This window comes from Phyllostomus discolor, chromosome 6 (genome assembly GCF_004126475.2).
Source record: "Phyllostomus discolor isolate MPI-MPIP mPhyDis1 chromosome 6, mPhyDis1.pri.v3, whole genome shotgun sequence".
Taxonomy (NCBI): Eukaryota; Metazoa; Chordata; class Mammalia; order Chiroptera; family Phyllostomidae; genus Phyllostomus; species Phyllostomus discolor.
The window spans coordinates 167,311,446-167,447,476 of record NC_040908.2 but is presented as its reverse complement, the minus strand read 5'-3'; the positions used below and the strand labels follow the sequence as shown (position 1 = coordinate 167,447,476).

General features: G+C 56.1%; 5 protein-coding genes and 1 long non-coding RNA gene across 20 annotated transcripts in view; 3 read left to right on the top strand and 3 right to left on the bottom strand.

Annotated features, from left to right (window-relative positions):
- KMT5B (lysine methyltransferase 5B) overlaps window positions 1-44,365 on the top strand; it is a 51,853-nt gene extending 7,488 nt beyond the window's left edge. For 2 of the 6 annotated variants that reach the window (XM_028515211.2, XM_028515213.2), the window contains exons 2-11: window positions 9,613-9,848; window positions 15,807-15,954; window positions 19,168-19,236; window positions 24,955-25,120; window positions 25,692-25,801; window positions 27,247-27,413; window positions 27,697-27,716; window positions 27,795-27,931; window positions 33,463-33,659; window positions 40,237-44,365. In XM_028515211.2, the coding sequence (XP_028371012.1) occupies window positions 9,689-9,848; window positions 15,807-15,954; window positions 19,168-19,236; window positions 24,955-25,120; window positions 25,692-25,801; window positions 27,247-27,413; window positions 27,697-27,716; window positions 27,795-27,931; window positions 33,463-33,659; window positions 40,237-41,714 (2,652 nt within the window). In that variant the 5' untranslated portion in view covers window positions 9,613-9,688 and the 3' untranslated portion in view covers window positions 41,715-44,365. Of the gene's footprint in view, window positions 1-9,612; window positions 9,849-15,806; window positions 15,955-19,167; window positions 19,237-24,954; window positions 25,121-25,691; window positions 25,802-27,246; window positions 27,414-27,696; window positions 27,717-27,794; window positions 27,932-33,462; window positions 33,668-34,650; window positions 35,205-40,236 lie in introns of those variants that run through there. The other 4 variants (XM_036029791.1, XM_036029790.1, XM_036029789.1 and 1 more) reach the window with 4 other exon arrangements.
- Window positions 9,856-11,219, top strand: LOC118501399. The gene is made up of 2 exons (XR_004904051.1): window positions 9,856-10,928; window positions 11,163-11,219. It is a non-coding gene; the product is annotated as an uncharacterized LOC118501399 (long non-coding RNA).
- A 22,168-nt stretch (window positions 44,366-66,533) lies between the features above and the next one.
- On the top strand, window positions 66,534-99,988 carry CHKA (choline kinase alpha). Of its 4 annotated transcripts, XM_036029788.1 has the most exons (13): window positions 66,534-66,983; window positions 77,093-77,204; window positions 85,139-85,168; window positions 86,140-86,193; window positions 90,242-90,355; window positions 93,167-93,300; window positions 93,597-93,701; window positions 94,434-94,492; window positions 95,678-95,765; window positions 96,279-96,387; window positions 97,360-97,466; window positions 99,115-99,196; window positions 99,761-99,988. In XM_036029788.1, exons 1-13 carry the CDS (start codon window positions 66,637-66,639, stop codon window positions 99,818-99,820), a joined length of 1,401 nt encoding a protein of 466 aa, XP_035885681.1. In that variant the 5' UTR covers window positions 66,534-66,636; the 3' UTR covers window positions 99,821-99,988. The 4 variants fall into 4 exon arrangements, with proteins under 4 accessions (XP_035885681.1, XP_028372038.1, XP_028372039.1 ...); XM_028516237.2 differs by lacking the exon at window positions 85,139-85,168; XM_028516238.2 differs by lacking the exons at window positions 85,139-85,168; window positions 86,140-86,193.
- Window positions 99,989-102,583: 2,595 nt separating this feature from the next.
- TCIRG1 (T cell immune regulator 1, ATPase H+ transporting V0 subunit a3) lies at window positions 102,584-112,423 on the bottom strand. 2 transcript variants are annotated; one of them, XM_028517588.2, is made up of 20 exons: window positions 112,308-112,423; window positions 110,032-110,152; window positions 109,598-109,676; window positions 108,285-108,505; window positions 108,111-108,196; window positions 107,639-107,765; window positions 107,462-107,544; window positions 107,199-107,292; window positions 106,894-107,106; window positions 106,081-106,225; window positions 105,423-105,562; window positions 105,180-105,337; window positions 104,987-105,077; window positions 104,426-104,544; window positions 104,109-104,322; window positions 103,704-103,832; window positions 103,465-103,569; window positions 103,257-103,374; window positions 102,860-103,037; window positions 102,584-102,749 (listed from the first exon to the last, which is right to left on the bottom strand). In XM_028517588.2, exons 2-20 carry the CDS (start codon window positions 110,146-110,148, stop codon window positions 102,671-102,673), a joined length of 2,496 nt encoding a protein of 831 aa, XP_028373389.1. In that variant the 5' UTR covers window positions 110,149-110,152; window positions 112,308-112,423; the 3' UTR covers window positions 102,584-102,670. The 2 variants fall into 2 exon arrangements, with proteins under 2 accessions (XP_028373389.1, XP_035885679.1); XM_036029786.1 differs by lacking the exon at window positions 112,308-112,423 and adding an exon at window positions 110,759-111,054.
- Window positions 112,424-114,603: 2,180 nt separating this feature from the next.
- On the bottom strand, window positions 114,604-118,706 carry NDUFS8 (NADH:ubiquinone oxidoreductase core subunit S8). 3 transcript variants are annotated; one of them, XM_028516012.2, is made up of 7 exons: window positions 118,591-118,706; window positions 117,456-117,513; window positions 117,317-117,367; window positions 116,711-116,800; window positions 116,434-116,606; window positions 114,868-114,996; window positions 114,604-114,778 (listed from the first exon to the last, which is right to left on the bottom strand). In XM_028516012.2, the coding sequence occupies exons 2-7, from the start codon at window positions 117,511-117,513 to the stop codon at window positions 114,647-114,649; spliced, it is 633 nt and encodes a 210-aa protein (XP_028371813.1). In that variant the 5' UTR covers window positions 118,591-118,706; the 3' UTR covers window positions 114,604-114,646. The 3 variants fall into 3 exon arrangements, with proteins under 3 accessions (XP_028371813.1, XP_028371812.1, XP_035885678.1); XM_028516011.2 differs by having other exon boundaries at window positions 118,386-118,593; XM_036029785.1 differs by lacking the exon at window positions 118,591-118,706 and adding an exon at window positions 118,285-118,584.
- Window positions 118,707-120,046: 1,340 nt separating this feature from the next.
- Window positions 120,047-135,556, bottom strand: ALDH3B1 (aldehyde dehydrogenase 3 family member B1). 4 transcript variants are annotated; one of them, XM_036029783.1, is made up of 10 exons: window positions 135,408-135,556; window positions 130,115-130,277; window positions 126,824-126,934; window positions 126,558-126,678; window positions 126,180-126,265; window positions 125,684-125,765; window positions 124,559-124,945; window positions 123,761-123,927; window positions 121,706-121,805; window positions 120,047-120,710 (listed from the first exon to the last, which is right to left on the bottom strand). In XM_036029783.1, the coding sequence occupies exons 1-10, from the start codon at window positions 135,431-135,433 to the stop codon at window positions 120,526-120,528; spliced, it is 1,428 nt and encodes a 475-aa protein (XP_035885676.1). In that variant the 5' UTR covers window positions 135,434-135,556; the 3' UTR covers window positions 120,047-120,525. The 4 variants fall into 4 exon arrangements, with proteins under 4 accessions (XP_035885676.1, XP_028371942.1, XP_035885675.1 ...); XM_028516141.2 differs by lacking the exon at window positions 135,408-135,556 and adding an exon at window positions 134,462-134,645; XM_036029782.1 differs by lacking the exon at window positions 135,408-135,556 and adding an exon at window positions 131,828-131,957.
- Between the last annotated feature and the right edge of the window lie 475 nt (window positions 135,557-136,031).

Genomic DNA, 136,031 nt, shown 5'->3' with positions numbered 1-136,031 from the left:
CCCACTTCTCTCCTGAGTTCTAACACACGCCAGCTTCACCTGGGTAGTGCTCCCCTCCTCAGATTTCCCAAATCCAAACTTTCTCATCTTTCCTACAAACAGGTTCCTTTGTGGTTCCTAGCTCAGTTGATGGCAACCGTGCAGTCACCCCAACTAAAACTTTTGCACCAACTAGAGATTTCTGATTCATTTGGGATTCCTTTCTGCGCGTCACCATCCAAATCAGATTTGTTACCAAGTCTTGCCAAACTTGTATTTGAAACACCAGAGCTTTTCTCTCCTCCCACTCACTGCTCCTGTTGCATTGAACTTTCTAACCGGTCTCTGCTCAAACACTTCCCACCAGCAGGGTCCTTTCTAGAGTGCAATGAGCAACTTCTCTAACCTTTCATCTGACTAGCAGCAACTCCACAGGGTGTGAGAATTAAATGATAAAGGGACTATGGGAAGCACTAAATAAATGGAGAAGCTATGATTTATTGGTGGTGTTTTTTTAAATGGGGTTACAGTTTACCAAATGCACAACAAGCTAAATCCCACTGTGACAAATCCGTAATCCCTCTGAATGCTGACTGTGAGATGTAGTTTGGTGTGACTTTTAATTCCGCATTGTTGCCAGAGGTCCCATTCCTTCTCTTCAGGAGCAGCAGAAAAGTGAAGCTGATCTCAGCCCTGTGGCAGATTCACACCCCTGGTCCTTTTTTATTCTCTTAAAAACTTTTTTAATGCAGGAGGCGAGGTGATTTTTTTTCTTGTGGGAATTACGGTAGGATGAGGAGTGGAGGGAATATTTATACTTGGTTAAGGTTTTGTGAATGATGCGTTAACATGCCTGCCCTCTTTGTTTCTGCCTTAGTGATTGATTCAGAAAGAGACAGTTGGATACCTTTATTAGCAATTTCTGCTCATTTAGTCCTTTTGATAAACTGAGGAGGTAGACTCTTCATTTCACTGAAGCTATTAGCAAGGTTAAGTGACTGGTGTGCGGTCACACTGCTGGAGAGTGATGAGTAGGGGCCGGGGTGGGACCCAGGCTCTTTGACTGCACCCAGAGCACCTCCTGAACTACCTGGCACACTCAGCCTTGGCCATTAAGAGCCACCCCCAAAATTGCCCGTTGGAGTTTTTCTTGCCTTTGTCTTTGCACGGTAAGAATTGATTATTCTTTGTTTGACTTACCTCGGAGCGCCTGAGGAACTGTGGACTGTACTTACAGACTTTTGACACGAGGTGGCATCTGTTTACAGAAAAGTGAAATGCTGTTTGGCTCTCAGAACACAATGACAAAGGAAGCATCTTTGGTTTTCATTCTGAGGCCCTGCTAGGTGAGTCGGGGGGGGGGGGGGGGGGGTCAGATGTGGAGAGATGGCAAGCAGGTTCCTTTGTTCGTTGCAGAATTTCCTTCAACAACTACATTAGCTAAAACCTGTATTTGAAATATACCTACTGAGTCAACTGGAGACACAAATCTTGCTCATATAAAATCCTTTGTTGTAGTATATATCAGATGCGAGTAAATAAGGACTATGAAGCAGTATTTTCTGTAAGGACTCAGTTTATTATAAGCCCAGCTGTAGATCAGTGGCCCATTGAGTAAGTGCAAGTATTGTAAATATCTGATCATTCACTTGCCAGTGAGTAGTAGATATTATACTGTTTAAAATGTGCTGAATGAAAAATTTTAGTAATTTTATTTTTCATTTTTATTGTAAATTTTGTATAAACATAAAAAGTGCAGTTGCACCTTCAGACTCCATGTAGCACTCTCTGTAGCTATGTTTCATACCTGCAGTGGGAGAGGAGAAATGGCTTTAAGTGTAATTTAAGACAACCTTTTTTCTTTATCCTCACCCAAGGCCATGGTTATTGATTTTAGAGAGAGGGCAAGGGGGGGAGAGAGAAACATTGACGTGTGAGACAAACATCGACCAGTTGCCTCCCGTACGTGCCTTAACTGAGGATGAGACCCACAGCTTAGGTATGTGCTCTGACTGGGAATCGAACCCATGACCTGTTGGTTCACAGGAGGACGCTCCAACCAACTGAGCTATCCAGCCAGGGCTAAAACAACTTTTTAAAGGTGTTTAAAATCTTTTTTCCTGTGATACATGGAAACCTTATGTGTTTCTCAAGTCTGTTGACTTTTAATACAGTAAAAATACTTTACAGTATTATTTCATGGTTTTCTTTTTCTTGGTCTCTTTCGGTTTTGTGTGGGTGTTGTAACAGATGACCACAAACTTGGTGGCTTGAGACAACAAGTGCGTTCTCTCTCAGTTCTGGGGGGCAGTGCACCCTCACTTTCCTTGGGCCCAAATCAGGGTCCGGTCAGGCTCCCTCCGGAGGCTCCAGGAGAGACTCCACTCCTTGCCTCTTCCCGCGACTGACGTGTGTGCTGTCCGAGCTCCCTCTGCCCCTCTCTTGCAAGGGCACTGGTGACGGCATTTAGGGCCCACCGGATGCGGATGCGTCTCAAAACCATAATTTAATCACACCTCCAAAGACCCTTTTCCCTGTAAACTAACACTGGCAGGTTCGGGGAGCATTTTCTGGCCTACCGCAGCCTCCTTCGGAGCAGCCAGTTAGCGCACCAGGTAGGCCCGGTGAGTGGTGCTGTCCTCCAGCCGTCCTGAAGGGGTGGGCGGAGCATTTATATGCGTTGGTGGGAAACTGCTCAGGATGGGGCATGCTCTTGCTTGTCCCAGTGGCTGCTTGGGAAAGCCGTGCAATTGTCTGAAGCAAAACGCACGTGAGTTTGACTGTCAAGAGCTGGAGAAAGAAGGCTGAAGTGATACCTTTAACAATAACATGACACGGGTACCTATGACTGTGAAGAACTACTGGCTCTGGAGTTTGGTGCCAGGTACCAAATCCTCAATGAATTTGTACCAACACCTCCAGTCTTACAGCAGCAGCTCTGCCTTAGGTAGTGGCTTGATTGTGAAAGCAGAACAAAATTCCCCAAAGCCGCTCTTTCATAGCACTAGTTGAACTCCAGCAAGTCATCTGAATTCTCACATGCAGTTTATTTCTGACAGCAGTGTTTATAAGAGCAAGTTTTAGGTTACAGGTGTGATCATGAATTCATGGTAATTTTCTAACAAATTTGCAGCTTGAGCAATTGCCCTGTCAAACTGCATTGTAGTCTTACGGTGAGGTGCTAATCACAAATGCTCCTGGTGGCTTTGCAGGACTTCTTATACTGGTCCAACCATATGGATTGTTACTAGAGAGTTCCATGGAACCTTGGGTATATATTGACTGCAGATGGATTTGGAATAGCCAATGTTAAAAACTAATTAGGGCTCTGGCTAATGTGGCTCAGTGGATTGAGTGCCGGCCTGTGAACCGAAAGGTCGTCAGCTCAGTTCCCAGTCAGGGCACAGGCCTGGGTTGAAGGCCAGGTCCCTAGTGGGGGTGGGCAAGAGGCAACCACACACTGATATTTCTCTCCCTCGCTTTCTCCCTCCCTTCCCCTCTCTCTAAAGATAAATAAATAAAATCTTTTAAAAATCTAATTTGGAATTCTTTGATATATTTTAGGGTCCCTTTGTAATTTTAGATTTGGTGGGAAAAACTAATAACCACTTGCGTTTATATGTAGCAGTTAGGCTTGAGAATAGAAAGGGGAATGTGAGGCAGGCCAGACATGTGGAGCTCTAGAAGATGAAATTGATTTTTCACTTTACTAATGGGAAGTTATTGGAAATGATGTGAGCCAGAGTGGTCTCACTCCTGGCCCAGTGTGGGCACTTTTGTTCTTTTGGGGACGGTGGCGTGTGTGTTTCCTCCTCGGACAGTGCTCTCTCTCATTTCTGTGCTTTCTGTTTGTGTTTGTCTTCCTTGTGCTTGTTTTAAATGTACAACTAACTACAGGGAGACTTGAGTGTCCCAGAGTCCAGAAGTGAAGGTGTGTCAAAAATTTGTGAAAGTATTTCAGTGACATGTTGGACTTCCCATCACTCTAAAAGTCTTATTTTTTAATTGCTATATTACGGTTTTAGAAATTGGTTTTAACTTACATACATATAAATAATGCAAAAGATTTTTGTGAAGTCTTTTTTCCTTTTTATGTATACCTTTAAATGTTACAAGAGTAATACATGTTTGTTTTGAAAAGTTGAGCCCTTTGAAGATTATGTCATGTAACAGGTAAAAATTGCTTGTAATCTCATTCTCTAGGGATACTACAGTTAATTGTTTGGTGTATTGAATTGTTTTCTTAGCACATTGTATCTGAATCACTTAAATGTTTGCTCAGCTTTTTCTCAATAAAGATTTCCAAAACTCCTTAGCAAGCTAGAGCCTGCTCTTTAAAAATGTGTATCAGTTTTTCCTCTTTAAGCACTTCGGGATTGTTTCGTTGCCACCGGACAATTTCTCTAAGATAAACTTTGTGCAGACAAGTTCAGCATGTAAACTGGTTAGAGAGTTCTTGGTGGTGTCTCAGGAATTATGCTAAAATCCTTGATAGTCATTCAGAACCAATGTTTTCATTTTTCTGACAGAGTTTTAAAAATCCTGGTTTGTGTTTTAGAACATTCAACAAAAAATCCGTGTCCACAGCTTTAAGTAAAACAATATTGGGACCACAGTTCTCAAACTGGGCACGAGCAGTTCACTGAAAAGTCAGTCAACAGCCTCCAACCCTCTCTCTGTGTGTCCACAAGGGGAGAGTGACAGTCACAGAGGTGTGGACACCTGGTGACGGCCCCTCGCCGCTGCAGTGGGGCAGCCCCTCTGCACAAACCAAGCACAGTTTTCATGAGACCGTTCTGTGCTTTCTTTAGAAATGTTTTCAAGTATCAGAGTATTTTAGGGGTTTTTTCCAATTATAAATAAATAGGTTTACTGTAAACATTTTGAGGAAATTTTTTGTTAGTGTTAATCCCATTCCCTCCAAGGTAGCCATCCTGTCGCTGATTTGGAATAAGGAGCGGTGTGATGTGTGTGTGCTTTTTCCTGTAGTGGCATTGCAGTATGATTAGATGTTTCCTCTTTGAATACAACTCTACATAATTCTTTAAATACTTTCCTCTTCAAATGCAGCTCTTATTGTAGCAGTTCCTCAGTATATTTTGTATTATCATAAACAGTCTGCCTTCTGTTTATGTTTGGGACTAGAATCGGGAGCATGTGCTTCCTTCCCCACCTGTCGGTCCAGTGAAGTCCGTGAGGCGAATGTTCCTTTCCTGTTGACTTTCGTGTTGCGGAGCCTCCCTGCCCCTGCCCGGGGCACGGTCACTCTGCATTTCCTTAGAGCCTGGTCGCATCGCTTTTTCGTGAACACGCAAAAACACAGGGAGCAAAGCTGGCATAATACCCTCAGGAATTTCACTCCATTACCTACACTTAAATGGTCTTTTTTTTAAAGGACATTTTTTCATTTTTTATTTATCTTTCTAAAGATTTTATTTATTTATTTTTATACCAAGGGGAAAGGAGGGAGAAAGGGAGAGAAACATCAGTGTGTGGTTGTCTCTCATGTGCCCCCACCAGGGACCTGGCCTGCAACCCAGGCACGTGCCCTGACTGGGAACTGAACCAGCAACTCTTTGGTTTGCAGGCTTGGCACTCAACCCACTGAGCCACACCAGCCAGGGCAGAATTTCTGTTTTAAAAGCATTTATTGTGAGCTCTTCTCCATATAGTAAGCAGCTAGCATGGGCCTTTAGACTGTCACTTGGGTCGTGTCACTCCTCTGCCTGCGTCTCACTGAGATTCAGCACCCAAGGCTCAGCAGGCTTCGAGGCCCTGTTACTTGCCGTGTCTTCTGGCCGCTTCCCTGGCCTTGCCCGCCCCGCCACACTGGCTCTGTGCTGGTGCACTTTGCCCGTGCCCTGTGCCTCGCACTCCAGCATGCGCCCAGCTTTCCTCGTCAGCCCCGGTGCCGCCCGAGACGCGCCCTGCCACTTGGAACCTGCCTTGTTTTCTCCGAGGTGCCGGCATTTATTTGTGAATTTGCTGTTTCCCAGAGCTTTCTTCATTAGAATATAAGCACAAATGAGGGCAGAAACATTTTGTTCTTTGCTGTGTCCTCGGTGCCTAGAACAGTGTCTGGAATACAGTAGATGGCTAATAATTTTTCTGATATTCTTATATTGGGGGGTCAGAACAAAGTAAGATTTGTAGCTATTATACCATTTAGGGAGTGATCAGTACTCCTTGAAATTTTTTTTCTGCCAATTTTGGGATAAATTCGAGGTAATTTTTATTTCTAAATTATAGTCATTGGCCAGTTAGCCTAGTGCTGTCAACCAAGCCAAGACTGTGGTGGCATTTCCATGTGAGCCAGCTGCGTTCAAAGCCAGAGAGGCACACCTTCGCTTGCGTTGGGAGGGGCACCTCCGTGGGGGCCAGGAAGCCTTTAGACTTTGCCAGCCGCCCGGCGCCTTCAGCCTCTTTCTCCGCAGTTCGCACCGTGTGGGCCGCGAGAGCGCCTGAAGTCCCGTCTCCTCCTCTAACGTGTGAGGGTTCTTCCCATTTGTGATCTTACAGGAAATACGCTGACGGCAACAGGTTCCATGCTCCTGGGGCGGAACAAATGATGACCTGATAATTACTAGAGTTTTTGTTGTATACACTCGTACTGGGCTAAAAAACTATAAATAGTCCCAGAATTTCTGATAGCTTTACTAGAAGTGCTTCCAAAAGGTGTTCATTTGTGAGCCTGAGTCAAGTCTCTCGCCTCAGTGAGCTGCTGTCATCTGGACGAGTGGGGAGGCTTGGAGCCTCCGTGAGAACGCGTCCCGACACGGGCGGTGTGTTCCTGCCGCAGGCTCGTCCGTGTCGGGTGACTGACACGGCACCCGCCACACCACAGTGCGGCGTCGGTGTCGGTGAGACCGAAGGTTCCCAGTGCACGCCCGCTGGGACCGGAAACGCACCGCACACTTGGTTGATTATGTGTCGGCTGGAGCGAGCTCGGTCTGTGCTCCGTGAACTGGGCCGCTGTGCTCCTGGGATGATCTGTTGGTGCGCTTTTCCTGGTTCTCGGGGGGGGGTATAGCTCGGTAGGTACAGTTTCCTCCAATTAAAATGTTTCGTTCCATGGTTTTCAATTAGTATTCCTCAGTCCTCACCGGAGAATATGTGTATTGATTTTAGAGGGAGGGAGAGAGGGAGGAACATCCATGAGAGAAACATCGATTGATTGCCTCCTGCATGTGCCCAACCAGGGATCGAACCCACAACCTTTCGGTGTATGGAACAACACTCTAATCATCTGAGCCATCCAGCCAAGGCTCTTCCATACTTTTTCTTAAAATTTTGGCATCTGTCCTTTGCTCCAACAGCTGATGAAGTGAATGAATAAGTAGTTTGGAACAGTAGTACTCACGCTGGTGCTTGCATCAGAATCACCTGGGGGGGCTCAGTAACCCAGATTGCTGGATCTGGCTTCGGGTTTCTGCTTTTTGTCTCTGAGTGGGAATCTGGGTTGGGACTTAAGGATTCTCTGAGGAGAGGGGACTCTTTATTTTTTGTGTCTCTTAACTTTTCCTAAAGCCACCTTGCTCTTTTCCATTCCGTGTGTTATCATTGAAGAAGATAAGGACTCCTAAGAGTCTCAAAAACCCATTTTGCAATCATTATCCATAAGCTGTGTGTTATATATGGGCATCCTTGAGATGGGCTTGCTGAAGGACCAAGCCCTGTACCTCTCCTTGTTCTTTCTGCGTGGAGACGCAGAACTAGGGAGTGCAGCAGAAGGCGCAGAGGGAGGGGGCTGGGGCTCGGGTCTGCGCCTGCGCCTGCACAAGAGCTCCTCTCTCTGCCTGTGAGAGCACTGGCGTCTTGAGAGGGTTTGAAGAGGTCGGGTTATAACTTTAATGTGCAGTTTAAGAAAATAACAGAGTACAGTTTCTGTTAGGTGGTTTAGACTGCAACCTTATTTATTTACTCTTGCATCAGTCTAGTGGCTCTGATCTACTTTGTACTGTGCCAGATACGAGGGTTAGAGAAAAGAAAAATAAATTCTTGACCTCAGGACCTGCCAGTCCATTAAAGAGGCAGGCAGACCATGACTGCACAGTGACACAAGGGCTGTCGCCTCCACTTTAGAGCAGGGGTGTCTCCCTGGGTTTGGCAGTGAGGGTCGGGGAAGACTTCCTGGTCGAGAGGGGATTTGCGTTCCAGGCGTGGGAGAGAGGAAGGGCGTCCTGGGGCATGGCCGCTTTCCCTCGGGCTTTCTCTGCTTCTGTGCTTCAAAAGTATACTGCTCGTGCGCTCCACGCCTTTTCTTCTGAGTGTAAATAGAGGATATTTGATCGTCAATAGGAAGTCTTATATTTAATTTGAGAAGGTGTAATAATTGAAAAATCTTTCCTCTATAACTGATGTATCAATAGTTTTACTCACCCTTTCCTATATTTTAAGGAGCACTACTTTTCTGGATTTAGTGAAGCCTGTAAGAAGTAGCAAAAGATAGGCACAATAGAAGTTGAATGCTAATTGAATTTAAATAGTAAGGGAACCAGGAGAAAAGTACATGATGAAGAATAATTGCACAAGTATCCTTAATATTGATCAGATATATATATATATATATATATATATATATATTTACCTAAGCATATCACTTACACATTTCATCCCACTGTGAATTAACACAAAATTCCTGTCACATGAAAGCAGTCTGAAGTCAAGTAAAAATTAATGTTTCATATTTGTGTTGGTTATCATTACAGACATGTCCAGTTCGACATTTTTCTTGGAGTACTTCAGAATAACTTATCATTTGTACTTTTCTGTGTGTTTGTATAAAGTAAGGGATATCGACTTTGTCACGTGTCCTGAGAGACCCGTGGGCATGAGCGCTGGGTCCTCACGATTGTGCTGTCGGCTGGTGGTGCGGCCTCGGTCATGTCACCTCTCTGGCCTCAGTCGCACCTGCACACGGGAGGGACCGCACTAGGGTCCTACAGGTCCTTAGCTCCAAAGGTTTGTTTTCCTAGAGCCTTTTTAGTTTGACTTACACTAAACACACAATTTTATAATGAACTGATGTCATGGACATTTTTTTTCTTAATCCATTACCAACAAACATGATGACTTCCAAAGGTCTTTGTAAAGTACAGGCATCCCTCACTGTCCAAATCATTCAGTTCCTAAATTCAGCTCATTCAAATTCATATGGTGAAAGATGCCTCTACATTAGCGAATGTAGCAGCCTCTCAGGTTATGTTGCCATTGTAAAGGAACACTAAGGAAGATGTGTTATGATGGGCGATACTTTGATATTGATAGGACACACTGAATACCTTGAATGTTGACTTGAATGACAAAAAGATGTGACAAACTGTTGTAGACAAGAGATAACATAATAAGGAGCAAAGGTGATTCTTACTGATAACTGAAGGATAAGCACTTGCTATTTACCAGTTGCATTTCAAAGCACCAGCAGTGAGAAAGTCCCCTATCAGGGCCTTGGGTCATTGCAGGCCTCAGCATGATCGGGATGGCTGGGGAGCCCAGGTAGTCTCTAAAGAGTGGAAACATTAATGACTAAGTTACTTTTAATACTCTGTATCTTTCTCAAGGGTCTGTGTAGCATGGTCTTTTATGTATTGACCTCCCCGTTTTGTTTTGTTTTTCATATTTTGTTTCTGTTAGGAGAGAACATTGAAATTATTCTCTAAGCTATTTGAAGAGAGTGACTAAATGCACCTGGGTCAGGCTGTCTGTGGGTATGAAGTGGTTGGGAGAATCCAAGAACATGGTGGTGAATGGCAGGAGGAGTGGAGGCAAGTTGTCTAATGACCACCCGCAGAACCAATCAAAAGCTCAGCACACGGGGAAGGACGCCGTGAAGGCTGGCAGAAGCGCGGTGGAGAGGAGGTCGAGCAGATGTATGTACACACTCAACCTGTCGCTCTTTTGACTGTGATACGGGACAGTGCTTCTTTCCAGTTTGTGATGTGTTCTGTTCTCTGCTGTTTTCAAAACAATTATCTGTGTTCTCACATTAACAGTACAGTTTTTTTACTCTTTCATAGCTATATATATTTTTATTCTCACCAAACATTGTGTACAACTTCAGTTTAATGCTTAATATAATAACTTCAATCATGCTTTTTATGTCCATGGTTTCTACAAAATTACATTTTGTAGAATTTATACCTAAATGGTTAATCTGTTCTGTAAAAAATTACAATAACTGCTACTGAACTGAATTTCTTAGAAGTTCATACTGTATTTTTTATATTTGATTTAAGTATAAGTATGTATGTCTTTAAAAACTTATAATAATATGAATGATAAGATCAACTCTAAATTGTATGTTAAGTGGAATTTAGGCCAGCTTCACAGATTGTTACTACTTCTGTTTATGTAGGGTGAGGCACTGCTGATATTAAGTTACTTTTTTTATCTCTACATCTTGGTAAGAACAAAACTACTTGTTGAGATTTCTGAGAAATTGTAGAGTTGATACATGTTTCATAGTTCTTTAAGGAGTAGTAAATTGCCATAGGATAAATTTAAACTTAAATAGACAGCCATATAAAGATTGTCCAAAAGTGTATTAAGGAGTACAACTTTTTCTATTGATATTTCTTGATTTTGCTAAGGTTAATTTAGCCACTGCTGAATAGCCTTAGTTTGTGTTGGAATCTGCCTGCTCCTTGTGCACTGGGTTAGCCTGGGGTGTGCCGCAGTTTCAGGTAGATTGCCCCAGTCCGATTCATTTCGTTCTTACCTTAGGGGTTTATGCAGTTCGCTGCCCTTACCTTTCCATACCTGATCAGGTCACTGTTTCTAGAGAAACAGGCAGAAATTCCTACCTCGGATAAGAGTGGAGGGAGAGTCCAAGACTGAATGTATTCTCTTCTGCACGGACACCTCCTCACCTCTTAGCCTGTGATGCGAGCCTGACGGAGCTGAGAAACGCAGTGACTGGAGCAGTGGTGTCGCTCTGTTCAGTGAGTTAGGTGTCGCTTAGACTTTTTTTTTTTTTAATTTTCAGGAATCTTTTTTTTTTTAAGATTTTATTTATTTATTTTTAGAGAGGGAAGGGAGGAAGATAGAGAGAGAGAGAGAGAAACATCAGTGTGCAGTTGCTGGGGGCTATGGCCCGCAACCCAGGCATGTATCCTGGCTGGGAATTGAACCTGGGACACTTTGGTTCCCAGCCCGCGCTCAATCCACTGAACTACACCAGCCAGGGCCGCTTAGACTTTTTTAAAGCAACTTGTTATTGTCCTCCTTTTGTATATCACAGTGCAAAAAGGCCCTCATTGGTTTGATTGTTCGAGGTGCATAAGAATCTATAAATGACCACTATGTGCGCTGCACTTTGCGAAGTGTAGACAGATGTAGAGGGGTAGGTTGGAAAAGCCCAGAGAGTGTGAAGACGGACAGCATCACATTGAATGTTGCTGGCGCAGAAACAGCCACTGATGAAGAGGAGCACAGCAGTGCTCCACTGAGATAAGCTGCAGCGACTTCACCTGACATCACAGCCACAAAACACACGAAGCAGAAACTGACCAAATTGAGGGGAGAAGTAGAGAACTCAACAATAGTTTGAAGACTCTAATAACTTGCTGTCAATGATGCATGTAGAACAAGGAGAGAAGACAAACCGGAGCTCACCAGCAGGCACTTCAGAGCACTCCGCCCGACCACAGCCGCCTGTACATTCTCTTCAGGTGCACGCGAGCGGTTTCAGGGCAGACCACAGGGCGGGCCATAAAGCAGCCCTCAGTAAATTTATAAGGATTGAAGTCTTACGTTGTATGTTCTCTGATGAAAATGGTATAAAATTAGAAATGAATAATAGAAATTTGGGAAATTTACAAATATGTGGAAATTAACACACTCCTAATTAACCAATGGGTTAAAGAAGAAATCAGAAGGGAAGTGAGAAAATACTCGTACATGATTGAAAATAGGATACCACATATTAAAATTAATGGGGTGTAGCTAAAGCATTGCCTAGAGGGAGATTTGTAGCTGTGAACAACTACATTTAAAAAAGAACAAAGATCTCAATAACTAACTTTTTAGCTAAAACAAGAGAAAAAGAAAAGCGAACAGAAGGAAGTAATGAAGTGAAACTAACAGTAAGGAATAGAAAGATGGTAGAGATAATTAACAAATGTAAAAGCTGGTTCTTTGAAAAGATCAACAAAATTGGGAAATCTTTAAGCAAGGCTGACCAAGAAAAAGAGAAGAATCAAGAGTGAGAGATGTTATTATCTCAAAAAATAAAAAGAATTATAACAATATTATGAACAACTGTATACCAACAAATTAGATAACTTAGTTTAATCAAAAAAATTCCAAGAAAGTAACAAACTACCAAAACTGAATCTAGAAGAAATACAAAAGAACACTACCTACAAGAAAATCTCAGTTCCAGATGGCTTCATCGGTAAATACTGGCAGGTGTTTAAAGAAGAATTAATACCAGTTCTTCATAGATGGTTCCCAGAAAATGGAAGGGAACACTTGCTGATTCATTCAATGAGGCCAGCATTACCCTGCCACCAAAATCCTCAGCAAATACTATAAACCATATCAACCAACAGATTCTGCAGCATGTGACAAAGTGGGATTTATCCCAGGAATTCAAGGTTGATTTAATGCCTTTAATACACTGTAATTAATTAATACACTACATCAAGAGAATGAAGGACTAAAGCCATACAGTGATCCCAATAAATCATTTGACAAAAGTCTTAATACCCTTTCAGGAAAAAAACATTCAACAAACAAGGAATAGAAGGAAAGATAAAGGATGTCTATGAAAACCCTGTCACACCTTATGTCACATTTAATGGTGAAATACTAAATGGTTCTCCCCAAGATCAGGAACAAGACACAAAATCCATCTCACCATTCCTATTCAGCATTGTACTTACAGGTTCTAACCACGGCAGCTAGGCAAGAAAATGAACTAAAAAGCATCCAGATCAGAAAGAAAAAGGTAAAACAGTCTTTATTTGCAGATGACATGATTGTGTATATAGAAAATCCTAAGGAATCCACTAAAAAAACTATTAGAACTAATCAAGTTCAGCAAGCTTGCAGGATATAAAAATCAATTGCAATTCTGTGTACTTTCAATGAACAAGTCAAAGTTGAAACAGTTTTATTTACAGTGGTGTAAAATATAGCATCAAGTTTAACAATAAAAGTGTAATACTTATACTCTGCAAACTACAAAACATTGTTGAACGAAGTTTAAAAAGACCTAAATAGATAGACATCACGTATTCATGGACTAGAAGATTTACTGTTGTTTAAATGGCAGTACTCCCCAAATGATCTTCAGATTGAATGCATTTCCTATCAAAATCTCAACTGGCCTCTTCGCAGAAATTGATGAGCTCATCTGAAAATTCTTATGTAAATTTAAGGGACCCAGATTACAACAATCTGGGAAAAAAAGGACTCTCAGTCATCAGAAAAACGCAAATTAAAACCATAGGATACCACTTCACAACCACTAGGATATATATAGAATTAAAAGGACAGACAGTAACAAGTATTGGTGATGATGTGGAGAAATTAGAACCCCCATACACTGCTGTTGGAAATGTAAAATGGTGCATCTACTTTGAAGAATGGTCTGGCAGTTCCTCAAAAGGATAAGCATGGAGTTTCCATATGACCTAACAATTCCACTCCTAAGAAAATTGAAAGCATATGTACACACACAAAAAAACTTGTACGTAAATGTTCATAGAAACATTATTCATAAAAGCAAAAAAGTGGAAACAGGCCAATTGTCCATCAACTAATGAATAAGCAAATGTGGTGTATGCATACAGTGGAATATTATTTGGCCATACTAGGAATGAAATCGGATGAGCCTTGGGAACTCTGCTAATTGAAAGAAGCCGTCGCAAAGACCACATATGGTATGATTCTGTCTATATGCAATTTTCAAACTAGGCAAATCTGTAGAAACAGAAACTAGATAAGTGGTTGCCAGGGGCTGGGAGGGAGAAACAGGTAGTGACTACTAATGGCTGTGGGGTTTCTTTGGGGAGTGATGAAATGTTCCAAAATTGATTGTGGTGATGTTACATGATTATGTGAATATGTTTTAAAAACCTTTGAATTGTACACTTGAAATGGGTGAATTGTACGGTATGTGAATTATAGTTAAATAAAGCTGTTACAGAAAATACAGTGATTTGATAGCTTTTCACATACCTATATGCTCAGTATAAGTGTTTAATTTTTTTTTTTGAAAGAGTAGATGAAAAGAAGGTTACACCTCTTACTGTGTCTCTTGTTCTTTCACGTATTATTTGGGTTGACCAAAAAGTCCATTTAATTTTTTCTGTAAAATAAAAGACACATTTTTTTATTTTTATAAATAACTTTATTGATTGGGATATTTTGAGTATGTCAGCTGTCTCCCACACAGTGTAACATGGATGGTTCTCAGTGAATGTTTCTATTTGATCACTGTCAACTTCAGCTGGTCTACCTGACCATGGAGCATCATCGAGCGAGACATCTCCAGCATGAAACTTCACAGGTCACTTTTGACATGTTTGATCAGCCACAGCACCTTCTCCGTATACTGCACAAATCTTTTTTGCATTTCAGTTGTGTTTTTTACCTTTCTTGAAATAATAAAGCATAATATGCTGAAAATGTTGCATATTTTCTTCCATCTTCAATATTAAAATGGCTGTACAAAAATTCACCAATTTTGGTGTTCTTTTTTTTAATTTAATTTAATTTATTTTTAGAGAGGGGGGAAAGGAAAGAGAGAGGGAGAGAAATATCAATGCATGGTTGCTTCTCGTGTGCCCCCCATTGGGGACCTGACCTGTAACCCCGGCACATGCCCTGATTGGGAATCGAACCAGCGATGCCTTGGTTCACAGGCCAGTGCTCAATCCACTGAGCCACACCAGCCAGGGCCAGGTGTTCTTTTTTTAAATGCATGCTGATATGACAGGTGTCACAGTACAGTCTAACAAAATTGTTTCGAATGAATTTAAAGACAACTGAGCGCTACTACAGCCATCTTATGGAAGAAAACGAAACACTTTTTGGCCTGTTTTTCGAGGCTTAAAGTTAACGCTGGTGGTGTCACTGCCTGCTGCTGAGACCGTCAGTGACAAAGACACCCGACGCTGGCGAAACTTCGTGCATACAGATTTGGCTTTCCTCTCCTCTTTTTACATTTTTTTTTCCACAATTAAACCCAAGCACTTCAGTCACCTTTCCTGTTTTTATCCAATCCCTCAGAATTTTCTAAAGAGAGGTCAGTTAGAAATAGGCCTGCATTCTCTCTTCTCTTCTTTTCCCACCTCTACCACCTAGGTCTGTAATGATGGGCAAGTTTCTTACCCTCTGGGCCTGTTACCAGCAAAAGGGAGATAGTAATCACTCATCAGACCAAAGGCAGGAAGGTGGAGTCAGCTCCTCGGGACTCCTGTTGGTCCTTACCTTCCACCCTCCTGGCCCTCGCTGCAGAGTATCCTCTGCTCCTCCTTGGCCCAGCCCTGTCTCTAACTACCTTTGGTGCTCTCTTGTCTCCTTAATGAACATCTACCTTCCCTGTTTCTCACCTCCTCGCGGGAGGGGCAAGGCATCGGAGCCAGAGGCTCATCCTCCCCTTGGGAAGCCTGGTACTTGGCTGCTAACCAGAACGCTTGGTGGTGGGCTAGTTTACTGTGCTTGGTTTCGTGCTCATTCAACTAGTACTCCACGCTCCGCTCTTAAAGTCGATTGAGGTCATTTCAGTTCTTGATGATTAGCTTGAACGGGCAAAGGTTATTTTACGGTGGATTTTGGTAGCTTTCAGTTTGAGTTACTTTTTCTTTCTCTTTTCACAGGTAATGGTAATTCAGGATTCGAGGGACAGAGTCGATATGTACCATCTTCTGGAATGTCCGCCAAGGAACTCTGTGAAAATGACGACCTAGCGACCAGTTTGGTTCTTGACCCCTATTTAGGTTTTCAAACACACAAAATGAATACTAGGTAATTTTAAGCCTTTGTCCTGAATGAAACAGATGATGCTGAATTTAAGGAAAGAGATGGCTGATTTTACTTTCAGTCAAAATTTTAAAGTAACGTTAAAGGAAAGTTCTTTCCTACAGAAAGATTTTTCTATATGTGAGCTAAGAAAAGCAACGAAAGCTTATGAAAGTCTTGTCAGTTTTAACTCTGTGTTAGGATATTTCTGTTAAAATATATATAAGGCTGGGGGACCATCTCCATATTCTATTTTAAACATTGATGATAATTAGCCAAAAGAAAAATCTTAACAGGCATCCTATAAAACCTTAAAAATGTATATGGGTTTTTCCCCTGCTAAAAGTAGGTTACATTAGTTTTTTTCATGGCTTTATTAAAAACTTGAATAATTGCTTCTGTACATAGGTAATTCTGCCATCTGTTCTAATTTTTGAGATGCAGCTAAGGATTCGGCTAGGTAGGATTCGGCTAAGTGAGAGTGAATGATTTTAAAGAGGTGTGCTTACATGCAGTGTGAAGATGAGAAAATAGCTGTACAAGTGCTTTTTGAGTATCAGACGTCATCTACATGAACTATTACTCTGTTGCTCTTGAAATTTGTCATCCTTTGAATTTCTCTATTTTAATTCCCTTAAATTTTATCTCTCAAATTCCATGGCAGAGGGTTTCCAAGTCTGGTGGGAAAAGCACAGGGATTTAGAATGTAGAGCGAGTTTGGGCCAATGTCCGCTCTTACCCCTGCCATCCTAGCTTTGGTATTCAGCAGCTCCGGTGCCAGGGACTAGCCCCGGGGGGACTTGATCACCAGGTGGGCCCTCGTTGGTAATTAGTTGAGTAATTTTATTCAGCAGGGATTGGTGAGTAAAAGTGATTAGGGGAAAATCTTGTGTTCATCATTTTCCCTTTTAATTCTGTCCCTTGCTAGAATTAAAGCAAGATACTGTGTTAGCATTTATCAGTTACATTCTAAATCCAGAAAGAAGAAATTTGGGTAAAAATGTGCCTTTGGTATTTCTGTGTCATCTCTTGTCACCCCGTGTCCTTACTAAAATGAAGGGAGGAGCGGGGATAGGCTTGGGAGACCCTTTAAGCAGCTCCCTTTCTTCAGAGGGGCGAGCGCCCACAGTTTCTGGCCAGGCAGGCCGATGGCTATTCTCTGCGAGTCCGCAGAATCGGAGGCCCCTGTGTGCAAGTGAAGTCTCGTTTGCCTTGTTTTAAGTCCACTTCCCTTTCCCCCAGGGAACATGCGAGGCTAGGGCTCAAGCTCTGGAGGATCCTGGTAGTCTGTGAGGCACCCTTTCCGCCTTTTTTTCTCCTGAGTTAAGAAATGTGAATCACTGATTCACAAAACATTCTAATGACATTCAAGATATTACCACAGAGGCCCCTAATTATGACCTGGACTCATCAAGAAAAAGATTATGTTCATTAAGCCTTATGTATACTGAAATACGGAAGCCTATAAACCATTTTAGAAAGTGTTCCATCAAAATTACAAAACGTTTTTAGTGGCCGAGGAAAGAAATCAGTGTGTTCAGTATCTGCAGCTTTGTTCCAAAGGATGAAGGGTGGTCGCCTGTTACTATCTTCTGCTACGGGAAGTAACTCCTGTTTTCTGTAAAAATCCTCTTAGACACCTGCTTCTCCGAGTTTCCAGGAGTCACCTGGGGAATCTTGTTAGGGTGCAGACTCAGCTCTGGGAGAGGCCTGGGAGCCTCCGTCCCTGACGCGCCCGGACCACGCGCTCAGGAGCAGGGTCCCACGCGCCAGGCTGCCGCACCTCCTCGTGGCGTGAACAGTGGATTAGAAGCACTTTACCAGTAGTTTCTTGGGGCTCACTTAAAAACGTGTGTCCTTAAATTGTAAAGTTTAGGATTGCCATGCCAATATTAAAACTCAGAATGTTACTGTATCTAGGTACCCTCAATTAAAATGTATTCAGTGCATAAAAATTTTTGTGAATAGAAATTGAAGGATCTAAAATGAAAACTGGTTCAACCTGGTTAAACGTGCAACGGATATACTTGAAAATAAAACTGTATCCATTCTAGTTCATCTTTTGAGCACGAATTGACCAGAATGTTGGCTTATATATCATGTTCAAAGATATTATTTTATGGAAAATCTGTAGTGGTTTATTTGAATAAACCATAAATATCTCTAAAATTGTTAGCTTGTAGACTTCTCTGTCTGTGGGATGCAAACGAAGTGACTGGAAAGTAGGGTTAGAGCTTGTGTGTTAATACTCCAAGCTAGTGCTTGTCCAGTGGTCTCTTTGTCCTCAGGTTTGTACATCTGCAGTTTGACTGTCAGTTGTTAGTTTCTCTTTTTTATGCCTTTTTCCCCTCCTTTCAGCTTCTTTCAGTGTACTGTGTTGAGAAACAGAAAAGTTTAATAATTTGAGAATTTCCTAAACTACTATATTATGAGTACTCATGTTTTAATCTTAAAATATCCCTAATTTACTAACAAGTAGGTCAGAGTTATAGCATGAATACCTAGAAATAGTGTAAACAAAACAGTAATTTCAGTCTATTGGGAAATATTTAGACCTAGTTGACTTGTCAGTTATGAAACTTAAATTTTTCCTTTTAGCTGGAGAAGAGAGGTATTAGTAATACCTCTGCTTTTTAAAAAATCAGAGTAGGGCGGTGGGTGTTGCAAAGCCAGGGCGGGTGCCCCTTGTTCAGGCTCCAGAACCCCAAGACTTGACAGCGTCATGGGGAGCCGGGGAGTCTGGGGTGAGCAGAGCGGGAATAACGTTCCGGAGAAACACGGAGCCGTCTCAGGGCACTCTTGCTTCGGAACTGCTCTGGGCTCTTCTGACCCACACGTGAGTCTGCGCAGTCCTTCCTCATCCTCCCACTGCGGTGGCCATCTCATCTTATTTCACTTAGGATTATACTATGCACGTCCACTGTTGGGCATGAATTTATAAACCACTGCAAATGCCACTTTGAAATCAAGTGCTTGACCAGAAAGCCTGCAGAGGTTCTAGCCCCTCTGACTCCCTGTAACGAGGGTAGAACGATGTCACGGGGAGGGGAGCGCGGCCTGGCGTTCATCGTGCTGAGACCGCCCGCAGCTCCGTGGGGTTCTGGGATTTCAGTGTTCTAAGGGTTTCTGCTGCAGCTAATATTGTAAGTCTGTTTAGAGATTGCAAGTACAGATTGTACAAATAGTTTTTCATTGTTGTTTGTTTTTGCATTTATATAGCGCCTTTCCTTCGAGGAGCTCAAGGCATTTTTCAAAATCTGACAGTTTTCCTCACAACAACCCTGTGAGGTAGGTAGAGTGCATTACAAACAGTAACAAGATGCCGCTAACCTGTTGCAGCCTGTATGATGTTCTTTTATGTTGAGTATTGGAGGTGTCAGCATAAACATGAGTTTTAGAACATTTTGCGAACCTTTTAAAATAGTTTGGTCTTAGTCATAGCTGTATTTTAAAAAACCACTTGTACTCCATAGCAGGGTAATTTTAAAAGAAATCTTTTCATGCAAAGATCAGGAGTCACTCCCTGGGATCAGCTGAGCGCTGGGTGCGGGACTCAGCCAGGTGTGTTTCTGGTTGTTGTCTGTTTCCAGGTGACGAAGGCACGAAGAGCTGTGGCTGTAGCACGCTGCTGCCGCCGCCTCCCAGCACCTGCCAGCCCTCGGCTTGCCGTTAACCTTTCTTCAAAGGGGGAAATGTGTTCACAGTGTTGCCTCGTGGTTTCCTTATTTTACATCTTAAAATATTCGAACATTTTTCTCTTCCTGTCCCCTTCCATTGCTCCCTTTTTTCTGCCCCTCCCTTCCCGTCCTCCCTTCCTCCAGTCAGCTCTTGGTTGTACATGCTAGTGGAAGGGACAGTAGTACAGCTGGCACAAATCTACAACCCTTCCTCCATGCCACAGTGGTCTCTTGGGTTTGGAAACAGAAAAACCAAATAGCAAGAAAACCTGGGAAGTCAGTCTCTGGAAAGAGTGGGGAACAGGTGTGTGGGGTGTGAATTCATATTTTTTTTCTGTGCCTTTTAATAGTGAATGATTGTAAATGACATTTCTTTTAACTGCTTTTTAATTTTTTTAAGGGTTTTTTTGTTTATTTTTAGACAGATGGGAAGGGAAGGACAAAAAGAGAGAAACATCAGTGTGTGGTTGCCTCTTGCACATACCCTACTGGGGACCTGGCCTGCAACCCAGGCCTGTGCCCTGACTGGGAATCAGACCTGTGACCCTTTGGTTTGCAGCCCGGTGCTCAGTCCACTGAGTCACACCAGCCAGGGTTTTTCTTTCTACTTAAAAAATTAATGTTGTTCAAGTACAGTTGTCTCCATTTTCTCCCTACCACTCCCCAGCTCGCTAAAAAAATTTTTGACAGCAGCCATTGATCAGAGTTGTGGGAAGAGAAAAAGAAATATTTATTTGTTTGTTTGTTTTTAAAGATTTTATTTATTTTCAAAGAGGTGAGGGAGAAAGAGGGAGAGAAACATCAGTGTGTGGTTGCCTCTTGAGTGCCCCCAACTGGGGACCTGGCCTGCAACCCAGGCATGTGCCCTGACTGGGAATCAAATTGGCGACCCTTTGGTTCACAGGGCAGTGCTCAATCCACTGAGCTACACCAGCCAGGACAAAAAATATTTATTGAAAGTAGCAAATTTTGTGTTAAAGAAGGAGGGGTTCCTACTTACTTGGAAATACCAGATGCCTGTTTTTCTTGCCTCCCTGCCACTCCAGCTCACCCCCAATGGCCACATTTAAAAGTGTGTATTACCTTTCACGGTATTGTCAGAATACCACCAGCACTCTGGCTGGGCTCCAGGCTGGTGTTCCATGGCAGATGCAAGTCAGATCCTGTTCTAATGTGAAACGCCACCAGAGGGCCCTCCGAGTCCACCCAAGAGCAGGCTGGCGAGATGCTTCCCTTCATTAGCCTTGTGAGCCTTCTTTCCTCATTTATGGGACCAGAGGGCTGTGTTTGGTGGTCTGTATTTCCTTCTAGCTTTAAGAAGCATGGTGTAAGGACAGCTTTGTGCAGTTTGTATGGGAGATTCAGAGTGATTGGGATTAAGGAGAGGGCAGAGGGTGTCTTTCTACTCAATAATAGAAACTATTTTATGTCCTGACTGGTGTCACTCAGTGGATTGAGCGCCAGCCTGTGAATCAAAATGGCCAGGGCTCAGGCCTGGGTTGCAGGCCAGGTCCCCAGTGGTGGGTGTGCAGGAGGCAGCCATCAGTGTTTCTCTCACACACTGATGTTTCTCCCTCTGTTTCCCTTCTCTCTAAAAATAAATATTCAAAAAAATTATTTTAATTTTGTCTGAGGTCTTTAGTGCCGTTTGCTCTGGCCCTAATAATTATAACAATCTTATGTTCTTACAAAATTTTTATTTCCCCACAGTATTTGTTGTAATGGGATTTGACTTGAACTATCAGCCAGGTGACTTTGATGTATTTTTTTGTAGGGTTATTGAAAACAGCCATCTATACCCAGAACCATTTTCTTCTTTCTTTGCCAGTCATTTCACGCCTATAGCAACCAACTGTGATGGGAAGTTTTGATAATCAGTTATATTTTAAGTGAAATAGAGGTTCTTTTTTTTTTTAAGGGGGGTCTTAATTTCAACTAGTCTACTTTTTTCTTTTTTAAAAAAACATTTTCTTTAAAGATTTGTTTATGTATTTTTCAGAGAGAGGGGAAGAAAGGGAGAAAGAGGGAGAGAAACATCAGTGTGTGGTTGCCTTTCATGTGGTCCCCACTAGGGACCTGGCCCATAACTCAGGCATGTGCCCTGACTGGGAGTCGAATTGGCGACCCTTTGGTTCGCAGGCTGCTCTCAATCCACTGAGCCACACCAGCCAGGACTCTTTTTCAATTGTTGTTCAAGTACAGTTTTTTGCCTTTTCCCCCTGAGATGGAGGTTCTTGCTAGTGGGTAGCAAGTAGCATTTTGGGGAATTTTGTTTTTGCTTGAGCTGATGGGAGTCAGGAAGGCAGAAACAAAAGTCGGCACAGGGAAGGTGGAAGGCGGAGAGCGTTAGTCAGGAGTTCGTTATTTTGTGTTGGTTTTAGCATATAACTTGGCATCGTGAACAAAGAGTAAACAAAGCTGCCCAGAGCTGAAAGGAGTTTACAGATGGGAGGGGCGGGTTCCAGGAAGTGGAGAGCACTCACCGAGCCTGTAGGAGGAGCCTGTGTCCGGTCCACGTCTCTACCCTGCGTTTCTGCCGTGTTCTTAAAGCTCTGCGTGAATTTAGCCCTGACTCTGACTTGCTTGCTAGTGTGTTGAGCCATGTGATTATTTTAAAACAGTGAGTCACCATTGGTCAGTTCCACGTTGGACATACCGAGATGGCTTTGCTCTTTCTGTCATTGTAGCCCTGCCACTAACATCGTGGATTGTACATTGTATTTGCTCAAACGAAGTATTGCTTTTCTGTTCACTGCACAAAACGTGGGCTCTCCCTCCCCCGCCATGCCCTATGTCGCATTGTGTGAAGTGGCACGCCTTAGCTGACACTGCTTGGCTGTCTTCTCTGCCCTTCATACGCAAATGATCCCTGTGTGGGCTTTCAGCAGGGAGGGTTTAAGAAACTCAGTCTTGACAAAATCACTTGGGATATCTGCAAGTAACTTAATGTTACAACGGTGGAGGTTCAGATACTTGCACAATTCTGCAGATTCTCAGGTTATTTTAGTGGCGTTTCTCCAACACCACATCCTGACAGTCCTAGTTAAAGACATTCCGGTTGTTTAAAGGGTTTCCGCTCAGCGGTCTGTCCGGGCGGGTGTGCTAATTAATTGAAAATGGAGTAGCCCTGGCTGGCGTAGCTCAGTGGATTGAGTGCGGGCTGGGAACCAAAGTGTCCCAGGTTCAATTCCCAGCCAGGGTACATTCCTGGGTTGCAGGCCAGAACCCCCAGCAACCGCACATTGATGTTTCTCTCTCTCTCTCCCCCCCCCCCTTCCCTCTCTAAAAATAAATAAATAAAATCTTTTTTAAAAAAAAGATGTTATATGAAGGCTTTAAAAAAAAAAGAAAAGAAAATGGAGTAAAATAAGGCCTTGTCATTTCTTCATGTGATACCTCTGGGGTGTGTTCAAACTCTTTCACATGGTTCTCCTCAGTAGTTGTGAGGACTCACCGCAACTGGAGTTGGAGGCTAGTAAGTCCCCAACAGCGTCAGCATGCGGGAATGAGTCTGAACTCCCCCAGAGACCCCTCTTCCCGTTCCAGGGCTTTACTGTCCCTGCCGCGCTGGTTCCCGCAGCCCCTGTTCCTCTCGCTGAAACGAGGCTCCTCTGCCTAAGTGCCCTCTCACTTCGCCTGCCCTCCTTTGATTCTTTCCTGCCTACAGTAATATTCTAGAAAGCTGAAGTCACAGCTCGCCTCACTGCCCGTAACAGCCCCAACTGCAGACCCCTTCCCAAACAAACCTTCACCTCAGTTAAAATTTCTATACTTAAAGTGCGCTATAGCAATGTAGTTTGTACCATATTAACATACATTTGCATATCGAGGCCTTGCTTAACTGTTTGATGCATATGTATGTCTTTTAGTCCAAACTAAATATTTCATTTAAGAGCTTTGGCCATCCCTGGCCAGGTGCTCAGTTGTTGGTTAGGGCATCGTCCCAATATACCAAGGTTGCCGGTTCGATCCTTGGTCAGGGCACATATTGGAACCAACCAGTGAATGCGTAGACAGGTGGAACAAAAATTGATGTCTCCCTCTCCCTTCCTCCCTCCCCCTCCCTTCTCCCCCCCTTTTCCTCCTTCTCTAAAATCAATTGATACATTTTTTAAGAGAGCAGTGGCCAGTCTGTCTCTTCTGTTTTTCACCATACCACCTGTGTGCACAGCACCTAGTAAATAATCCTTGGTGAAATGTTGTGACTTAAAATCTTACTGAAATGTTACGAATACATTTATGATAGCTTATCTAGAAGAAAAATTCTGCTTGAATGCTTACTTTTCCTGGAGTTAATGCTAGATTTTATCTCAGCTTTAGCATTTTCACATTTACGAGGTATGCAATTTTAATTCTTAAGAGTTAAGAGGCATAGTTCAAATGTTTTTCTCCTTGGCCATTAATATTTTTTTAACTTATCTTTTTAAATAGCAGGCTGCAGTTCCTTTTTTGGTTGGATTTTTTAAAAAACTTAATTTGGGAAAATAAACCAAATGAAACTGACATGAGGAAACATTTTTTAATTAAGATCCAAGTACCTTTAATTATAGTACGTGTTTTATGAGAACACAACTTTAGAATGAGGGGCTTGGAAACTTAAGTTTCACTTGGACCGTGATTGTATCCCTCATGTGTTGTTTTATGACTGGAAAGACGGTATTCTGAAGTCGTTGCAGTTGGGTTTACACCAGAAGCTTTTTACCGTTCCGTGTCAGTAGTGTCTGCTGGCCCTGCCCGCACAGTGGCATCGCTGCTGGGGCCGCGCGGTTGCCGTCCGCGTCCTCTGAACGCTGCGGCCAGAGAGCGGTCTGACCCGGTGTCGGAAACCCGGGTGTGTCTCGAGGCCTGCTGGGGTGCTTGGTGTGGGGTGCATTCTCGAGCTGCACGCAGAGAATGTTTTGTTAGCGGCGTGATTTTGTTTGCCTCTCATTCTTCTGAAGCTCATTGCCTGGCGCTCTTCCGGCTTGATTCTGCATGTTTTTTAAAAAATGTTGTCATTCTAACACGGTTAGACGAATGCTTTTGTAGGTCTTTCACCTTGTACCCTCCATAGTAGATGACTAGTACAAGCCGGAATCAGTGCGCATTCGCTTGAGTCAGCAGTTAATGAGAAAACAGTGAAATAAAAGTATTAAAATGAAGTTTGAAGAAAGAGAAGTTGTATTTCCTGGTGACCGATATTACTCGCACAGTGATTATCAAGATTATCGATCTCTTTTGTAATGTCTGGCAGTTTTTAGGTTAATTATCTGTTTTTCAAGATCTCTTAACAGTGTCCCAAGGATGATGGTAGGTAACTGGGGTTATTGTCTTGATTCTTTTTTTCCAGATTTCGGCCTATTAAAGGAAGGCAAGAAGAACTAAAGGAGGTAATTGAACGTTTTAAGAAAGATGAGCACTTGGAGAAAGCTTTCAAATGTTTGACTTCAGGCGAATGGGCACGGCACTATTTTCTCAACAAGAACAAAATGCAGGAGAAATTATTCAAGGAACATGTAGGTTTATTAATAAGATTAATACTATTTATCTGTTTGGATAAGAGTGGAGGAAACTAAAGCCTAAATTCTGGTGAACACTGCAACTTGAAACCTGTGTTTTGGCCCCGACCAGCGTGGGTTGTTGGTTGGGCATGATCCTGCAGGGCCAAAGGTCACTGGTGCCATTTCCGGTCGGGCACACGCCCGGGTTGTGCGTTTGGTCCCCTGTCAGGGCACATGTGAGGTGTTTCTCGCATCAGTGTCTCTCTCCCTCTCCCCCCGCAAATATAAATAAATAAGTTTTTTGTAAAACTAGTCTTATGAAGATCCAGTAATATATAAGATCATTTGTGTGACTATACAAAGAGGAAACTTTATCATGTAGAAGTTAAGTTCTTTGTGAACTATTAGAGTAACATAGCCAAGCCATTAGGTACTCACGTATGTGAAATTTTAAAATACCAACAAAGTTTGTTACTTGAGGATCTTAAATGTTTTTATGTTGTTGGTTGTGGTTTGCTTTTGTAATTCCAAGAACGTCTAACAGGATTAACAATGTAAAGTTAATGTTGAATGTTTTCTGTTTTAGGTGTTCATTTACTTGCGAATGTTTGCGACTGACAGTGGATTTGAAATACTACCCTGCAACAGATACTCGTCCGAACAAAATGGAGCCAAGATAGTAGCAACGAAAGAGTGGTAACTATTATACTAGTATAAACTCATGAAGTTCTTTTATTTAAATTCCCTCTTAAGTTACTGTTGGAGGGCTAAGAAAGTCGTGGGAAGGGGTGAAACCGGAGCTCGCTGTGGGAGAGCCAGTGCGGGGCCCGTGCCCTCGCCCAGGACCAGGGTCTGCTGGCTGTTCTTCATCCCCACCCTGTCGTGTGGAATTAGAAGTCTGAGTTGAACCGGATTCTGTCTCTTAAGCCGACTGCTTTGTTTTTCATTGAGCCTGGTGTCCGCCTAATGACAGGACTAGAAAGGCTGGGGAGGCCAGGACGGGAAGCCGGCTTCCAGAGTCAGTCCGTTACTGGCCTGGAGGAGAGGTCAGGCACGACCCTTCCTTCGTGATCCTAGGAAGTTGATGGGTGGAAACTTGCTAGCACACCCACCTGCTTAAAAAATACACGTGTCGGCTTCAATGAAAGTCGTGCCGCCGAGCCCCATTAGGAGGAATAGCAGCCATACGTGAGAGAGAGAGAAGTGTGGTTATATCTTCTTTCCTCTAATGCCTGTTCCCTACCTTTCTCCCAAAAGAAATACTTAGGCCCTCTCATAGACCATCCTAATACATTGTATGGCAGAAATGTTAGGGTCAGGTGCCTGAAAATGGAGTGGGCAAAGAGCGTTACTCCCGGGCTTGGAAGGGTGTTGTGTACATGAGTGTACCTCGTGTGTCTCCGGGTGACATCGGGGCTGCTCATTGGCACCCGTGGCCCCCTGTGGTGGTGATGGGGGTGGAGGTTTGAGATCCTGGGTCCAGAGCTGCGCTATCCAGTACAGGAGCCACCAGCTCCATGTGGCTCTTGAACCCTTGAAATGGAACTAGTCCAAACGGAGCAGTACTGTAAACGTGGTATATGTGCCGGGTTTTGTATTAAGTTGTCTTTTTCATTAATAATTCTTACACTGACTACCTGCTGAAATTGTGTTTGGGGCATGGTGGGGTGGAACATATTACTAAAAGTTATTCCACATGTTTCTCTTTGACTTTCTTAAAGTGGCTATTAGACAATGGAGGACTCTGTGCTGGGCTCGAGTTACATGTCTGTGGGGCGGCAGCCTCCCAGCTCCGTGCCTCACAGCTTCCCTGCTGGTGCACTCGTCTGGGCCTCCCTCGCCCACTGCCAGCAGGGCGGGTCCAGTGCCGCGGGGGCCTGAGTCCTCCCTGCTCGCGGAACACCACACCGGGTGCTGCGGGGCATTCGGAGGCAGCGATGGGCTCCTGTCTCGCGGGACTTGCCGGCCTCTTGTAACCAGGGCAGAGGCTTTGGGGCTTCCCGGTGGGGGTCGGGACCAACTAAAATACGCAGAGCTAGGTCTTCTCAGTACTTGGTATTTGTTGGACAGGGTTATTTTATTAAAAGATGCCTTATTATTTATAATTACTAGTAATTTTTAACATCACATATTTTAAATAGGAAACGAAATGACAAAATAGAATTACTGGTGGGTTGTATTGCCGAACTTTCAGAAATTGAGGAGAACATGCTACTCAGACACGGAGAAAACGACTTCAGTGTCATGTACTCCACGAGGAAAAACTGCGCTCAGCTCTGGCTCGGCCCCGCTGCGTTCATAAACCACGGTAAGCGCCTTTCCCGGGGCCTGGCGCCGGCGTGGGCGGCACCGACCACTCCCAGTGGGACAGCCCCATCTGACCGAGGGGGCCTCCGTCATCCTCCAGAGGAGGGCTGGGAATGTGATCTCCCCCCACAAAGTCCTTAAATACTCCTGTGGTTCTCACTTGGGACGTAAATTTCTATCAACTTCATGAACTTATATGGAAAGCTTATTTCAGATTTCTGTAATTGTTCGTGTTTCAGATCTTATCTACAGTTAATTGACTTTATCTTTTGGACATTTTTCAGATTGCAGACCTAACTGTAAGGTAAGCACAAATATTTTATCTCAAGTATTTAGTTTCTGCTTCAGGTATGTGTTTCTTACTGAGTTAATTTTATTTCAGTTTGTGTCAACCGGTCGAGACACAGCATGTGTGAAGGCTCTCAGAGATATTGAACCTGGGGAAGAAATTTCTTGTTACTATGGAGATGGGTTTTTTGGAGAAAACAATGAGTTCTGCGAGTGTTACACTTGTGAAAGGTATGCATAATATTCATTAAGATGTTCAGCTTTTTCATTCCTTTAACCACCTGATGATCGTGGGCATTAAATCACATTGTCTCGTCACTTAAATGCAGGGGTGGTCCTGTGCATTAGAACATCACACCCAGTACCAAACGCATAAACAAAATCACAGGATCCAGAACTTTTAGGGGCACTGGCACCTAACCCTGTAAACTCCCACTGTCACCAGCGGCTGTCCTCATGAATGGATCGGGATTCAAACGTGCATAAGGGGACAGCGGGAAATACACACCCGCACGCACACAGCCAGGGCGGGGTTGCCCCAAAATGGCAAGTGACGTTCCACCGCTGGCAGTCCTGTGCAGCCCTGGAGTAGTCTTGTGAATCACCACGCTGTGTCCTCTGGAATTTTTGTTTTGAGGCATAAAATAATTCCTAAGTTCCGTCCCTTAGTGGGGAACCTCTCTGTGTGACCCATTGGGACGCAGGCGTCCTTGCGGGAATCCCCCGGGTCTGCCTTAGCAGCACTGCTGTTCGGCGGCTCATTGGAGGAACCGCCGCCGGCCTGAGCTCCCAGAGACAGCTTCACAAGCTTATCATCCGGGGGGAGCTGCAGGCAGACCCCATCACAGCTTAGTGCACACTGTGTAGGCCACACTGCCCAGCAGACCTGGGCTTGTGCAGCCCATTTCGCATACCTTGCACTGCCCTGGACACCACGGATCTGGACTCATTCGGTGCTCACAGCCATCCTGCGAGAGGGCAGTAGCGACTGCCCCTTGCAGGGGCAGAAACTGAAGTACTGAGCCCGGTCAGCCTAACTTCAGAGCTCTCGTTCTTTGCGCTTCATGTTGCTTTCGCAAATACGAGCAGTAGTACTGGTTAGCGCTACTTCTCTGCCTGAAGACACCCAGCCTTAGTCCTGGATGGGCACCGTGGTGGGTTCCGCAGACGCCTCGTTCTCTTCTTCCTGGGTGGCCAGAGGTTTCCCCGCGTTGGGGTGGGGGATAACACTCACCTTTTTCTGTATAAAAATGGCATGAACATTGGTTGGATCTTAGACTAGTCCCCAAAAAGACCCTTTAATCTATGAAATAGCTTAACTATAGTTGATCGGTGCTTTAAAGTCATTGTACAGAGACAGCACAGTGTAGTGGGGTAAGTGCCTGGGACCCGGGGCAGGCTGCCGGGTTGCGTCCCGGGGCTCTGCACCTCGTTCGCCCTGAGGCCTGGGCAGCCCAGCCGCTTCTGTCCCTTAGCTACCTTAGGTGTCTGCGGTGTGAGGAGAGCACTAGGACTTAGTCCGCAGGTTTGCTGTGAGGATTAAATTAGTTATTTCACATAAAGTGTGTAGAACAGCACATAATTAACACTCAAATATTAACTATAAAATTGCATTGTGGTTTCTGGTTATAATTAATAGAAATGCCAAGAAGTCAGGGATTTTTATCTCTTTTATTTAATCCTATATTCCCCAGCATCCAGAATAGTACCTGGCACATAGTAGGTGCTTGATAAACATTTGCTAAATGAATGATTGAATGGAGCAGATGATACGCTAATAAGGTTTTAGAGGCAGTCCTGAAAGTGTAACTACGTACACAAGATTCCAAACCAGCCCTGAAACAGCTATCTCACTCATTCAGAGCTGCGTGTATCGTCATGTTCCTTAGGCGTGTTAATTCTCGTTATTGAGCCTTGGTTTCTCCCGGGTCATTTGGGGTCATCCCTCCTACTTCATAGGCTGCGTATGAACAGTAGGTAGAAACGTGCAAGTCCTTCCCAAGTGGAAAGGCCTCGTACACAGAACGGTATGCATGGCTGTTGCCACACTGTGTGAGCAGTTTGATCTGAAGCTTGGCTGCAAATAGTGTTCAAGTTCTCAGGAACACCAGTTAGATGAGAGGGTGAGAGTAGTCAAAGCAACTCATTCAGTTCTTCATCGGATACTGACTGAACAGCTGCTTTGTGTTGGGCCTGCATGAGCACGATAAACACGACTCATAAGCACAGCGCCAGTCGCGAGGGCAGTGTGTACACACATCCACTCTCACACGGTGCTGGGTGCTGGGAGGCGAGAAGAGGGGGCCCAGGGAAGGGCAGAGAGGGGGCGGAATTTTACCGAGGCGCTGAAGTAGCAGGTGAAGTGCCCGGATGCAGCGCATGCCTGCGTCTGGGCTGTGAGCGGCCTGACGCGCAGCGACTGTGGCACGTTCCCCATCAGCGCTGTAGATTTCACTCCGAAAATTGGAGGGATGGGATCTGATGAGGGGCCAACTCACTGTAGAGCTTATGGGAAAGTATGTTTGATTGATAGCCAAGAAAATATTTCTAAAGTAAAGAGAGATTTGCCTTAACAGATATTAAAAGATGCTGTGAAACAATTGTAGTCAAAACTTGATGATATTCACTGGCCAGAAATGGGCAGGCGGGTAAGAGGACATGAGTGGAGCCTGAAACAGGCCAGCACGAGGGTGCAGTGTATCCCATGTGCCCGCGGGCGTCCGCGTGTGCCGAGGGCTCCTTTCTGGCTGCAAGACTGATTGGCGCCCGAGTCCCGCCTTGTTCAAGGCTCAGCTGTCTCTCGTTATGTGTCTGGAAGAAAACAGCTAAATTCCGATCTCACACTATATAAAAATAAATTCCAGATGGGTTAAGAGCTTAAATTTTGAAATACAATGCAAAACTATTAGAACAATTTAGGAGGATATATGTCTAATATTGGTAACAATGAATAAGTATTCTACTAAGTAGAATAGTAGTAGAATACTACTAACAGTAGTAGTATTTTGAAAGAAGACAAGAAATGGTAAATACTGAAATTCTGAATGGCTGGAAATAAAGTCCAGGACAGACGATGAACTGAAGCGGGAAACGGCACACACACGAAAGTTAGTGTTGTGATAACAAAGGCTCCGGTGAGCTCGCGGGGGGAGGCGGACTCCAGCAGTAGAGAAAGGCGGGGGGGTGCCGCACAGAACGTGAGGACCAGAAACAAGGAAATGAAAACCATCAGGTATTCCTTTTCACTATCAATTGGCAGGATTTGAGGGGTGCGCTGCACACTGCTGGTGAGAACGTGGAGAAACAGGTACGGTGTTATTAGGGCCATGAGTAGCTGTAACCTTTTGGGAAAGGAATCTGGCAACGGGTGTCAGAAGGAAGTGCACCACTTACTTGGCAGTCGGTCGGTCCCATATGGAAGACTCTGTCCTGTGGAAACACGAGCACTGGCTTATGGATTCGGTGTCAGGAGCAGCGCGGCAGCCGTGTTCATGGTGGCGAGCGGGAAAGAGAGCCCGCAAGGTTCAGTGTTCACAACCTTTAGAACGTGTTCTATTCCAGTTGATTTGCCTGAGCTGTGACGATGGTAAAGCTGGTTGCTGAGTGAACGCGTGCATTATCCTGCTGACTCGGTTCACTCAGAAAACACCGACAACGATTTAGGTGTGCACACGGGGGTACAGAGGTGGGAGCTGAGGTGCCGGCAGGTGGGGAGCACTGCTCCCTCAGGGTTGCGGGGCTGCGGGGGGTTGGGAAGCACCACCGGTTTCCGCCTTTCAGGCGTTGCTGTCCTGGGCGGTCTGGCTCGCTGCAGCCAGCGCGAGCACGCGTCACGCTCCTGGGTTAGAGAGAAGAGGCGAGGGTCGTAGAGAAGCAGGTGAATAGTAGAGTTTTACTTAAAAAGGAAAAAACCTTCTACTTTCTAGATAAAATAATCCCACTACAATAATTTATTTTGTGTGTAAGCATATTTTTTTAAGTAAAGTCACTGGCTATATAACCACGCCTTTATTTTTTTTTTAATGTTTTTACAAAGATTGAATGATTGATTTATAGAGAGGGAAGGGAGGGAGAAAGAGAGAGAAACAACACCGTGTGGTTGCCTCTCATGTGGCCCCCACTGGAAATAACGGCCTGCAACCCAGGCATGTGCCCTGACTGGGAATGGAACCAGGACACTTTGGTTCGCAGCCCGTGCTCAACCCACTGAGCTATGCCAGCCAGGGCTTGTGTTTAAGCATAATTTTTAAGTGTAGCTCATCTTTCAGAAATATTATGTGTTATGGTAAAAGGACAGGGACTATCTAAAAATAATTTATTTCTTTATCCATACAAAATGAAATGGCCTTTGGGATTTATGGATTTACTTTCTGAAAGTACTTTGGGGTGGAGTTGAGTGTAATTGGTTGCCTGGCTTGGTGAGAATTTCCAGTGCACTTTCTGAGCCAAAGAGTTGAGGCAGTCCCACAGTAAGTTTTTTGTTGTTTTTATAAATTCATTAATAAAAATTCTAGGTGCATTCTGTGAAGGTGAAGAAAGCAGAAAGCAAGAATTCTCACCTTACCAAAAATAGTTTCCACTTTAGGGTTAAGTCTGTGCTTCCTAGCATTAAGAGTTAGGAGGGTGGGGAGAGAAAAAAAACTCTTGCTGTCCCTTAGCAAAAAGTCACACACCCGTTGCTTGGGAGGAGAAAGTCCTGAAGGAAGTCGGTCACGTGGGGTCTCGTGCAGGCAAGACCGCTTTCGCATCAGAGGTGTTCGCAGTCCGACCACAGGGTCGGACGCTGTTACTACTTGGCTTTCTTTTAGCAAGCTAAGGCCGATGAAAGGAGCCACGGAAGGCGATTTTAGCCCAACAGATTTCTCACTTCTTAAATGCAACAGGTAGTGCTTTTTTTAAAACCTCTTTAGTGTATAATTTATTCTTTTGCATGGAGCTGAGTAGAAGTTGCCCTTTATACACTGAATAAAGCAAAAATTTGCAAAAAAACAGATTCATTTAGGAAGTTTGGGAACTCTCCTGTTAAACACCTCACTTGAAAAGAATTTATATAAATACCAATCGTTAAAGCAGGTTAGAAATTATTCTTCTTATCCTGTGGTAAAAGCAAGTCTTCTAATTTTAATGTCTCCTGTTTAGTAACATTTTATTAACTTGATTATGGCCATTTGTTTGTCCAGTAACTCGAGAGGATCGACTTGGCAGGGTTTTGTGTTCCCGGGCTCGGGTTCTCGCCGAGACAGCCTCGCCTTCTGGTGCGGGACTTCAGCGGGGGCTCGTCGTGTCGACCATTAAGTTCTATCGGAATAATGACTTAATTTATGGAAATTGGTTTCTTTTTTAAATTTCTTAATTCTCAGTTTTTAGTAACGTAGTGTTAAATTGTGTAGAACAAAGCTGGAACATAATTAACAGGTGGGTTGTTTAAGCCACAGTGTAGACCACAATGTATTTCTGTATGTATACGGAATTAGTAAATTTCACCAACCAGTTTTGAAATTGAAGAATCAGTTATTTTCTTCATATAATTCTACAGGGTCCAGTAGCTTCTCACGGGCAGTTAGTGATTGACAGCAGTCATAACAACTTGTTGTTAATTTTATATAATATTTAATCTCTTTGGCGAGCCCTAGACCTGGCAGTCCCCGGGGGTGGTGGAGGCCCCTCCGCTCATCACGCCTGTGGACCGGACGGGCCTGGAGCCCGCGGCCTGTGGTCCGTAAGTACGCTGCTCGTGTGACGTGTGCTCTTTTCTCTTTCAGACGGGGAACTGGTGCTTTTAAATCCAGAGTGGGACTGCCTGCGCCTGCTCCTGTTATCAATAGCAAATACGGACTCAGAGAAACAGATAAACGTTTAAATAGGCTTAAAAAGTTAGGTGACAGCAGCAAACATTCAGACAGTCAGTCTGTCAGCTCTAACACTGATGCAGATACCACTCAGGAAAAAAACAATGCAAGTAAGTAAGGGACCTTTGATGAGCATATCTTTTTGGTTTTTTTAAATGTTTCAACATAGTTTGTTTCCTGAAGTGTGTGCTTCAATAGTTTTGATCTTTTAAATATTGAGAGATACCCTGGGTCTTCAGCGGCATCACAGGGTTCTAGAATGATCCACCCGCAAAAACGGTCTGTATCCCTCCTGCAGATTCAGTACGCTCGCCTAGACCCATTGCTCTGCTTTTCCTGACTACTTGGTACCTGGGTCTTCCATGCTCCATCACGTGTCCCAGGGTCATCTTGTGTATCATGCATGTGTCATATATAAGACATACTATATATGACATGTGTTAGTGTGTGTATACATGTTTTGAGAGCAGCATTCTCGAGGTGTTAGCTTCACCGCAGGGAAGCGGCTCCGAGCAGGTGGGATGGGGCGGGGCCACACGGGCGCACGCGGCCCCGTGCCCAGCCCGCTGTTAGGATGGCTGAGGGACTGGGGGTTCATAGCTTCTGGCTTCAGGGTTTACTTGCCCTTTTCAAAATGAACTGACCCAGTTCACCGCCAGTTACCAGGATTAGATTGTGATAAAGGACCATTTTAAATGTCCCTGCACTTTTTTGGTGACATATTAGCTGCCACCAAAAAGCACGGTGAGAAGGAGAAAGCAGCAAGCTTTAAGATGCCGGTTGTGGGGGTGGGGACCAGACCTGATGGAACTGAATAAAGAATGAAGAAGACAGAGTAAAGGAAGAGAAGAAAGCCTAAGCAGAGAAAACGCATCGTCTCGGAGCTCCGAAGTCCTGGGACCGACCTGCTCCGGCTGCGCTGAAGTAGTGGGCTCTCTGGTCTGGCTCCTCCCTGGCAGGGATCGAGTTTGAGGGTTTTGACCTGGTGATCCCCAGAGTCTGCCTCTTCGGGCACTAAATGTTCATAGATACTTCTAGGCACCAGAGTATCCTCTGAGATCTGGTTATTTTAGGCTCTTCTCCCTCTCTTCATGTTTTCAGCCCAGCACTGGGTGCTGCCCTCCCTTCAGAAAACCCCGAAGAAAAGGGAAAGTGTCTCCCGTGATGGCGAAGGTCAATGCCGTGAATTCCCGAATCTACCTGCTGCCGGGAGTCAGAGGACAGACGTCCCCTCTGTAGTGTAACAGTGACCCTGTGCACCCAGTCCCGCTCATAATGTCCGGAGTGCACGAGACAAGAGCAGTTAGTCCGTCATTCGCTGTGACTGTTGGTTCTGACAATAAATGCAGCATAATCAATGCTTGTTTTCTGAGTCTGGTTCCTTGGTGACACTGGAGACTTGTGAAGCCTGCATGTGGAGACTGCCGCGGCGCTGTCCCCATTGAGTGGCTCTGGCATTCCGCGGGGTGTTTTGTGTTTTTATGCATTAACTGGGTTTCTAATGTAAAGATTCTCAATTCGGTACACCACAGTTTAAAAGATTGGAATACAAATATTTTTTGGAAGGTATTGAGTGTACTATATACTATGTGAGCATCAGGGAATATTTATCAATAAACCAAATATTTTTAAAAATTTTTAAATTTATTTTTAGAGAGAAGGGAAGGGAGGGGGAGAAGCATCGATGTGGACGAGCGACAGCGAGCGGTTCCCTTCTGTGCATCCCGGCGTGGCCGCGGCCGCAGCCCCGCTCGTCTGGGATTTAGCAGCTACAGGAACTGCTTTCCTGAGCAGCATGTGTGTTCTTTTTAAAGAAACATTTCTGCCTAGTGGAAGGAGAAATTACTTTTTCCGTGCACATCCTTTTTCATAAGGTAGATGAGAGCCACAACCTGACAGTTCGCTTTAGTGTCCAGAGAGGGGAGACGGGAAGAAACCCATCTTTACAAATTCACTTCGCAAGCCTGAGTTATGCCATTGTTGGAAAATTCTGGTTTTTCAGGTCTCTTGTGCCTTGATGGCTGGGCCACCCCCTGTAGTCAGTGCCCTGATGCAGGGTGTGTGTCACTGCAAATGCCACAGTTGGGGCAGGACCCAGCAGCCTTGGCCAGGGCGCTAAGGCTCTCTGAACTGAGGGGAGCCTGTCCTGGAGGCGGGGCTGCTCGCCGCTCTCCAGTCTCGCCCGTTGTAGGTCGCGCCCCCCCCCCCCCCCCGACCTGAGCGCGGGGGTCTGCGTCAGGCCCTGGCCCAGGGCCTGTTCACGGCAGCCGTGGTTGGTCTGTGTTGGCCACGTGAGGCGGGCGCTGCTGGCTCGGGTTCTGAAGTGTCAGCTGTGTGTGACCCTTGTATTGTTACCTCGGTTCACACTGACAGCGCGCACACCTGGGGCTTTCCGTCCGGACACAGCCGCGGCACTCGGGAAACCTCGGTGTCGTTCGGCTGCTCTTGCGTCTGGCTGTCACTCCTGACACCCGTGCAGGGCTGCCACATGATTTTCAGGACACCCAGAAATGACCGCGATGGCCATGCTGCGGCTCCTTTGCCCATGAGTTGGGCCTGGCATACCTTAGAGGTAGTGCCTAAGAACTTGGGATCTTGCCCTGCCTGGTGTGGCTCAGTGGATAGAGCGCCAGCCTGCTAACCAAGGGGTCTTTGATTGGAGTCCTAGTCAGGGCACGTGCCTGGGTTGCACGCCAGGTCTGCACTGGTGGGCACTTGAGAGGCAACCACACATTAATGTTTCGCTTCCTCCCTTCCCCTCTCTCTAATAAAATTAATTAATTAATTAATTAATTAAAATTTTTAAAAACCTTGGGATCTTGAACCATAGAGCTCAGTGGAGATCCCATCTCTGCCCTTCGCCAGACGGACAGTCTTAGGCACACGGGTCCTGTGAGCATGGTTCTCACAGAGGTGTAATGGCTCATCAGAGAATGCTTGTTAGCACTGAGATCGTGCTTGCTTGGCCATTTGCATAGCACCTGCTATATTATAATTGCAAAGAATGTCGCTCCACCTGAAATTACTGTCTAGGTGTACGCATTTGGGGCTTTTCCTGGACAGCGGGGAAGAGAGTCACAGATGGCGTGTCAGTGCAGGCACCGGGGCGGCCACAGTCAGAATCCTTAGTCTCTTCTTTTTCAAAGATTTTATTTATGTTTAGAGACGGGGGGAGGCAGGGAGAACGGGGAGAGACATGGATGTGCCAGAGAAAGGTCCATCAGTTGCCCTTGCATGCCCCGAACTGGGGACCAAGTCCACAGCCCAGGCCTGTGCCCTGACCAAAGTCGAACCGGTGACCACCTGCTCTGCAGGGTGATGCCCAGCCCGCTGAGCCACCCCAGTCAGGGTGGAGCCCTCAGTCTCTCGCCTTAGTCACTCTGCTCTCATTTCTGCCCAGCTTGCGTGTATGTTTTTCTTTTAACCTTTGATTTGACACACCTTTCAGCTGGACTTCTGAAGAGAGAATGCTTTTTAGGCAAAGTGAGAACACACTATAACGACATAAACCTAAGTGGAATCTCTGTTGAAACCATCTGTAGCCTCAAATATTCTATTTTGTGCTGTTGCGAACACACACCCAAGTGCTTTGTGAGTGAGTCACTGCTGTCAGCTAACAGTGACCCCCTGGGAAAGCGGGGTGCTGGGGGTAGGCAGGGGGAGCTGGGACCCAGAATCCCCGTAAAACAAGACACTTCTAATGGGTCAAAACAGGTGCCCAAGGAAGGGGACGCTCAGGCCTTGGTGGGCCACACAGCAAAGGCTTCCTGTCCTGCATAGAGAGTCACGGTGGGCTCCCTGGGAGAAGGGTTTTCCCAAGTTGAACCTTAAAGGAGGGGAAGCGCTGACCAAGTGAAGCATATTCAGAGGAGGGGGGTTTTATTTTTGAAAAACAGCCCTGGCTAGTGTGGCTCAGTGGACTGAATGCCAGCCTGCGAATCAAAGGGTTGCCAGTTCGATTTCCAGTCGGGGCACATGCCTGGGTTGTGGACCAGGTCTCCAGGGTGTGTGAGGAGCAACCGATGAATGTTTTTCTCGCACATCAATATTTTTCTTACTCCTTTCCTCTCCCTGTAAAAATAAGTAAAATAATTTTTACATTATTTTAAAAATAAATTGGGGGTGAGTGTAGGACTTGTATAAGTGGAGTCTGTCACAGCTGGACTAGGCGGCGAGAAGAAGGGATGGGAGCATGACTCAGAGTTGTGGACTTCACTCTTAGGGCGTTAGGTTACTGTACGGTCGAGAGCGCAGAAGCGACATGGTGCATGTACTGGGAAGATCATTTTGGCTGCATGGCGGGGAGTGGGGTGTTGGGGAAGCAGGAGCAGAGACAAGAAAGGGCGGAAGCTGCTGCCCTCGTTCAGGCAGGAGGCTGTGGCAGCGGTGGGGAGAGGTGGACCCCGCAGGACATGGCGGTTGACTGGGAGAGGCGGTCAACCGCTAGGGAAAGCAAGCATCAGGAACGCCCCCCCGGGGTCCGCTTGGGCAGCTGGGCGGACTGTGGTGGCGCGCGCCCAAATGGAGACGTGTAGAAGGAGAAGCGGCCGCGAGACTTGATGGAGAGTTCAAGTTAAGCGTGTTCGCTGAGGGCCTTACGAGACAGCCTCGGAGGGAGGGCCAGATGCCAGTGGGTGTTCGGTGAGAGGGGTCGATGATGCAGGAGAGATCACGCTGGAGAAGGTGGTTCGGGAACTGCCAGCGGGTCGGTGGTGACAGCCGTGGGGCGTGGGTGCCTGTCACCCCGAGGCCTGAGGAGTGCCGTCTCGGGGCAGTCCCAGGGAGAGTGCTCTCGTGGACAGCCGAGGGGGGAGGGTTTTCCTGGAAAATGAATGGTGAGCAGTGTCACATTCTGCAAAGAAAGGTAAGGGCTCCGAGCGTTCACTGGATTTCACGACCCGGAGGTTGTCGGAGGTTGGCCGAGGCCCTCACGCCGCGGGCAGGCTGGGTCCAGACTTGAGGGGTGGAGCTGTGGGGAGTGCAGGGCGTGTGTGTGATGGTGATGTGCGACTGGCGGGGGTGCAAGGCGGGAGGGGGCGGGAAAGGGGGAGGTCGAGTTGAGAACCGCTGACCTGGTCCTGGAGCGGCCCTTGAGGGGCCGTGGGCCGAGCAGAGGACCACCACAGCCGCCCGGAGAAGATGGAGCGCAGAACACCGGTGTGTGCCGACCTCCATGAGCCCGTCTCCTTGGTCCGCCTCGGAGGAAGCCCTGGAAGAAGCAGAAAGAAATTGTTTAGCCAAAGAATTCCCAGAATATCCTTATGTTTTAAAAATAATTTTGAGCAAATGCTGTGTCCGGTTCACACCAGTTTTCCAATGGAGCGGCATCCAGGCTTGACCACTGTTCAAAAGGTAGCGACCTGCTCGGGGACAGTGAGTCTCTGGCCTGGGAATCCTGCCGGCGTGGGGACCTCAGAGCCATTTAGGAGCCAGTCTCGAGCACAGAGCCTTCAGTTCCCGATGGCGCGGTCATTTTGGAAAGCTTGTTACCCATCCTTGCTCTTCTCAGTAAAAACTCACGGTAGCTGATTGCCTAGCCGTGCAGAAGGAACAGCAGTTGCCCGGCAACCCTCAGGCATGGAGTAAGCAACAGTCTCTGTCTGGCAGTGCGCTGGGCCTGCCCACGTGCGTTGTTTTCCTTCTCCGTCGCCTCTGGTGAGAGGTGGTGATTGTGAGACCCTCTCAGCTTCCGTAGTGAATGAGGGGAAGGGGTATCTGGATGGGTGGGGGCTTTCAGGTGGGGACTGTGGGAAGCTAGTTGAGGGGTCGACTCACGTAAAGCATGGTATGTGTAGGTCCGGTCCCAGTGTACATGCGTGCAGAGAGAGAACAGCAACGGGGCAGGTCAGAGGCTCCCCTGGGGCGCAGCTGGGACTTGAGCCACGTATCGGCCTCGTGTAAAGCCCTTCAGCTGTCACCCCAGTTCTCAGGTGGAGGTGTTCAGTAAGATCATCGTGACCTCTCTGCATCCTTGTCCAGAGGAAGGAAGTCGGAGGCCCCCCACCCGAGGGTAATTCTGGCCACAGGCAGTCGAGGGGGGGACGGGGCCAAGTGAGTCCCGCTGCTCCTTTCAGCGCTGACGGGAGCGACTTGGTGCAGGTTTTGGGGTGATTGTCTCTTGGGGATACAGTGTGTGGTTCTTAGGACCTGTTCTTGCTTGAAGCCACTGGGATAGAATTCATCTCTTTGACCCCATTTGCAGTGTGTTTCTGTCCTAGATTTACTAGTCAAATAATACACTTACTTCGAGTTAATACGCAATTGGATTTTAGAAACCTACTTTAAATGATTATTCTAAGGACTTGTGAAAGGGAAAAAAAGCTATGATTTTTCCTTAACTTCAAATCTTTTATGTGGTAAAATAATAAATTAGGAATAGAAATACTTCTGTTGGACCAGTATAATAATGATAGATCTTAATCTATCATTAAGTGTAGAGTGAAAACTGGTTACTTGTACTGAGCTCTTTAAATACCCAATTCAGAAGTGAAGAGATGCTCTGTAAATTAGAGGCAGAGATTGGAAGGGAAACTGTGGGAACGCTTACGTATAGGCAGGAACTGAGCCGGGGTCTTTCTGCCCTGTGTTTGTATAATCCGAAGGTCACATCACTGAGAATCTGGTTTGGGGCATTGTTTTGTGTTACCAAGGCTGTTTCTCATCTTTTTTTTTTTTTTAACTTTGCAGCTCCTAGCCGAAAATCTTCAGTTGGCGTGAAGAAGACCAGCAAGAGCAGAACGTTAACGAGGCAGTCCGTGTCAAGAATTCCAGCTTCTTCCAACTCTACCTCATCTAAGCTAACTCACATAAATAATTCCAGGGTACCAAAGAAACTGAAAAAGCCTGCAAAGCCTTTACTTTCAAAGGTAAAATTGAGAAATCATTGCAAACGGCTGGAGCAGAAGAGTGCTTCGAGAAAACTCGAGATGGGAAACTTAGTCCTTAAGGAGCCTAAAGTTGTTCTCTATAAAAATTTGCCACTTAAGAAAGATAAGGAGCCAGAGGGACCAGTACAAGCCGCAGTGGCGAGTGGGTGCTTGACTAGACACGCCGCGAGAGAGCACAAACAGAACTCCGTGCGAGGGGCCCCTCCGCCCGGGGAGGGCGCTCCCAGCGCGTACACGACCAGGCGGTCCGTGAGGACGAGAATGAACTTGAAGGAGACCTCTGACATCAAGCTGGAACCAAATACATCGGACGGCTATGAAAACGGTTTGACTGAGCCTTGCCCAGACACTGGCGAGCAGCCGGCTCCGGTGGTGCAGGGCGAGGACCTGGCTCATGACACTGCACAGAGAGGGGACGCGAAGTGTCCTAAGAGTGACAGCAGCATCATAAAGAAGAAGTCACGACAAGGAAAACTTGTGAAACAGTTGGCAAAAGCAGAGGAATCCCCTCCGGTGCGTGATCCTCCCGGAAAAGCCGGCCTGGTGCCTGATGGGACCGGACCCCTCTGCGACCAGGGCCAGCACAGCGGCGCGGAGGGCGTGCCCGGCAGCTACTTGGACTGGGCCTCCGCGCCTCTGGATGGCGCGGTGGTGACGTCAGATGGCTTCAAAACAAAAGACGGCTTCAGAACTGCGAAAAGTAAAAAGAAGAGGCGGATCACAAGGTATGACGCACAGTTAATCCTGGAAAATAACTCGGGGATCCCCAAACTGACGCTTCGAAGGCGTCACGACAGCAGCAGCAAGACAAATGACCCGGAGAATGACGGGATGAATTCTTCCAAAATAAGCATCAAGTTAAGTAAAGACCATGAAAACGATAATAATCTGTATGTAGCAAAGCTTAATAATGGATTTAACTCAGGATCAGGTAGTAGTTCTACAAAATTAAAAATCCAGCTGAAGCGGGACGAGGAGAGTCGGGGGTCATGTACAGAGGGGCTGCACGAACACGGGGTGTGCTGCAGCGACCCCCTGTCCCTCCTGGAGTCTCGCATGGAGGTGGACGACTACAGTCGGTACGAGGAGGAGAGCACGGACGGCTCCTCGTCCTCGGAGGCGGGCGGAGAGGAGGAGGACTGCGAGGACGACCTGGAGGACGACTTCATCCCCCTCCCGCCGGCCAAGCGGCTGCGGCTGATCGTCGGGAAGGACTCCATAGATATTGACATCTCTTCCCGGAGGAGAGAGGACCAGTCTCTGAGGCTTAACGCGTGAGCTCTGGGCCCGCCGTGGCCCGGACGGCTGCTGTGACGAATGAAAAATTCCCGTCACTCACTCCTCGGCTGAAACGTTTGAGCGCAGCACTTCTCTCGTCTCCTCACCCATCGGCATAACACGTAGCGAGTGTACAGCGTGCTGACTCTCCGGAAAGTCTGATTCGTGCACATTTTTATTGTACTTTTTACATAGCCTTCTTATGTGCAATTCTGAGTTAGCGATGAAGCCCCGTTGTAAAATAAAGGCTCAAGCAGAACTGTACAGTGACAGCAGCTTTCCACGCAGGACATTGGAAACAATAATGTGGCTACACAATTTTTTTTAACTTTAAGAGCATTAACTAGCTCTTTAATATATGACTAAACAATAATTTAAAACAAATCATAGTAGCAGCATATTAAGGTTTTCTAGTATATGCTAATATCACCAGCAATGATCTTCGGCTTTTTGATTTATTTGCTCGATGTTGCCCCCTTGGAGTTTTGTCAGTTCCACGCTGTTGGCTGGCCCGGGCGCACTGTGTGCGGCCTCGGTTGGAAGTCAGGTTGGTTTCTTTACAAAAAGAGTACAGCTGGCGTGCGGCGGCCACCTTCCCCGTGCATCGTGTGTACGAGGTAGCAGAGTGCGGGATGAGTTTCGGTGCGGCGTATTTATTGCTTGTCATGTAAGTTAAAGACCTTGTATTTAACACTTTTCAATACTTTTAGATAAAATTGTTCTTTGCAAGAATGATTGGTGCTTATTTTTTCAAAAATTTGCTGTGAACAATGTGATGACAACAAGCAGCATTGATCTGATGAACTACAGCTCTCTTAATTTGGGTCTTCAAGTTTTCTGTTGCACTTGTAAAATGCTACAAGGAATATTAAAAAACTCTATTCACTTTAACTTATAATAGTTTATGAAATAAAAACATGAGTCACAGCTTTTGTTCTGTGGTAACCTATAAAAATGTTTGTCTCTGAAATTCAATGTAAAGAACTGAAACAATGTATATGTTGTAAATATTTGTGTGTTGTGAGAAATTTTTGTCATAAGAAATTAAAAGAACTTACCAGGAAGGTTTTTAAGTTTAGAAATATCCATGCCAATAAAATAGGAAATTATAAATATATAGTTTTAAGCACTGCATCAGTGGGAGTTCTTGGCTTATGTTAGTTTATGTATGAAAAATATCAAAGAGTTTTTGACTATATTATCAGTTAAACAAAAAGAAGAGTCAGATTTAATTTGTTTTTGAAGCACTTTGAGAAGAGAAATTAATTTTAAGTAACTTAATGAGCAAAATTTTACTACTTTATGTTCAGCATCAGTCTTTCCTTTTTCTGGATTATTTTACAAATCGTCGGACACAGCGTCGGGGATTGAACCCATGACAGGCGTTGGCGCCAGCCGGCCGTTTTCTGGAAAGTGTGTGCGTGAGCTCTGACGCACAGCGTTCCCCAGCGAGACCGAGTCAGAGCGTGCGTGTCGTGTCTGGCGGGGCAGCCCAGGTGTCACCTCGCTCAGAGGAGGTGGCAGGTCACGCGAAGTCCCGTGGAGAAAACCTCCGTGCTCACTGTTGTCCCGGTTCCCACCAATGTTGAGATTCTGAGACGTTGAAGCTCCTTAACACTATGGCCAGCAGGTTCCAAGTAGAAATTAATAACATCCATAAAAGTTGTTTAAATCGAGAGGTTTTTTTCCCTCCTCCTGTTCCTCAAGGAATCACTTCTGTAGTCTTGTCCCATCCTCGTGTGTCAACGGTGCAGTCGAACCCCTCAGGTACCCGTGTGGCAGCACGTGGCCACAGCTTGGGTCCACCCAGGGTCCTCACCTGGGAAGCGGGGTGGCCCCCGGGGTCAGCCCGCTCGGAGCGCTCCACAGACCACGAGCCGCTCTCACCGCGCCCCCGCACAGAAGTGTGAGACTCGCGCCACCAAGGGAGGCCGGCCGGAGGGTCACCTCTTTGATTCCTACTTTAGTTTGGGGAGTTTTGTAGAGGGCCAGAGACCAGATCTTGAACTGATTCTTGGAAGACCAACAATAGCCATTTCAGGAAATTCGGTCTTAAGGGAAAAGTAATAAAATAATCATATTTCTCACTTTTCTCCATTTTTTTAAAGCTTCATTTTAGTAACTTATTGATGATGTTAGTTTTAACTTGATGGCGGCCTTGCCCTTTGAGCCGACCCTCCCGTGCGTCCGAGTGGTGATGTCGTGCGGGCGCCTTGCCGGGAGGCCGCTTCTGAGTTAGCGCTGGGGCCCGGGAGCTGCCCCAGCTCCGCGGGGGGTGCAGCGAGGCCCACCCAGCGCGGCCTGGCAGGGGTCGGTGAGACTTCCACTCGGTAAAACTCTTAGCTCGAGCTTATGCAATGATTGGTAAAGACTTTGGCATTGTAAGAATTAGGAAATGATCATAGAAATATATGTAAAGTATTCAATTTTCAATCATTTTTCAAACTACTGTTTTAAATTGTTTTGCTGAGTTGTAATACTTTTGAGATACAATGTATTCCTTGTACTGAAAGAATGAAAAAAAAAAGGACTTTTTCAGCATTTGAGGTAAGTTCTTTAACGTTTCATTAAAAACATTTTTTACAAATATTTTGTACATGCACTTGCAGTATTGAGGTTAATCATTTTAATAAATTCGGAAATTAAAACAGTCTGGCCGGTGTTCAGTGTATCTGAGAAGAGGAGGTCAGAGCGGCTTCCTCCCACAGGCCTTTCGTTTGAATTAGAGTTTGTGGAATCGGCGTTTCTAAAGCTTTTCAGTCTCTCCGAGTGAGGCGTTCTCGGACCCCCTGTCTCTCCCTGCCCCTGGCTCAGAGCCCCTGTCTGTGGCTCATTCAGAAGAAAAGAGGGTCAGCACTCATCCCTCCGTCTTCCCGGGGCTACTGTTAAAGGTCACTCGCTCCTCAGCCCTCGGGCCCACCAAGATCTTTGCAACCCGGTTATTAATGGTTCCTGGTGACTGGGTGTTTTTCTCACTGGATTGGACAGAACTGGCGTGGGTCCTTCCTCCCGGTGACTGGAGCCTAAGCCTCATTGAGAGAGGACATGACGGGGTGGCCGGCTCTGCAACCTGTGTGCGAGGGGCCCTGGGCGAGCCGCTGACCCCCAGGCTGTCCAGCACCTGGAGGTCGGGGCGAGCCGTGCACTCAAGGAGGCCGAGGTGGCGAGGGTGCCTGGTGCAGGCCAGACGAGAACGCGCAGGCTTCCCGATCCACTGAAATCCACCCAAACTTGGGTCCCCGTGTGGGGGAAAGGCTCACCTGTGGCACCCCCGTTACACACTCGGGCCTCTCGCCCAGTCTCAGGTTTCCTCTCCGCTCCTTTCTGACAACCAGCAGCAGCTCGCGTGTCCTGTGCCACCCACAGCCCCGCGTGATTTCTGTTTCTCGGGTGCCATCACGTTTGCTGCAGGACCCACTGACACTTGGAGCGAAGTGCAGCAAGCTGCTGGCCTTGGGCCCTTGCGCAGCCCCAGGGTCAGGGTCAGGGTGAGTGGGACCCTCGCCTGCAAGGGTTGGGGGTAAGTGGGCATCCAGCCTTCTCCCTCCCCGGGGTCATGAGAGGAGCCTGGGCTTCGTGTTTGCCCAGCGACCCCGAGGAAAGGCGGGTTTTTATTCTTCAGGAAGCCTCAGGAGTGTGGGTGGGCAGGACTGGGAAGGGGTCACCCACCCAGGCTGCCTCCAACCCCTTCCTGCGACTCGGCTCCTCCACTCCTCCCTGGGCACAGGCACAGGTGGAATGCTGCCTACCCTGAGGACAGAAGACGGACCGCAGCCTCAGAGAGATGGCTTTGGTAATGGTTTTTGTTTTTGTCTTAAAGTCTGTGCCTGTCAGGTATGTGTTTTTCTGCCAAGCTGCAGGAGACAGTGACTTCTGTCTTTGGGCTGTGACCCACCCTGTGGAGCCCTCTCTGCTGAGGTGAGACAGCTCTCGGGGTGTACCGGGCCCACCAGGGTCTGGCAGGGGATTTGCAGGAGCTCCCAGTCCCAGGCCTGAGCAGGCAGCGTCCAGAGCAGTGGGAGTCCGGGGGGCTGCTGCATTGCTCCAGCGTGTGGGGAGGGTACATGCTGTGTGAGGGGCAGGGCGGGGGTGTGAGGTTTGAGTGTTTTCCTTGGGTGTGACCAAAGCCGTGGAGCATATGCAGTGGCCGAGGGAATGAAGACCGGCAGGCCCTGCCGACACAGGCATGGACGCGGGTGCCGTCAGGCCATTGGTGGTCCTGACCCCGGAGAACACGGGAAGCCCGTGGCAGCACCGTCTGCAGGAGCCAGCGCAGCGGAGAGGGGGAAGGGGGTGGGGGTTGCTGCGAGAGCAGGGACGACAGCCAGCGGGAGGGGCGGTGCCCTGAAGGGAGGGGATTGCTCCTGTCGGTGAGGACCAGCATCTCTGACGGCTCTGACGGTCGGAGGGGAAGCTTCCATGGGGCTGAGTTCCAAGAAGGGAAGTGAAGGCGTCTCTCAGAGTCTGGGGGAGGAGGGGTGGTCTTAGGAAGCCAGCTCCGGCTTCCTTGCTAACAAGGGGAGAGGGGACAGCTGGGCGGGGGGGGGGGGGGGGGGGGGAGGTTAAGGGGGAGTCAGCCAGTCCCAGCGAGAGGGAGTTTCAGCTCTGCAAAGTGGGAGGCTGGGGGAGCCCAGAGTGAGGAGGGGATGAGAAGCCCCCAGACCCGAAGAGCCTGAAGAAGATTTGAAATGGAGAAAGGGAAAGCAAGCTAAGAAACCTAGTGTGATTCACACACGAATCTTCACAGGGTCACCGTCGGTCGCCCGCGGTGCCCCGGGCTGGCGGGAGCTGCCTGCACAGGCGAGGCGTCAGGCCCTCTGCTCCGTGGGCCACAGCAGAGCGCAGGGCTGGAGGGCACGAGGGTGCAGGTTCAGGTGGGCAGGGAGGGCTTGGACCAAGAAGGGCCTGGAGTGCGCACGCAGTTTAGGGAAGAGACGAAGGGTCTGCAAGGGGCGGGGGGAGGGGAGTGTCCTGGCTCAGACGGACCTGGTGGTTGGAGCTGAGGGCACCCACAGAGACGGCAGACAGACAGACAGACATCCTTCCTCGTGCATCCTGGGAACCAAGCAGCCCTGCCTGCAGGCGGGCAGAAACGGAGCCTGCGCACCACACACGCAGGAGCCCTCCCGGGGAAGGGGGGTGGGACACCTTTCGGAGCTGCCCTGGGGGAAGGGAAGAAAAGCTCCTTAACTCACAACAAGAGGCCAGTTGGCCTGAGGCCACGCGGCCTGTGATGACTGGCAGAGACACGTTGTCAACCCCCCACCCCCGCCCCAGCACGGGCTCCCAGGCCCTGCCCTCGAGGGCCGCAGAGCCCAGGGTCACTCCAGCCAGCCCAGTGAGTCACAGTCACGAGGCCTCACCTTCCGGGGTTGATTCTGGAAGTCCGTTCCCTTGGGTGACACACAGCAATCACTGCTTTTCACCCTCACCAGCGCGCAGTTACGAGGAGCCAGAGAACTGTGTGCAAAGGTTATCGCGCCCGTAAGTGGGCGCCCCACCCCTGTTGGTCAAACACTGTGTTCTGGGGGGGTGGGCGTGGCGGGGGGGGGGGGGTTGCCCTGATCTGAAAAACCGAGTCAAGCACGAGGCTGCCTCGCGACAACCAAAGTCCAAGGTTTCCTCCGGCCTGGCCGGCGGCCAGACGCCACCGTTTCGCCAGTGACCTCTCCCAAAATGCAATTCAGCCTCAAGGGAGGGACCGAACCCGCCCAGGGGCTTCCTCGTGTTGCCCCCTACACTCCGACTGTGTTCACCTGTGGGTCTGTTGTGGGTCGGGTTTTGGACGCTGCACTGATCCCCAGGGGGAAGCAGCGTGGCATTCACAGGAAGCTGGTCCGTTACACTTCAGAAGCACACCTGCCAAGTGTGAAGCCAGTCACACTTCCTGCTGTCGGCGTGGGTGTGATTCTAGCACGTTGTTCACACTGCACTGCCGGTGTGCCCACCGGGAACAGGCAGGCGGAAACTGTCCCCCCCCCAACCCCCACCCCCACCGCCTGGAGCAGGTTGGAGGAGTTCCTTCCCAGCGTCACCCCTTCCTAAAGCAAACAGCGCCGTCCATGTCCTCCTCTTCCCAGCCCAGCGACATTTCCCCTCCTCCTGGGGGTAGGGTAAGAGGGCGAGGGAAGGGCTGAGCCTCGCCAGCTTCCACGTGGGCCAGAGCTGACCCAGGGAAGGGCCCCATCTAGGGTCACGCCTGGCCGAGGGCAGCTGGCCCGATCGCCACCCGCCCCAGGCTGCCTGGGGCTGGCGCAAGCCACCCACTCGGGGTCTTCGCGGGACTTCCGGTCGTGGCCCTTTCCCGGCTGAGAGCACGGACCGCACACTGCCTCTCCCTGGTCTCGGGCCTCCTGGCAGCCTGCGCCCCCCAGCAGGCAGGGCCGCTCTGTGCCCTGAGCCCGGGCCTGGCCAGCCGGCCAGCTGTTGGGGACTGTAACAGCCGTGATAGTGGGTGTTTGTTTAGCTGGAGCCGCTCATCAGAGGGGTTAATGTTCAACCCTCTCCAGCCCCTGGGGCTGTGTGCAGGGAGCTGGAGGGTGAGACCCGCCCCCCACCCCGTTCCTGAGGCCCACAACCTGCCTTCCCGGGCGGGGACTGGAGGCTCCAGGGGAAGGCTCCGAGGGTCTGTCTGGGGTCTTCAGGAACGCTGAGGGCTGGCAGGCGGACCCCTCGCTGTGGAGTCCCACGGGGCCCCTCCACACTGGGCTGGGCGCGGTGCTGGGGACCCCGGCAGGACCTGGCGGGCTGTGGTTTGAGCTCCCTTGGACTGGGGAGGGGCTCAGCTCGCCTGTCTGTCTGCGGGACCCCCTCTGTGCCCACCCTGGACTGAGCAGATCCCCTCAACCCATGCTTCTCTCAGCTCAGTCCCAACCCCTCCCGCCCTGTGCCGGTCCCAGGGACACCTGGGCGAGCCCCAGGCGCGCTGAGAAGAGGCCTTCCTTCTGGAGAAGGAAGCCCCCGGGCACTCAGCCTCCCTCCTCCCTGGGTGGGCGGGCAGGGTTCATTCAGTTCACCCGGAAAAGCCGAAAACCTCGGGCTGCCAGTGGCCAAGGGAGTCCCGGGCCAGCCTCTATTTCTCCCGCCCAGCGACGCCGGGAGCCCGGGAGCCCATGCTGGGCAAAGGGGCTGTGCCCAACCCGTGCCCAGGGACCGCGGCATCCCAGCCAGCAGAGAAGGGAAGCAGGGCTGGAAGCTTCCTGTGAGGCCCGGGGACTGAGCCTGGGTCCGGGATGGGGGTGGCTGAGGGCTGAGGGGGACTTGGGTGGGGGCAACGGCCTCGCTCCCTCCCACCTGCCACGCCACAGCCTCTATGGCAGGGGAGCACGGTGGACGGGCAGGGACTCGCTACCCTGCAGCCCGCCCCCAGGCCCACCTCCGGAGCTCCCCTTCCGGACCCAAGGACCCCACAAGCACAGGGCTAGGCCTCATGCAGCCGAAAGGAACCTTCCAGACCCACCTCTGGGCAGCCAGGATACACGGGGAGGGAGACGGAGGCACCGGGTGTGGTGGGCAGGGACAGAGCAGGGCGCCTTTCCCCGTGGGCGAGAAGGGAGAGTGTGTTTTGAAGAGCGAGGGGAACTGGATGTCCCCGCTGCCCCTGAGACAAGGCTTTGGAGAGTGTGAGGCTGTGGGGTGCCCAAAGTGGGGGCTGAGGGGTCTGGGGACAGCCGCCCCCACCTGCCAGCCTGCCCGAGCAGGTGGCACTTGAGCCCAGCGCCACCGCACTGGAAGGCTGCCCCCTCCATGACCCAGTCAGTGCCCAGTGCACAGTGAGGATGAAGCAGGTGGCCAGACCAGCCAGGGTGTGATCGCCCCCCCTCCCCACCCCATGCCGGGCAGCACTCCGGGCACTGGGTCGGATAAACAGGCTGCAGCCGGAGTGGCGGTGTGGTGTTGCCACACGGCTTCCAGAGGCCTTGTTCAAGATGCATTGACCACACGCCGGCTGGTGTGGCTCAGTGGACTGAGTACCAGCCTGTAAACCCAGAGGTCACTGGTTGGATTCCTGGTCAGGGCCCTGCCTGGGCTGTGGGCCAGGTCCCAGCTGCGGGGGTACAACCGATCAATGAATCTCTCCCTCCCTTCCCTGCTTTCTAAAAATAAATAAGATCTTTAAAACAAAGATGGGTTGACCTTGGACTCTGGCCAACTGCATCCTTCCTGCCACAGCTGTGTGTCAGCAGGGACACTCACCCCGAGGTCCCTCACCTCTACCTCTGCCCTGGGCCTGAGCGGTGCTCCGTGATCCACACCAGGCACCAGGGGACTGCGCCTCCCGGGGACCCTGGTCCCTAGTCAGACACAGAGACAGACTTGCTTGGGGGTCTCATGAGGGCAGCCTGGGGATGAGGGACACAGAGGAGGCACCCTGGGAGGGTGGCAAGCAGGGCAGAGAAGGCTCCCCAGAGAATGCGCCCTCTGAGTTGGGTTTTGAAGGAGGAGGACTTGGGCCTGGAGGCGGGGAAGGGCGTCCCCACTGTCTCAGGAGCAAGGATGCCGTCACCCCGTCACTGCACCCAGTTACACACCGCCGCAGCCTCTTCCCTGGACTGTGGGCTGAGGCCCCGGACGAGGGCCTCGCCCTGACTCAGCCTCATGTCACAGCCAGGGCAGTGCGGCTGTGACAGCGTGTCGTCAAGGGCAGTTCAAAAGGACAGTAAAGGAGCCACGTGTGGCAGACTCCAGTTTGAGGCCTGAGCTCAGCCACTTGCCGGGTGCGACAGTTGTCCTCCTGAGCCTCAGTTTCTCCATCAAGTGGGTGCTCGTGGAGCCTGGGTGAGGATAAGCCCAGACGTGTCGGTGGGGGACGGTGTCCCCCGCAACCCCCACCGAGACAGAGGCTGGTCTGTTTGTGTGTGGGGAGACGGAACACTCCCCTCCCCCAAGGGAACATTTCCTTCCTCCGAAGCTTGTTCCTCCCGCGTGTCCCTGCTGCCATCTCCCAGGGCCCCCAGCCCCCTGCGGCCCAGGAAGTAAAGCAAGAACAGCCACTGTCAGCAGGGCCGGAACCAGTGACCGGCTTGGGGCCCAGTTCCCTAAGCTGTGGTCATTCACGGCGTCCACCTGCTGGAGGCCAGTCCCCTTCTCTGGAAGGGGCCACTTCTCTGCCCTTAGGCCATGTGGCTCACGGTGGATGAGCCTCCCCAGCCACCCCCGCCTGACTGCAGGGCCGACGCATGACCCCAGGCACTGTGGCCAGTCCAGGGACGGGCATGTGACCAAGCTGGGTCAATGAGATGCAGCTTCGGGGCCCTGAGCCCAGGAAGGCTGTCTCCACCAGGGCTGGTATGAGCCTGGAGCTGCCGCCTGCCTTCCTGCCCCCCCGGAGTGAGGTGGTGGGAGGAGGTGGCACTGGACCGGCGTGTGCACCCCTAGGTGCCTTAGCCCACAGCCCAGGTGCAACTTCTGGGCCTTTGACACCTGCTGCTGCTGGGGTTGGGAGACCAGCGGTCAGGCCAGAGGCCAGCCTCGTCACCGGCCTGCTGTGTGACCCAAGGCCAGGCATCGCTCTGCTGCAAGCTTCTGTCTGCAGCAGGCCCCGCCCCCTGCCTTGTGAAGCGCACAGGGCTGGCAAGGCCCTGCCCAGGCCATGGGCAATAGGCCTGGGCCTTGGCCACCCGCAGCTCCGCTTGGCAGGGAGCTCCGGGAGAGAGTGGGGCAGCCACCAGCCTTCACCAGCCGCATGGTCCCCGGGGACCCTGACTCACACCAGGCTCGCTGCGGGTGGTGAGGCCTGAGGAGCAAGGAACAGCCGGAGAAACCTAGGGGCTGGGGGTCTGTGGCTCCTGGCTTCGAATCCACACCCTGCCCGCTCCCGGCTGTGTGATTTGGGGCACATGAAGTCGCCTCTTTGAGCCTCGCTCTCCTCATCTGCTAAACAGGAGTAATAACAACAACAACTAATTGTCAGCTGTCACCCAAGCTGGGCTTAAATGCTCCGTGTGTTGTCTGGATTTCTCCCACAGCCCCGTGAGGCGGCCTCACCTCTGTGCTCCAAATGGGGACGCTGAAGAAAACGAGACTCAGAACCTCAGGCCCACAGAACCCGCAGAGCTGGGGTTTGGTCCCCGTATTTCTGTGCTCAAGTCAGTGCCCCCAACTACTAACAGGTCGTGTCTGGGGCAGAGTTCAGCCAGGAAAACAGCATTTCAAGCCGAGGGGCTGACCCCAGACACGCAGGGGCTGGCAAAACCACGGAAGGGCTGGGGCAGCGAAGGGCAGGCCGCCCCCACCGGGCTTGGGAAGCCGGAAAGCGCGGGGACTGCAGGGTCTGGGCGCCGCGCACTCGAGCTGCGCGTTGGGTCGGGGGCTGTCGGGAATGGCGCTGCTGGGCATAGTTCACGCGTCTGTCGTGGATGTGACGCTCGTTTCCACCCGGTTCATGCCCAGGAGTGCAGTTCCAGCCTCCTCCGATGTGTGCGTCCACAGTCCCGCGATTTCTCCACACTTCGCTATGGAAACCTCAAACCTACCGGAGACTGGGAGGCAGTGAGGAGTGACTCCCGCGCATGCTCCCCCGGAGGCCACGCCCACCATCGCTGCCCTGCGGACTCTCTACGCACCTGCCCGATCCTCCACCCGTCCCTCCATCTATCCACTTTTGCTGATGCAGCGGCATCATTTTAAGGGGGAAAAAAAAAACAAGATACAAAATTATCCCAGTCGAAGGACCCAGAGAGACTGAGAGCAAGTGCAGCCAACCCCGTGTCCGCGTGAGCTCTGCCCGGTAAAATCGTTTATCTTTCTCTTTAGAATTTCCCAACTTTTCTGGTCAATTGTTTTGATCAAGAAAAAAAAATCTGGCCCTGGCTGGCGTAGCTCAGTGGATTGAGCGCGGGCTGGGAACCAAAGTGTCCCAGGTTCGATTCCCAGCCAGGGCATATTCCTGGGTTGCAGGCCATAACCCCCAGCAACCGCACATTGATGTTTCTCTCTCTCTATCTCTCTCCCTTCCCTCTCTAAAAATAAATAAATAAAATCTTTTAAAAAATCTGTTTTAAATAAAAAAGGAGCTATACCGTTTTTCAATTATATTTTATTGATTATGCTGTTACAGTTGTCCTGATTTTTCCCCCTCCACCCAGCACCCCCCCCCCCGTTCCCTCAGGCCGTCCCCCCACCATTGTTCATGTCCGTGGGTCATGTGTATAAGTTCTTTGGCTTCTCCATTTCCTACATTGTACTTTACATCCCCGTGGCTATTCTGTAAGTACCTATCGGTGCTTCTTAATCTCCTCTCCTCTTCACCGGTTCTCCCCCACCCCCTCCCATCTGGCAACTGCTGTGGACTCCGGCCCACGGGGTCCGAGTGTTGTGGCTGCGACAAATTCACCCAGACTGCAGAAGTCCTGGGGAGAAAACACTCTCTGAGTTGAAAGGGCCCAACCCCCCCATGGGCTTTTGTTGCTTTTCTGGGCACGTGACATCGTGACATAGAGGCTGGTACTCATTTACTATGTACAGGTTTGCCTTAGGTGGCTACCTTTTACAGATAACAAAGAAAAGCATGTTGGCAATTACTTCAAAGAGAAGAATGTTGCAGATCAAGGGGAAAGGTGGTTGAACTGGTTACACTTCATACTTGGGAGGTTTGGCACAGGTTTTAAGAAGTCACTTTAAAGATACGCAGTAGACATTTGCTGCCTCCATCCAGGGTGAGGGAGCTTTAGCACAAGCAAGCCTCGTAGCAGCCCAGGTCCAATGCAGGCCTGGCTCCCCACGGGAGAACCGATCCTCCGTGGGCTTGGGTCCTGTGTGGCGAATCACTCCCCACAGATTTTCTGAATCAGGGGCTGGGCTCCATTTGCCACGCCATGTGGTTCGGTTCCTTGTAGGCAACCATCAAAACACCCTCTGTATCCATAATTCTGTTTCATTCTTCTTGTTTGCTTAGTTTTTTAGATTCAGTTGTTGATAGATATGTATTTTTGGCCATCTTATTATTCCCAGGGTTGATCTTTTTTTTTTTTCCTTAAATAAGTCCCTTTAACATTTCATAGAATAATGGCTTGGTGATGAAGAACTCCTTTAATTTTGTCTTGTCTGGAAAACTGTTTATCTGCCCTTCAAGTCTAAATGATACTTGGCTGGGTACAGCAATCTTGGCTGTAGGTCCCTGCTTTTCATGACTGGATATTTCTCACAAATTCCTTCTAGCCTACAAAGCTTCTTTTGAGAAATCAGCTGACAGTCTTATGGGAAGTCCCCTGTACGTAACTAACTTGTTTTCTCTTGCTGCTTTTAAGATTCTCTCCTTATCTTTAACCTTTGGTATTTTAATTATGGTGTGTCTTGGGGCCTCTTTGCATCCATCTTGTTTGGGACTCTGTGCTTCCTGGACTTGCATGTCTATTTCCTTCCACAAATTAGGGAGGTTTTCTTTCTCTATTTTTTCAATAGGTTTCCAATTTCTTGCTCTTTTTCTTCTCCTTCTGGCACCCCTATAATGTGCTTGTTGGACCTCTTGAAGTTGTCCCAAAGGCTGCTTATATTATCCTCATTTTTTAAATTCTTTTTTCTTTCTGTTGTTCTGATTTGTTGTTTATTGCTTCCTAATGTTCTAAATCATTGATTTGATTCTCAGCCTCATCCACTCTAGTTTCCCTGTAAATTGTTCTTTATTTCACTTAATGCATCCTTCATTTCTGCCTGGACCTTTTTTATATTGTTAAGGTCCTCACTAAATTCCTTGAGCATCCTTATAACCAGTGTTTTGAACTCTGCATCTGATAGATTGTTTATCTCCATTTCCTTTAGCTCTTTTTCTGGAGGTTTTTTTTTTAAGATTTTATTTATTTATTTTTAGAGAGGAAGGGAAGGAGAAAGAGAGGGAGAGAGACATCAGTGTGTGGCTGCCTCTCATGCACCCCCTGCTAGTGATCTGGCCTGCAGCCCAGGCATGTGCTTTGACTGGGAATCGAACCATGACCCTTTGGTTTGTAGGCCCACACTGAATCCACTGAGCTACACCAGCTGGGGCCCCTCCCAGATTTTTATCCACCACACGTGGAGGTGCGACCAGCCTGTTCCATGTCTCCGCCCCTCCTACCAGTCTGGATAGATGTGGTTTCTTAAACTCCGTAGTTGTCAGACTTCCATTCAACTCAAGTTCTGTTGGTTCTGAGTGATTGTTGTTCTATATTTTAATTGTAATTTTTAAAAAATATATTTTATTGATTATGCTATTATAGTTGTCCCATTTCCCCCCTTTATTCCCCTCCGCCCTGCATATCCCCTCCCACCCACATTCCCCCCTTTAGGTCACGTCCATGGGTTATACACATAAGTTCTTTGGCTTCTGCATTTCCTATACTGTTCTTAAACTCCCTCTATTTTCTACCTACCACCTATGCTACTTATTTTCTGTACGTTTTCCCTTTCTCTCCTCCTCCCACTCCCCTGCTGATAACCGTCCTTGTGATCTCCATTTCCGTGATTCTGTTCCTGTTCTACTTGTTTGCTTAGTTTTTTTTTTCTTAAGGTTCAGTTGTTAATAGCTGTGAGCTTGTTGTCATTTTACTGTTCATAGTTTTTGTCTTTTCCTTAGATAAATCCCTTTAGTATTTCATATCATGAGTTCTGGGTGATGGTGAGCTCCTTTAACTTGACCTTATCTGGGAAGCACTTTATCTGCCCTCCCATTCTAAATGAAAGCTGTGCTAGATAGAGTAATCTTGGATGTAGGTCCTTATCTTTCATGACTTGGAATACTTCCTTCCAGCCCCTTCTAGCCTGCAAGGGTTTTTTTGTTTTTGTTTTGTTTTAGGAATCAGCTGATTATCTAATGGGAACTCCCTTGTAGATAACTTTCACCTTTTCTCTTGCTGCTTTTAAGATTCTCTCTTTATCTCTAATCTTAGCTAATGTAATTATGATGTGTCTTAGTATGTTCCTGCTTGGGTCCAACTTCTTTGGGACTCTCTGAGCTTCCTGGACTTCCTGGAAGTCTATTTCCTTTGCCAGATTGGGGAAGTTCTCCTTCATTATTTGTTCAAATAAATTTTCAATTTCTTGGTCTTCCTCTCCTCCTTCTGGCACCCCTATGATTCGGATGTTGGGACATTTAAAGATGTCCTAGTGGTTCCTAAGCCTCTCCTCATTTTTCTGAATTCTTGTTTCTTCATTCTGTTCTGGTTGAATGTTTCTTTCTTTCTTCCTTCTGCTCCAAACCATTGATTTGAGTCCTGGTTTCCTTCCTGACACTGTTGGTTCCCTGTATATTTTTCTTTATTTCACACAATTTAACCTTCATTGCTGCCTGGGTCTTTTCTATGCCATTGAAGTACCCGGTGAGTTCCTGGAGCATCCTAATAAACGGTGATTTGAACTGTGCATCTCAAAGGTTGGCTATCTCTTCGTTGCTTAGTTGTATTTTTTCTGGAGCTTTGATCTGTTCTTTTGTTTAGGCCGTTTTTTTTTTGGTCTGGGTGCTCCTGTTACATAATGAGGGGTGTAGCCTTAGGTAGTCACCAGAGTGGGGCAACCCACGTGGCTGTGTTGTGATGCTGTATGTGGGGGAGGGTCTGAGAGGGCACAGCAGCACTTGCTCCGCTCTCTGCTGGTTTTCAGTCACTTCCCTCACTGCCCACAAGCAAACTGGGCCCTTCTGGTGCTGATCCCGAGTGGGTAGGTTTGTGTGCGTTCTAGGACCCTGTGGGTCTCTCCAATGAACTCTTCTGTGAGGCTGGGAGTTTCTCCCGCTGCCGCCGCAACCCCCACAGGTGTTTTCACTCAGAGGCCTGAGGCTTTATTTCCCCGCTGGGACCCTGGGTTGTGGGTCTGTCTCGCTCCCCAGGTGTTCCTCCTGGTTTATCTGCACATGAATGTGGGACCGCCAGGTCCACCAGCTGCCACCTTGCCCGCTCCCCCAGCCCATGCTGGTCTCCGCCCCTCCTGCCGGGCTGGGTGAGTGTTTCTTCTGTAACTCCTTGGTTGTCATAGACTTCCGTACGGTTCGATTTTCTGTCAGTTGTGGTTGTTTTTCGTTTTTAAATTATTTTTGTCCTTCTTTTGGTTGTGCGAGGAGGCACAGTGTGTCTGCCTACGCCGCCATCTGGGCCGGAAGTTTAAGGAGCTGGACCTTGTATAGGGTTGGAACGTCTTTCTTTGGGGAAGGAAGCCAGTCCATGGAGAGGTGAGCGCGGAGGGCTGCAGCCCCTTCAAACGAAGAAGGAGCCCAAGAGAAGGTGCTGGAGGGACTGGACCTCCTTTAGAAGGCTGCCGAACGGTTTCCACAGCTCGATTCGTTCAGCCAAAATGAAGATTTGGACCTGCTTCCTCTGGCCTGAAGGGCCCGCGGGCTCCAGCACACCAGGGCACGTGCGCCGTGAATCACACCGACTCCAACCCGCGTCTCAGCCCTTGGCAGTGGGCTCGAGAACGCTTTTGAAGCCACTTAACTCTGTGCCAATACTGGCAGCGTTCGAGTTGCCCAAACTAAAAACGACTCAGAAAATAGCCCTGCCAGTTCCCGCACGGCCCCTCCCAGCCTCGTGGCTGCGGCATCTCGGAGACCAGTGGCCCAGAGATACAGGCAGAAGCAGGGGGTGGACCGCAGGCTGTCTGGGCTGGGATGCCCTGCGGAAAAGGGGTCCCGTCCATGGGCGTGTCTGCGCGTATTTCCTCGGTCGCCTTCGCAGGCGGATTGCTGTCAGCATGGAAGAGATAGAGGGCGTTGACCAGGAGGTGAAGATCCGCGGAGAAAAAGACTCCAAGAACGGCATCAACTTCTCCCTCATCTCGGCAGGATCGGCCTCCAGGGAAACGCCTCGCTCTCACCTGGAAAGCGGCCGGAGCCACAGCGTTTGGAGCTGGTTTCCCCAGTCTGCCACGGGTGACGGTGAATGTCACGGCCACTGGAGTTGGTTACCCCAGTCTGCCACAGATGACAGTGAATGTCACGGCCAGCACCAGCGACTGGTAGCGTTACCAGATCAGGCGCAGCCAGGACGACATCAGAGGCCAAAAGAGCGGCTCAGCTGAAACTAATCCAAAATAATGTTGAATGTAAACTGTAATCGGAGGGAAAAAAAAGACAGCTCAGGAACAGGAAGATCAGGAACAAAAGGAGGAAGAGGAAGATGGGCAAACATCCCACAAAGCCCAGGAGTGAGACAGCCCATCCTAGCAGCTATGGCGAAAGGGAGAACATGGGTTCGTCTCCCCCCGCCCCGCCCCCGCCCCGTCCCCCACCGGCCCCTGCTCTGCTCTGGACCAGGACGGCAAAGACGCTCACCGCTCACCTCGCTTTGCATTCGGTAAAGTGTCTGGCAAAGAAGTGCAGCTTTGTACACTAGACGGTGAGCCAGTGACCTTGTTTGGGTGTTAGCATTCCTAACGGGGCGTATTCCGATTTCTCCCTTCTATCTCCTTCTCCTTTCTATCTCCCGCTCTCTGACTTATAAATAAAAATCTTTTTTAAAAATTATTTATTTATTTTTAGAGGGGAAGAAAGGGAGAGAGAGAGGGAGAGAAACATCAATCAGTTGCCTCTCATTCACACCTGGACTGGGGACCGAATCTGCAACCCAGGTATATGCCCTGACCAGGAATCGAACCGTCAACTTTTGCTTTGCTGGACGATGCCCAACCAACAGAGCCAAATGGGTCAGGGCCATTGGTCCATTCTCATATGTGCCCTGACTGGGGGTCAAACCCGCAACCTTGGCGTATCGGGACAATGCTCTCACCAACTGAGCTACGTGGCCAAAGCTGGTTGACTTCTAATTTTTAAGGAATCCTTCCAACAACCATCTGAGGCAGGGACTCACATGCCCCATTTCACGGGCAAGAAACAGAGTCACGGAGAATAACTGCCTGTCCAGCGCTGAGTAGTGCATAAGTGGTAGCGCTGGGATTAGAACTCAGGTCCACTCAGTGGACAGAGTGCCATAACCTCAGTCTGCTCATTCGTTCTTTCAGACATTCAGTGGCCCCTACAATGTGCGGGCCCTGAAGGGAGAAGAGGGACTGAGGGGCAATAGATGCAGGTGGCCAGGACAGCAGAGGGGCAGGGGTTGAGGGGGCTCACGGCCTGACCCCCAAGGGCTCGGGATTCTGGGGGAGGCCTGGCCTCCAGAGAGAACCTGCCCATCCAGCTCGCCTGCCCAGCCACTTGCTTGTGGCTCCCGGCAGTCCCTGTTTTTCCCCCACCGGGAGTATAGGCTCCAATTGCAAAAGGGTCTTCGTCAAGCCTGGGAAGGAAAACGACAAGGCTGCTCCCAAGAGAACGTTTTGGGGGCTGATTCCCACCAGGACACAGGCCGTGGGCGGATGGTGGGGTGGGGCTTGTAGGCTAGGGAGCCCCCCCCCCCACAGCTGCATGGCTGCCTGCCCCAGGACCCTTCCTGAGCAGGCCCTGCCCCAACCCCCTGATCTTCTCCTGACTCCCCCACCTGCTGCTCCGCCGGCAGGTCCCAGAGAGTGGAGAGGCCCAGGAATCCTGTCCGGCCAGATTCCTTCCCCCCAGGACAGTGGGGCTGGGGAGGAAGCGGGGCCACGACCTCTCAGGACCTGGCAGATTCCAGCCCCCAGCCCTTTCCTCCCCTTCCCCCCATCCCTGCCTCCACTCCTTCCCATTCACCTGGCTAGAGGACATTCTGAGAAACTCTTAGGGGTAGGCCAACCTCCAGAGGGTGGCTAGTGGGGGCCGGGCGGGGTGTGGGGGCTGACCCTCGCCTCACCGTCATCACTCACAGTGGGGTGGGCACAGGGCTAAGAGGAGTGAGACCCTCCCAGGGGGTAGGAGTCAGACCCCAGCTTGGGAGAGTGGGAAGTGGGGGTGGCCCAGCGGCGGCCGTGGCATCTTGGGAAAGCAGGACCACTGACTCCTGCCTGGTCCGGGGCCTCAGCTCAGGACCCATCCGCAAGGGGTCCTTGGGCCCTGCTGGCCCTCCTCCACAGAAAGGCGAGCCCGCAGGACCCACCCGGGGCTGACGGGGGAGGAGAGAGGGGCTCCGAGGGGTGCAGCGCCTGAACCAAGGCTTCCTGACTCCTGGCCCAGAAGGCTCGTCTCTGGGACCGTGACTTGCCTCACAACTGCCATCTTTCAAGACGACGCAGTGTCACAGAGACGATGCACGTAGGGCACGGAACCGCAGGGCAGGGCTTCGGAGAGGGAACTTGGAAGGCTGCTTTAAACCACAGGCTGCCGGGCCCTGGCCAGGTGGCGGCTCAGTTGGTTGGAGCGTCGTCCTGTGACCGAAGGTTTTGGATTCGATTCCAGGTCAGGGCACTTAGCTAGGGTCCCGGCTCCATCTCTGTCTGGTCCGGGTGTGTGCGGGCACGTAAGGAAGTCAGTGTTTCTCTCTCGCATCCATGTTTCTCTCTCTTCCTTCCTTTCTCTTTGAAAAGCATCAGGAAAAAATGTCCTCGGGTGAGAATTAAAAAAAAAAAAAAGCCCTGGCTGATGTGGCCCAGTGGATTGAGCGCCAGCCTGCAACCCAGACGGTCACAGGTTCAATTCCCAGTCAGAGCACATGCCCGGGTTGCAGGCCGATGTTTTGGCTGCAGGCTCTGCTGTCCTGGTGACAGTTGGGTGGCTTGCCGCAGGCCAGCCTTCCCAAGGACGGGCGTCGGTTGCTCTCTTCCAGCCGCTGAGAATCAGCTGACAGTCGGAAGGGCCAGTGGCCCTTTGTCGGACCCGGACTGTGCCCAGCACTTCCCCTGCCGGTGTTCGGTGACCCCCCACGCCCCTGTCACGTAGGAACAGTGACCCCCATCTGGCTCAGAGGCAGGTGACTTGTCCAAGGTGTCAGCCGAGCACAAACCAATCAGGAGGCTTTGCTAACATTAAAAATGGCAAAGATTTGCCCTGGCTGGCGTAGCTCAGTGGATTGAGCTCCGGCTGCGAACCAAAGTGTCGCAGGTTCAATTCCCAGTCAGGGCACATGCCTGGGTTGCAGGCCATGGCCCCCAGCAACCATACATTGATGTTTCTCTCTCTCTCTTTCTCCCTCCCTTCCCTCTCTAAAAATGAGTAAATAAAATCTTTAAAAAAATGGCAAAGGTTTATTCAAGGATTTTAGCATTCACAACTGGGAAGCGCAGTGGGGCAACTCCCAGAGTGTTCTGAAAAAGAAAGAAAAGCTGTTCTTACCAAAAAAAATATCACATTGTTGAGAACAGCAGTGTAAGAAACGTTCAGACCTGTAGAAAATTTTTCTGAATTTATTGGAGCCAAACTGAAGACAGTTGCCAGGAAGCTAAGTCTCAAAGGATTGAGAAGATACTCCAGAAAATGTCAGTGTACCACTTATTTTATAGATTTGAACCAAAGGCGAGGACGTCAGGTGGTTACAGGAGATCCCCTGGTGATGGGTTAGGGGGGCACGGGAGAGAGCAAAGCAGGGAACTCTCTGGACCAGATAAAAAGTACAACGAATAGACACACTTCTTTTGCATTTGTGGGCACTGGGTACTTAACAGTTAATAGTTAACACGGTAACAATAACAGCGAGGGGATTTGTAATCTCTGCTTCCTCGGGATGGTTGTGCCCTGAGGGTGGGGAGGAAATTCCTGACCTCCCAAAGCTCTGTCATCCCAGATGCAAAAAGACGATAGGTTCGGTTACCGTAAAGACTGACCTTTGTCAGGGAGGACACGGCCCGGACGTCACTACCTGCCCTGACCTGCGTTTAGTTGGAGTTTTAATTTCAGGCCATCCTACGTGGTTATGTGGGTCTCTGAGTTTGTAAGGCCGCCACGCAGGCTTCCCCCGAGCTCACCAGGTTTAGTGCGTGGTCCCTTTTTGTTCGTGGGGAGAATCAGCCCCACACTCCTAGTCTTGCACTGGTCCAGGGCGGCAATCCCCCCGATGGCCGGTGGTCTGGGCCCGTGCGCACGTCTCCCTCATTTCTCCACATGGTTGTCTCCAGGATTTCTATGTGCCTCCAGGCATGGACATAGTACAACTGGGAAATTCAAGTTTAATGGCCCAGGCTAATGAAAGCAAGAATGAAACTGGCTCCTCAGACCTCGGCCTACCTGGCTTCAGTAATTCAGAAACACGGTGACCTCATGTTATTTCTGCATTTTTTCCCTCAAAGGTCACACAGTGGGCGGAGGCGCCAGCTCCCAACGCAGGTGTTTGCCCCTGACGCTACTCCCAGGCTCCCCGCAGACGGGGCTGGAGGAGGGCCTGTGCCCTCGTCCGCCCGCAGCCAGGACACGTGGGCATTCAGATCACCTGCATGCGGAGACCTTCTGGGCCCTAGGCCCCACCTGCGCCCCCAGGCCCTTGGGCTGCCTGGGTGATAGGAGGGGGCCACCAAATCAGACCACCCTTGGGCTTAGAGACTGGGCCTGCTCGGTCCCTCGCTAGACCCTGGGTGGGGCCGAACCTGAGCTCTGTGCAACGGATCCGTGTCATTTCGTAACCCGATCGTACACACGGAGGGTTTCAGCCCATTGGCCTCTCTGTGCTCACATCAATATTTTAAGGCTCAGAACTGAAGTAGGGCGCCTGGTCCCGGGTGGAGCTGGGCTCTGCTTCTCCAGCTGCCTGCTGAGCCCCCACCGGGCCAAGCGTCTAGGGCTTCCCGGGCCCCGGAGCTTCAGTGCAGAAGGATGAAGTCCCCCTGCTTTCAGAGGGAGGGGCCCGGAGAGTCCCCGGGTTCCGGTTCCTCACTCGGCTGTCTGCCCTGGACAAACGGGTTCATCTTCTAGGGAAGCTCAGCCTTCTCACCTGGGGGATGCATGGCTAGTTACGCTGACCTCACTGAAGGTCCTGAATGTTCAAAGGTGCTGGATGTGGTGCAGGGCCGGGCACTGGCCTCCTCTGGCCAAGCGCTTGACAGGTGGTCCCTCCGTTGGGGGCTCATAGACTCACAAAGCCCTTCCTTGGAACAGGCCTTGCAGCTGGAGTTGGGGGCGGGGTGGGGCCCATAGGTGGACCCCTCTATACCCTGGTGGAGGACCCTGGTCTGCCCAGTGGCCCTGGAGAGCCCCTGAGGCCAGACCAAAGGAAAAGGTCTGAGGCAATGCCAGGGACTTCCCAGCCTCTCCCCTCCCCTCCCCCTCCCTCCTGAGCCCCGTGGCCCACGCCCTCTGTGCCTGCTCTCAGAATGCAGCGTCCATCAGAGAGCTTTCAGAAGATTGTTTTCTTCTGTCCTAGAAGTAAAGCTCTGCTGTGGGGCACCCTCTGCCCGGCACCAGTGACTGCCACAGCGAATTCCTCTCCGAGCCACCGGTGGAGCCACTTCCACCCGCACGGCGACATGCTGGTGATCAGAATGCACATTCCAGTTTGAATTATTTTCTTACACAACGTTGCCTTCCCAGGCCGAGTTGCTACAAGTGTGTGTGCATTTGTCACCAAGTGCCAGCCACGGGCGCAGGAGCTGGCGCACAGCCACCGGGGGCTCCTGCCCGCTGGGCCCTGTGGCCCAGAGCAAACTGTGGGAGGTCCCCAGGCTCCTGGAGGTTCCAGTCTGGGAGTGGGGGTGGGGAAGAGAGAGACAACACACAATAAACAAACAAACAAACAAGGGGGAGGGGGGAGGGAGCTGGCGGCTGGCAGTGGTGCTCTTCTGGACGGGAGCAGGAGCCAGGCACAGCGGCTGTTTTCCTCTCCGTCCAGTTGTGAACAGAAGGGAAGCAACACAGTGGACCCGACAAGCCCAGGGGCTCCCTGGCAGGCCTGGCAAGCTCAAGAACCGTAAGAACGGTCTGATCACAGATTCCTAACTGGGAGGGCCACGGTGGGAGTCGCATCCAGGCCTGTAGCTTCCTTAGCAAAGGTTCATCTTCACCCTAAGTGAGGCGGTCCGTTGTTCTTATTCTTCTAGGACAACACACCTTTGAGTTGTTTGAGTAATTTCCTTTTCCGGACCCTCAGGGCGCAACCAGCTGCACCGGAGCACGGACCCCACGGAACCCTGAGACCACGGAACTCCTCGTTGTTACCTTGGTGCCCGCACACCGCTGCCCTGTGCCGTCAGCGTTAACCGTCCTGTGCCTGCCAATGGGAAGGAAGGATGTCTCTCCCTTTTACCCAACCCTGGAGAGTCCCTTGCTTTGCTTTCTCCCACCCCCTCAATCTACCGCCCATGGATTTCCTATGACCACCTTATGTCTCCTTTCATTCTAATGTATGAAACGAGCTGCAGAACCACCATCCTCCAGAGCATTTCTCAATCTGTGGAGACCTTGCTGCGGGCAGGTCCTCAAAAATTTGGCTCGAATAAATGGTTCGTTTTCTGTAGGTGTGGACGTCCTTCCCTGGGCATAGCGCTGCTGAGCGCTGCGGCTGGCACTGGGCAAGTGGGCAGAAAATGAACCCTCCCCATCAAGTTCAACGTGGCCTCATTGAACTTCCGCCTGACACACCAACACATGGGCCCGGGATTGAGGTCACTTCCAGCCTTTTCCAGCTAGAGGTAATATGACACGGGCGTTTTTCTGCGTGGGGCTTTTTGCTTCTGATGATGGCTTCTTTTCTCGGGAGAAAATCTTGGGAATGGGGTTGGCAGCTTGAGTCCTAAGCGTTATATATTGCTCTGGGTTTCTCCTTTTGGAAAAATAGTGTGTGTGTGGCACTTTTCCTGAGCACCTACTATGTTCCAGGCCTTGCCTTCATTCTACACCCCTCCCCTGCAGATGACTCTGGCAAGTTGGTACAATTATGCCCAATGCAGAGGTAAACAGCAGGAGGCTCTTGCCTGCCTGGTAAATGCCTTTTCGGCCTATCAAAGCCCTGCCCCAGCACCCCTGGGGAGGCTCCCCCTACTTCCACTGGCAGTCTTTTTTCATGCAAAATCTATTATTTTAGCATTACTATATGCCGAGCTTCCTGGGTCGCAGTCTGGGCCACCAGCCCAGTGGTCTAGCCACAGCTCTGGGGGCAGGCCCTGATTTCAGTCTGACTGCAGGGAAGGGAGGTTCAGTGACCATTTGGAAGCAACGCTCTTCCCGCAAAGGGGCCGGGACACCCGCCTAGCCTGTCCCTTAGCCGAGGACTTTGGCCTAGGCATGCAGCCTCCGAGTCTACACATCTATTAAATGAAAGCAATAACAGATAACATGTTTCCAACATCTTTAATGAGGTAACCTCTTACTCCCACAGGGAATTGCAGTCCCATGAAGGCGCCTGTGGTTTCTAAGAGCCCAAACCAGCAGACACCAGAACAAGTTATTCCAAGTGAGAGGCCCAGCCCCTACCTCCAGTGCCCCCTTCTCCTGGCCAGATTGCTGGCATTCCTGACAGGACCGGGATGGTGCCAGAGTGCAGCGGAAGGGCCGGCCATGGGCAGGCCCCACCTCCCTGCTGCCGGCTGGTATTTTTAGACAAAGTCCTTGGCTACCTTATCGAAATGGCCAGAATGGAGACCTTGATTTCCCGGGTTTTCAAATATCCAGTGGGGCTCCCACCCCACCTCCCCCTTAAACGCCTGGGCCACTCGGTGGCTTAGTCCAGGGCAACGTCAGGTCCAGTTCCACAGCTGTCTAGTCAGAAGTCCTCTTTCATTGTAACCCTTTTGTTCAATGAAGACCATTTTTTTCTTTTAGCAAGTTCAGCCAAGTGCACGCTATATAAACAGAGATTTTTGCTGGAGCATACTGGGAAATTCCTACATTTCCTGTGTACCAGGTGCTGAATTTTCTAAGCAGCCAGGGAAACCTCTTGCCCACCCCACGTCCTGTAAAACAGGGTTTGTAATTTTCATATTTATCTGTACCCCCACTTCACTTCCAGAAATGATTGGGGTGGCCGGATAGAAGAATGAGGGACACAGGGCAGTTTGTGGCAGACAGGGGCATGGGCCCACGGACAGAGAGGTGCGTTAGTCACGGTCACGGGGCTGCCTCCCGTGCAAGGGCGGGTGGGGCGGTGCCTACAAATACAGCAGTCCTGTGGCACTCACCTTTGCCCCCTGTTCCGGGATGCTGACGCGGCCCTGCTGTGGAATGCCCCCCTGCGCGCCCCAAACATCTAGGGCCCGGCGTCCTCAGCACCACGGATAGGGAAACTGAGGCTGCAGCCGGCTGTACGGCCTGGAACCGGTCCCCTCTTCCCCGTTTTGGGCCTCTGTTTCTGACCCGGCGACAATCATTTCTCTGTCTCCGGCTTGAAAGGGGCTTGGCCGCGCCTCTTACACAGCTGATCCCGGGCAGGGAAATGTTTAAAATCACCCCCAGAGAGCTGCAGACGAGGTGCCTCGTCCCAAGGTCAAGCAGAAAGAGGAGCCAGCCTCCGGGCATCAGTTTCCTGCCTGCCCTGCGCCCTGCGCCCTGCGCCCTGCGCCGGCCTCCTCGTCCCGAGGACCCGAGAAATCCAAGCAAAGTTTCGATCCCAGAGGCAAGCCCGGAGTCCGCCCCGCCACCCCCAGGCTCACAGGCCACCCCGGCCAGGACCCCAGCTCCCCGCCCCACCCACCTCTTCCGGAGCCCCCAGTGGCCCGCACGCTTCTCTCGGTCCCCAGGACCCCCTCGCCGCCTACTACCTCCCCACCCCCCACCCCCAGGCCCGCCCCCTACCCCAGGCCACAGAGGAGCCTGGAGCCGCCGCCAATGAGGAGACGGGGTCCCGAGGGCGGAGGCGGTTGTGACGCGCCAGGCCGGCGGGCGGCGGCCAATCAGCAGCGAGCTCGGGGGCGGGCCGTGACGCGGCGGGCGCTCCGCGTGCGGCGGCGGCGGTATACCAGCTAGCGATTCGGCCAGCGCCGCCAGCCGGGAGCCGCCGCCGCCGCCGCGACCAGCCGCGACCAGCCGCTCGCCGTCTCTGCGCCGCCGCTGCCTACCGGTGCCCGCCCGCTGGTGCCCGCCCGGCGCGCCCCAACCACCGCTACCACCGCTGTCCCCCGCCACCCGGTCTGCGAGCGCCCCCCGCTCCGGCCTCCTTGAGGGGGGTCCCCCGGCCGGACCGTGAGCCTCGTCTTCTGCCGCTTCGGCCGCCCGCATCTCCTCCGCCGCCTGCCTGGCATGAAGACCAAGTTCTGCAACGGGGGCGAGGCGGAGCCCTCACCGCTCGGGCTGCTGCTAGGCTGCGGCAGCGGCAGCGCGACCCCCGCGCCCGGCGTGGGGCAGCAGCGCGACGCCGCCAGCGACCTGGAGCCCAAGCAGCTGGGCGCCCGGCAGCCTCGGCTCGCGCTGCCCGCGCCGCCGCCCCCGCCGCTGCCACTGCTCCCGCCGCCGCCGCCGCCGCCACCGCCAGCCGACGAGCAACCGGAGCCCCGGACGCGGCGTAGGGCCTATCTGTGGTGCAAGGAGTTCCTGCCCGGCGCCTGGCGGGGCCTTCGCGAGGACCAGTTTCACATCAGTGTCATCAGGTCGGTGGCAGGGTGGGGGTGGGGGACGTGGCCAGCGGCTAGAGGGTCAGGTGACGCTACCCGGGCAGGGGCGCGGGGGCGGGCGAGAAAAGCCACCTTTCCCGAACGCTTGTGAAGTCCAAGCCGAATCTCGCGAAATAGGCCCGCGGTGGCTCAAGACCTCCCAAAAGGCAGGCTTTTCAGTTTCATGGGAAAACAAGTCTTTTCTAAGGAGAACAATACCGTTCCATCACGAAGTACATTTTGTGCAGAAGCTTACGATTTGTCTAGAAAGTCCGTTTGCGGTTTAGGACTCGAAACGAAGGAGTGATGTTATGGCTGGCTTTTAAAAAAATCACGTGATGACTTATATTTCTAGTTTCTCGAGTCTGCGATTTGATTTTTTTCCTCTTTGAAAGAGTCGTTTGTTAGTGGCCAAGGGGGAACGTTTGCTCATTCCCCACTGACGCTGTTCAGGCACGTTAGGTGTGCTGATGGACGAAGGTGGGAGGTGTGGCTCCAAAAATAACTAGGAGTGAAATAGAATGTTTCCCCCGTATTTTAAGGTTAAAAGTTTGTAATCACATATTTTAATTTAACCATAAATATGTGTGTGCATATTCACACTTAACAGGAACATGTAAAGACCCCCTTGACTTCCGTCTCCTCTCTGTTTCCTTGAGATAACCATTTAGCATTTCGTGTGCGTCCTTCTGTTTAGACCTTTAAAACTGTGTTGTGTTTTTCTGTGAGTGTTATTTTATTGGTATCTTTGAAAATTTTTATTTCTAGAGAGAAAAACATCGATTTGTTGTTCTCCTTATTGATGCATTCATTGGCTGATTCTTGCATGTGCCAATCTCCCAGGGGATCGAACGTGAAACCTTGGTGTGTGGGGAAGATGCCCTAACCAACTCATCTACCAGGCCAGGGCCGGGTTTTCTTTTCAGGGGCTGACCAGGTTGAGGGCAGCATCTAGCAGCTGGCTGGCTGGCTGCCACGGATAGTCCCCAAACCCACTTGCAGTCATTCGATTCCTTGCCTGGCCCCAGCCTTTCACCAGAGCTGCAAGTGCAGCAAGATGAACTGAGCGGCACTTCCTTTCTGAGCCCTGGCCTCCTCTCCGCAGACAGGCCGGGGAGCCCCAGACAGGCCTGGGAGCCGGGGGGCACAGGCAGTTGGTAGGAGGTAGAGAAAAGAAAGCAAAAGTGGTTGGATAGTCCCTGAGTCATTTTTTCACTTCAGCTTGTACTTGTTTATTGCTGGCATATGAGAAGGCAATGGACCTTTTTTAATTGATTTTGAGAGAGAGAGAGAGAAAGAGAAATAGAGAAATAAACAGAGAAGTAGAAATGTCACTCTGTTCCCCTTATTTATGCACTGATTGGTGGTTTTTCATTTGTGTCCTGACCGGGTATGGAACCTGAAACCGTGACGTATGGAGACAACATTCTTAGCTGGTTGGCCAGGGCGAAAACGATTGACCTGTACATGTTAAATCTTGCATCAGTTGCGTATCAGTTCTAGGAGGTGTCTTTTTTTCCAGCCTAGTCTCTTGGTTTGTCCAGCTCTGGCGCTGATGCCCACGTTCTCTTTCCTGTCCCTCCACAATCCCACCACCCTCCTCTGGCCGCAGGGGACCTGGCACTGCCCCGTCTGCCGCTGTCCTCGCGTCCACAATGCGGTTGTAGTCTCCAGGGCTTTCACGACGTGTCCACGTGCTTCACCGTGCCTGGGGCTCCTTTTGATGAGGGTCAGGGTAGCGCAGCAGCTGATGATGACATAATCAGAAAGGTAAGGTCTGGCCCGGCTCTGGGTGGCTGGAGGGAAAGGTCACTGGTTCCTTTCCCGGTCCGGGCATGGGCCTGGGCTGTGGGTTTGGTTCCCTGTTGGGGCGTGAGTGGGGAGGCAACCGATTGGTGTTTCTCCTGTGGATGTTTCTCTCTGTCTTTCTGCCTCTTCTCTCTCTAAAAGTAAATAAAGTAAAATGAAAAACAACAAGATAAGGACCGGGAGGTGTGTGTGGGCCAGAAGGGGTGTGCCAGCACTTCGTGGAGGGAGGAAGCGGGGGCATCCCTGAACTCTGAGAGGTGGAGGCAGCCGCGTGCTGTCTTCCAAGGATGCTGAGGATAGTGGCTTGAAATGAGCGTTTCAGGAACTCTTTCTAAGGACGTTTGATCACGTCAGGATGCAGTTGCGGTTGTCCTGTTTGGTGGTGGAGATACTACCATTACCCAGTGGGTGCGGAGCAGGGATACCGCTGGACATCCATCCCCCTTGCACGGGCAGCCCCTCCTCTTCCTCCGACTAAAAAGTATTGGCTTCGAATGTCAACAGCACCGAGGTTGAACAGCCCTGGAGCCCAGGGCTGAATTTGAGCTTGACTCTCATCCATCTGGCATTCCCGTAAAGATTAACCTTTGATGCCCTGATGGGTGCGGCTCAGTTGGTCAGGCCCCTGAAAGGTCACTGGTTTGATTCCCTGTCAGGGCACAGGCCTGGGTTGTGGGCCAGGTCCCCAGTTTGGAGTGTGTGAGAGGTGGCTGATCAATGTTTCTCTTTCAAATCGCTGTTTCTCACACTCACTCTCCCCCACCCTTCCCCTCTCTCTAAAAGTAAAAACAATCTTTAAAAAAATACATCAGCCTTTGCTTTGTGTTAGCGCTGGCAACAAACAGCTGATGTCACGTCGTGTACGTAGTACACCCTGTTGGGTGTGTTGTATCACAGTGAGAAAATTCACGTCCACCCCGACTGGGTGCGCTGCATTTCGGCGGGAAAACGGGCTTGGCTTGGGGGCTCGCTGCAGCCTGCTCCAGGCCCTGCGGCCGTCTGCCAGCCGGCGGAGGCCTGTTCCTTTAACCTGAGTTCTGCGATCGCTGCTGTCATTTTCCCGAAGTGGTTTTCACGTCAGCTGAGCTGTGGTGGTTTCAGGTTGAGTTTTGGATGATTGTAAGAGATTTCCCCAAAACCCCCTTTTCCTTATCTCGCTCGCACTCTGAATTCAGTGGCCGTGGTCACGCCGCCCTCTGTTTTCCAGACAGACATCTGGTCCTTCGTGCTCGAGGGCGGCTTTTTCCTGCTGAGATGCTGTTTGTGCCGTGGGCTTTGTTTTCTTTCCCTGTTCATTTTGACTCTTAGGCGATGCTCTTGAACCCCCTGGGCCCTGAACTTGAGGGGGACTAGGTGCTGTGTGTGCCGGACCCGATCCGGGTTACTTGTGGACAGTTTGCAGTGGTTTCGGCGCCTTTTCCGGTTTTCAGCAAAACATTGCTGGTTGGTGCAGACCAGCTGACCTAGCAGGTGAAACCCTTTGCGGTACAGGTTTCTCTGGAGCAGGTGGTTCCTTGGGGTTACCACTGAGCATTGAGCTGACTCGCCTGGATGATGAACTCGTTCCCAAATGGTTACAAATACGGATGTTTCTGATGGATGAGTAGATGAGTAAATGGGACGGTTGGATACAGTGGACTATATTATTCAGCTTTAAAAAAGGATGTTCTGACAGCTGCTACAACGGGGATGAACCTTCAGGACCTTCAGGTGCTAAGGAGAGTAAGCCAGACAGAAGGACAAGGCCTGTATTGCCCTGTGAGAGGTCCCTCGAGCCGCATTCACGGAGACGAAGTGGACTGGCGGATGCCCGGGGTGGGGGCGGGGGGAGCGGGGAGTCAGGAGTGCAATGGGCACAGCGTTTTAGGGTTACGAGGTGAAACACAGCTGTGCGGACGGATGGTGGGGGTCACCGCACACAGAATGTGAACGCCCTTAGTGCCCCCGCACTGTGCACTTAAAAATGGTGAAAATGGTAAATTTGTGTGATGGGCATTTCACCACAGCTCAAACATTGGAGGAAACACAGAAATGTCATATCTCAGGACTGTGGACGCTCCACTGTTGTATCACTGTAGTGTGGGTTCGACGGACTGGGGACCCTGGGAAAGGAGACGGAGACCGAGTGACCTCTGTAAGGCCCGCCAGGGCTGCCGGTGAAGGATTCAGGCCATCTGTACAGCGATTGAAATACACGTTGCTAAAATAAAAGTTGTGTCATACAGTAAACCACTATCTAGTAAAGTAATTTTAACTCCAAAACTTTTAAAAAACATTTTCTGTGAAACAAAGACTTGCAGGCATGGAAGCCACTCCTGGAGGTAAACACACGCACCAGCTCAGACGTTCTGTCTTGTACATTTGCTCTGTTATTTTTAAAGATTTTATTTACTTATTTTTAGAGAGAGGGAAAGGGAGGGAGAAAGAGAGGGAGAGAAACATCAGTGTGTGGTTGGTTCTCGAGTGCCCCCTACTGGGGACCCGGCCCCCAGCCCAGGTGCGTGCCCTGACTGGGGATCAAACAGTCGACCCTTTGGTTCACAGGCTGAGCTCAACCCACTGAGCACACCAGCCAGGGCTACATTTGCTTTATAACGTGCAGTTACAACTGGTTCTTCAGCAAAATTACCAGCTGCTTCCTATCACAGACTGCGTACTCGATGCCTAGGATGTGACGGTCACAAGTGTTCAGGACGTATCCTGTGCATGCGCCAGCTCCCTGAGGCCGGTGCGGTGAGGTGGGCCACGTGACGCAGCTGGGGTAAATCACGTCTACCAGACTATTGGTTTTTTTCTTGTGGCTGAGGTTCAGATGACGTCATCACTCAGCGTTGACACCAGGTGGAGTAGATTTACAGTCCTTGTGAACGTTTCAGAGCAGCCTGAGTCGAACAGTCACAGCCAACACCCAGTGGTGGTGTTCAGTGTTTCGGGTTTGGTGGGTGAGTGGTCAGCCTGGAGGGGTTTGTGCAGTGGCCTTTGTGTCCCTGGTGCGTGCCGTGAGACCAGAATGACATCTCGCCCCTGTGGCATCACGGCTGGTGTGGAAGGGACAAGTTTCGGGGCGGGGCTGTGCTGCCCGCCCTGAAGGACTGAACCCGAGGACGAGTGGAAGTGGGAGGGTCTTCTTTGACAGCTGCCGCTGCTTGCCTTTGCTCCCTCTCGTCGCTCTGGGGTTTTCCCTGCTGTCCGTCTGGGGGGCGGGGGGGAGCACGCCTGTGCCTCTGGCCCCCCCCCCCCCCGGCGAGGCCCAGCTGTGCCTGTTCGTGACCTGGTCGGCCGGCCTCTGGAGTGAAGGGCTTCCCCCCGTCTGCCTCGGAGTGAGGAAAGGGGGGACAGGGAGGTTTTTCCAGGAGAATGTGAACTGGGCGTATGGTTTTCATTTTATTTGCTATTTTGCTTCCGTGAGCATCTTGTGCTTCCTGAGTGTGACTCTGGCATGTTTATTAAGGCTGTCCTGCCAGATGATAGGGTTCGCGGTTTGGGACTTCTTTGGCATCCCGGAGAGCTCCTGGGGTTTCACTTGTGCGGCTGTTCCTGACAAACTTGGCCGTGCGCTGGGCTGCTGGATTTCTGCCACCGTTTCTGTGGCGTCTCTTCCCACCGTGTCTCATTGTTGCCGGGCTGTTCCTTGGCGCATTGGTGACCGGTCTATTTCTAGGTAGTTTCTCACAGTTCGGGTCATCTGTGACTTTGACCTCTTATTTGGATTGTTACTAAAGCACAATCGATGGTTTGCTTCCTCCCACTAAAGCCTATTATTGAGCAACAGAGGCTACAGATAGCCCGAGAGATGCAGGGTTTCCAGGTTGCGGGCCGGTTTCTGGCCAAGCTTGGCCCGGCTTCCTTCCTTCTGCGGGAGCCTGGGAATGGACTCTGAATGGAGCTACACAGCCCAGAACAGAGGTCCGTCTGTTCGCGCTCTCCGCGGACTGAGCTTTCCAGGGGATGGGACAGGAAGGGGGACGGAGGCCTTTAACCACCGCCTGTCCTGATGCCCGTCCTGTTGCTCGGGGGCCGGGAGCCCTCGAGGCAGGGCGACCCCGATAAGCCGCGTGTGTGAGGCGCTGCCCGGAGCCGAAAAGAAAGGCGAGGGCTGCACCTTCCATCCGCTCTGCGACTTGCCTGGGGCCTGGGGGGTGCAGGGAGCAGCCCCTTGCGTCCCCTCGTCTGTCTGTTCCCCTTTCACGGAGCGGCCGGCGGACTTGCCCTTGCGGGAGGCAGGCCCTTACTCTGGGGGGTTCCCAGGGCGGCAGGCTTTTCCGATCCCCAGTCAGAGCACGTGCAAGAAGCAACTAACAAACGCATAAATAAGTGGCACAATGAGTTGATATTTCCCTTTCCTTCTCTCTCTCACTTCTTTCCTCCCTCCCTCTCTCTCCAAAAATCAATCAATAAAATAATAATGTGTATTATTATTTTAGGTATATGCCCCCATCACCACAGTCAATTTTAGGACGTTTTCATCATCTCGGAGAGAAACCCTGTCCCCATAAGCCCCTACCTCCTTAGCCTCCGGCACTCACTGGTCTGACTTCTGTCTTTACTGACTGCCTCGTTCTGGACGGTTCCTGTGAGCGGGATTCGTGTGTGTGTGTGTGTGTGTGTGTGTGTGTGCGCGAGCGTGCGCCCTTTCTCTGTGTGGTTTCTCCGTGACTGGCTTCTTTCACTGAGCATGACGTTTTTAAGGACCATGCCCGTTACAGCACGTGACAGTGCTTCCTTCCCTTTTTTAAATGGGGGGCAAATACATAATAACACCATTTTCAAGGGCACAGGTCAGTGGCATTGAGCACGCGCCCGCTGTTGTGCCACTGCCTGCCCCCTCTCAGAAATGCCCCTGTCTTCCCCGGCTGACCCCCTGTGCCCACGGTGCCCTAACCCCTCATTGCCCTCCGTAGCTCTCGGCCTTTGAAACTCATTAGTGCAATCAGAATCCGGTTTTGGCTGTTTTATATCTGTTTCCTGGAACGTAGTGTGTAATTTTGATGTGCGGCCCTGCTGACACCTTGGTTATAGCCCCATAAAACCTATTTTCAGGTGTTCGAACTCCAGAACTGTAAGATGATGAATCAGTTGTTTTAAGCCATAAGTTTCTGGCCACGTGCTGCAGTGGCCGCAGGCGGTGAGGACACTCGTTCTGTGCGAGTCCGCACGGACCGGCCTTTCCGCAAGGCTCCTGGTGCCCTCGGCGTCCGCTGTGATGTGCAGGGCGGCGCCCGGTGCCCCCTGCTTGGTCTCCTGTGTCTCCTGGCCTCAGAGTTCAAAGCGAGGACCCTGGGGCCGTACAGCAGCATCCGGGCCCTGGCGGAGCCCCTTCCTTCCTTGCTGTGTGCCTCGACCTCCTGTCTGCAACGTGGAGGTGGTGCCGGCCTCCACCTGTAGGGGGCTGGGCGGATGAAAAGCGTTACCCCTTGTCGAATACTTAGACCGCTGTAGTACAGGGGCCCCGTGGCCCTGAGCTCTCCCCGTGACCAGTGAAGGCCTGCTCCTTTGCAGAGGACAGAACTGGAGGGTCAGAGAGGTTTAGGGACGTGCCCAAAGTCGCACAGCTAACAAGTGGCAGACGTGGGGTTTGAATCCCAGGCTCCCTGGCTCCGAAGCCTGTGGCCTTTCTCGTAGCATGATGCCTTCCCCAGGAAGAGGGGACCGCCCCCCAGGGAGCCAAGACTAACCCACCCAGCCTGCCGGTGAGCCATGCGAGCAGTTACCAAACGTAACAGGGCGGAGTTGGGAGCAGAGGGACTCGGTGGGACGGGAGTGTTGCTGTTTGTTGTCGTTTTTGGAAAACCTTTCTTGAGCATCCACGATCGTGGTTTGGGGGCCCCTGGGCCTTGGGATTGAAGTTGGACCTTATCCCGGCCTTCAAGGAGCTAGCAGGTAAGATGGAAGAGGCCTCCTGTGGAGGTTGGATTTTGAACTTGGCCTTAAATAATAGGTCGTTTTTAGATAGCAGGGAAGGAGGAGTTTCCAGTTTGGAAGAACACCAGTAAGTGGCTGTGATAAGCTTTATCGGTTAGTACTAGGTTTGAGCGTCTTATAACAGAACGCCCCGGAGCAACAGTGAGTAGCAGTGGGTCCGGCGGCACAGAAATGCGTGTCCGTCTGTGGCCGGGCCGCCGGGCCGGCGCCCTAGGCTTGAGGGGGGTGCGGACTCCTTTCGGCTAACCGCTCTGCCTGCCGTTCCGAGGGTGTGGCCCTTGTTCTCATAATCCAAGAACCCTGGTTGCACGTGCCATTCCAGACCCCGGCAAGAAGGACATTGGGACAACGCTGGGTACTCCAAAGTAGAGAATTTGATGGAAGGGCTGGAGCAGGCAGGTGTTCGGGGAACTGAACAGGCAGGCGCGACTATTAAAGTGATAACCGCGGGCAGCAGCGCCACTGCTGGGCCTTGGAGAACAAGGGGAAGAGGCGGGGCTTATCAGAACCTGGAAACTCCAAGGAGGGGCCCCACAGAAGGGGGACCCAGCCTCCCGGGAGAGGGCACTGCTTGGCTGTCGCTGGCAGCACAGTCTGTGGGGCGTCCCTGTGGAGCAGGAGCCCTGACCTCGGGGCTGGTCCCTCTGAGAGGGGGCTCTGAGGCTGGCTCTGGGGCCGAGAAAGAAGTGGGTGCTGGAGCAGCAGCCACGGGCGGGCTGCGGGGCTGCTACTGCACCTTCTCCCTCCCCCTGCCTTCCAGCCCTGTCCAGGGCCCCACTGCCCGCCCCCCTGGGAGCAGCCCACCAAGGAGATCTGGATGGAGCTGGTGGAGTCCCAGTCTAGCGTCACAGCTGTAGAAAACGGGGTTAGTTTGCAGCTCAGACGAGAGCTCAGCCGCCGGCACGCCGCCCTCTCCTTGTTTCAGACAGCAGGTGGAGGGTGGGCAGGAGAGGGGCAAAGCGGGAGTGCGTCCTGAGTTGATTTCCCAGAAGTCACACGGGCCCAGACTTCCGTGCTTTGTTTGCCCGCACTCGGTCGGTCGCCTGGGCCCACCCGGCTGTCAAGGCAGCTGCTGAGTGTAGTCCCGCCGCCGGGCTCCCCCACGGCCTGACCCAAACCTGGGTTCTGCCACTGGAGCGCAGCTGTCAGAGTCGTCACGCCGGAGCTGGTGTGGCGACGTCACCAACCTCGAGATGAAAATGTCTCCCTGCTGCCTTTCTTCCCCACACGAGTCCAGCCGCGTCCCTCTCACTGTGTGCACTTCTGGGCGGTACCCCCGTCGGGTGCGCCACGGCTGGGCCAGGCGGGACTGGCACTGTTCGTGGATGGAACCGGGAAAGCAGCTGCCTCCTGGGGGTGCCGTTTAGAAAGCTGTGGTGTTCTTTCGCTGGTGAAGTTTTGTCTAAAAGTCAGGCCTCGGTATGGGGGCATCTGCCAGGCGGGTGTGGACTCGGGGCACCCCGAAGTCACTGTCCTGTGACTCGGAACTCTGAGGACGTGCCCTGAGGGCAGGAACCAGATCCCGTCTCAGTTCTGTGTTTCCCTAGCTTCCGGCAGAGTGCTCGGCTCATGTAACCGTCCCTCCAGCTGTAGTCTCCAGGTCGGATTTAGCGGCTTGGGCGTTACTGCAGGTGAAGCACCTCTTGTCCGTAATTCCGGATGGTGTGGTGTTTTATCGTCTGTCATTTAACTGCAGCCCTGGAATTAGCTAACCTTGCTCTTCGCCCAGCCATTTCCTGCTCAGGCAGGTGCTTTGCCCCAAGGCTCTTCCTTCCTGGCGGCGTGACCTCATAACTTGTTTCTTGTCTTCAGTAGTCACAGTGGAAGGGTTAGGGCATTGAGGTCTCCCAGATATTACCAGGTTTTCAAAAAAGGCATATTAGTCAAAATCAGTTGAGAAATGTTTAATAACACGAGTATGAGGGGGGTAGACTTTGGAACTGTACTTCAGGTGGAAAGTTCCGGAGGAGGGGTTTAAGTACTGCCCCAAGATTTTAGCCTGGGGATGATGGGAATCTGGCTGGTGTAAGGGGAGTTTGGAGTCCTGGAAGAATGCAGGGTTGGAGGGCTGCATCCGGGGTTCCCCATTCTGAGTGCTCCCGGTCCTGGTCACTCTCTGGGGGCCGGGCCCGGGGCCCGGTGCGGGGCCCGTGTGCAGTTAGGGAAAACTCCCCCGGGCTGATCCAGAAGACAGACGGGGATTGGCCTGTTTGTGATGGGACTCGTGGGGTTGATGTGAAAACTGGGGCGTTAGTTGCGTGCGTTGTGAGTTCCCTGAGAAACGAGCCCCCGGCTTCTCCACCCGTAGTCACGCAGGGGGAGTGACGTCCCTCCCTCCCGACACAGACACTGACCATGCCCTCGTTTCTTCCCAGAGGTGGCCTCAGTAACATGCTGTTCCAGTGCTCCTTGCCCGACGCTGTGGCCACCGTTGGTGACGAGCCCCGGAAGGTGCTGCTGCGGCTGTACGGGGCGATTTTGAAGATGGTGAGTGCCTAGGCTGCGTGGGGACGGGAGGGACCTGGCCACCGTTTTAATCCTCTTTCCTGAGAGATGTGAAATACTCTAGTGGTATTGTTAAAGCTATGTCAATGTATTGCTTTTATTGTAATTGGGCTTTTTATTTCTAAGTGAATTCTTGTTTTTACTTAATATTTATTAGAAAACTAGTACAAACATTCCCAGCTTTCTATGCAGAGAAAGTATGATGTTGGTTATAGTGCTTGATGATGCTCCAGTTCTCCACACACTGAGGCTGGGGCCCAGCTCAGCTGCAGCGGCCTGCAGGGGGGTCGCGGGCTCCCCCGCAGGCAGAGCCGGGTCCCGGGCAAGCTGGCTTTCGTGGCTGCCTCTCTCGGTGATTTCTTTAAGACTTTGAACTTGTTAGATTTCTGTCTTTCGTAAGTTTCATATTGCTTAAATAATTGAATCTAATTTCTAATTAAAGTAGCGTATTTGTTAATTACCTTAACCAATTATAGGATATTCCAAATGTCTGGATTTTAAAAAAAAATTTTATACCATAAAGTTACCATTTTACTGACCACACATACAAATGTTTGCTGGATATATTTCTATGGTAGAATTTTGATATTCAGGGAATCTTCTTTGGAAGGGCCCATTTTTATCCTTATGAAACGGAGAAGGGTTTTCTGGCTTTAGTTTTTTAAAACACTACCTTCAGCTCAGTCTAAAAAGTAGGCCATGTCCATGTCCGTGCTAATTCGATTATGTTTAGGAATATTAAAAGTTAAGATTGGCACGCTTGACTGTTAATTCATTTAAAAAGTGGTCATCATTCGACTGGACCTTTTCACTGGATACTTTTTCCCTGACCCTGTCAAGGCGGGGAGTGGTTAGGGCCTGCAGGAGCAGGGAGCACGTCAGCGTGAGGTGGCTGTGCGCACGTGGCTGAGGACACCTGCCCGGTCAGAGCGGACACGCCGGAGGGGCGACTCCCAGAGAGAGAGAGAGAGAGGGCAGGCGGAGGCCGAGGGGCCCCGCGGCGGTTGCCCCGCACTGCAACATCTGAGCTTTCACCGCTCTGTGGCAGGGGCTCAACCGTAAATTTACACCCTCTGTCACTCAGTTTAAAAGTCCCTGAGATTGATTCCTTCTCTGGGGAGTGGGTGCACTCAGAGCACTGGCTCATCCAGGCTCTGTCTGGCCGGTGCGGGAAGGAGAGAGGTCTGTGCTCTCCTCCAGTGACACCGCTGCCCCCACAGCAAGGCCAGAACCCGCAGCAGCGTGTCGGGCTGGCGTGGGGAAGGAATGTGGCAGGGCAAGTAGGGCGCCCGAACAGTGAGTCACGTTCCTTTCGCTGATGAGTTAAAGGCAGAATTAGAGAGAGTCCAACGCAAACATTAGATTCCCCGTTTTTTCTTTACTTGAGGTGAGAAATACACACACTTCCGCACGCGTTTGTGCGTTTGTACCAGCGCAACTGCTGGGGGGGGGGGGCAGAGTGAGCTCCTCCCTCGGAAAGGTTAACTGACGGCTGCACTTACAAGTGTTCTGTCGGGAGGTTCTGCTTAATTACACGATAGACCCAGTTCGTGTGTCCCTCGCTCCCCTTCTCCTTGTTTTAAGCTTCTGAAATTTTTTTGATCTCTGAGAATTGAATATTAAGCAGAAATATTTCTTTGATTCACACTTACAGTTATTTATAAGTGACTTTAAGTAATGAGATGTTTCACAGTTTTTTCATTTTTCTTTATTTCGGTGTTGCGAGATGTCTAACTTCCTTTATCTCCATAGTGGCAGTGAAATGACTGCTCTGTGGCGCAGCTCACTAAGGTTAAGTAGCAGAAGGCCAAGGTAAACCCTCCAGCTGCCCCCAGGCCCCCGCTTCCGTCCCCCAAACGCCAGTCCCTGTTCCCGTGTAAGACGAGCCGTGAGCAGACCACCTCACTGTGCCCGGGCCTCGTCCGGGGTCCGCGTCACCTCGGAGGGCCTCATGCAAAGTCCCGCGTTGGACATGGGGAAATGTAAATAAGATGAAGCACACAGCTTTGAAAAACAGCTGTACAAATATTATTTACAGGGAGTGATCAAACATAAAAATACTGGTGCGATTACAAAGCAGTTCATGTCAATATAATTGAGTGTCTGCCTCACAGAGGGAGACTAGCTCTAATTTTAAGTTGCATTTTTAAAAAGAGGGTTATTTTCAAATTCGCTGTATAGATGAAAACAGAATTCAACTACAGAATTGCCCTTAACTTAAAAATAGGATGATTTAACCAGAGTTCTTCATGTTGCTTTGTTTTTGGTTTAATAGGAGGGTTGAGAAGAAGTGCTAGTTAGCTTTTGCCACCGCGGTAAGACACGCCACTGCCGGAAGAGAGCTTGACACTGTGAAGCAGCTAGCTGTGACTGTAACTTGATCTCTTTCCTTTCTGACGCGGGAAGGAGCGCGAGCTGGGCAGCGTCCGGCAGCGGCCTTTCCAGGAAGCAAGCGTGGCTGATTACCAATAACCAGTTTGCTTGTTTCCCATGAATTGTGGAAGACAGAAATGTCAGTACGTATCGTGCACCCCTGTCGCCTGTGCCGGCTGGCGGAAGTCGCCGAGGATCGCCTCGCCCCTCCTCTGGCGGAGCCGCGGCCGCGCCGGCCGGTCCCTCCCGTGCACGGATGGAGAGACCCGGCCCCCGCGTTCTGAGCGGTCCCGCAGGCATGGGTGTGGCGGCACCCGTCGGAGCTCTCTCGTGTTGTCTGAGAAAATGTTTCTGTTTCTGTTTCTCCAGTAATAGAAGGCTAATATTAGTGCTTGTGTGAGTACTAACCGTAATACAATGAGAGGCGTCAAGGCACAACGCAGATATGTGTTAGCGATTCAGAAGACGGGGGTCTGGCACCCCGGCTTTTCTGAAAGCAGGAAACAAAACACCGATTTCCCTGTTTCCTCTTAACCCCCGTTTGATCAAAAATCAGACCACACCAAAGCACGGAACAGCCCATAGTGAGCCGGTGTGGACTATTGGCTACTGAGAAATTGACCCGTGGCCCGGAACGGAGGTCAGTCACCTCTGCCACGCAGACGGAGTGACGGTGCCCCTGCACCGGGGGCCCGAGCGCACACTCCTGGGGACCAAGTGCTCCGAATTTTGTATTTTTTTTTCTCACCGTGTTAGGGTCATACGAGTTTTAAATGGTTTCGCTTACTCTGCTTTAAAAAAAAAAAAACCGCCCTGTACCCTGAGTGGGGGGTCAGCGTACCCGTCTGTGAGGCAGTCAGATCCCCCCACTCAGGAGTCAGGCGTCTGTCTGGTGCTGCGCCCCCGCCCCCATGGGGTCTGGCCCAGTGTCCCTGCAGCCGGCGCCCACCAGAGAGAGTCAGATGGCGATGGATCCCCTTCCATACCTGCTTGGTGCCTTCTTTTGATAACTAAACAGCCCGCACATGACCGTGTCTAACTCTGACATGTTCCAAGTGTCTCTGTCTTGCTGGTCTCACGTTATGTCTGAGATTTATAGCATGAAGCCAATGCCGGTTTCTGGCCCCCGGAACGACGGTTTGACCACCACAGCCTGCCCCTCTCGGGAAGGAATGTCCCTGTGCTGGGTGGCGCGGAGGGGACGGGGTGACGCACCACCTTAGCTGTCTGTGCATGTGTTCTCTGCTGCAGGCTTGCCCATGCGATCGTGCCTGGCGCACTCTGGTTTCCAGGTGACAGACACGATTCACGGTATAGTATGAGTCCTCTGAAGCCGGAGCGCCCTCTACAGCTTCAGTTTCCTCCTCTTGGTTCTCGGGTTCAAGACACGCTCTTTACAGAGAGAGCCGCAATGCTCGTGTTGAGTGGCACCAGCTACAGTCCGTGCTGTGTTGAAAGAGGTGCAGTGATTCGGATGTCAGGATGTCATGTACTGAATACACCACTCTTTGCGGGGGGTGGGGGGGTTGTTTAGCTGTTGTCCAAGGCAAATCAGATCCCCTTCTTCTGTTTCCTCAGTAGAAAATGACGTTCCGTAATTGCAGCAATTTATGGGCCCCCACTTGAGAAATCAGTTGGGGGTGCTAACCTTCTTCCCTCGTACCACTGTCAGCATTCAGGAAGCACCACGCTGTTTTGGTCAGAGTTGGGCACAAACTTCCCTCCTTGTCAGGTCAGCGGGGACCCCCCCCCCCCCCCCCCCCCCCCCCCCCCCCCCGCCAGGCTCTGCTGGGTCCCCAGTAGCTTCACTCGCTTCGGCAGTGCTGACCGGACGCAGAGGCGTGCGCAGGCGGGGGCAGCCCCGGTGCTCCTCCTGGTCCTGGGGACGTGCCGCCGCCGAGGCAACCCACAGCTGTTTATGGCACGGGTCCTCTCACCTCGGGCGCCTCGGGCACCTCGGGGCAGCATTCACCCTGGGTCAGACGTGAAGTTCAAGGAGGTCCTGCAGGGAGCCCTCTTTACCACACTTCCACGCACCCGTCTTTCCTCGCTTCGTCTTCAGAAGTTCTAGGCTCCTGCTGGTGTTCATCAGGTCGTCCGATTTTGCAAAGCTCAGAAGGATCAAATTGTTTTAGAATATTCCTTGGGATAATTGAAAACACTCCAGAGGCTACCATAAAATATTAGAACTCACTTGTCTAAATTCTCATAATTCATATGTTCTCCATTTTAAACCATTGCATATGCATCTCACATTTTAATATTATGCAAAATATTTTCAAGAAATGTTGTAAGGAACCATAAAAGCAATAATGACACAGAGTATTTTCCTAGGAACCCTGGAGAAGGAAGGTCAGGGTCCAGGCGACAGTGAGAAGAAAGCACGCTGCACAAGTGCGGTGGGAAGAGCCGTGCGACGGCCGTCCCTTCTGGGGAGGCGAGATTCTCAGGCTTGCCCCGCCCAGCGCCCCAGAGAGGAGCGGAGTCCCGTCGTTAGCCCGTGTGGGGAGTCTGTGCTCTCCTGCAGGGTTGAGTGTGGCCAGAAACCGGGGTGGGTCTTAGGAGTCTTCAGAGCCAACGGCCGCACAGTAGTAGAGAAGCCCTGTCGTGTTTGACAGAGTGGCTACTTCTTTATTAGGACATCATCTGTAACTGACAATTCCTTAGGCAGCGTTTCCAGTGTATTCCACGGTGGACAACAAGTCCTTCTTTGTAGCTGACTCCTGACTTCCCCCAGGCTGTCCCACCGGCAGCTCCCCAGTTCTGGATCTCTAAAGATACTTTGCAGATAAATGTTTCAGGCAGTGCAGATGGTGTTGAGGTAGCTGTATGCCACTGAAGGCCCCTCGCACTGGTTCATTTATACCCACGCACCCACAGTCTGGGGGAAGCCACCGGCCCCTTTGCTTTGTCTCCAGGGCCGTGGCAAGCGCTTACTGGTAAAACCGGTTCCCTCCTCGCTGGAGGGACTTCAGTTGAAAACTGGCCAGTGGCAAGAGCTTAACTTGCCCAATGGCTTAAACAAATTTAAAGAAATAAACTGGTTAGATTGTGAAACAATCAAGCGGTATTGCCTCATCTTAGCCCCTGAAAGATGCCTTACTGGCTGTGGATTTTCATCTTTGCAAATCACGAAACAGAACATTTTGAAAAGCAATAACCTGTAATATGAACATTTACTTTTTTAATGGTCTTTTAAGTACAGAGCCTTTAAATATGATTTTTGTCAGAAAAGGCAACATTGGAAACCTGTACCAAATACATTTATTATAAAAGTAACATACTTTAAACACTTTTTTAAAATATGGAAGTATGTAAAGTATAGAGCAAAAGTCCTAATTTTGTCATCTTCCTTCCTTCCTAATTTAGGCTTTTAGGAGATGAGTTTGTTGTGGATTCATTGATTTGAGAGAGACAGAGAGAGGGAGAGAGGGAGGGGGAGGGAGGGAGAGACAGACTCCGACCCGCTGCCCCGCCCATGTCCGCATTCAGTGGTTGAGTCTCGTGTGCGCCCTCACCTGCCTGGGGGTCGGACCCGCAACCTGGGCGCATCAGGGTGGCGCTCACACCAGCTGAGCTCTCCGGCCAGGGCTGAATGTAGGTTCCAGATTTAGAAGTTCTTGGCCAGTCAAAATCTGTTTCAGATTTTAAAGTCTTCTATAACATTAAAGCAAAACATAAACCATACCCCTTTACTATTATTGCTAGCACTTTAGTCCGTTTTATTTCCTATATCACAGTCTGATGAATGCGTGGATTATAATGAATACTTACACGTTCTCTTGAAAACCAAAATCGGAGGAAAAGGATAAGGAAGATGGAAGGAAGCCAGTGGCAGTTTATTTTTAATTATCGCTGTTCAAATTTCTAATAAACACATTTTCCAGTTCTATTTTATAACTCACGAAAGCTAATTTTTATGAATAAACAAATTGGGAAGAGATTGTGGATCATGTTAAGTATTTGTACAATATATTTCCATATCCACCTCAGACAAATTTGTGCCTCTGGAGTAAAATCTCACAGATACCAAGACGTTTCCTACTTACTGTTTCCCCAGACAGAAACACACTCTGACCTCTTTCTGGCGATGCGGGCCTCTCTCTGCCTGGCTCACGCCGGCGGGGCCTCTCTCGCCTCTCCTCACGCACCTAGTGTTGGGACTTCCCAGACTCCTGGCAGGACCGAGGGAGCCCTGAGCATTTTGTACTGAGGAAACAGAACAGGAGGCTGGCCGTGGCAGAAGTCCATCTTGCCTTCACGATGGTGCTCTTGTGGAATAAGTAATGCACGCCTTTGGGGTGGAGAGCCGTGGGCAGGGCGGGGAGTCCTCGGCTCTGCCGAGCACCGGGTGCCGCTGTGTTCCGAGGGACGGCCTTGGGAACTAAGCCAGTTCTAACTTTGGGTGAAGTGACTTGCTTTTGAGAGCACCATTTGAGACAAGGAAAAGGGACTTCTGTTGGCTTAATAACCCTTAACTGTATCTCCCTAAGAAGATACAGTTAGAATGATAACAGCACAGGAATAACCATGGTTATTTAGGGTTCCGGACAGGTCAAATCCCGTTACAGCAGATTTCACAGGATATCCAAATGCCTCGATTGTCTTAAAGAAAGCCTTCCCTCCAAAGTATCAATATGCAATATATCAGATGATAGAACTTCTTTTGTGCTTCATTTTCCTCGGGGAGAAAAAGCACAAGGACTTGTTTTGGGGAATTTCAGCCCCATTCGGTGTCCAGCTAACACCGTAGCCAGTTTTCCCACTGCTGGGATCATGGATGTGAGTTTGCAGTAGCGGGCTGGCGCTGCCACCCTGGGCTCTGTCTTGAGCTGGCCGCCTTGACCTTCGCAGTGCCGGAGCGTTCATGCATTCGTGCCGTCCCAGAAGTGTTGGAGCACCAGGATTTGCTTGGTGCTTTAGGGAAAGACATAGTCCAAAATGGAGTCCGTGTTGATAGGTAACATACAGGCCCCTGGGGCCAGGAGACCACGTGTGAGGTCACAGCGCGGCTGTGAGAGTATTTCGGAGTGAAGGGAGGAGTAGAGCTTTCGTGACACCTAATCACTCCCCCTGGAGTTTACCACATCGTGCACCGGCCCGGCAGCAGAGGTCCAAAAGTGCTTCTGTGATGCTCACTTTTGTAGCTCTCATCGTAACGGGATTTAACCTGTACCACCTTTCGTCAGAGAGATGCAGACTCCTCAAATAAAACGTCATGTGCCCCATTTGTGTTCTCTGTATTTGGTACACAATGCATTTAACTGTGTGCAGATAAAGATGCTACTGAGTGTATGTAAGTGCAAGTCTCTACAGAGAGCTTCACGAACATGAACGTTAGTTCTGTTTACTTTTACGTCGAGTAAGCTAGCACACGCACTGTTCACACGAAACGCATTAAACTGTCTGGAATGTTGTTTCCCCGTATGATGCGTGCGAGTGTTGCTTTGAAACGCTGGGTGTTTTTGAATGGTGCTAGAGTAGCTGGTGTTGCTTAACGTGGCATTTTTTTCCCCTGTCCACACGTCCCACCCCTGGTGCAGGTGTGTTTGATAAAGCTGTGGAGTGGAAAGGTATGTCTTCCGTGGGGCGTCCAGGAGCCTTTTCCCTTATTAGCATTTCTAGAGAGCCTCCTCGGTGGGCTTCCTTCCGTGTCTGACACGAGCAGACTGTAGTTTAACTTTAACACCGTATTCCTCGAGGCAACATTGGACATGAGATTTTGACCTGACACTTAAGTTTCTGACTTGTCTTCCCCATCCTCTGGTTTAAAAGCCAGTATGACAGGCTTGGGGGGGGGGCGGGGGCGGGGGGTTGCTTTTAGAAGATACGGTCTGTGCTCTGAAGAAAGATCGCAGCCAGAGTCGCAGACGGCAGCTGCTCTGACTGCCAGGATCCTGGTTACCAGGCATTTGCAACTTCACGGAGGAAAGTGATGTAAAAGCATCCCTTCGTACGTTAATACGTGAAAAGTCTAGCGAGGTTTAGCGACCTGCCACATTTGCACAACCCTCTTTTTGGTGGAGGACAGATCATATTGAGGGGGACGGGCAGAGTGAGCGTGACGGGGACAGTTGGGCAGGCTGGTCCGCACAGACCCTTCTCTGCCCGAGTTCTGTGCTGGCCGCGTGTGCCGCAGGCAGGGGTGCCCTCCCTGTCCTTCCAGGGGCGGAGACCCGCCTGGCTAAGTTGCTGACACGCGGCCTGACCAGCCGTCTGTAGAAGGCCCGATCGCAAGGGCGCCCTCTGCTGGCTCCCCTCGAACGATGAAGCCGTGAGGCGGCATAGCAGAGCGGCTGCCGGGCACAGCTGTTGCGGCGGCCTCCACAGCGCACCCCTCTCCTTGTAAAGACACGACGCGGTTCCTTGGGCGCTAGTGCTAGTGCCGGGCCCTGGTGGCGCGTTTGAGACGCCCGTGGGCTGAGAGGCGCTCCTTAAACACCTGTGACGCCCGGTTAACCCTGGCGGCTCTGGTGGTGGCAAAGGTCGTGCCTGCTCGGCGTGCCCCGTCTCACCGGAGGTGTTTGCTTTCTCTCATCCATAGAGGTCCTGTAATAAGGAGGGATCCGAACAAGCTCAGAGTGAAAGTGACTTTCAAGTAAGTAACGAAGCCCGTGCCGTGTCTGTGTCGTGAGGCGTGGCCTCGGGAGCCGCCCTGGCCGCTCTGCCGGGCAGTGCCTGGAGAGCCCCGGTCCCGCGTCTGTCTCGGAGGGCGGGCTCTCCGTGCGTGGGAGCCGTCTCGGGAAGGCTGAGAGGGCGGTGGGCGTCCTGACCCCCACCGAGAGTGGGGTGGTGCCCGTGCGGTGTCTTCAGGGAGACCGGGGGAGCACTCGGGGTGCCAAGAGATGGCAGTTTGAGGTGACACCTGTCCATGGTGTCCCCGTATGGAGGCAGCCTGGGTCTCGCTGCCGCTCCGAGTCTGTCACTGCCCGGGTGTCTCGGTGGCCACCCTCCCTGGGGCCCGTGGGTGTGTTTTTTCTTCTCAGGGGACCCAGGCAGGAAAGGCGTCTTCCCCGGTTACAGGGTGTGTGTGGGAGCCACCCCACTCTCTGAAGTGCGTGGGTTCAGAAGAGCCCGGGGTCGCAAATTCTGGCGTGTCACGCGGCCGCCCTGTGAGGCTCAGATGTGGGGAGTCCGGAGCAGTTACCCCCCCGTCCCAGAGAGGAGACGGCTTTGGAATGTGCCCTCCCAGTGCATGCGGGTTTGCACAGAAGGGGCGTGTGTGTGTGTGTGTGTGTGTGTGTACACACAGAGATTACCGGCTTTATAATCACTAGCTGTGTGCTAGTCATTAAAGTAATTAAGACCTTAAAAAGCAGTGAGATTATACAGGAATGGAAGGGCTGGTGGTTCGTCTTCGTGTTGTCCTCAGTGGGTGGCCTTGACGCGCCTGCTCTGGAGACCCCGGTCCGGAGGGTCTGGGCCTGGCTGAGGAGTCCCGGGTGGGGCGTGGAGGCCTTCGTGCCCCCTGGAGCTTGGAAATGCCGTGGCACCGAGCCCCCCGTGTTGCTGCAGCCCAAGTGTACTTTCAGTTCTCACTTCATGTGGACTTCTCAGCGGCATTTGACAGCCCCCCCAGCCGTTCTGAAATGTTCGCTCCCCCGGGGCGGCCGGGACACAGACCCAGGCAAGACCTGTCTCGTCTCTGCTGCTGCTGCTGCTGCTCCCCGTCTCCCTCCTGGGGTCGCCCTCCTGGGCTGCGTCCCGCCGCGCTAGCTGGTAGACCGCCCCACGGTCCGGCCTGGGGCCCACTTCCCGTGCTGCCCTCCCTCCCTCCTCAGGCCACCGGACCAAACCCTGTCCTTGCGTTTCTACCATGGGCCAGGTCCACGGCTCCCGTCCCTCCCAGACCCCTGCTCAGAGTCCCCGCCGTCTGCTGTCGGCCTCTCCCCAGGTGCTCGCTTTCCTGACGGGGCGGCCTCGAGGCGCGTGGAGACCCAGCGGTCGCGGAAGGGCCACCAGTGCTCCGTGCGCTCGCTCCGCGCTTGCCCCCGGCCGGGCCTCCCACACCTGCCCGTTCGTCCTACTTGTGACTCCGTGTTCTCGTTCCTCTTCTCCTTCCTTCCCAGATCCTTCCCTCCATGCGCCGTCCCCCTTTCTCCCTGTTGTGCGTAAACGCTGAGCAGCAGGATCCCACAAGAACAAAGACTTTCTTGTTTACGTTGTTCGCAGCAGCGCTCAGAGACTGGAGCGTCCTCAGGTCTTTTCCCGCCTTCCCTCCCGGCGGCGGGTCCGCTCGGCTCTGGGGGTTCTGGGTGTCGCGTGCTCAGCCGCGTCGGGCGCCCGGGAGCCGGCGTGCGCGGCGGCCACGCCGTGCAGAAATGCGTCCTGAAGTGACGGCGTGTCGTTCGTGGACCTTGCGGCCCAGACTCCGGGGGCGGCTGCACTGCACGCACACGCGTGTTCCACGCGGTGCCACCCTCAGAGCCCCGTAGCTGTGCCCCTCCGCACAGGAACACCAGAAGGGATTTCAGCTCCAGCAAAGTTCAGGGCCTCCGGACAGAAGACATCCTAGCTGTGCCCCTCGGAAACGCCTGGGGACGGGTCAGGGTCCTGGACGGGAGGTCGTGCAGATGGTGAAGAGCCGCTAAGGGCAGACCGCCCGTCTGGCCACCCGGGTCAGCAGCGCCCTGGCCCTGCCCCCGCCTCTGCAGTCCCTCCTGCCTCCCCCCGGGGGCAGCAGAGCAGGGTTCGAGTGGAGAGTGGAGAGACACTCTGCAGACCCTGGTACACTCTCAGGGGGTCGTCTCTGGTGCCGGGCCCGAGGCCAGACGCAGCCCCCGCACCTGGCACAAGTTTGCTCTCAGGTCAGGTGCGTGAGTGAGGAGGACACTTCTCCAGCTACATAGAGATGTCAGGAGTGTGTCGCCGTTCGTTAAGAGTTTGAAAATAAGCCCCATCGGAAGTCCAGTCCTGCTCTGAAACCCAACAGCGTTTAATGGGTCGACGCTGTGTCCCTGGTGTCACTGCATCAGGCTGCCGTCACAGACTCCTCGGGCGGAAACGACAGACCTGGGTTTCTGTAGGTCCGGCGGCTGGCGGTCAGGGTGCCCTCCCCCTGCCTCGCAGACACCCTCTCGCTTGGCCCTCACATGGCGGAGGGGCACAGAGGACGAGCGGAGCTCTCCAGTGAACACTGACCCCGGGACCCCCCCTCAGGCCCCCCCCCCAAACCAGTCACGTCCCAAAGGCCCTGCCTCCAGGCTCCCTCGCCCCGGGGCGGGGCCTGCAGCGGGTGGACGTGGAGGGCGCCCAGTGTGGCTCATAGCCATCACTTACGCAGAACTGGAGTAAATCAGAATCAGGCTGCACAGGGTGGGGCTCGGGCCACAGTTGTGGGGGTCACACAAGAGGGCAGCCAGACGAGAACAGTGGGGGTCCACGGCAGACCCACCTGCCTGCCGAAGGCACAGGGTGGCCCCCACTGGGGGGCAGCCCCGCGTCCCCACGAGGAGTGTGCTTCTCCTCGTTTCCCGCGTCCCCGTTCATTTTTGTGGCGTGGGCGTGGCTACAAGGGCTCCACTTCATTTTGAACGGTGTCTGTCCGGATTGTATTCACCATAGACGTTCCTTTTTTCTTCTTTCTTTTTAAATTTTTTAAATTTTCATTTACCGTTGACATGCGATAGTGTGGGAGTTGCAGGTGTGCACCCCAGTGATTAGACGCCGTGTAACTAGGTGACCGTGACGTTGCGTCTGGCACCCACCTGGCGCCTATGCAGTTGTTGGAACGTTCCCCGTGTTCCCTGTGAGGCATGCTGCGTCCCTGTGGTGTTCTGTGACCACCAGGTTTGCGCTTCTTTATTGTGTTGATTTAAGAGATAGACAGACAGACGTCCATTTGTTCCACTTACCTGTGCTCTCTCGTCCGTGTCCAGCCGAGGGATCGAACCCACCCCCCTGGCACACGGGGCCGATGCTCTAACCGCCTGAGCTACCCGGCCGGGGCTGCCTGTTCACTTGTTTTGTTGCTTAGATTCAGTTGTTGGTAGATTGGTATGTGTTGCCATTTTACTCGTGTTTTCTATCGTGTTCTTCCTAAGGAAGGCACTCACCTCGTACTGACTCGGTGGCGAGGAAGTCCTTTAGCTCGTTCTTGTCTGGGGAGTTCCGCATGCGGCCTTCCGGCCTTCCGTTATAAGTGACGGCTCTGCTGGGGGGAGCAGTCTTGGTTGTGGGTCCCCGCATGTCACCACTCTGAGTTACTGCTGGCCCGGTCCCTCCTTCCTGCAAAGGCTCTGTTGGGAGATCCTCCGACAGTGTTGTAGGAGCTCCCTTCCAGGTGACTAACTGCTTTTCTCTCGCTGTTTTTAAGATTCTCGCTGTCTTTATCCTTTGATAATTTAACTGTGATGCGTCTTGGCGTGGGCCTCTCTGGGTCCATCGTGTGTGGGACGCTGTGTTTTCTGGACTTGCGTCTCGTTCCCCACCAGCTTGGGGGGGGGTCTCCGCCATCACTCCTCCACGCGGGACCAGGTTCTCCGTGTCTCGCCCTCCCTGGTCTCCGGCAGCCCCGCGGCGCACGTGTCGGTGTGCTTGACGGTGCCCCGGGGCTCCCTAGCCTGGGCGACCCTGCCTGCGGGGAAGCACTCTGCTGCCGGGCGGCCCGGGCCCTCGGTCACGTCCGCTGTGTCATCCTGTTCCAGGGAGCCGAGGCGATGGTCCTGGAGAGCGTGATGTTCGCCATCCTCGCGGAGAGGTCGCTGGGGCCGAAGCTGTACGGCATCTTCCCGCAGGGCCGCCTGGAGCAGTTCATCCCGGTAAGAGCTGGCCGCTGACTCGCGGGGCGGTGTGCCCACCGTGCGGAGGGCGGAGTCCTTGCCTCAGGGCTGCTGGCGCCCGAGGTGCCGGGGCTGAAACGGTAGGCGTGGCCTGTGTCGGAAATAAAGAAAAAACAAATTTCTGTTGAATTTGCATCAGATCCTGTCTTTTCTGCGAAGATATGTTTATCCAAATCAAAAATGCATGTGAGACATAACACCCTTTGTCCCCCGAAGCTGCCTGCCCTGCACTGTCCCCCTTCTGCTGCGCTGCTCGCACCTGCGGGGCCCCCTCGCAGACCTGGCTGCACGGTGCGTGGTCCTGCCTGCGCTGTGCCCGCCTCTGTCTCTGCCCGTGAGGCCGCAGCCGTTCTCTGCCCTGTATCCCGGTGTCCTCCCTCTCTGTTGCGCGCCTCCCTGTCCCTGTCCCTGTGCAGCCGCCGGGCTCCTCTCACCTGTCCAGGCCTGGCTGGGACTCTGTTTCCGGGTCCAGGCTGCTTGCTGGCCTGAGGCATTGTTGACGTTTCTCTCACACCTGGTAGCCCAGCCTCGCTCCAAGGTGGGGGTGGGAATCCTGCCCCTACCACTCCTCCCACCCCTCCCACCCCTCCCTGCAGCGGGCCCAGCCTCAGGAGCACCAGTTAAAGTGAGTCTGGGTGTGGGCAGTAGGTCCTTTGGGTGCAGATGCTGAGCCTGGCTGGCCTGCGTCCCCCTTGTGCCAGGTCTGTAGATGTGGAGAAGGGAGCCCACCCTAAACCTGCGAAGCTCCTTGAGCACTAGGGTCACTCGTGGCCGCTTCTCCAGGCCCCGCCTCACGTGGTGTCTCAGCCCTTGTGTCCGCATGCAGCGCCGGGCACAGGGACTCCTGGCGAGGGGATGCTCTGCTTGCCCGGGCTCTGCCTGCATCCGGCCGGGGGCTGCAGGGGAGGGGCTTTCTCCATGTAAGCCCACCGCCCACAGTGGGCGCGGGTGCGTGCCGGCTGCACCCTGGGGCGGCCCAGAGCAGCGGGCATTACTTGTTCTACGAGTTCTCTTTAGTCTCTTCCCAGCATGTGCCTCGGAACCTGGCTGTAGTTTTCTTTACATTTTCCCCGGGAAAGATAGTAAACCTGTCTGGCCTGGGAATCAGATGAGATCATAAAAGTATTTGAAAGTATGTTGCAAATATAAGACTTCCTGTGTTGATAAGAGGCAACATGGTTGCATCTTAAAAACAGCATTGACAGACAAAGCCAAACTGCAGAAGGGTGCAGGTAGTATCATGCTGTTTTAGTAAAGCCCCGTAGGAGCAGGTTGAAACTGCCTTCACACGCACACGTGCGGGAAAACCTCTCTCTCCAGAAAAAGCAGGGAGCCGCCGACCACGGCTCCGAACTGGGGGCTGCCTCGTGGGGGTGGGGCGGGGCCTGCAGCGCAGCTCCGCCCCCTGTCCCAGGGTGCGTGCTCGCATGCTCGAGTGCATGTGGTTTCTGGCGGCGTGTTCTGGAGAAGTTCTGTCACAGTACCAGGGGACCGCTGTGAAACTGCCGGCAGGTAATGGGTTTTGGCCACAGAAATGGCGGTTTCACGTGGCTAAAGCCGATTCCCTGTGTTATTTCCAGGCTGGCTCTGAACCGTGGCATGGGGCAGGATGAACCCCCCCTTTCAAAGGGCACAGTGGTCTCTCATACGTCCCTCCCTCTGCACTGGGGACGGACTCAGGACCTCGAGACGCTCTGTCTCAGGCTCTCTGCTGAGAGCGAGTTGGCCTCACGTTTCCCACGTTGCCGCACAGGTTACTGGTGCTTTGTAGCCGCTCCGCAGGCTGAGTGAGTTGCTCTGGCTAGTCCTCCGTGCCCTGCTGCCGGAAGCCCTGCCCCTGTCGTGTGTCACGGGCACTTGTGGAGGGCCCAGAGTTGAGGGGAGCGCGGAGCCTGCTGTTCTCCATGGGCCTCGGCCCCAGCCGTAGGGCACCTGTGCGTGGGGGAGGCAGGCCGGTTCGGTGCTGGCCCAGGGCCTCGTCCGTGCTGCCTGCCCTGGCTCACCGCAGAGCAGCCCCACCAGGGGCTTCCTGGCGCGCCGGCACTTACAGGCTCGGAAGACAGGGCGCGGGGTCTAAGCAGTGGGCCCTCGGCTCCGCGGCTTTGAAATGGGTGTGGAAGCTGGAAGCTGAGAGGTGGTTTCTGGCTTGGTGCATTCACTCCTAACCCCTGGGCTGCCCCACTTGGGGTTTTCGGAGAAATGTCTTGGGGTTTTTCTCGGGGGCCAGTTCGTGTGGGAAAGACGGACTGAGCTCCGCGTGGCCAGCTGTGGAATGGCGGCGCACAGGTGTGGCTGCAGGCTGCGTTAGGAAACTGGGGCTGGGTCCCCCCGGCTGGGCGCCTCTGCTTCTCTGTCGAGAGCCTTCTCTGTGCCAGGCTAGGTAGGTGCCGGGGACACCCCGTGATCAGTGGGGCGTGGGTCCCCGTGGGCTGTCCCCGCTGACGAGGGCTGGAGGCCCGGAGTGTTGGCCGCGGACGCGCTCAGCCACTTCCTGTGCTAGAGGCAGAGGGAGCCGAGGGCAGAGGCACCGACCGATGTGCAGCCGCTTTCTCCCGATTAAAGGGTTCGAGGCGAAGTTAGCGCTGGAGGGTGGCCAGCCCCTCACTAGGAGGTGCCCTGGCAGTTGCCGGGTCGCCATCTGCGGGCACAGGGCCGTTCTTGAGGGAATTTCATGCACTGGCCCGAGACGCAGGTGCCCCACAAAGCCTGGCGTTTCGTTCTCAAAGGCGGTGCGAGCTCCCCCTTCCTCGGTCACCTGGGTAAACGCCACTTCTGACCCTCTGATTTCAGAGCCGGCGATTAGACACCCAAGAATTAAGTTTGCCGGCTATTTCTGCAGAAATCGCTGAGAAAATGGCCACATTTCATGGGATGAAGATGCCATTCAATAAGGAACCAAAATGGCTTTTTGGAACAATGGAAAAGTAAGTGGTCAGCCCGTCGGCTCTCACTCACTTCTGTGTGGGTGGCCCCCGGGCGCGGGGCGAGGGCCCCTGTGGGAAGGCCCCTGGGATCTGCTGGAGCGTGGGTGGGCGGAGTCTGCCCCGTGGCCGGGTCTGTGTGGCACGTGAGGTCAGCCCCTGAACCGGGAAGGGGGGTACTGCAGACACGACCCCGTCACGGAGACCGGGAGCCCTGATTGCGTGGTTACATGTGACTTGAGCCCCAGGACAAGCCGCCACGAATTGAGTGATGCTCTCGTGCCCTCCTTCTCTGCAAGGTACTTAAATCAGGTGCTGAGAATTAAATTCACCGGGGAAACCAAGATGAAGCAGCTGCACAGACTCCTCAGCTACAACCTGCCCTTGGAGCTGAAAAACCTGCGGTGAGTGCTTGCTTCCGTTTCGGACTTGGAACGTACATCTGTCTGAAGCTTTAAACGTTATCAGTCGCTAAAACGTTATCAGTTACCACTTCCTGAGCGTGGCCTCAGGTCTGGCGTTGATGGTGGCTCTGCGGGACGGGTTCAGACAGTGGGCTTTGTCACCTGGAGTTGGTTTCACACGAGTGACGTGGCTTTTGGGTACCCCACAAAGGGTTCGTGGCTGGGTGCGGTTGCATGGGGGCGATCGGGGACTGGGACAGCAGGTTTCTTCTGAAACAAAACCAAACTGGCCTGCTGGGCGGAGACAGAGCCCAGACGTTCTTCGGGAGCTTCCGTTGTATCGAGGCAGACGGGACCGGGTGGACACACACAGTCACGTCGAGCTAGGGCAGGTGCTGCGAAGGAAACCAGGGGACAGAGTGGGTTGACACAGAGGATGTGTTCTGGCCGGTGCTCGGAGCTGGCCCCTGGAGTGTGGGGGCCACGGGCCAAGCGGCAGCTGTGTGGGGGTCCCCCAGGAGAGGAGCGGGGAGCAGAGCCGGAGCACCGGTCCTGCCGCCCGCACTCGGGCCTGCCCGTGGATGTCAGGGTTTCCACGGCCCACGGGACAGATGCCGGTCCAAGCTGCAGGCCACCTTGGTGTGCCAGCGGTGCAGGGCAAACCGGGAACACAGGGCTGTCTGAGCTGGAGTCTCCCGGGCTTGGTGAGTGACGGCGGCCCCTCCTTTCCAGGTCCTTGCTGGAGTCCACTCCGTCCCCGGTCGTGTTCTGTCACAACGACTGTCAGGAAGGTAAGAGCTGCTGCCCCTGGCGCATGCGCGCGGAGAGGCGGCCTCCGGGTGCGGCGGGTGCAGGGCCCCAGGGAGGGGGAGGGGCAGGGGCATGACGGACCACAGCGGGGCACGAAGTTCTGCGTAACTCTGAGAGAAAGAGGGCGAGTTTCACACAGACCAACGGGAAAGTCTCCAGGGTGCAGTAAAAGACAAAGGCACGTTTTAGGAAAACATGTAGGGTGTGGTCCCATTTCTGTAAAGAACTGTACTCATAGCGGGAATCAGAATATCCGACAAACCGGGAGCTGGGGGGGGCCTTAACCTCCCGAAGGCACCCGCTGCTCCGCTTTCGGTGCCTTTCTGGCCCCGCCTCCGGGTCATGCTGGGGCCCCGCCCTCTGCAGTGAGCTGCACTGGCTGGGCGGGCTGGCGTGCAGGGTGTAGACACGCGGGCCGGTTTTGTGGGTGAGGGAGGTCCGATGGCCAGTGCTGGTGGGCGTGTGGGGAGGAGGGGGGCGGCGTGAGCGAGGTGTGCCTTAGTTACCGAGTTCTGCCCCGGGGCGGGCGCGTCTGCCTCCACTTCCCGTCGCAGCCACGGGCAGCAGGAGGCGTGTGCTCAGCAGCCTGGACACAGCACCCCCACCCCCCCCACACATCCCTGGAGGGGGAGTGGCCAGTAAGAGAGCCCAGGTGGGCCCTGCTGGGGCCCACTGGCTCCCGGGGGCCGAGATGCTGAACCCTGTGTGGATTAGGGGGTGAGGTGGGGGCGGTCCCAGCACGCAGGCCCGAGGGGTCAGTGTGGGGCCAGTTTACCTTGGCCCGGAATTCAGCCCTAAAGGAAAGGGGTTGTTGGAACACTGCCTGTGGTCTCCTTGGGAAGAAGACCCAGCGAGGGCAGAGCCCGGTGGTGGCTGACCTCGCCCCTGGCACCTCACTGGGAGGACGCCGGAACCCAGCTTCCCAGCATGCCCACCTGGGGGCTGCCAGGGTGCCAGGGCAGCCAGAGCTCCGGTGTGCCGTAGGGGCGTTTCCCTGGTGCCCTCTGGGGCTGCCGACAGCAGGGGGGACCCGGGGCCGGTCCCCCGGGACAGTGCCAGCCAGGACGGCTGCCATCCCCACTCGCCGGCTGTGCTGTCCGGGACCGGGGTCTTCGAGCACTAAACCTGCCCAGAGGGAGCCTCATGGCACACGCACCTTTCTGCAGGTAACATCTTACTGCTGGAAGGGAGGGAGAAGTCTGAGAACCAGAAACTGATGCTCATCGACTTCGAGTACAGCAGTTACAACTACAGGTAGTGTGTCCGAGTGTTTTTACTTCCACACGGTTTTGCCTGGGCACGCCTGCGAAACAGTCTCGGGGGAAGTGGGTGACAGGACCGTTCCAAGTTAAAGTTTCTTCTGGAAACCAGCGCTCTTTGTGCCTGCGCCCACGATGGCCGAGTGGGCGGCACAGCCCGTCCTTGGCTTCTGCTGGAGGGAGCAGGGCTGTGCGTGACCGGAATCCAGAGCCAGGCACCTTTCCCTGGGCCCACAGCTGGTTTCCTGTCGTGAAAGCACTGAGCGCAGGAGAGTGCTCTCGGGAGAGCCGGGTGGCAGTTCGGGTGGCGCTTCGCTGCTTCTCTTGGCTGATATCACAGCCCCGTTGGCTGTCCCTGTCCCCGTCCCTGAGGCAGGGCTCCGCTGGGGCCTCAGGGCGTCCAGCTTGTTGCCGTGAGGGGTGCTCCTGACCCAGCCTTTCTTTCTGTGAACGGGGCCTCCCGGTGGGCAGGTCACCCCATTCTCTGCACGTGTTGCCTCTCTTCCAGGGGATTCGACATCGGGAACCATTTCTGCGAGTGGATGTACGACTACACCTACGAGAAGTACCCCTTCTTCAGGGCGGACACCCTGCGGTTCCCCACGAGGAGGCAGCAGGTGGGCGCCGGGGGTCCCCGGGTCACTGTCACGCAGTTGGTGTGGCTGCGTTTGCGTTTTCAAAGATGTCCTTCTCAAACGGTGAATGGTTAGGCAAACCCTTTTGCTTTGAATGTGTTTTTTGTTTGTTTCTTAAGTGTAGACAAATGCAGACAAAAATCAGACTGGATTTTTGAGTCCGGCTCTGCCAGAGGGGAGGGCGGCCTCCTGTGTCGTTCCCCCTCGTTTCTCCGAAACGCGCAGCCCCTGCCCTTTGGCTGTCCCTGTACTCCCGTCGGCGTCCCGCCGTGCACAGAGAAGGGCTCCCGGCCTCCTCGTTCACGTGCGGACTAAACGTGGGGAGCCCGGGACGACCCTAGGTAGACTGTGTCGCCTCTAAACCAGAGTTAGATGTTGCCACTTCGTGAGCTCGAGTGGGTAAAAACCGCGGCATCTTGGCTGGGGGCTCCATTCCGGGGCGGGGGCGCGTCAGGAGGCCCTTGAGAGGCGTGCGGGCCAAGGGCCACTCAGGTCGGCCAGGAGTGCAGCCGGCACAAAGTTGTGACCTGAAACGTGTGGGGTTTCCTGTGTGGTGACGAGTCCTGGTGTGTCTGCTGTGTGGCCCGAGACCACAGCTCCTCTTCTGGTGCGTCGCAGAGACTCCCGGAGAGGGGGCGCCGCTGCCCTGGGGCCCGGCGGTGCCGGGGTGGGCTTAGCCTGCTGTAGGGTCGCACAGTGCAGAGCGTGGATACGGTTTAGAATGAAAAAGCCGTGCCAGCTAAATGACTTCCTCCAGAAGAAGCCCTAGGTGCCTGCACCTGCCGCCTCAGCCCCGCGGCCCCGAGCCGCCAGAACTCTGACGCCCCCTGGTGACCGCTCCAGACGAGGGCCCCCTGTGCGCGGGCCCCTCTGCCCAACCCAGGCATGTGTTTTACACGGCGACTGTCGCTGACCCTCACCGGTCCTTCCTTTGTTTTTGTTTTTGTTTTTTAGCTCCATTTTATTTCCAGTTACTTGGCCGCATTCCCGAGTGAATCTGAAAACCTCAGTAATGAAGAAAAGGCCGCTATGGAAGAAGAAATGCTGATGGAAGTCAACAGGTAACGTGTCTCCTTCGCTGACCTGGGGAAAGACAGCCGGCCTCTGTCACAGGCGGCAAGCCCAAGGCCCGCGGCCGAATGCGGCCCCCCGCCTGGCTTTATCCGGCCCGGCACCTCCTTCCTGCCCGGCGGCAGCGCCAGGCTCTCGCTCAGCTGCTACGGAGTGGTTACACGTGTGCAGTCCTGAGGTTCCTTCCGGCCCTTCGCGGGCAGCTCGCTGACCCTGGCCACGAGGAGTGTGGCGCCCTGCTCCACGCAGAGGGCGGTGGGGTCGCCTCCTGGCTGCGGAGTGAGTGTTCTAGGAGCACTCGGTAGCTGCGTGCGCCCCAGGACCTGGGCTCCGTGCAGACCGTGCTGGCGCGTCTCTGCGGCTGAGTGCGCCCCGGCATCTGCAGGCAGGCGGGGAGAGCGGGGTCTGCACGTGGAGGTCGCACGGCGGCGCAGTTGCCTGAGGTTCTGCCCCTGTGCCCTGTGCGTGGGACTCGCTGCGCGGGCTGCTGCCCGGGCCCGCACCCTGGTCTCCGATGCGCGTGGACTGGCGGGCGCCATCTGACAAGGAGTCTCCTAGAAAAGACTGAAAATGTATCTGCTGGTGCTGAGTCCTGTCCTTCATCAGCTCTCAAAGCGGGGCTTGGAGACTTTCAGGCCCCATGAAGGGCCAGGCCTGAGTTACTGAGGGTCTGGGGGGTCTCCTGGGAGACTCTTTGGTGTAAGGAACTGTGGCCCACCTTGTTCTGGCTGCGCCGGTTCGTGCAGCAGCCCCTGTGGTCCGGAGAGAGGGGGCGGGGGGGGGGGGGGGAGACATCCACACGTGAGCGCGGTGGTGATGGGCTGCCTCCGTGCGCGTCCCGACCGGAGTGTGAACCTGCCGCCAGCCGCTGAGCAGCCGCACCAGTCAGGGCGCTTGGTGGTCCTCCGACACCTCCACACCGCTCCCCAAGTGTGCGGCCCGGGCCCCACCTGCAGCGCAGCCGGGAGGGGCCGGAAGCAGGCAGAGGAGGCCCACACGGAGGGGGCGGCGGTGGTGGTCAGGCACTGCCGGGAAGGGGGGCGGGAGCGGGCAGGAGGCTGGAGTGCTCGTCCGGGATTAGAGCCTTTCTTCCATCGCCAGGAGCCCAGAGGTGTGAACGCAGGGAAGGCGGTGAACGTGGTGGCACGGGCGTGGGGCAGCCTAGAGCGCGGCCGGCCCACCCTGTCCTGTGCCTGGTTTCTCGGCCCTGCGGGGGCAGGGAGGGACGCCCGCCCGCCTGCCTGCCTCGGGGACGGCAGCTCCTGCTGGAGGCCCGCGTCTCCCCCCTGGGCCGGTGCGCATGGCAGGTGCTGGTGCTGCGCCCTCCCTCACCCGGGCACGGGGGTCTCTGTAGCCCAGGCTTCGCTGGCTCAGCCGCTGCGGCCTCACGTGCACCCTGTGACCGCAGGTCTGTGTGCCAGGGACAGGCGGTGGGCGTGCCCGCACCTGCCCGAGGCGGGGAGAGAATGGTGGTGGCACAGCGCTGGGGGCCCCAGCCCCGCTGAGCCTGCCCAGGCGGGCACCTGGCGGCCAGACGGGTCTGAACGAGGTGGAGTGTCTGTCCAGCAGGAGTGACCGCTGGTCCTCTGGTGGGGGCTGCGCAAGTATTCACGTGGTCCCCTGCTTCTGTAATTACAGGTTTGCCCTTGCGTCCCATTTCTTCTGGGGACTTTGGTCCATCGTACAGGCCAAGATCTCATCCATTGAATTTGGATACATGGTAGGTGTGTGGGGTGTGGTTCCTCCGTTCTCTGGGGGAAGGGCTGCAGTGTGTGTGGGTGCTCGGTGACAAAACAGGGTTCCTCAGACAGGGCTGCCAGTCCCCACGGGAACCCAAACCAGGGCGCCGGGAGCTGCGGGACAAGGGCCGCATCGCCGAAGGCACTCTGGCTGACCCCGTGTCTGCCCGTGCCGGCCACCCGCCCTCCCAGGACCAGCAGGCCGCCTCCCCCGCGTCCGCAGGGGGCCATGTGGGCCTGTGCTCCCGAGGGGGCTGTGGAGACGCGGACGCGAGAGGCCCAGCCCCCCCTCGGGCTCCGCCGACACGGGGACGCCGAGGGCGGCACGCAGGGGTGTGCGGGTCACTTGCTCCCAGTCCGTGCACTCTGGCCCCCGGCGCCCAGCGCAGGGGTGGGAGCTGGTGCTGACGGGGCTGGACGCCCTCCTGCAGGCAGCCCTCAGCCGGCGGGGCAGAGCCGTACCACGCTGTCGGCCGCCTGGGTGGGACCGGGCCGGGGTCGGGGTGGCGGCAGCCCTGGGTGACAGCGGTTCCTTGTGTCCCCAGGAATACGCCCAAGCGCGGTTCGACGCCTATTTCGACCAGAAGAGGAAGCTGGGGGTGTGACGGCCAGGAGGACTCCCTGCACTCCATCCCGGGTCGCGCAGGGCGGCCGGGCCGGCAGGCCTCCGCTGCGGCTGCTGTCCCTGCGGCAAGGAGCCGGGGCGTCTCGCTGCCGCACGCAGACGTGTATGATACGAAAGACTGTATTAAAATTGAGTAACATTTATTTCATATCTCGTTCTACGATTTCACTAGGCCTCTGGCACCAGCTCGGCAGCAGAAACAGTGCGATAGTGCAATAGTGCGGTAGCCCGGGCCCCTGCCGCCCGGGGCGGGCCGGGCCAGCCGGCCTGCGAGCGCGGAGCTCCTGGCCGACGCTGGTCTCTGCGGGACGTGAACGGGCCTGCCGCCGAGCGCCCAGCCGGCTCTCTGTAGGAGGCCATGCGTGCAGACCCCGTCGCTCCCGAGGGTGGCGGGGGACGGACGGACGGTGACGCTGCTGGTGGCCGCCCCGCAGTCTCTGGAAGCTGCTCTTTCACCCTTTGGTCCAATGGCTGCCGTCTCCATGCTGTGAAGGTTGCTCCCGGGGGGGGCCCGGGGCGAGCTCCGTTGTGCCAGCGCTTTGGTCCCTCTGCCACACCCCCCCACCCCCCCACTGGATGTGCTTTACCGACCCGGGCCTTAGCCCATGGCTGGGGCGGGGCTGCACAGACAGCCACCCCCCCCCCCCCCCACACCGTCTGCCTTCCCCGAGCAGAGGAAGGCTCCGTCTCCCGCTCTGCGGCCCTTTCCCCCCCGAGACTCCGCCCAGCCTGGAGCTGGCCGTCGTGTGGCAGGGCTGGCTGCCCCCCCGGGGCCCCTGCCCTCACCCTGACACCCCGACGTCATCCCGGTGGGAACCGGCAGCCTGTGACCCGAGGGGGCGTGGATAGCGTGTAGCTGTGAAACTCGTTCATGTTAACTGTCCTTGGGATGAATGCCTTTTCTAAGAAACCTGAAATCCTACTTGAGCTGTTCTGTGCGTACGTTCTGCCACCACAGAGACTGTACCATGCGATCAGTGGAAAAATAAAAACCATCGTCAGCTGTCACCCGTGGCTGTGTCCTGAGTCGTGCCAAGCGTGGCCGCCGTGCGCAGTGGTGGGGCGGCAGGGCCAGGGCCTGGAGGGGTGGGGGGGGACGGGACGGTGTGTGCCCCAGCCTTCTCCTGTGGAACGTTCCCCCGTGGACATTCAGTGTTTAACCAGGTGTGTGTGTGGACGTCCGAGCAGTGGGACTGAGCTGTAAATGACACTGGGCTCCGGCTTCACACAGAGCCGCCAGTCCCCCCTGTGCCCACAAGGCGGGGCGGCCATCCCTCGCCGCCTCGCCCCTGCCCCAGCCTGCCTTCTCCTCAGAACACCAGGCGGCTAGCTGTCTCGCCCACCGGGGTGCGCTGGGGCCCGGCCTGCGGTGGTGGGCTCCCCCCGCCCGCCCGTGCCCGGCTCGCGGCCGCTCCCGAGACCCCCACAAGTACCCCCCGGCCCGGCACTCTTCATCCGAGTGCACGGCTTTTCCCGAAACTCGGGTCTGTTCTCTCAGTTCCCTCCCGCGTTAGACTGAGGAGGGGCCGGGCCTGTCCCTGTGTCCGCTGATGACCTCCACACCCCAGACCCCTGCCACACTCACCGCAGAGCCTCTGCGTACGTCCCACCGCACCCAGGCTCCTCCCACTGGCCGCCCACCCGCCGCGCGTCAGCCGAGGCAGGGCCAGCGGGCCAGGGTCTCCCTGGGAGCACACCTGCCTCCTCACAGAACACCACGAGCTGCTCACAGCCTCTGTCACCCCCCTCCGCCCCCGCAGCTCTGCTCCCAGGAAGGTGTGAGGTTTGGGGCCTGGGTCGAGCCCACCAGGTTCCCCGCAGCCCCCGGGGTCCGTGCACCAGCTTCTGAGGTTCCGCGCCAGGCTCTGACATCGTTTCTCAGAGCCAAGTCCGCCAGGCCTGTGGGGCTGCCTGGCCTCTGGGCGCCTCGAGGGACAGCCCCCTCCCGGCCGCTGGCCAGCTCAGAGCCACAGTGATGGGGGCTGGGCCCCTTGGCTCGCTGTGCCCAGGGCGTCCAGCCTCAGGGAGGCCTTTGTTCTGGGGGTTTCCCTCTGGAGAGAGCCAGGCCTCCGAATAGCATTGGCTCCGCCTCCCGGCGGGCGGTGGGACCCAGGCCGGAAAACTCCAGGACACCACCCCCAGCCCCAGCAGAGGGAGGGCGGCGTCAGGGCAGCCGGACTGCATGCCCAGGGAGGTAGCAGAGGCCGTGGCCTCCCATGACCGACCACGAGGCCGGGCCCTGGGTCCCGCTCGGCCCTCTTCCCGACCTCACAGCTGCCCTCTCTGCCGGATGGTGGCCGCCGGTGTACCAACGCCGCCACGGCTCACCCCGTGCAGAGCGTCCCAGGCTGCTCTCCGAGCGAGGGCATTGCGTGCCTGAGGCCGCCACCAGCAGCACGAGGGATGGGACTGTGGCCAGTTCACGCCAGGTGCCGCCCTCCCCACCCAGGGCGTCTGGGACGTGTTCGAGCAGCCAGTCCACACACCGCCAGGGGCAGAGGCCGCTCTCTGGGGCCCTGCCGGGAACGCCCCTCCCCCGTCCTGCCCCCCCGAGAGTTGGGGACTGTCGCAGGTGTGCCCGTGGGTCCTCCCTCCTCGACAGCTTGAGGCCCCAGGTCCTGGGCTGGTGCCTGCCACCCTGCTGGGTTGCAAAGGAGGCCGTGAGGGACAGGCACCCAGAGACAGGCACCGAGGCTGCCTGCAGCCCAGGGCCCCGCCGCAGCAGCCTCCCCGCCCCCGCCGTCCAGACAGGACCCAGACACAGTCCTGGGTCTCTGCTCTTTATTCCGTTCCCACTTCAGTCAGGCAGCCGGGCCGGGCACGGGCAAGGCTACTCATCCTCCACGGCGAAGGTGAAGGGGTTCAGCTTGTAGCCGGTGCCCGAGTAGAACTTGTTCTGGAACTCCACCCTGGGGTGAAGGGAGGGTGCCGGTGAGGGGTGGGGGCCCCGCCCCCTGCCCCCTGCCCCCTGCCCCTGCCACACGGGCCACCAGCCTCCCCCGGCCGCCTGGCCGCTCACCAGTGCAGCCGCAGCGCGTGCAGGAAGGCCGAGAGCCCCTCCATCACCAGCAGGATGGCCACGGTCAACACGGCAAAGGCGGCGAAGATGGGGACCAGCACCACGGCCGTCACGCCTATCTCTCGGCCCCTGCCCAGGCCCACACGCATCACCATGGCCCACAGCACCTCCGACAGCTCTGTGGGTGAAGGGGGAGCAGTGGGGACCCGGGGCCGGGGCCTCCCACACAGTCCCCTCAGCAGCCCGAAACCTCCTCGGAGGTCCCCACGTCACAGAGGGGGACCCTGGGGCCCGCCCAGGCTGCCCGCCCAGGCTGCCCAGCCGGCCAGCAGCTGTGCGGTGTGGGCTGGAGCCAGGACCTGGCCGTGGCAGGCCACCCACCACGCAGGTCACTCACGGGCATGGGCCAGGCTCAGGGCCCAGAGCCGCAGGTAGGAGGCCGTGTTGGAGATGCAGCCCAGGCAGAACTCGATGGTGTGGATGGCCTGGTGCATGAGCACCTCAGAGAGAGCAAACTGGGGAGGGCACGGGAGGGGGGAGGCGGCGGTGAGGGGCGAGCCAGGCCGGCCGGCCGCCACCCTCTCCCGGGGAGGCACCACACCCACCTCGGCCTCCTCGTGGTCCCCTGAGCACCCCGCCTTCTCCTCGTCAGAGCCCCAGCCGGCCACGGACGGGTCCCCCGAGTCCAGAAGCCCCGTCTTGCCCTCGTCCTAGGAACAGGGAGCGGGCAGCATGAGCAGCCCAGCCGCGGACGGGCCGTGCGGCCCCTGGCCGCTGCCTGCGCACCAGGGGGGGGCGTGGAGCAGGCCCGGGGTGTCGTGGGCTGGCAGGGGCGCCCCCCTACCTGCAGCTGGCCAGCGTGCCTCCTCTTCAGGTGACGCCGGTGCTTCCAGTGGAGGAACAGGGGCGTGCCGAGCAGCAGGACGGGCACCGTGGCCAGGGCCAGGACCACCAGTGCGGACTGCACCGCCTCCTGCAGGGGCGGGGGCTCGGGTCAGGGAGCCCCTGCGGGCCGCACGCCCGGCTCCACCAGCAGGGCCCCCAGGAGCCCCGCACAGTATGGCGAGGTAGTCCTCCCAGAGAAGGGGCCGCAGAACCCCGGGACCCTTCGTGTGCCCCCCCACCCCACGCCGGGGGCCTCCTGCTGCCCAGGCCCTGGACCTCCGTGTCTCTCCGCCTCGGGCCTGCACCCCTGCCTCTCAGGTGAGGACCCGGCAGCTCTGAGCGGCCGGGTGACTGGGGGGCCCACCTGCCCAGGGAAGAGCGGCCGGTTGGTGGGGCTGCGGGAGAAGAGAAACATGTTGATGAAGTGGATGAGGATGCTGGGGGCGGAGGTGGCGCCGGCCACCGACACTCGCAGCCACTTGTAGCAGATCAGGAAGACCAGGTAGCCGAACAGGCCCAGGAGGAAGATGAGCTCGGGCAGCGTCTCCAGCAGCAGCCGGTGCCACTGGCCGAAGTGCCTGGGGCGGGAGGGGCGGGAGGGCCGGGTCAGCACAGCACAGCACAGTGCCCCGGCCCCGCGGCCCCCGCAGCCCCCGCCCCCACCGGAGCCCGGGCCCTCACACATGGTTGAAGACTCCCAGGACCACCCCAAAGGCCATGTGGGTGACCCCCAGGATGACCGACATCTTCATCTTGAAGGAGTTGAGGAAGCTCAGGTGGTTGACAGCCAGGCTCCAGATCTGGGGGGGCGAGGGGCGCGGGTGTCATGCAAGGGCCTCCGAGAGAGCCCCTCCTCACTCTCATCAGCCTGTTTGTCCCCTTTGGGCCTCGGCACCATCTGCCCCCGCCCCCCATCCCCGAGAGGCCGCAGGAGCTGCTGGTTAAGCACAGACCCAACCCCGGCTCTTCCCACCTGGGTCCCCTTGGGCACGGAACCCCGTCAAAAGGGAACAGTGCTAATGGGCGGGGGGGGGGGGGGGGGGCTGTCACGTGAGTGACATGTAAGGCCGCTGCACACTGAGGTCTCAGAACAGCGCCTGGCACAGGGGGCGCCACAGGGACCTCCTGCTGCCGCTGCCGCCGCCACCACGACACCCTCTCTGCCCTGTGCGGTGCTGCAGGGAGAGGCCGCGCCTCCCCCCCAGCGGCCTGCGGCACCCAGGGCCAGCCACCTGGACTCACAGGGTCGATGCCGAAGGGGTACGGTCCCAGGAAGACGCCGGTAACGTTGGGGTCCAGGGCGAGCAGCGGGTGCTCCGCCAGGAACGTGTCGCTGTGGCAACAGCGGGCGGGGCGGTCAGGGCAGTCAGGGCAGCGGGGACCCGCGTGGGGGGATTGGGTGGGGGCGGGGGGCCACGGGGCGGGCAGGCCTCACCTCCAGCCGGACTGGTTGGCCATGGCGGCCACGCTCCAGCCCGAGGGGAAGATGGTGGTGGCGCGGCTGAAGCACTCGTTGTAGATGAAGCCGGTGTAGACGGAGAACAGGCCCATGAGCAGCAGCAGGTAGCGGCCGCTGAAGAAGGTCCGCCAGATCTGCGGGCGGCGGCCGTGAGGCGGGGCCGGGCCGGGCCACGCCCCCGCCGCCCGCCGCCCCGCCGGGCCCCCCACGCGCCCTCACCTCGTTCTTCGCGGACTTCACGGCCGGCCGGTCCTCAGCCAGCACCATGGCCAGGGCGAAGAGGAACATGAGCAGCCCGTGGCCCACGTCCCCGAACATGACAGCGAAGAGGAAGGGGAAGGTGATGATGGTGTAGGGCGCTGCGGGAGAGGGGCCTGCGGTCAGCCGGGACCCCGGCGCCGGACGCGCCTCTCCGTGCAAGGGGCCCCCCTGGGGGTGAGCGCACTTCCTCCAAAACACAGCGCGGCCCAACGGGACACGCCAGCGGTCTGGTCTCGCTTTGGCCCGAGGCCCGCCGTTTGCCACACCTGACGACTGTTCACCTTCCCAGCACCTCCCCGGGCCTCGTTCCCGTTTTACAGGTGAGACCACTGAGGCTCAGAGACGCCACGATGCTTGCTGGGGTGAGCGAGTCGCACCTCAAGCCCGGCCACTCTTCTGCAGAGGCTCCTCCCAGCGCTCAACCCCTCCGGCTCCCCTGTAAGCTTCATGGGGGCAGTGGGGGGGGCAGCTGGGATAAACACAGAGCCCCAAGAGTGTGGGAGTGCGGGAGCACGACGGGGAGCGCCCCTCCCCTCCGGAGGGCGGGGCCAGCCCAGCATAGACACCGCCCTCCCAGGCTTCCGCCCAAGCAGAGCCGGGGGCACTGAGCTCTCACCGGGGTTGACCTCCTGGTAGCGGCCCACGCCGTAGGCGTCCACGATGCCCTGGAAGCTGGTCGTGAAGCGGTTGGTGCGGATGAGCGTGGGGGGCATGTCCCGGCAGGGGATGCGGTGAACCACGGCGCTCACGCCCGCCTCCCTCTGAAGCGCCCAGCGCAGACAGACAGACAGAAAGATGAGACTGGTGGCAGGGCCTTCTGGGACTCTCAGACACCCCCCAGCAAGGCCCAGGTGTAGACACGGAGCGGCAGCGAGGGGGCTGGCTGGGCCAGCGCTGGGGGCCTGGGGGCAGCCCTCATACTCTGAACTGGGCTGACCAGCCCCACCTGCCCCCACTCAGGAGATCAGCGGAGGGCCAGCTGGACTCGAGGTGCTTGGGAAACAGAAGCCCACTCCGGCTGGTCTGGGTAGCCTGGGAGAGGAAGCCCCACTGCCACCTGTGAAGCACCCACGAGGCACGGGCGGCCTGTGGTGTGCTCACATCCCAGCAACCCCTGCAGGCAGGGGCATCGCGCCCACTTCACAGATGAGAAGCCCGAGGCTCCCTCCAGCCTGCGTGTTCACAGGGCCAGTGCCTGCAGAGTCTGGGTTTGAATGTGGTTTCTCACTTAACCGCAGCCGCCAGGGTGTAACGGCCCACCCCGGGAGGCTCTGGGAAGCCAGGGGGTGGTGGGCTTGCTGGGCCAGGGCCATGAGGACGAACTCCCCGAGGGCGGGGAGCCCTGGCGAAGGCGTGGCCCTGGGAACGGGTGGCATGTGGCGAGGCGACGCGGCTGCGGCTGGGAGCGGGGGAGGGCGGGGTGGCTCACCGAGCTCTCCAGCAGCGCCTGTTGCAGGGCGGGCAGGTCGCGGGAGGCGCACCAGGCCTCGGCGATAAGGCACTTGTGTGTGGCGCTCACGCTGCACTGGTTGAGGGCCAGGTACACGGCCTTCATCTTGCGGACCTGCACCTGCCAGGGGGGCAGCAGCTGCTGCACCCGGCCCAGCACCTGGCTCAGGAAGCGCTCCGTCTCCGCCAGGACCTGAAGCAGAGCGAGCGAGCGGTCAGGAGGAGAGGGCAGAGTTGGGGGGGGGTGGTGGCAGGGCCGGGGTCCTACAGGCCGAGGACGCCCACCTCCCCCAGCTCGTGGCTCTGCTGCCGCAGCTGCTGCAGGGCTCCTCGGCGGGCCTCCTCCTGCTCCTCGAACGGAAACACGTGGCAGCGGAAGCTGGTGGCGGGAACAGGCGTCATGAGGTGGGGCCCAGGGGGGTTCTGGGCTAGGCAGAGGCTGGAGGCTGAAGTTCGAAGGGCAGTGCGGGGGACAGGGCGGGCTCCCTGGAGGGGACAGCAGGGGCCCAGGTGCAAGGACACAGACGGCCAGACCCCAGGGGGCTCACCAGTCAGTGATCTTGCGAATCTTCTGCCCGATCTGCTCGCCCCAGTAGGAGATGAGGAAGGTCATCCACGTGGCAGGCTCGCCCTGCCGAGTGAGGCCCAGTTCACCTGGGAGTCCCGGCTCCACCCAGCGCGCGCCCCCAGCCTCGGTGCCCCCATGCCGTCTGCTCACTGCTCACCGTCACCGGGTCCTCCAGCGGCTGCTCCGTCTCCCTGAAGCTGGCGATGAGGAAGCCGCGGCAGGCCCTCCAGAGCAGGCGCTCCAGGGCGGCCGCCTTCTGGGGCTCCACGGCACCTGCCACGAAGCTGCCGGCCAGGCAGGGCTGGGTGGGGCTGCGCCTCCCTGCTCCTGCCCCTGCACCGCCCCAGCCAGGCCACCCCGGGGGCCAGGCCCCACCCAGGGCAGTCAGCCGGGGCGCACTGGCCCTGCCCCCAGGGAGAAGGCAAGAGCCCACCAGGCAGGGGCCCACCAGGCTGGGGAGAAATCCCCAGAAGCAAGGAACACTCGGGCCGGAGGGAGGAAGCAGGAGGTTGCAGGGCGAGGGAGAGCGCTGGGCAAGGAGTCTGCACCGGGCCCAGCCGGGCTGTCACTTGGGGCCTCTGGGGTTGACAGGACAGAGGGCAAAGGGCGTGAAGCTGCCCCTCACTCACTTGACCCTCAGGTCCTGGTGTGGCCCCCCAGGTGACTGGAGCAGGGGGGTCCTCTCTGAGGGACCGTCTGTGTGGGTGGCTGCCAACTGGGAGTGGAGAGGCGCCGTGAGCCCTGGCCCCGGCGGGGCCCGGCACCCTGCCCGCTCCCCTGCGCCGGCCTGAGCAGGAGCTGACCTGGGCGCCCTGGCCCTGGCCCAGCACAGCCGTGTGGAGCTGCAGCTCGTGCAGCCGGGCCCGCAGCGTCTGGTGGTTCTTCCGCACTTCCCGGAGCTCCTGGGCCAGGCGGTCAGTCTCCTCCTGGATGCGCAGCAGGTCTCGGGGCGGGGGCGCCGGCAGCCCAGCCTCAGGCTGGGGCAGTGTCAGCCCAGCCCGCCAAACCTCCTCCTGCAGGAACGCTGGGTGCAGAGGGATGGGTGTCAGGAGAGACCACCCCACCGTCTAATGGCCACTGTTAGCCAAGGGCTGGCTAATGCTGGGGGGTCCCAAGCGCTACCCCAGACTCCACCGGCCACCCCCTAATGGATTCACTGGGTCTGAGACCCCCAGGAAACGCCACGCCAGACCTCCATCCCCACAGCTCTGCGCCCCTCCCCTCTGAGCTCATCCAGCTGCTCTCCCTCTCCAGGCCCCTGGCCCCTGCCCAGCCCGGAGCTTGGCCCACAGCGGACTCGGCAGACTCGTGTCGCGGGGCCTGAGAGGAGAGCTGGAGTGGAGGCCCGCACAGTGCCTGCCGGCTACTTATACGTGATCAGTCAAACCATCAAACCATTACACGACATGCTCAATCCACCTGACCACCCGCCCGCCCGCCCGCCCGCCCGCAGGCTCCTCCTGGAGGGGCTGCCAGAGCTCTGGCCCAGGTCTGGGAAGGGACTGCTTCTCCCTGGGGCAGCTGGCCCTGGATCCCGGCCTCTGCCCACCCCGGTCCATCTGCAGCAGAGAGAACTGGCCATGCTTATGAGCCACAGCAGCGCCACCAGACACATTCCTGGGCCCTCACGCGGGATGCAAGGCCTTCTCCTAGCCAGCCCTGACCCAGGCCCTCCGCTCAGCTCCCCCAAGGCCGCTCTGTTCCCAAGAGTGGAGGGACTGCCCTGGCCTGTGTGGCTGTCGTTTGGGCGTCGTCCCACAAACCGAAAGGTTGCAGGTTTGATTCCTGGTCGGGGCTAATGCCTGGGCTGGGGTTTGGTCCCCAGTTAGGGCACACACAGAAGGCAACAGATCAATGTTTCTCTCTCACATCAATGTTTCTCTCTTTCTCTCCCCCCCACACCCTTCAAATCAATACGCATGTCCTCAGATGAGGATAAAAAAAAAAAGGCAAGGAGAGGTCATTCCCAGAGGCCCCAGCTTCCCTGTCCTGGCCCTGCAGGGCCCAGCCTGGACCTCCCTTCTCTGCCTTCCACCTGGGCGACCCCGACTCCCCTTCAGACCAAGCTCCTCCTCCAGGAAGTCCGCCTGGGATGTGGGCCTGGGGGCCAACTCACTGAAGATCTTCTCCAGCTCCTCACAGCGCCGAACGTCGACCACAAAGCGTCTCTGGAAGGCGCTCACCGAGGCGTTGAGCTGTGGGGGTTGGGTGGAGGGGCTCGTTTCCCGGGGCGGGGGCCAGGGAGGTCCCCACCCCCAGGCCCAGGCCCGACTCTCCGCAGGCTGTAGCTGCCTCCCCCCCCTCCAAAAGGTGCTATGCACACTGTGAACCTTCAGCTGGAGACAGACCAGACCCCAAGAGGAGCAGGGCAGGGCCCAGGAGGCCTGGCTGAACCCAGGCTGGGGCGGGGTGGCTCAGGGGAAGAAAGCCGCCTTCTTGAGGGCGGAGCGGGCAGAGGCTGAGGGAGTCGGAAAGGGCTGGCGGCCGGGGCCTGCCAGGTGGGACGCCCAAGGACGAGGCGCCCTCCCGCACCTTCCCGGCCCCACTCACGTCTCTGAACTCCACGAGGCCCAGCTCGCCCAGCTGGCTCACGCAGGTGTAGGCGGCCGCCGTGGGCAGGAAGAGCTGGACCAGGGACACCTCCTCGCTCCGGAACATGGAGCCCATGGTCCTGCGGGGCGGCCAGGGGGGGGGGGGGGGGGGCTCAGTCGGACACAGGCCGCAGGCAGGAACTCCATGCGCCTCGGCTCACATGATCCTGGAGGGTCTGGCAACCACCCCCATCTGACAGATGGGGAAACTGAGGCCCAGGAAGGCTTGACGGGGGGCTGATGGGCGAAGTAAGGAGCCTGGCCTGGCTAACCCCACAGCCTGACCCACAGCCCAACGTCAAGCTCTTGCCCAGCTGGCTCTTCTACCCCTGGTGGCTCCTGGTGACACCGGCTCTGCCCACACCTGGCCTCTGCCCCCATCGACCCTCCTCTGTGACCCACCCTCACCCTGATCCTGCTCAGCCCTGGAGCCCCAGGCCAAGGGTCGCCTCCAACAGCGGCGTCCTGGCTGCCACAGCCCTGGCTGGTGACTTAGCCCTTGTCTTTCTACCCCAGGGAACATCGGTGACAACTGACACCCGGGCTGGGGTCAGGCCTGTCTCCACGGGCAGCTGGAGCTCCCCTCCCTGGGGTGTCTGTGTGTGTGCCAAGGGGGTGGGCGTCTCCCCTGGGTTCCCAGGGACTCGGTGAGGGCATGCAGGGCGCTGACGAACAGGGGACCTTCCCCTGTGGCCTGGGCTGCCTGGTGGCAGCCGCTGTGGGTGCGGGTTGGAGCAGCCTTCCAGGTGTCGAAACCACTGAAAGTGAAACTGTAGACACTTTGAAATGGGCCGGAAGGGCCTGGCAGGGCCTTGCTCAAACGCCAACGGGGAGGAGGGGGGGCATGGTGGCCTCCAGTGGGCCCTGCACATGTCCCCCCCACAAGCCAGGGCTCTGTGGCCTCTGCTCTTGAACCCAGGCCCAGCCACTCTCCCTCTTGACACTCAGTTTCCTTAGCTCAAACTGGAGGAAGGAAGAGGAGACAGGCATGGGTTGGGGCGCCCCGACCAGGGTGAAGATCTGGCGCCGGCGTGCCTGGCCTGCGGCTTGGGTGGGCTGGGCTTGGGCCAGCTGGTTACTTCCTTCCCCCCCGGGCCTGGGTTACTTAAGTCTAAATCGGGAATTGCAGCCCCGTCCCCAGCTGGGGACAGGAGAGGATGCCCTGGAGGCAGCCTGAGGCTGTAGATGCTCCAGGCCTCGGACAGGGAAGGGTGTGTAGGAGGGGCCGCCCTCCTGGAGAGTCAGGGACCGGTGCTAGGAGCCCTGTCCAGGCTGGGGCTGGCTGTGTGACCCTGGGGAAATCTCTTGCCCTCTCTGAGCTTCCACCTCCTCTTTGGCTAAAAGAAACTTGGCCACCCCCAGCAGAGACAGGAGCTGGATGGGATGATGACAAAAGTGACCACAGGCCCCCAGGTAATCCCTGCCCCAGGCCACCTCATTTAAATCTGATAGGGCTGCTGCAGGGACAGGGCGCTGCAGCCTGTTTGCTGCCTGGCCCAGTGAGCCTTGCAGGGGTGGGGTCCAGGATCAGGTGGTCAGGAGGTGGCCAGGTCAGGCAGGACCAGGCCTGCTGAACATTTGGGAGTCCCAGGGCCAAACATGTGCTCAGGGGAGGACTGTTCTCTGCCCCGGGCACCCCAAAGAGTCGGGCTGGCCAAACGGCGGCTGTAGGGGTCTGGGGACCCCTGGGGTGCCGCAGCTGTGGCAAACACAGCCTGGTGGCCCTGACTCCCAGGGTCCTCGGGCCTGGGCACCTCCCTGGGTGGGACAAGCTATGGTGGGCACAGGAATGTAGGGGCCTGGCCAGGACCCCAGTCCTGTTCAAGGAACAGATGGAGGTGCCGGCCCTGTGGCCTTCAGGGCCCAGCCCACTCCTCCTCCTCCGTGCCCCTCTGCTCTTCCTGGTCCCCCCAGCCCCCGACACACGGTGGAGGGCTGCGCCGGAGGTCGCCCCACTCTGCTTCAGAATGCTGGGCTCTGGGGTCAGGATGAGCCCGCCTGCTGGAGCTGCCTCCAGCCCTGCTTCTTCCGCGTTGGCTGGGTCTCAGTTTGCCTCATCTGCAGAATCGGTCGCTCCCTCCCCGGGAGATGCAGCAGAGAAAATCTTGAGTGCCGCCAGGCCCGGCGGAGTTGGGCTCAGCAGTTGTTAGCAGCTGTGAACATCGATCCTCCTCCGCCTCCTCCCCGTCGCGCCCGGGGCCCCAGCGGGGCCTCAGCCCCGATGCGGGCACTCACCCCCAGGTCGGCCGCACGCGGCGGCGCTCGGCTCGCTCTGCGCTCTGCTCCGGGCTGTGTGATCCCCGCCTCAGCGGGCGCCCACACAACTCCTTCTTCCCCGCCAGCGGAACCGGGAGGGGCGGGGCCAATGAAGCCACGCCCGCTCCCCGCCCCGCCCCGCCCCCAGAGCGCCTGGGCTTTGACCGTGCCACGGGCTTCGCTTCCAGCCCGAGACTGGAAGAGCACTCGGGGCTGGGAGTGTGGGGGCCCTGAGACAAGAGCGGAGCCACTGACCAGTGCCAACTAGGCACGTCTTCACGGCTGGGCTGGGGAGGCACCGAGCCTAGGCCCGGCTTGGGGGCTAGGGAATGGAACCCCCACTACCTGAAGGGCTCGGTGGGCCTATGGCTGATGGGACCCCAACCCATACAGACCTGGAGCCCTGAATCTGCGTGGGGACCAAGCGCAGCATGCTCCCCACCCCCCAGACTTTTTCCAAGAGGCTGCATTACAGCCGGTCCTTACACCTTCCTTCCTCTGACCACCCAGGACAGGGCCCCGCAGGGCCCACACTCTGTATGTACCCTTGGGTGGGTGGCTGCCCCTCTCCTGCCTCTTCCCTCGACGGCAGCAGGACACGGAGGGGCAGGTCGTGGTCCTGTTGTTTCTCTCTGGCCCTCCAACCACCCGCGGCTGCTGGGCAATGCTGTGCACTTCACTGTCACTCCCCTGGCTGTCACTCCTGGTGTCCTTGCTCTGACTTAGCTCCAGGGGGTGCATCGTGTCCCAGCACCCCTGAACTGGGGCTCACAGCCATCCAGCTGCCTGCACTTCAGACAAACCGGGACCGTCCCTGCTGGGGACCGGAGGGACCAGGGCCCCTCGGCTCTGGTGCCCCTCGAACCCCGCACTGCCATGGCCTCTGAGGGGTGGGGGAGGTGAGCAGACGGAACCCCAGAATAGGGGCTGGAAACTGAGCCACAGCGGAGGTCGGCATCCAGGAAACACGGGGGACACGTTCCGGAAGGACACAGGGCTGTTTCCCAAGGGGACCGTCAACACAACCGGAGGAGCACCAGTGTGGGGGAGAGGGGTCGCAGGTCCACACGGCTCGGTGCAGGGGGCAGGGAGCCGCAGTCCCAACACGGAAGACAGGACTCTGTCAGGGGAAAGTCGGGGGCTGGAGAGTCTGACGCATTTAATTCTTCTCGCGTCGACTCATCGGGGCCCCAGGCCAGCTCTCCAGGGCGGGCCGTCTGGGCAAAGCGGTGAGGAGCAATCTGGGATTTCCGAGCCTGCCCTGCACCACTTCCCGGTTTCACGGGGTCCCCGCCCTGGGGCTGCAGGACACTTCCCTGCTCCGGGAGCCCCTGCTGAGCCCGGGAGTATGGACACCCTCCGACCTTGGCCAGTGGTGGGTCCAGCCCAGCCCAGGTGTCGGCAGTGGCCTGGGAGAGGGCTGCCAGGGAGCAAGCGGGGGGAAGCCTGGGTCTCAGCTGCGGGTCTTGCCGGAGCCTCGACGGTGCCCACGTGCAGCGCGTCCCCGGGCAGAGGGGGCACCTGGAGCACCTCCCGCACTTGCTGGTCCCGAGTGTTTTGTCTGGGGATGTCGGGGAACGGGGACCAAGTGCTCTCAGACCAGAGTTAGCGTCTTCACGGGTGGCCGGCTCAGCGACCCCAAGCAAGTCACTCTGCCTCTCTGAGCCAGTCCCCGGCTGCAGGGAATGCGCCGAAACCCTGCCGGTGCCTGGCTCGGACCCTGGGGGGGCTGGTCTGGGCTCCTGCTCTGCGCTGGGCTTGCGTGGGGTCCCAGAAGGAGCCACGTGACGTGGCTGCAATCCCAAAGCAGGAAGTCGTGTGGAGCCAAGCCAGCAGCCTGGTCTGGGGAACTCGGGGAGAAAAGGGGATGTGGCGGGAGGCTGGGCCGGGCCAGCTCAGGGGCAGCAGGGCCTGTGTCACCATCTCGTGACTGCTGTCCTTGGAGCGGGCTTCCCCCAGACTCCAAGGACGACCCGGCCGCTGAGTTCCTGCCACTGAGGGGCTTCTGCCTTGGGAGGCTATTTATGTGCCCACAGTCTCAGTTGTGGGGGGCTCTCAGGAAAGGGCAGGCCCAGGGCCCGGCCTGTGGGCACCCAGGATTGGGGGAGCACCAGACTGCAGCTGTCGGGCGGCCCACTGAGCCCCGGGGGAAATGTCCGGGAAGATGTGTGACCCACAGCCAGGCCCCAAGCCCACTGAGGGACCCAGAGGAATGCACAGGCCACAGTCTGGCCGCGGCTCGGACAGCAGATCCACGACAGAGACCATGCAGGGGGGGAGGTCAGAGCCGCTTTATTGGGCTGCGGGCCGGCTGGGCGTCACCGGTACAGGTAGTCCGCCTGGATGTTGGCGGCGATCTCGGCCTCCCACTTGTCCCCGTTGTTCAGCAGCTTCTCCTTATTGTACAGCAGCTCCTCGTGCGTCTCCGTGGAGAACTCAAAGTTGGGGCCCTGCGGGCGGGGGGTGCAGGCGCGGCCACGTCAGGCGCCTCCCGGGAGCCTCCGCCCCACCCCACCCCCGCGGCCCGGGGCGCGCTCACCTCCACAATGGCGTCCACGGGGCAGGCCTCCTGGCAGAAGCCGCAGTAGATGCACTTGGTCATGTCGATGTCGTAGCGGGTGGTCCGGCGGCTGCCGTCCGCCCTCGGCTCGGCCTCGATGGTGATGGCCTGGCGGGTGGCGCGGGGTGCAGGGTCAGCCCTCCCGGCTTACCCCCACCCCAAGTCTGCCCACGCCCACGCCCTCCGGGGGCTCAGCCCCGGGGCCACGCAGAGCAGAGGCCCTTCAGCCCAGCCAGCTCCGTCCTCTCCGACTCTCCTCCCAACAGGCCACCCGTCACGTCTCTCTCACCGGCCTCTCCTTAGCCTGTCCCCTAGGTGACGTTTTCCTCGTCCACTTGTCACCTCCAGAACACAAGTCCCAAGTCCCACGGGCCGCCACCTGCTTGTCGTGGCAGCGCCTGGAGCCCTGAGGGGGCCCGGCCGGAGGAGGTGTTCGGTTACCCTCCCCCTTACGCCTTGTTTTCCCCATTTGACAGATGAGAGCACGGGCTCAGAAGGCCGAGGGGCTTCCCGAAGCCACGCAGTGAGTGAGGGCCAGAGTGCAGGCCCGAAGGCCGGTCCTCAGCTCCAAGTTCAAGGGTGCAGCCTTGGGCCAGCTGGGGAATGGGCGCCCCGTGGCCCCCCGCAGCGGGAGGACCTTCAGAGCATGGTGGCCAAGGCCCTCACGCGCCTCTTGCTAACAGCAGGGCCTCGGCGGGGGGTGGGGGGAGGCTCACCTCTTCCTGCTTCAGTTTCCTCGTTTATAAAAATGGGGGTGACAATCTCCGCTTCCCAGAGTGGTGGCAAATGAGCCATGAGCCTGGTCCCCAGATGGCCCTTGCCGCCTGGGAACCGTCACTGTCATCCCTGCCGGGGGTGGCCCTCTGCGCTCCAGGTCAGAGGCCTGCAGCCTGGGGAGCCTGGGAGCGGTCCCGGAGGTGAGCTGGGACTCAGAAAGGTGCCATCCTGAGTCACCAAGACGTGGCCCTGGAGCAGCCATGGGCGGGGGGACAGGGGTTCACTGCCTGCTTGGGCCCCTGCTGGGCATGCCCGGGGTCTGCCCACTGTGGCTGTGTCTGTGTTTCCACACTGACCGGCCCCGACCTTGGGGGGTCCGTGAGGGAGCCTCCGACAGAAGCCAACTTAGGGGTTCACGGGAGCAGTGACTGGGGACAGGGAGGGTCTCGGCTGTGGTGCGTGTGCTGGGGTCTGGCCCCCCCACAGGCACACGGACAGAGCTCCTGGAACTGCTGCTGCGTGTGGCCACAAAAGGAGACCCTCAGGTGCCACCCTGTGGCTCTCAGGCCTGCGAGACACATCCCCGAGCAGACCCCCGGGGGCAGGACCCACTGCTGTCACGTGGTCTGCTCAGAGTTCGCAGCTGACCGCGCTGACTCACTCACCGGCTGTGAGCTGCTCCCAGCCACGGGGGGAAGTGGCTCAGAGAGGGAACGGGAGTTTCCTGGGGACGCACACCCAGCGCGGGGCCAGAGCACGGGCCCAAAGCTGCCCGCTTTCCCCACGGCGGCAGGCTGCAGCCTCCCTCTCCCAGTGGCGGGGGCTCACCTGGGCAGGGCAGACGGCCTCACACAGCTTGCAGGCGATGCAGCGCTCCTCCCCGGACGGGTAACGGCGCAGCGCGTGCTCCCCGCGGAAGCGTGGGCTCAGCGGGCCCTTCTCAAATGGGTAGTTTATGGTGGCTGGCTCCCGGAACAGGTAGCTCAGGGTCATGCCCAGTCCTGTGGGCAGCGTGGGCATGGTGGGTGGGGCCCTCACCCTCGACCATCAGTGCGAACCACCACCCCCCACCCCCGGTCCATCTGGCCCTCCCCAAAAGGCCCACCTCGAATGAGCTCAGTCCACATCAGGGTTTGAGCCGCCCGGTCAGTCACTGACTTCATGTCCATCGCGGGCTCTTGAAAGTTCACATACTCTGCAGGGGAGGCAGGCAGGAAAGCTGCAGTGGGGGGAGGGGGGGGTCTCACAGTCTCACCTCCCCCGCAGGAATGCAGCTCAGGGAGATGAGGCCCCACCCTTTGGGCAGGTGCAATGACTGGGCGCCTAACCCAGGGGTTGTTCATTCCCCAGACCTTCCCAAACGGGGCCTCTGGCCCTGGGCAGTCCTTGCCGACGTCTCCCTGTGCCTGTGTGGCTGTCTTAGCCCAGGGTTGAGGGGTATGGGAAGGGGCTTGCGTGTGGGACCCCGGGAAAGGGCCCGGGCACCCAGGGCTCCCCACCCCACACGAGGGAGCTCTGCGAGTGCACGGTGTACCCACGGAGGGCCCCACCCCAACAACGGCGGACTCTGTTCCCCTCCATGAATCAAGTCCATCTTGATCGTCATCCTCATTGTACAGAGTGGAAACTGAGGCTCAGAGAGGGGAAGACCCTGGCCCCTGGCAGGCCCGTGACCAGCAGAGCCTGAGGCTCCAGGCACCCAGGGACTCACTGTAGGTGGCTGCCACTGCGCTGCTGTGGAGGCTCCGGGCACCGGGATGCCCTGCAAGGGAAGAGGTTATGCTGTGCAGCTGCCACCTCGGGCCGGGACACGGGGTCCCCGCACCCAGGGAAGGCTCCCTTGGTCCTACCTGCTCGTACCACCTGGGCCAGAGCCCGAAGCAGCGCCGGCGTGGGCAGGCAGCGCATCTGTGGGCATGAGAAGGGAGGGAGGTGTGTTGGGTCCCAGGCCTGGCCCCCGAGGGACTCTGGCTCTGAGGGAGCCCCGAGCCTCAACTCCAGGGCCACTGTGTCATCTTGTCTCCTACTTAACCCCATTCCTGTCGGAGGCAAGAATGGCCTTCCTGTCCCCCGGGGTGGCACCTCCCAGCCCTCCAACTCGACTCAGCTTGAGGTAGGCCCCGAGTTCTATCTAGCTCCCCTTTAGGAAATCTTTAAGATCCACGCCCCCTCCCTCCCCCACCAGTGCTCCTGCCCCCCACCTTTCCTTCCTGTTCGTCCTTCCAAATCGGACCCAAACCACACTGCCAGCGGCCACCAGTATCAACCGCAGGCACACTGCACCAGGCACTGTGCTAGGGGCCACACGCTCTGTCATTCTGTCCTGACGAGCACCCCACGAGAGAGGCACAGGAGAGAAGCTGCATCCTGTTTATATTAGGGGACTTGTCCAAAGTCACACACCAGGAGGCTGGGACCAGAACTTGAACCCAGGCCTCTCCCCTGCTGGAAAGCTTCTAGAGCTTAAATAACCCTCAAGATCAAATTCCTTTCCCCAGCATCGAGGCCCTTCTGGAAGTGTCTCTCAGGCTGCTTATTTACATTGGACAGGTGAGGTCACCTGGCCTGTTTTCTCATATAAGGAATATGGGGGGGGTCATGAGTAGGGAAGGGCGTTCCTACATGTCAAGGGGTTAGCCCGGAGCCGCGCATTTACCCGAAGCTCAAGAGTGCCCCCCCCGTGAACTGTGACCTCTAAAGAGTCTATTTCTTTTGACCACTGACTTCAGTGCCAGGAGCCCAAAGCAGCTCCTTCCACGACCTTCCCCGTGACCTCTGACCTCAAGGACTCAGGCAGCGCAGGCGCCTGGAGGATGCCGCGTCCCCGTCCGTCCGCGGCACGCTCAAGGACACGGGAGCACGGGTCCTGAGCGCGCAGAGATGAGGCGCGGGCGCAGAGCCAGCAGGACCAACAGGGACACCACACTCGCCCCCGAAGCCGCGCTGCCCAGGCCCGGCCTCAGCAGCCGAGCCCAGAACACCCACCTTGAACGGTTGCTGCTCCTTCCCCCTGCGGAGCGGCCTGTCCGCCAAGGGGCGGAGCCTACCGCTTGGGACGCTGCGATTGGGCCGGGTGGCTGCGCTTTGTCCGCGTTGACTCTTCATGGTGTAAACTGATTGGCCAGTGGCACAACGGAAGAAGGGGGGGAAATGCAGAGACATCTTTCTGCATCTCCGATTGGTTAGGGACGAGCAGGCCCTTGAAGCTGTGTAGAGCGCCACCACGTTGGATTGGAGCGGCCTGTAAACGAGGGCTCCCAGAGGCGGAGGCGGGACGCCCGGGGCGTGGCTTGGGGAGTGGTTCCGGGTCGGCCTCCGCGCGGCCTGTGTGCCAGCCCTGTTGAGTGTTTCCCCGGGCAGTTAAGTGCACTGCTTAACAGTGCCGGAGCCGTGCCTACTCCACGCTAATCCGCTAATCCTTCAGCCAGGCGGCTTTATTTAATCCTTACAGCAGCCCTGCGTGGAGGACAGATTATTCTCGCTTTACCGGTGGGGAAGCCGCGACGCAGCCTCGCTTAGTTATCTTTGCCTAAGCCGCAGAGCTGCGAAGCGCTGCTTCCGGAGCCGCACCTGGGTCTTTGTAACTGGGGAGCCCCGGCCCTCGCCAGCCACCAAGTCGGTGGTCCTCGCAGTGAACCGTGTGGCAGAGGGACACCGGAGGCTGCAGACGCAGAGAAGTCCCCTCAGCCTCCTGCACGTGTGTGTGTGTGTGTGTGTGTGTGTGCGCGCGCGCGGGGCGGGGGGCGCTGGCGTGGGAGGTGGTCAGGGAAGGCTTTGGAGGGGGTGATGTTGAGGCAGAATGCCGGTAGGAGTTGAGCAGGGCAAGAATGGCAGAGACGCTCCCGAAAAGCACACGTCCCATGCATTTAGAAGAGGACGAGGGCGAGGACAAGCCGAGCGCGTGGGCACAGGGCCGTGGCAGAACTTCCCGAGGACCGTTACGGGTCCTCATGTGGGGGCGGCGGGGGGCCTCTGCAGGGTTTCAGGCCAGGGGCTGGCACAGCCCAGGGAGCTGTGGGAAGAGCAGTGCGGAGCCTGGGGGAGAGAGTGAGTTACGGATGGCCCGGAACGGAGGGGTCAGTGTGCGGGTCAGGGGAGTTGTGTGGTGCCATGGGATCATCGGGATTACTGAGAGGTAACACTAGGGCGCTGAGCAGGAGGCTGGTGAGTGGGGCTTTGTGGCTGAGTGTTTGGGGGACCGTTCCATGGCGTCAGCGCCCCAGAGGGTGAGCGGGACAGGGAATAGGACGAGTCCCGTGTGGGTGAAGCGCCCGGGGCTGGCCACCTGGGGGACAGGAGTGTGTCCAGAGCTCCCAAGGAGCCTGAGCTGGAGGGAAGGAGGTCCTGCTGCAGGCATCTGGGCCTGACCCGCGGGGAGAGGGGCGGGGAGAGGAGGGAAGCAGCTTCACCCCGCTCAAATGAGGAGACAGGGTGTCTGGAGCTCGGGGCGGCGACTCGCGTTTATTAAGCTCCTGAATTTAATCTCGCAGCCATCTCAGAGACACAGGCGTTAGTCATCTCCACTGTGGAGACGGGGAGCAGCTCAGGACAGGGACAGCCTGGGTCACAGCAGGTCCACGATGTGGCCTGGGCCAGACGTCAGCGCCCCTTCTGCTGCCCTTTCCACAGGAAGGGGGTGGGGCTCAGGGGTGCCCCGTCTGACCGGGACAGGTGGCTCCTGGAGGTTTCGCACACTCCCTCACCTTAGCCCCTCCTAGTTAGGGGGCAGCAGAGGGCTGGAGAGGGACGCCCTGAGAAGGAGAAGGGAGAAGGGTAAGCGCTGGGCTGGGTTGTGGCCTTGGCAGGCCCTTCCTCCTTGTGCCCCGGGCCCTGGGTCGCATCTCCACCAGCCACAGGTGACAGGGTAGGACTGGGACATGAGCCGGGAGGGGCCCTTGGTGCCCGGTGCCCGAGGCGGGCTCAGAGCAGGGTGCAGCTGCGGGTCTCCATGGCCATCAGCAGCACCCTCAGGTTGCGCAGCGAGTAGGGCGGGTAGCGGATGGAGTAAATCTTCTCCAGCCCAGGGCGGCGCAGCAGGCAGGCGCGGTGGTGGGAGAAGGTGTCGAAGGAGAACTTGCCGTGGTAGCTGCCCATGCCGCTGGCACCTGCGCAGTGGCAGAGAACGTGGCGGTCAGGCCCTCGGCGGCAGCGTCAGGCGGACGTGGGGGCTGCCGGCCACACAGTGCAACCTGGATGGGCCACTTCATCCCTTCGAGCCTCACTGCCCCGGTCTGCAAAGGGGGCTGGCTCACCCCAAGAGACCCGAAGGAGGGCTTAGCCCTGGGCCTGGCAGCAGCTCCATAAACGTCGGGGACACCAGCTGCCGTGGGAGGTGTTAAGGCAAGACAGGTAGACAGTGGTCAAGAATGTGGATTCCGGAGGGACCGCACAGGCTAGAACCTCAGCTCTGAGCTAGCTGTGTCACCTCGGGCAGGCGACTTTGCCATGGTGTCCTCCGTGCCGTAGGGTGAGAACGGTGCCTCCCTCCTGGAGCTGTGGGGGGCTGGGTGAGTGTCCGGACCCCTGGACACAGTAAGTGCTGTGTTGTGAATCCTCAGCGTCTAAGTAGGGAGGTGGTCAAGGACGAGGCAGCTTCTGCACTGAGGAGTCTGGGCGGGGGCACCCAGCCTGGTGGAGTTGGGGGTAGTCAGGGAGGGCTTCCTGGAGTAAGCCCCGAGGGACGCGGGTTTGACCAGATGAAGAGGGCGGGTGTGGGCAGCAGGGACCCAGGCTCAGATAAAACTCGGACCCAGCACTTGAAGGTGTTTGACCCGTGGCTTGTTAGGGCCCGGGCAGAGCTCAGTGTGGCTGGGGCAGTGGGCGGGGGTGCGGGGAGAGGAGGCCGGGTCAAGACAGGCTGGCCTGCAGGAGCTGCGAGTCGGGGTCCAGCCTGATCCCGCCCTCATGGGAGCCCGGGGGGTTTTCACCAGGAGGAGGACAGTCAGACTCCGTCCCAGACAGACCCCACCCCCAAATGTCAACGCAGAGGCAGGTCTGGAAGATTCTGTCCAGACTCCGTGGGGGGGGGGGGCAGAATGGAGGGGCTGCGGTGCCATCAGTCACATGGGTAGGGAAGGACGCGGGCTCTGCCGACACCTACCCACTCCTCCGAACGGCAGGCTGGCGAGGGTCAGGTGCATGAAGCCGTCGTTCCCGCAGAAGCCCCCGCTGCTGGTCCGCTGCAGCACCTGCTGGACCACCTGGGGAGAAGCAGCAAGCGGCTGAGTGGCTGGGCGGCAGGAGGCCAGCCTGCTGGCCCCAGGGAGGGGCTGGCCCACCACGTGAGCTGCAGGGGGTGCTGGGACAGGTAGAGGGCGCTGTCGCAGAACGGCCTGCCACCAGACTCCCAGGTCAGGACGCATTCCTGAGCACCGGCCCTCGTGTGCGGGGTGCTGGGGACCCACAGGCCCGGAGCAGAGGTGGAGAGGCAGTTTGCCTGGGGACGTGGAGAGTGTCCCAGGAGAGGGGTGTGATGCCCCTGCTGAGTCTGAAGGGGTCAGGGGTCATTCGGGCAGAGAGGGGAGGGGCCCCCAGGCAGAGTGCAGGGCAGGTGGGGTGGCTGAGGGACAGGGAAGGGGGGTGGGGGCGGGGCTGTGTGACGTGCGGCACAGGGAGGTCGGCTGCGATCGCCTGGTCAGATGGGTGTTTTAGAAACATGACCTTGGGCCCTGGCTGGCGTAGCTCAGTGGATTGAGCGCAGGCTGTGAATCGAAGTGTTGCAGGTTCGATTCCCAGTCAGGGCACATGCCTGGGTTGCAGGCCATGGCCCCCAGCAACCACACATTGACGTTTCTCTCTCTCTCCCTCCCTTCCCTCTCTAAAAATAAATAAAATCTTTAGAAACATGAACTTGGCCTTTGCTTGACTTTGTGAAAACCTTTTCTATCCATAGGTTTACTTGAAGAATGAGAGGGAAAAGGATGAACTGACATTAAGTGGTCATTATATTTAGTTACAACGCGTGACCCTCAGATGGCCCCAGGGTCAAGGCTTATCTGGTGGTGGGCGGAGTGGCACCCCCAGCTGTGCGCTCAGAGGTCACTTTCGACCAGCAGTCACAGCCACAGCGGATGGAGAGGGGAGCACCGGCGCTCCCAGGGACCTAAGGGCGAGTCTCCTGGGCTGAGACGTGTCTTAGGTGTCACTCTCTCCAGGGACCAGGGCTGGGCAGTCAGAACAGCCATTATGCCAGGTGACTCCCGTTCCAGAAACCCTGTGTCGCGCTTTCTAAAGTGAACATAATCCCGGTAAACCAGGGCGCCCAGAGGAAGGGCTGGGCACAGGAAATATGGCACGAGCCCAAGGCGTCTTGGAGACCCAGGGAGGGAAGGAAGGGACGGAAAACAGGACGGGCAGGTCTCAGCACAGTAGCTCCCCAGCCAGTCATGGCCCGGAGGAGCCCCGACGGCTACAGGCTGCAGCAGGCCCCTGGCCGGGCCCCAGAGCAGGGAGAACTGGCGAAGTCCGAACCGAGTCCAGAGCACGGTCGCCAGTGGTGTGCCACTGTCCGCTGCCTGGCTCTGACCGGTGGGAGGGCCCTTGACCGGGGGAACTGGGAGTGGGGTCTGTGGCCCCTGAGCTGTCTCTGATACTTCTGTAAATCTCGTCCTCCCAAAATAAAAACTTGATTTCCAAAAATACTGTCTGGTCTGGGAGGGAGCTCACGAGGGCTGGGTGAGGCAAGGAGGTGAGTCCTGAACTGGGGGCACCCGCCCCTGAGGCTCCAGGCTGCCCCCAGGGGCTGGAGGCGAGGGCCCAGGGGTGGGGCCCAGGGCCTGTGCCTGGCCTGTGTGTCCCGGTCCCCCACCCTCCCTGTCGCATCCCGTGTGTGTGCCTTCCGTGAGCCAGACGCTGGAAGGGGACACTGCAGCCAATGGGCTGAGATGGAGGCCGGGCAGATGGGGGGACACGAGACACTGGAGAGGGTCCTGGGACCTGCCCGAGGAGCACCCAGGCCAGGGCGGCCAGGACAGCAGGGGAGGGTGGTGGCTGCTCCCAGGAGGGACAGCAGAGCCAAGATGGCCACCACCCAGGGTCTCCTGGGACAGCCCAGAGGGGCCAGGACCCTCCATCCCTCCAGTCAGTCCCTCGGCTCACGGCCGGCACCTGCCCCCACCCCTGCCCAGCCTCTGCTCCCGCCTGCCCGAGCCCCCACCTGGCGGCTGTTGGAGAAGGCGTACAGGGCCAGGGGCTTCTCCCGGCGGTTGATGAAGTCGATGGCCTCGTCCAGGCTCCTCACGTTCACGATGGGCAGGATGGGCCCGAAGATCTCCTCCTGCATCACCGGCTCCGTCTCCTGCACGTCCACCAGCACCGTGGGGGCTGCGGGCACAGGGCACGGCTCGGCCGCTGGCGCAGGGCCTCCCGGGCAGGGCCCAGGGACCCGGGGCTCCAGGCTCGGGGAGGTTCTAGGGAGGAGTCTCCCCACGGCCCCCGAGGAGGGACCAGGAACCAGGGCCCAGAGGCCCCCCAGCCTTGGTCTTACAGTCTCGGGGTGACGGGACCTCAGACCCCCGGAGCCCAAGGTCCCAGGTCCCAGCCTGTTGGAGCGGCAGCGGCACCAGCGAGACGTGTGGCCCAGAGGCTGGGAGCTGCTTTGTAACCACAGCCTGGCGGGTGCTCGGGGTGGGAACTGTGGGCCCACGGGACCCGGGTCACGGCTGTGGAGCAGCGGACGGCGGGAGGGAAGCCGGGAATCTGAGCACTCGGGCGTCCTGGGACGCCGGGGGGCCCGGCCCAGAGAAGCCGGGCCTTAGAGTCATGGGGTCACAGGCTCGGGCCACGGTGACCTGCTGCATTAGTGCCGGGGAGTCGTGGCACCAGAGCCGTGGGCCCAGCCGGGCTCCAGCAGAGTGGCCGTGGGAACCTCAGGGCCCATCGGGGCCCAGCTGTGGCCCCCAGCGCAGAAGGGCCTCAGCCCGGGGGGTCCCGGGGCCGGGAGAGGGGGGCTCACCGATGTAGCGGTCACTCCCGTCACTCTGGCCCCCGACGGCCACACGGCCACAGCCCAGCAGGCCCTGGAGCCGCTGGAAATGCTTGTCGCTGATGATGCGGCCCAGGTCCGGGGAGCCCCGGGGGTCCTCGCCGTAGAAGCGGGTGATGGCGCCCTGCAGGGCGGGCACCAGCCGCTCTTGCATTTCGGGGCTGCAGAGCACGTAGTCGGGGGCCACACAGGTCTGGCCGGCGTTGAAGTAGCGGAAGAAGGCCACACGGTTGGCCACGGTCTGGGGGTCGCAGTCGTCGTCCACGTAGCAGGGGTTCTTGCCCCCCAGCTCCAGCGTGACGGGCGTCAGGTGCTTGGCGGCCGCGGCCATGACGATCTTGCCCACCCGGGGGCTCCCTGGGGATGCGGGGCGAACCAGAGTGACGTTCATTCACGTGGACCAGGTGGGGTGGCCTCGGCCTGGGGCGGGGGCCCCTTGAGTGGGGTTCACTTCCTGCCCCTCGTCTCCCGGACAGGAGGCTGAGTCGGGGGGCCCGGCCTCAGCGGGCCCTCCCTTCCCGGTCGCTGCTGCGCCAGCAGAGCCTTTTGCAGGCCCCCTCGCCCCCTCCTGCCTCGGATCCCCCGCTCGCCCCTGCAGGTGACTCACACGCTGCCCTGCGCCTCTCGCCACCTGTCCACGCTTCTCTGGAACCTTCAGCGACCCCTGTCCCCTGAGGCTGAGGCCGGAGCCCAGCTGTAGGCTCGGACATTTGGGTCTCTCCTCTCTGGCCTCCCCTGGCAGCCCTGCCCCCGCCCCTCCACTGCCCCCACCCCCCACTCGTCCCCACCTCCCATCTGGGCGGATCTTCTGCATTTCACAGTTTGCTGCTCTACTCAGCCTCCCCTGACCTGAAGCCCCCCTACCCTGAACCTGGAGACCCCTGCCCTCGCCTGGCCCGGCGTCTGTGCGGGTGACCCCGGCCTTTCTCCCTGGCTCCCTCTGCCCGGGACCCGAAAGCTCGGTCACTCCTCCGCCTGCCCCCTCCCCGTGGTCCTGGCTCCTCCCGTCTCTGGAGACCTCTCCTTGTCTGTGAGGACTTGGGGCGCCCCCCACCCTGCACGCCGCCCACCCCCACGCGCTGGGGCCGCCCTCACCCGTGAAGAAGATGTAGTCGAACTTGTGCTCCAGCAGCTGCCCGGCCTCCTCAGGCCCGCCCAGCACCACGGCAAAGCAGCTCTGCCAGAGGGACAGGTGGAGGCTCTGCCAGGGACCCCGGCCCGGGGAGTCCCGAGGGAGGCCTGCCTGCCCCGGACGGCTCCCCCACCCCGCCTGGCCTGCCCCGGGCTGCCACGGCTCTGGGTGGCCTGGATAGTAGCAGTGAAGTGGGGCGCAGGGGTTAGGGTCTGGCAGGGTTGGTGGGAGGGCCGAGGCCATGGCTGGGGGGCAGGGCCCACCAGAAGACGCGGAGAGGGACCCCAGGAGGCAGGCTCCTTGGGCCCGGCTGTGGTCCCCACCCGTCTGTTTTGCTAGGAGGGAAACTAAGGCTGAGCAGGGCAGCATCATGGCCGCAGCCACGCCACCCACAGGAGGCAGGAGTGAGGTTAGCACGCGGGCCCACCCAGCCCCGGGGGCCCGCCTGCCTCTGCTCACCTGGTCCAGGTACCGGGGCAGCACCTCCACCAGGACCTTGCCAGTGCTCTGGCTGATCTCGGAGGGTTTCAGCACCACGCAGTTCCCTGCAGGGCGAGCGGGGCGGGGCGGGGCGAGAGCTGGGAGCGGGCAGCCACTCCCGGTCTCCATTCTCACACCTGCAGGGCGGGTGTTGGCCTCACTCCCCCCTCAGGAGAAGACTCTGGCTCAGAGAGGTGACATGAGGTCGCCCCAAGGTCACGCAGCCTGGGGATGTGAGCCAGATGTGAGCCAGACTTTCTCGGCCACCTGAGGCCAGCAGCCGGCTCCCCCGGGGCCCTGTCCGCTCCTCGTGAGCACACAGGCGAGGACAGGTGGGAGGTGGGGGTTCGCTCTCACCTGCGGCGAGGGCGCCCACCAGGGGCACCAGGATCAGGTTCAGGGGGTAGTTCCAGGGGGCGATGATGAGCACCAGGCCGTAGGGCTCCTTGCGGATGAAGGCAGAGTCCAGCTGCGTGGCCTGTGCGGGAAGGGGGTGCAGCATGGCAAGTGCCCGGGGGCTGAGACCCCGGCCCCTCGGCACCACCCGCCACCCCAGAGGAGGCCCAGTGGGGAAACCCCGACCCTGAAGCCCACCTGCCTCACCCCACCCCAGGCCGGCTCACCAGGTTCTTGGCTGCTTTCTCGTCCTTCATCCAGGCCTTCAGGTTCCTGAGCGCCAAGTTAATCTCCCCCTGGCTGATGCTGAACTCGGACACCTCCGACTCAAAGACCCCCTGCAGGGGCGGGGCGGGGCGGGGCCCCAGGACCAGGGTCGGCGGGTGGCCGGAGGCCCCGACAGGGCCCAGCCTCCTCCAGACAAGGCCTGCTCTGACTTTCCCATCCACCCAACCTCTCCACGTCCCGTGAGCGCGTGCAGTGCGCAGGTGCCGTCTCGAGCCAGGGTGCAGCAGTGGCTGAGACAGACAGACAGCCTGGTGTCCCGTGCAGCCGCTGTTGCAGGGGGACAGTCAACATGGTCTCGGGGACACTGTCTACCACACGGGGATGAGATGGCGCAGTGGGAAGACTGCTGGAGCGTGTGGCGTGTGTGTGTGTGTGTGTGTGCATGAGCTCCAGCAAGCGAGCACGTGTGCAAGTGCTTGAGTGAGTGGTGTGTGTTCGAGTGCGTGTGTGTATGTGTGTTTGCTCCATTTTCCGCACGAGGGCCAGCACCGGCCTCGGGGACGAGGCTGCAGCTGAGCAGCGAAGAAGGGGAGCCCGGGAACGTCCGGTAGCAGAATGTTCCAGGCAGAGGGCAGGGCACGTGCAAAGGCCCTGAGGTGGGCGCTGGCTCGCCGTGCCCCCGCCTAGCCGGGAGCGGAGTGGGCGAGGGGATGGGGCCAAGCGGCCGGGCTGAGGGCGTCAAACCGAGCAGGGACAGGAGCGAACTTGCGGTTTAACAGGATTGTCCGTGTGCCCCACTGTGGCCTGCTCTGTGGGTACCAGTCTGCCAGGGACCCTGGGGACAGGCCCCCTGGGGTAAGTGCCATCAGTTCCCACAGCCCGGGGGCCGGGCGTCACTGTCAGGCTTCCAGGGCAGGAGGGAGGAGGCGGCTGTCCCCGGGACGCTGTCCCCATCTCTGTCTCCGTGTGCCTGTCCCACCCCAGCAGGGAGGAGAGACCCAGTCAGTGAGCCTCAGGCAGCGTGAGGCCCACGGTCAGGGACCCCACGGCCCAGCTGTCCTGAAGCCTGAGGCTTGGCCATCACGAGCTCTCCCCTGCTAGAGGGCAGGGCGACGGTCCCGGGGGTGCTGGGATGGTTTTGAGGGTGAACCTGAGCCCAGAGACGGGGATGCTCTTCTCGGGGCCACTGAGCAAGCCAGTGCAAGGCCAGGGCCACAGCTGGGACCTTGAGGGGGGAGGGAGAAGCCTCACCCCTCTCGCTGCAGGGAAGCAAAGCCCGGATGAAGCGTGCTTCCCCACCCCAGTGTGCACAGCCCACGCCTCTGCCCCCTGAGCTATGGAGCCTGACCACTGGACCCGGCAGGTCACCTATGGTCTGAGCGAGGTTTGGGCCGGTTGAAGGGACAGTCTGGGCCCTGCCGACCTCTGCGATGTGGGGAGAGCAGGCTGGTTTGCGCCTCCTGCAGGGGTGACTGTGTGGCCGCCCCACCCGGAAGCCCTGCTGGGTTTCAAGGGGAGGGTTCATGCAGATCAGGGCGGGCAGGTGCCACGTACCAGGAAGGTCGGGGACAGAGCTCGCAAGCTGGGGGGAGGAACCCGGGTGTCTTTTCTGGGCTGCTGCGCCCTTTGTGGGGCCCGGCTGCTGGAGCCAGGAGGAGCCGGGAGGAGCCGGGGAGGAAACCCGAGCCCAAGGGAGGAGAGGGACCAGATAGGCGGTTGGAGCAGGTGTCCGGGGGAAGGGCAGCTGGGCCAGCAGGTGGGCGGGCCCAGTGAGCGGGACACTCCCCACAGGGAGGCCAAGCACACCCTCTGGGTTGCGGGCAGTTGTGGAGAACTTGGCCAGGAGCCCTGCTCTCATAAATGGGGCAGCAGATGGTTCCAGAAGAGGCCAATGAGGGTGCCCTGGTGTCACCTGGCTGCAGGAGAGGTAAAGAGAAGGTCTGGGGACAGGGAGAAAAGGAGCAGGGGTGACCAGGAGGCCATGTCCTCAGGACAAGGCTTTGTGGCCAGCCCCTGCCGTCCCTGTGGAACGGGGACCCACCCCACTGGTGACTCTGGACTCGACCAGGCAACGAATCTGTGACTACCGCAGGGATGGGGCAGGCACCTGGCTGGCTGCCGTGAGTAGGGTGGGTCCCTGCCGGTGCCAGCGTCTCTATCATGACCCCCGCGGAGCCTGCTGGCCCACTGGAAAAGTGTGTGTGCGTGGGGAGGGCAGCGTGTGGGCTGGCTGACCCTCGAGGGTGTAAGCAGCAAGCAGCAAGCAGCAAGGGGTGGAGCCCAGAGGTCAACGCAGGGTCTCGTGTGGGACCTCGGGAGGCCCCAGGCCCTGCTGGGGACATACTCGAGGTTCAGGGCTCAGACAAGCTCAGCATAAGCCAAGGGGACACTGCCGTCCCCTGGGGGGCCGCCAGCCACCGGCTCGCACTGGGGGCTCCTCGCAGGTGGTAAGGATCCAAGCAGCTAGCGCCTGGCCAGCTGACAGAGAGCCACTGGCCCTGGGGTGCCGGGCAGTGAGGGGCCGGTGGGACGCACCGGGTGGGTCTGGGAACTGCGGCCTCTGTAACGTGCCCAGGGGAGCCCCAGGGGGCGCTGAGAAGGCGGGCCCTGTGAGCTGGGGAGGCGGAGCCACCTACGTATGTTCGAGAAAGTGTGCGTCTTGGGGGCCCGCCATGGCCGCCGCTGGGGTTGGGGGCGGCGGAAGCCCGCCCACCCGTGTGTGAGGCTCATCTTTCGTGCAGCCCTGCCCCTCCCTCTGCAGCCGAGCAGGCTCCTTGCTGTCCCTCAAGCACGGCACACCAAGCTCCTCCTGCCCCAGGGCCTTCGCCCGTGCACGCCCCGCTGCCGCTTCCCCCAGGGTCCACGTGGCTCCTTCTCTTCCTCCTTAACGCCTCTGCTCAGAGGCCTTCTTCTAGGGAAGCCTGCCCTGCCCCCAGCGTGAGACGGCAGGGGAAGTGAGATGGCCCCCTCGCGCCCCCTTCCACCGTCCACGCACCACGTGATTATTGATTCACTGTCGAGCTCTGTCAAGGCCAGCTGGCTGCACACAGGGATTTTGTTCTATTGTCTGTTGCATCCCCAAATCCCGGAACGGGACGTGGCACATAGTAGGTGCTCAGTAAGTAGTTGAGCAGATGAAGAAATGGATGAATGTGGTAGAGTGGGTTACGGCACAGGGAAGGGGTGGAGGGGGGTGGGTTTTCAGTCCCACTTCATGGAGGATGCAGCTGTCTCCATGTCCCTGTCCCAGCCTCCCCACGCCGCCCGCCGACCGCTGCCGCCGCCCCCACCTTGCGCAGGTCCCGCGCCAGTGCCTCCTGCAGCAGCTGCTTGTTCTCCTGCAGGAAGCGGCCCAGGCCCTTGAGCTGGGTCACCCGGAACTCCGCCGGCCGTGTCCGCCCCGCGCGGAAGGATTCCCGCAGCCGCCGCAGCGTATCCTCGAAGGGGTCCATCCTGCGGGGGGTGGGGCGGGAAGGGGGAGCGTGGGCCAGGGCTCCCCACCTTCTCGGGCACCCGCTGCAGCCCTGCCTGCACGGTGTGGGCTCACACACACCCTCCCTGGGGCTCACGTGTAGTCCCAGGGGGCCAGGCCCCGCCCCGTCTACACACACACACACACACACACACACACACACACAATACAGGCCTCCCGCCCCCTTGGCCAGCAGGTGGAGAGCTCTGGACCCTGAGCACTGGTGTGGGTCTGGGGACAGCTACTCCATAGCCCCTAACGGTGGGCAGGCAGCCAGGAACCAAACAGAAACTAGCCCCAGGTTGCGGCTGCACCCTTGTCTGGTGCTCCACCTGGACACGGGGCTGTGCGCACCCACCAGGCCTGGAATAATCAGGGGGAGTTGGATAAGGAGAGGGACAGTCCCCACCCCCCACCACAGTTCCCACTTGGGACGTTCCAGACACCAAAGCCTCTGTCTCCCTGCCCCCAGCCTGGCAGCACTGCCCAGGGAGGCCGGGCGGGCTGGCGGTGGCCCAGAGGGCTGGGTGACAGAGGGCGGTGCCCCCTCTCCCTGCTCCCCTGCTCCCCAGCTGGAGGGAAAGAGCTCCAGCCTCCCAGCTGTCCTGCCGCCCACCCCAGCCTGGGAGGGAAGAGCAGGGAACAGTGGGGATGGGGGTAAGGGGCAGCCCCGCCTCCTCGCTGTCAGCAGCAGGGGGGGCAGGGGAGGTGGGGGCCCCCACATTCCCCTGGCCCCCCATCTATTTACTGGAAACTCGACAAAGGAGCATTCTGACACATTCACTCCTTCATCTGCTGCCGAGGACCCGTGGGGACCCTCTCCTGCTGCCCTTTCTGACTTCCCGCCTTTCTGGTCTCCGCTTGCCTGATGCCTCCTGCAGGCAGCCCGCCCTGGTTACTCCCTCACACACTCTCTCACAGGGGCCCCTGGGCTCTGCTCCCCACCACGCTGGGCCACCGCACAATAAGTACCTAGTTTTATCCCACCCACCTCCCGCGACACCCCCCCCCCCACCCCCCCCCCCCCCCGACTGGGGTGCAGATCCGCATGGCCTGCTTGGCTCATTGTGGGGGTCTGAGTACCCCTGCCTCCTCATCCTCTGGGGGAACAGTGGCAGCACCCCCAGCTGGCTCGGTGCTCGTCAAGAATGAGCACAGTCCCAAGCCCAGGGCTGGGCCTCAGTGTGTCCGCAGCTCCCAGCGCTTGTTAAGCGTCTACTGTCCCCGTGGCCCTCGGCTTTCTGGAAGGTTCTATGGCCCTGAGAGCTGAGTCTGCTGCAGCCCATGGGATGGCCTGGCCCCGCAGGCCTCCTGCCCTGGTTGGGGAATGCTGGGCGGTTGCCGCGGACAGCATGCTCCGTGGAGAGGGTGCGGTGTGGCAGAAGGGGGACATTCGCAGAGTCCCTCTCGGCCCCAGGCTCGGCCCCTCTGCTAGGTGGGGGGAGCCCTGGCCAGGCGCAAGAACCCCATCACCCTCTGGGCTCACCCCGGCCCTGCCTCGTGCCGGCCTGACCTTGGGCGAGCCGCTCACCCGCTCGCTGCCTCTGTTTCCTCGTCTGTAACCGGTGGTGACAGAGTGCTCGCTGTCGTCCTGAGGACTGAAGGACGCAACACCACGCGGAGCGCTGGCGTTTGTGCGTGCATGCGGTGTCCAGGAGACGTGGGCTAGGCCCCCTCGTCACTCAGCGCTCTGTGGTCTCCCGCCCCCGCCCCGCCCCCCTGGTCCAGCTCTCACCTGCAGGCTTCTGGTAGGCCCTGAGAGCCCGGCACACCCATCCCGCCCCATCTCCTGCCTCCCCGGGCTGTTTGCACTTTCGTCAGAGTCCTCGTCAAACCCGCAAGAATGTAAGGCACGGCGCGCCTGCCTCTGAGCAAGGCGCGGGGTGGGGGTCTCTCCTGGCAACACTGAGGCAAACTCACCCAGCCTTTGCCCCTGCTGGTCGGTCACTCTGGATGGAAGTCCCCCCACAGGGCTGCCCCCCGGGCCCAGAGAGCTGGGCACAACCCAGGCGAGCAGAGGAGCCATGCCCACCCCTCCTCCGGGATCTGGGGGCACCCAGGGCCCGTGACCTCACAAAGGACCCACAAATGAGGGGGTTCCTGCATCAGATGGGGCTGGGGTCCCGAGCTCCTTCCTCCCCACCCCGGGCACGTCTGGGCTGCCCAAGTTCCTAAGAAAGTCGGCTCCGGTCACCTGCGCCCGTGGGACCCACTTCACCACCAGGACGGCCTGGACAGGGTGCCGTGATTGCCCCCACTGGAGGGGACAGAGAGCAGGGGGCCTGCCCGAGGCCACCCGGCTTCTCCACCCCGACAACCGGAAACCCAGAATCGAGGGGGTCCAGAGGAATTCCACCCCACCCCCACGCTCCAACCCCCCACTGGAGGCTGGGCGGGAGCTTCAACCAAGCTCGTTCTAAGAGCACCCTCCCAGTGCCGTGGCCCCGGGCTCGAACCCCAGCAACCCCACTCATCAGTGAGGAGCACCTGGGAGGGTGCCCTGGCCTCTCTGTGGCTCACCTTCCCCACCCGTGAAGTGGGGTCAGCACCTGGAGCCCCTGAGGCTGCTGCTGGGAGACCACCGCCCAGGGAGGGGGAGGGAGACCCCGGGGTGGGAGCCTGCGGAGACCTGAGACCAGCGTGAGTGCCGGGGGGGCAAGGACATCAGCCCAGGTGGGGGCAGGAGCTGGGGAAGGTGACAGAGGGAAATGTGGTGGCTCGAGGGCCCCGGGGACCCCCTTCTGCTGCCAGAGATGGAGGTCCCCAGCCTGCGTGGGAGGTCCATGCCCCTAGTGTCTCCAGTCGGGTCTCTCCCGTGTGGCCGGGACCTGGATGTCCACAAGGTGCCCCGAGGCTCTGGGCAGCTGCCCTGTCCCTTCCATGGGTGCCGTGGGCTGCCGGGGACCAGCCCCAGCCCCACCCTCTGGGGCGGCTCTGCGGAGGCTCCCTGATGCCCACAAAAAGCCCCCCTGGCGATCAGCTCCCCCGCAGGGAGGCACGGTCGTCGGCTGGTGCCCCCTCCCGGAGCCCTGGCAGTGTCCACTCCCAGGAACACGACCTGCCATAGTCGCTCACTGCAGACCCCCACCCCGGCTCCCGGCACAGGGCCGTGCCCAGGAGATGTGTGCTGCCATGCGGACGCTTGACCTCTGCCCGCCCCCACCCAGGCACGGGGCGCTCTCCCTCCTGGGGCCACGTGGTCCGGAGCCGGGGCCCTGGGTTCCCTTCCAGGCTGTACGAGGGAGGATGCAAAAAACCCCGGAATTCTCTTGTGGAGGGTGGGCTCCTTGCAGTACAGGCTCCCCTGCTAGGGGAGTGTTCTAGGAGCCCATCTGGATCAGTGTGCCAGCTGGCATTGTTGTGAGAGGCTGCATTCAGCTTCAGTGAAATGTAATTTTTTTGAAGACTCTTTCAATGCCTTTGCCCATTTCAGGATGGCTGATTTACGAGCACACCTGCCCGCACCCCACTGAGTGCTCAGCAGTTCCTGACCCCAAACAGCCTGAACCCCAAGCCCCACCCTCCCTATTCACCTGATGTGTCCAAGTGACTTTTTCTTGTTTCCCCGGTGAAAAAAAGCCCTCCAAGGGAAACGTTTTGCAGATGTGGAAGAGATGAAACAAAAACCAGTAGAAGCGCTAAAAGGCATCAAAGTCGATGAGTTCAAACACTGCTTTGAGCAGTGGGGAAAAAATGTCTCGATATGTGTATTGTATCGAAGGGAGAGCACTTGGAAGGTGACTGAAGTGTCAACGTGTAAGAATAAATACACAATTTTTTATAAATAAATTCCAGGGTTTTCTGGGTCCCCCCTCCATCCAGCCCCAGTGAGAGGAAGGATGGTGGCCAGCTCCGACAGAAAAGGAGGGTGCCGGCTGTCGGCTTGGCTTCGGGGACCCCCGGGCCCCTCCTCAGCCCCTCCTTCTCCCAGGCTCCTGCTCCGGTCTCTTCAAAAGGAAGTGTCCCCCCCACCGCCCGCTGCCCCTGCTTCCCCTTCCTCCCCGGGCCGGCAGGGGAGTTCCGGGAGGACACGGCCAGTCTGTGTGTGGCCCGAGTGGCCCTGCCTGCCCAGGCAGCCGGCAGCCGAGGGAGCCCCGAACCAGCCCGGCAGCCAGATCCCCCGCTCGCTGGCTGCCGTCTCCCCCGCCCCCGGAGGACACGGTACCTGAGGCTCTGCCGAGCTGCCCTTCCTCCCGGCGTCTCCGTCTCCGCTCCGCCGGCGCCCTGCCCTGCCCCGCTGTTGTGAAACGTCCCGGCCCGGCCGGCCTCTGGGGCGGGGCTGCCCTGGCTCGGCGCCCGGGCTGAGATTCACTGCCACCTCCGGCAGTGTGTGGGAGAGCCCGTGCAGTGGCCCGACCGCCGCCGGACCCCAGAGCTCGATCTGGGCCGGACAGAGACTGCTTCCCGTAAAAGCCCTCCGAGACCACCTCCCCGCCCCCCACGCCAGGCCCCAGGCCGGCCGATGCTGGAACAGGCCCCTGCCCCTCCCCAGGCGAGCGCGGAAGGCATCCTTCCCCCACGTCCGGGACAGGTCGAGTCCCGGCACCCCCATCCGCCTTGGCCTGCGCCTCATCACTCCTTAGCGCCTGCCCCGCGCCCACGGCGCCTCGCCACTGCGCAGGGTGAGCCTCGTATACGCATTCCCTGAACAAACTCTCGATGCTGCGATGGGGTTGTCAGCCTCTCCTTTGTCTCTCTGGCCCGGGAGATTCTGCAGCAGAGCACTCAGGAGCCTCTACATGCCCTCCTGCATCGCAGACAAGGAGCCAGGCCCGGAGAGGGCCAGCGGCCGGTGGGGGCCACGCAGAGGTCTCCAGGGAGCTCTGAGCTGAGGGGTTCCCCCCACCAGGCCTGGGGATGGGGACCCAGGCCCAGCAGGAGAAGGAGAGGCTGTGGCCCTGGGAATTACGGTGTGGGGTGGGGCCCAGTCACCTGGAGCAGCAAGGGCAGCCCCGTCCCCACCCCGAGCCCAGCCCACCTGAGCCTCGTCTCCCACGGGCAGGATGAAGAGCGCAGATCCGGAGGTGGCTGGGGTCCAGGAGCACAGCCTCGGGGCCGGGCTCCTTGCGTGTGCGTGTCGGCCAGCACCGCCTCCCCCGGCACCCACTCACCGAGCCTGTCTCCTGCGCCCCGACATCTTACAAGGAGGAACGGAGCCCCAGACAGGGGACGGGACTTGCCCACCCAGGGCGCGAGTGGCAGCGCTGGGACCCACACACTTGGGAGCCCGCAGCTCCAAGCAGGGGCTGCTTGTGTTCCCAGATGCCCCTCCCACCCCCCGGGGCAGAGCGCCGCCCTCTGCCCCCTAGGGCAGCTGTCACCACGATGTGTCACCATGGTGGTTCCTGCGTTCCCGCTCCTCTGGCGCCCGAGCTGTGCCGGGGGCCTGTCTGTCTCTGCCTTGCCCCGGCCCCCACCCCGTCACACCTGTGGGAGCCAACACAAAGGGGGCGATTCCCGAGCCGCCGCTGGTGTCAGACAGGCAGGTGATTGGGTTACAGGTGTGGGGGCAGGAGCATCTTCTGTGCCATCGCCCGTGCCTGCCACTCCGGGGCCACCGCCGCCGTCCTACTGCCCCTTTGCCTGGGCGCCCTGGCTCTGCCTAGGATGCTGGCCTGGGACCCCCGGGCCACCGGGCCCCTGGGAGAAGCTCCTCACCACCCCCACCCTCCCCGCTCCCCGGGCCCCCCTGGGAGGGCACGGGAGGTCTTGGGGCCCACACCTGCTCTGGTGCC

What these genes read in the sequence shown, in the direction of transcription:
- CHKA (XM_036029788.1), top strand. Translation starts at nt 66,637, where the DNA reads ATGAAGACCAAGTTCTGCAACGGGGGCGAGGCGGAGCCCTCACCGCTC. An exon ending in GCCTGGAGCAGTTCATCCCG is followed by an intron (nt 90,356 to 93,166) that starts GTAAGAGCTGGC and finishes CTCTGATTTCAG; the next exon opens with AGCCGGCGATTAGACACCCA. An exon ending in TTGGAGCTGAAAAACCTGCG is followed by an intron (nt 93,702 to 94,433) that starts GTGAGTGCTTGC and finishes CCTCCTTTCCAG; the next exon opens with GTCCTTGCTGGAGTCCACTC.
- TCIRG1 (XM_028517588.2), bottom strand. Translation starts at nt 110,148, where the DNA reads ATGGGCTCCATGTTCCGGAGCGAGGAGGTGTCCCTGGTCCAGCTCTTC. An exon ending in CCTGAGCCTGGCCCATGCCC is followed by an intron (nt 103,038 to 103,256) that starts GTGAGTGACCTG and finishes CTTCACCCACAG; the next exon opens with AGCTGTCGGAGGTGCTGTGG. An exon ending in CACGCGCTGCGGCTGCACTG is followed by an intron (nt 102,750 to 102,859) that starts GTGAGCGGCCAG and finishes CCTTCACCCCAG; the next exon opens with GGTGGAGTTCCAGAACAAGT.
- NDUFS8 (XM_028516012.2), bottom strand. Translation starts at nt 117,513, where the DNA reads ATGCGCTGCCTGCCCACGCCGGCGCTGCTTCGGGCTCTGGCCCAGGTG. An exon ending in GGCCCAGGTGGTACGAGCAG is followed by an intron (nt 117,368 to 117,455) that starts GTAGGACCAAGG and finishes CTTCCCTTGCAG; the next exon opens with GGCATCCCGGTGCCCGGAGC. An exon ending in CGCAGTGGCAGCCACCTACA is followed by an intron (nt 116,801 to 117,316) that starts GTGAGTCCCTGG and finishes CCTCCCCTGCAG; the next exon opens with AGTATGTGAACTTTCAAGAG.
- ALDH3B1 (XM_036029782.1), bottom strand. Translation starts at nt 131,940, where the DNA reads ATGCACGCACAAACGCCAGCGCTCCGCGTGGTGTTGCGTCCTTCAGTC. An exon ending in GAAACAGAGGCAGCGAGCGG is followed by an intron (nt 130,278 to 131,827) that starts GTGAGCGGCTCG and finishes CACCCCCCGCAG; the next exon opens with GATGGACCCCTTCGAGGATA. An exon ending in AGAAAGCAGCCAAGAACCTG is followed by an intron (nt 126,679 to 126,823) that starts GTGAGCCGGCCT and finishes CTTCCCGCACAG; the next exon opens with GCCACGCAGCTGGACTCTGC.